The following is a 144,179-nucleotide window of genomic DNA, read 5'->3' as shown; positions in this document are numbered from 1 at the left end:
CTCCCTAAATTTTCATCAACTAGAAGCAAGGACGATAATATAAAAGCAAGGATGAAATGCTGAAGCTTTATTAGGCATTGGTCAGACTGCATTTGGAGTATTGTGAACAGTTTTGGGTCCCTTATCTGGAAAAGCATTTGCTGGGATTGGAGAGGGTCTTGAGGAGCTTCACAAGAATGATCCTGGGAAGAAAGGGTTAATGCATTAGGAGTGTTTGATGGCTCTAGGCCATTCTTACTGAAGTTTAGACTAATGGAGCTTTAGACTAATAGATCTTATTGAAGCTATCGAATATAGAAAGGATTAGATAGAGTGGACCATAAGACCATGATACCATAAGACAAAGGAGCAAAAGTAGGCCATTCGGCCCATTGAGTCTGCTCCGCCATTTTATCATGAGCTGATCCATTTTATCCTATTTAGTCCCACTGCCCCGCCTTCTCACCATAACCTTTGATGCCCTGGCTACTCAGATACCTATCAATCTCTGCCTTAAATACGCCCAATGACTTGGCCTCCACTGCTGCCCGTGGCAACAAATTCCATAGATTCACCACCCTCTGACTAAAAAAATTTCTTCGCATTTCTGTTCTGAAAGGGCGCCCTTCAATCCTGAAGTCATGCCCTCTCGTACTACACTCCCCCATCATGGGAAACAACTTTGCCACATCCACTCTGTCCATGCCTTTTAACATTCGAACTGTTTCTATGAGGTCTCCCCTCATTCTTCTAAACTCCAAGGAATACAGTCCAAGAGCGGACAAACGTTCCTCATATGTTAACCCTCTCATTCCCGGAATCATTCTCGTGAATCTTCTCTGTACCCTCTCCAACGTCAGCACATCCTTTCTTAAATAAGGAGACCAAGACTGCCCACAGTACTCCAAGTGAGGTCTCACCAGTGCCTTATAAAGCCTCAACATCACATCCCTGCTCCTATACTCTATTCTTCTAGAAATGAATGCCAACATTGCATTCGCCTTCTTCACTACTGACTCAACCTGGAGGTTAACTTTAAGGGAATCCTGTACGAGGACTCCCAAGTCCCGTTGCATCTCAGAACTTTGAATTCTTTCCCCATTTAAATAATAGTCTGCCCGTTTATTTTTTCTGCCAAAGTGCATAACTATACACTTTCCAACATTGTACTTCATTTGCCACTTCTCTGCCCATTCTTCCAATCTATCCAAGTCTCTCTGCAGACTCTCCGTTTCCTCAGCACTACCAGCCCCTCCACCTATCTTCGTATCGTCAGCAAACTTAGCCACAAAGCCATCTATTCCATAATCCAGATCGTTGATGTACAATGTAAAAAGAAGCGGCCCCAACACTGATCCCTGTGGAACACCACTGGTAACTGGCAGCCAACCAGAATAGGATCCCTTTATTCCCACTCTCTGTTTCCTGCCAATCAGCCAACGCTCTATCCACATATGTAACTTTCCCGTAATTCCATGGGCTCTTATCTTGTTAAGTAGCCTCATGTGTGGCACCTTGTCAAACGCCTTCTGAAAATCCAAATATACAACATCCACTGCATCTCCTTTGTCTAGCCTACTGGTAATTTCCTCAAAAAATTGTAATAGGTTTGTCAGGCAGGATTTTCCTTTAAGGAATCCATGCTGAGTTCTGCCTATCTTGTCATATGCCTCCAGGTACTCTGTAACCTCATCCTTGACAATCAACTCCAACAACTTCGCAACCACCGACGTCAAGCTAACAGGTCTATAATTTCCTTTTTGCTTCCTTGCCCCCTTCTTAAATAGCAGAGTGACATTTGCAATCTTCCAGTCTTCCGGAACCATGCCAGAATCTATCGACTTTTGAAAGATCATCGCTAATGCCTCCGCAATCTCCACAGCTACTTCCTTCAGAACACGAGGGTGCATTCCATCTGGTCCAGGAGATTTATCGACCTTTAGCCTATTCAGCTTCCTGAGTACTTTCTCTGTCGTAACTGTGACTGCGCACACTTCTCTTCCCTGGCCTATAAATAACTGCCATCAGGGTCTTTTTACCCCTGCTATTCCTTAGCTCAACCCATAAAGATTCTGCACCTTCCGATCCTATATCACCTCTTTCTAACGATTTAATATCATTTCTTACCAATAAAGCCAAGCCTCCCCCTCTGCCTACCTTCCTATCCTTCCGATACACCGTGTATCCTTGGACGTTCAGCTCCCAGAGACATGCATCCTTTAGCCAGGTCTCAGTGATGGCCATAATATCATACCTGCCAATCTGTAGCTGTACAACAAGATCATCCACTTTATTCCTTATGCTGCGTGCATTTAAGTACAACACCTTAAGACCAGTATTTGATACTTTTTGCTTTGATTTCACTGCAACTTTATTGTACTTCAACTCATCCCAATGGCTACACATTTGCCCCATCACCTGCCTGTCTTTCCTGACATCTTTACTGCTCACTATCTTAGATTTATTTCTGTTATCCCCTTCCTCTGCTCTATCATTCCGGTTCCCATCCCCCTGCCAAATTAGTTTAAACCCTCCCTAACAGCTCTATTAAACTTTCCCGCCAGGATATTGGTCCCCTTCGGGTTCAGGTGTAACCTGTCCTTTTTGAACAGGACATGGGGAGGATGTTTTCAATATGGGACAGTCTAGGACCAGGAGGTACAGCTTCAGAATACAAGGTTGTCCCTTTAGAGTAGAGATGAGGAGGATTTTTTTTATATAGCCAGAGGGTGGTGAATGTGTGGATTTCATTGTCTCAGACAGCTGCAGAGGCTATGTTATTGTGTATATTTAATGCAAAGGTTGATACAGTAGGTTCTTAATTTGTTAGAGCAGCTAAACACAGAATTTCCCAAACTGTACTGCAATTGAGCTCGTGGAAATATTCTGTCCTTTCCAATATTCTTTGGCAAAGAATTCCAGGAATGGTGGTACTGTATAAGGAAACCAGAAGATGTATCACTAGCCAGGTCTGTACTGAAGCAAGTAATCTCTGCTGGCGTAAATCCAGGTAAAATTCACAAACTAACTGGATGCTTTAAGAGTTACAGGCACATTGAATACTCTATTTTTTTTTAAAGATGGCATGTGAATTTTCTCAAGATGCGGAAGAAATTTGACATGTCCCCATTGACCCTCATCATTTATTCTCAATGCACCATAGAAAGCATCCTATTTGGATGCATAGCGGCTGGGTATGGCAATCTCTCTGCATATGACTGCAAGAAACCGCAGAGAATTGCCAATCTAGCTTAGCACATCACACTAGCCTCCCTTCCACGGACACTATCTGTATTTCTCACTGCCTCAGTAAAGCAGCCAGTCTAATCAAAGACCCCACCTACCCTGAACATTCTCTTTTCTCCCCTCTTCCATTAGGTAGAAGGTGCAAAAGCCTGAAAACACCAGGCTCAAGGAGAGCTTCTACCCTTTTTGTCTAACTTATCACTCTAAGGAACTATTTAATAGTCTTTTATAAATATTTCCCTAGTACGATAGATTTGACTCTTGACCTCACAATCTACCTTGCTATGAGCTTGCATCTCTTTATTTACCTGCTCTGCACTTTCATTTTACTCTGCATCTGTTATTGTTTTACCTTGTTCTGCCTTGATGCACCATGTAATGATCTGATCTGTGTGAACAATAAACCACGCAAACTTTTCATTGTATCTTGGTACCTGTGACAATAGTAGACCAGGATAACACACACACACAAAATGCTGGAGGAACTCTGCAGGTCAAGCAACATCTATGGAGAGGAATAAAGAGTCGGTGTTTTGGGGCAAGACCCTTCATCCCTTGAGTAGGAGTTAGAAATGTAGTGGAGGGAGGAGAAGATGGCGACGCAACATAGCGCGCGCAGCTGTTCCGAATGAATATCGATATGTGTAACTGGGGGCCGTGCATCAATCCGGATTTGATGGGGACAGCCGTGAAAGCGCAGAGGAACATCTGGAGCAACTTCTGAAATGCCTGCTTCGCTGCCGCTGCTACTGTGCCATCGAGAATCTCCGGAGACGTAGGCCCCAAGTCCTCAGCTTTGCGTATCGCCTGTTGCTGGGGCTGGGGTCGAAACACTCGGCAGAGATGGTGCTCGGTGCATCGGTGTCGGGAGGTGGTCGGAGGCTCGGAGTTTTTCGGACGGAGTCGGACTGTGGTCAGATGCTTCCAGGATGCTGCATTGGCAAGTTGGCGGCGCTGGGGGTTTACCGTCTGCGTGAGATGATGGGACTTCGAGAGTCTCTGAGACTTTTACTGTGCCATGGTCTGTTCTCATCAAATTACAGTATTGCTTTGCACTGTTGTAACTATATGTTATAATTATGTGGTTTTTGTTAGTTTTTAAGTCGGTTTGTCATGTGTTGTCGTGATATCAATCTGGAAAAACATTTTTATCATCTCTTAATGCATGCATTACTAAATGACAATAAAAGGGAGCTGCGTGTCCTCATAATCATAATCATAAATGAGAAGTAAGGGTTAAGGGAACAATGAGGTTGGTAGCAGTGGATGGGGGATCTCCAGAGTTGATGAGGTTGACATTGGCTTGATGATCCTGAAGCCATTCCTTGGCCCGAAACATTGACTTTTTATTCCACTCCATAGATTCTGCCTGACCTGCTGAGTTCCTCTGGTATTGTGTGTGTGTGCAGAATCTCTTGTATCAATAGTAAACCGGTTCCAATTCCAATTCCATTAATGGTCACTTACAAACACGTGATTTCAAGGCAAGAAAGACTTCTTCAGTATTCACCAGGGAAAAAGACCTTAGCAATAGTGGAACACACATAAAAGTTGCTGGTGAACGCAGCAGGCCAGGCAGCATCTCTAGGAAGAGGTGCAGTCGACGTTTCAGGCCGAGACCCTTCGTCAGGACTAACTGAAGGAAGAGTGAGTAAGGGATTTGAAAGTTGGAGGGGGAGGGGGAGATCCAAAATGATAGGAGAAGACAGGAGGGGGAGGGATGGAGCCAAGAGTCCCCCTCCTGTCTTCTCCTATCATTTTGGATCTCCCCCTCCCCCTCCAACTTTCAAATCCCTTACTCACTCTTCCTTCAGTTAGTCCTGACGAAGGGTCTCGGCCTGAAACGTCGACTGCACCTCTTCCTAGAGATGCTGCCTGGCCTGCTGCGTTCACCAGCAACTTTTATGTGTGTTGCTTGAATTTCCAGCATCTGCAGAATTCCTGTTGTTTAGCAATAGTGGGGATGATTCACAGCGGACTGAAACACTTGAACAGATAGATATTAAGAAAGAGGATGTGATGGAGCTTTTGAAGCATGATGGAGCATTAAGTTAGATAAGTCACTGGGACCGGATGAGATATACACCCAGGCTACTGTGGGAAGCGAGGAAAGAGATTGCTGTGCCTCGTGTGATGATCTTTGCGTCATCAATAGGGATGGGAGGAGTACTGGAGGATTGGAGGGTTGCAAATGTTGCTTCTTTGTTCAAGAAAAGGAGTAGAGATAACCCAGGAAATTATAGACCACTGAGTCTGACTTCAGTGGTGGGCAAGTTGTTGGAGAAGATCCTGAGCATTTGGAGAGAAATAATCTGATTAGGGATAGTTAGCATAGCTTTGTCAAGGGCGGGTCATGCCTTACAAACCTGATTGAATTCTTTGAGGATGTAACAAAACACATTGATGAAGGTAGAGCAGTGGATGTAGTGTATATGGATTTCAGTAAGGCATTTGATAAGGTTCCCCATGCAAGGCTCCTTCAGTAAGTAAGGAGGCATGGGATCCAAGGAGACCTTGCTTTGTGGATCCAGAATTGGCTTGCCCACAGAAGACAAAGGGTGGTTGTAGATGATTCATATTCTACATGGAGGTCGGTGAACAGTGATGTTCTGCAGGGATCTGTTCTGGGAGTCCTACACTGTTCTGAGAATAAATGACCTGAATGTGGAGGATCAGAGAGATCTTGGGGTCCATGTCCATAGGACACTCAGAGCTGCTGTGCAGGTTGATAGTGTTGTTAAGGCGGCGTATGGTGCGTTGGCATTCATCAACCATGAGATTGAGTTCAAGAGTCATGAGGTAATGTTACAGCTATATAAGACCTTGGTCAGACCCCACTTAGAGTACTGTGTTCAGTTCTGGTCACCTCACTACAGGAGGATGTGGAAACTATAGAGTGAGTGCAGAGGAGATTTACAAGGATGCTGCCTGGATTGGAGGGTATAACTTTTGAGAATCGGGAGAGTGAACTTGGCCTTTCCTCCTTGGAGCAACGGAGGATGGGAGGTGACCTCATAGAAGTGTATAAGATGATGAGGGGCATTGATCGTGTGGATAGTCAGAGGCTTTTTCCCAGGGCTGAAATGGCTAACACGAGGGGGCACAGTTTAAAGGTGCTTGGAAGTAGGTACAGAGGAGATGTCAGGGGTAAGTTTTTTATTCAGAGACTGATGAGTGCCTGAAATGGGCTGCCGGCGACAGCGGTGGAGGCGATGCAATAGGGTCTTTTAAGAGACTCTTGGATAAGTACATGGAGCTTAGAAAAATAAAGGGTTATGGGTAACCCTAGGTAATTTCTAAAGTAAGTACATGTTTGGCACAGCATTGTGGGCCAAAGGGCCTGTATTGTGCTGTAGGTTTTCTATGTTTCTATGTTCCTATTAAATCTTGAGCAACACACACAAGATGCTGGAGGAAAGTAAGAGGGCTATGTGCTAGGGAAATTCTCGGCAATTTCTAGAGTTGGTTGCGTGGTTAGCACAATTTTGTGGGCCGAAGGGCCTGTAATGTGCTGTATATTTCTATATTCTATGTTCTAAGGGCATTATCCCACAATAGAAAACATCTTCTCCACATCCACCCTTTTGAAACCCCTTGGGATCTTGTATGCTTCAATGGAATAACCTCTTACAGTTTAAAAACTCCACCTGATGTCATGTGCAGAGGTGAGAGAAGTGCATTCTTGATGTGTAGACTATAAACTCGCAAAGAGATGAGAAGCTGCTGCATTTTGGTTTTCACCAAAACGTGCCTCAACAACAACATGCCCAACTCGGTGCTTCAACTCGATGGGATGACTCTGTTCCACACAGACAGAAATCCAAAAGAGGTGGAATCTGTGTGGACATTAACAAAGAATGGTGCCCAAGCCCATCTGTAGTTAGGAGTCACAGTTCTGGGGAAGTTGAACATCTTACAAAAAAACGCCGGCCATATCACCTGCTCAGGGAATTTACAGATGGTCTTTTCATAACCACAGGAGACTTCAATTATGTTAATTTGCAGGGCATTTTACCCAAATTCTACCGGCACGTCACCATAAGCCACTAGGGAAACAAACAGACTGGATCACGTTTATACAAACATATGTCGTACTTCCCACACACTCATCTTGATCTCTCTGACCAAATCTCCATAATGCTAATCCCAGCAGATCAACCGCCGCTGAAAATGGAGAAAACAGTCAAGACGACCTTCACTGTATGGCCTAATGAGGCAATCTCTGTGCTTCAGGACTCTTTTGGACAGATTAATTGCCAGGTGTTCAAGAAGGCCACCACAAACAGAGAAGTCACAGATCTCAAGGAATATGCCTCATCTGTCATCAGCTACATCAGTAAGTGTGTAGACGATTATGGTTCCTCAAGAATGGTCATCTTACGGCTCAACTAGAAGCCCTGACTGAAAGCTGAGCTATGCTCCCTACTAAAAGCCTGGGACGCTGCCTTCAAGTCTGGTAACAGACCAGCCCTCAGTGCAGCCAGGAGAAACCTCATCCTGGGCATCAAGAAGGCTAAGACCACGTTCATTCAAAAACATTCAGGAGCACCTATCCGATAACAATCCCATTGTAGGTGGCTGGGAATCAAGGGCATTACTAATTATGCAAGGAAAAACAGCATCGACTCTATCAGTGATGACTTCCTCCCTGATGCCCTAAACAGATTTTATACACGCTTTGAGGCATGCAACACAATGTCATCCATGAAAGCTATCCCTCTCCCAGGTGAGTAGCTACCATCTGTAACAGCAGCAGACTTGAGAAGGACTCTGCAGAGTCAACCCTTGCAAGCCAGCTGGGCCTGACTACATCCCAGGCCAAGTACATCCTCAACACATCACTCATTCAGGCTGGTGTCCCCACGTTTCAAATCGGCCAACATCATCCCTGTACTGAAGGACTCTACACCTTCAGAACTAAATGACTACTGCCCATTGGCACTGACGCTAATCATCATGCAGTGCTTTGAACGGCTGGTAATGGCACATATCAGAAATTCCATTCCTGCCACACTGGGCACTCACCAATACGTTTACTGACAGAACTGCTCCATGACAGATGCCATAGCACCTGGCCCTGACACACCTAGAAAACAAGACGACTTATGCAAGAATGCTGTTTCTGGATTTCAGTTTGGCATTCGACACTATTGTCCCACAGATCTTGGTGACCAAACTCCAACTCCTTGGTCTACATACACTACTCAGCAACTGGGTGTTGGATGTCCAATCCAACAGACCTCAGATGGTCACGATGCACAATTGCTCCTCTCTCCCTAGCATGACATGACAGTGGTGAGGCTCATCACTAACAACAATAAAGCAGCCTACAGAGAGGCGTTGAAGAGCTTGAGGTATGGTGTTAGGAAAATAACCTCCCCTTCCTCACTGCCAACAAGACAAAGGAGATGGTTATTGACTTTAGAAGAACTCACACCACACACACCCCTTTCTACATCGGCAGCACAGCGGGTGAATGTGTGAACAATTTCAAATTCCTGGGAGCGTGCATCTTGCATAACCTATCATGATCCCAGAACACACCATACACAATTAGGAAAGCTCACCAAAGCCTCCACTTTCTGAGGAGGCTGAAGAGAGCTGGACTACGTATGTTTATACTCATGTCATTCTATAAATGTGCAGTAGAGTGTATCCTAACAAGCTGCATCATCACATGGGACGGAAACAGCACTGCGGTGGACAAGAAACCTCCACAACAGGTAATCAAAACATCCTAACGCATCAGGCACCGGCTGACCTCCCATCAAGGACATGCAGTACATACAAAAAGGTGCTGGAAAAGGGCCAGTAATGTCATGAAGGATCGCACCCACCCTGCTAATGACCATTTATCCCAATTGCATCCAGGAGGAGGCTATGTGGCATCCATGCCAGGACCACCAGACTCAAAATTAGTTCCTTTCCCCAAGCGGTAAGGCTGATCCACACCTCCACCCACTAACCCACCCCCCCACAACGCCACCACCACTGTTTTATCATTTCCTATTGGAGTCACCTTCTGTACTGACACTCTTTATGACTTCACAATCAATCTATGTATTAGCTATCTTACGTATTTATATTTAGTATGTTTTTTTATAATTATTGTGTTCCTTATTGTGTGTGTTCTTTTTGTGTTGCATTGGATCCAGAGGAACAATTATTTTAATCTCCTTTACACTTGTGTGCTGGAAATGACATTGAACGATCTTGAATCTCTTGCCTCAGTGTCAGTAGAGGAGGGAGGGTCGGTAAGTACCTTCTTGTACCTGTCTTGCTGCTTTACATGTGCCGATGAACTCACCAAGCAACAGCTGTGTTCTCTGTTTTGGAAAGATACCAGCTGCAGTGACATCACGAGACAAGACCTTATTTGTAGGGAGCACTGGCAGAGCAGCCTGGTGTTGCCAGGGTATCCACACCAGGGACTAGTCTAAAGTCATTTTACTGTGATGTGATGGAGAAAGTTTGATTGCAGCTCCTGGGAGTTTAGATTGAAAGAATGTGATGATTCTAGCCAGCAAGTAACAACTTAATGAAGTAAAAGGAAGAAGTAGTAATGCTGAAACTGGTGCTAACTTATTTATTTACACTCAGTGGACATTGTATTCGGCACATCTAATAACCATCACCAACACCTTCTACGCCGTAGCCGCAAGGTTCACTTCAAGGTTCAACATGTTGTGCATTCAGAGATGCTCTCCTGCACACCACTGTTGTAACACGTGGTTATTTGAGTTTTCCTGTCAGCTTGAACTAATCTGGCCATTCTCCTCTGAACTTTGTTGGCCAGAAAGAACTACAATCAACAAATTAATGTTTGCTAGCAGAGCCAAAAAAGGTACTTGTATATAAAGGTATCCGTGCTGTACCTATATGATCATTATTGTTGACAGTTAATACTTATGGGTTAATCCTTATAACACCTCTCTCATTAACAAGGCGCTTTTGCCCACAGAACGTCTGCTCACTGGGTGTTTTGTTTCACACCATTCTCTGTAAACTCCAGAGAATGTTGTTGTGAAAATCCCAGGAGATCAGCAGTTTCTGGGATACTCAAACCACCCCATCTGGCACCAACAATCATTCCATGGTCAACGTCACTTAGAACACATTTCAACCCTATTCTGATGTTTGGTCTGAACAACAACTGAACCTCTTGGCCATGTCTGTGTGCTGTGTGCAAGTTCTCTTCCAAAATACTGCACAACAAACTGACCGGAGAAAATAGCATAGAAGCCATTCAAGGCTGTCATTGAAAATTTTCTTTGTGACTACAGAGCACCAAACTATGTGCAGCTGGTTGACAACATGCTTCAAGCATATAAGACCATGAAATGCAACATATCACTAAAGATTCATTTTCTGCATTCCCATTTAGACTTCTTCCCTGCAAATCTTGGAGCTGTCTGTGACGAGCATGGTGAAAGGTTTCACCAGGACATTGCAGCCACAGAACAATGGTATCAAGGCAAATGGAATCCATTGGTGCTGGCTGATTATTGTTGGACATTTAAGCGAGAAGCCTCAGGCACTGAGTACAAATGAAAATCATCAACAAAGCATTTTCAGCTTACCAAACTCACTTCAATAACTGCAGATTTCAAACAATCATCCTGCCTTGTTTCTCCAAAGCATGATCTTCTTTATGGTAAATAATGCCCTTCGGATTCCAAGTTCAAAGTAAATTTATAATCAAAGTCCGTGTATGTCATAAATGCTACCCTGAGATTTATTTTCATGCAGGCATTCACAGCAGGACAAAGAAATACAATAGAATCAATGAAAAGCTACACACAAAGCCTGACAATCAGCCAATGTGCAGTGTTCAGTAACTGGAAACAACAGGTTTGGAGGATTCACACAACACATCAATGACAATCCTTACGAAACCCCCGGTAAAAATATGAACCAGGGCATTACACTCAGATGTGATATATTGATGTGGCATTAACAAACTCATCAACATTCAAGTATGAGGAGGAAAATAAACCAGAAATGTCAACGTCCTCTTGAGGCAATAGATCACTCCATCATGTGTTGCAAGGGGGTGGAGGGAGTGGACCCAAATGCAAGACACAGACACTGAAGTTCTAGGAACAGGACTAGGTTTGTCAAGAAAACAAGGGAAGAAACAACACTGGACATGGACTCAGGCCCTGGACAAGACAAGGACACCGGGCCTGGGCTAGGACTAAGACTAGGAAAGCGGGACCTGGACGAGAAACTTGGAACTAGGAGCCTGGACTAGGACTCCAAGCCAGAGACTGGACAAGAACCCGGAACATGGGTCTTGACTCGGGCTCGGAACCCGGATCCAGGCGAGGACTCAGGACTAGGAACAGACTAGACACTAGATAGTACTGGGAATACCAAGCCTGGACTGGGACTGGATGAGGTTCTAGGACTAGGCTTGGACTAGACAAGGGGCTCCAGGGCAGGACGAGGGGTTCTTGGACTAGGCTAGGCTCAGCTCTTGGACTCGGCTTGGTTAGGCCCTTGGGTACGGGGCCGGGTCCCTTTCTTGGACGCAGGGCCGGGATAACTGCCGAGGATACTTGCCAAGCCGACTGCCGAGGTAAACTGCCGAGGATTCGGATAGGGACGATCCAGCACAGGACGAGGAACCTCCAGCACAGGACAAGGAACCTCCAGCACATGGACTGGGCTGGAACACAGGAACACAGAGCCTTGGACTTGAGCACAGGAATACAGAGCTGGGACCCCTCCTTGGGAACAGGACGTAGGGTCGGGACTCGTACGCGGAACACTGAACCAGGACCCCTCCTTAGGAACAGGGCCTAGGGCCGGGACTCTTCTTTGACATGGACACTAAACATAGGGACACAAAGAGACAGTTCCAAACTCAACAATAGATAGTTCCATATCTTGGTGTGGCAAGGCTCCGGTCTCTTTCCGGCGGGTAACTTGACGGGGATTCTGACAAAGTTGCAGGTGAGGATTCAGAAGGAAGGGAAAAGGAACAGTCCAGCAGGGAATCCTCCTTTTTTGATTTTGGCAGTTGGCAACCAGTTTTCAGTGCATTACTGCCACCTGCTAGACTTCTTGTGTTCCAACCAAATATGTCCTGGAGTTCTTTACTTTAGACAATCTAGTTCAGCCTGCAGTTCTCTATTAGTATCACTCTGTAGTTGCAATTCCTCGTGAATGCTTAATGCACTCATTAGATAATGCCGCAAACTGCTATTCTTCCCTAATTTTGTCATGTTTTCGTGTAGTTGCATTACCTCAATTACATTGATTTCATCTACATCACTTGTAAGACTAAAATCGTCTTGTTAAAGAATAGTAATTATCGCACGTTATACTTTTAAAATTGCTGTTTTTCCAAGTCTATCTGCTTTTTCAGTTTTTCCTTTTCTTGGATCGTAGCCTACAGTTGTTTACTGAGACCTCGGAGTTCTTCTTCATTTGCTTCCATGTTTTCATTTTATAATTTGAATGTAGATAATTCACTTTGCAACAAATTCCTTTTCCTTTTGTATCCTTGTAATAATTTCCTCCATTTTCCAATCTCTTTCCAACTCAGTTGTTCTTGTCGGGTACTTCTATTTGTTTTTGGAGTTCTGCACATTTACCCTGGGCTTCAACCATAAAATCTGAGGATTTTCCTTAAGTTCTGAAACATTTCCTAAATCCTTGACCATTTGCGATAAATATACTGCCATTAAGATTCCATCTCCCCTGCCTGTGAACTGTTGGATCCTCCATTCAGCATTTCTTTGACTTCTTCCCACCTAATCCCTTTAATACCAAGATACTTTTCTGCAGACTTGATGATAATTTTAATTTTCTCAGTTCTTTTGCTTGTTTGCGCTGAACAAGTAATTGCATCGACCATAAAAAGCACGAAATCCTTTCTACTCTTTAATAGTGTATCCTTATTTTTCATATTGCAGCTCTCACAATTCACCAGTTTATTATTCCCTGTATTTGTTTGCTTGACATCCTTTTTTTCATCAAATTCTTTCACTGCCTCTGCATAACTGATTCCTTGAGTTACTTTTACATATTTCCTTCTTGCTATAAATGCACCCTCGATAAACTGCGCTGTATTCCTCGCCACAATTGCAGCATTTCAGCCTAGCTCCTGCTTCACATTTCCCATATTCATGTTCTCCAGCGCATTTCCCACATCTTTGTTTTCCTCTGCAGACCTCCGCAATGTGCCCGAATTTCTGACATTTATAGCATCTTAAAGGCGGTGGTATATATATTCTAACCGCATAACACATATACCCTAAGTAAACGTTAGTCGGCAATCTTTCTTCATCAAAGTTAATCATTACCGATAAACTATCACACTTTTTCCCGTTTCTTGTAACTTTCAAACATTTGGCCTCAATAATTTTTGCTCCTTTTATGTTCTGTTCAATCTCATCCATAGTAATTTTTGTTGGTATCCCGGAAATAACTCCTCTAGTCCACTTTCTATTGTTGGGTATTGAGCACTGTACTTCTTTGCCATCTATTTTACATAATCTTATCACTTTGCCTTGCTGAGCACTATCCCGACAAATCAGTAACAGCGATCCATTTCGTAAAATCTTTGCTCTTTTAATCTCGCCTATAATTTTGTTGAGCACCTTCATCAAACGAATCGGGTTCCAATCACCAAAAGACGCCCCGTCTTCACTTAGTTTTATAATTGCTTTAATCTCATCTTCTTTCCATTGTTTTGCTGTCCTGTTTTGATCATCCACTGACTCCTCAGAGTTTGATATCCTGTACCTCTGCTTTCTTTTCTTCCTCTTTCCATTCCGTTCCTCTTTCCCGCCAACCTCCTTCCTAGTTCACTTCCACTCTCGCCAAAAACTTCCTTCAACAGCTTGGCTCTTTCCTTGATGTTCTCTCTCTCTCCGCCATTTTCCAGTCACAACTCCAAAAACCGGCTCCACCACTACAATCAGCAGGGAATAATAATAATAATAATAATCTTCATCTTCTTCTTCATCTTCTTCATCTTCTTCTTCATCTTCTTCATCTTCTTCTTCATCTTCTTCTTCATCTTCTTCTTCATCTTCTTCTTCATCTTCTTCTTCCTGCTTAGACACGTCTAGGCATATTACAGCCCTCCGCAGGATGTATATTATAGAACTTCGAGGAACTCAAATTCTCGAATACAACCTAGTCTCACGTATAAATTGAATGATAGACTCTTCAATCAGATGTTGATTCTCTTGATGGCCAAACAAAGACTGAATAGAAAACCAAAATAAATTTAAGCCTGATAGCCTCTTGAACAGCATGCTTCTTTCAATTTTGTATCGATTACAGCTCAGCAAAACATGCTGGACTGTTTCTGGACTACCACAGTCACATAATCCAATAGGATGTTTTCCTATTATCTTTAAATAATAGTTTAGCCCACAATGCCCCAACCTAAGTCATGTAAATTTCACCATATCTTTACGACTTAAAAGGTAACAGTCTGAGACCTTTTTAACTAGTGGGTGACTAGAAAAATAATGCCTGCCCCTTAATTAATTTTTCCAATCCTCCTGCCACTTCTTCTCTATACCTTTTTTAATCCTACTTCTCAATTCTGCTCTGCCTAGGGGAACTCTAATTTCTACTTGCCTGCTCTGTAAGGAAGACTTTGCAATGCCATCCACAATTTCATTTCCCTCCACCCCAGCATGCCCAGGTATCCATGAAAATCTAACTGCACAACCCATCTTCCCTACTCTAAACAACACTAAGAGAATCTCAATAACTACGTCAGGATCAGCTTTTGATTTACTCCCTTTTATAGACTCTAAGGCAGCAGCAGAATCCAAACAGATGATAACCCTACGTGGTTGAGAGTCTTCTATCCACCATAAGGCCCAGAAGATTGCTAATAATTCTGTTGAAAAGACAGAAACACCATCTGAAACCCGGTGACCAATCTTAACTCCAAGTTGAGACACATACATCCCAAATCCTGCCCTACTGCTCTCTGGGTCCACTGAGCCATCAGTAAAAATTTTCAGATAAGATCCCCATTTATTATTTAAATATTCATTTGTGATCAACACTGATGAAATTGCACTGCTTCCTTTAAGCTGAAAAAGGAGGAATAGATCTACTCCTGGTTCTGGAAAGAGCCAAAAAGGATGGGTGGCAGGCAAATTTGGCCAACTATGTCTTCCTCAGTCAGTTTCAATTTCACAGCCCAGTTATTAACCAAATCTAAAAATGGGTATCTTTTAATTTTACTTTGGCGCTCTGACTTTCCCTGCAAAAGACACTTTGATGGACAGCTGTGATTGAATCCATTCAGTTTTACCCAAAACTGCAGGCCCAACTGAATTCGTCTTAAATGCAGAGGCACTTCTCCCATCTCCACACATAATGCCGGGACTGTTGTTGTTCTGAAAGCTCCACAACAGAGTCTAAGTGCTTTGGACTGCACAGTGTCTAATTTTCCAAGCACTGCCGTAGCAGCGAAACCATAAACAATACAACCATAATCTATAACTGATCTAATCATAGCTAGATATATTAAATACATAGTTTCCCGCCCTACTCCCCAGTGGCATCCAGCAATACTTCTCATAACATTTAAAACTTTCTCACACTTTCCAATTGTTTTATCTGTATGAACCCTCCAAGTAAGTCTTTCATCAAACCAGACGCCTAAAGACTTGAATACCTTGACTCTTACACATTCTCCACATTACACTCTCCACATTTCATACGTCTTCTTTTACCTCGACATCAACCAGCAACATGTCCAAATCTTTGGCATTTATAACAGTATAAGGGAGGCCTAATGTATTCTCTAACTTGATAAGACATGCACCCAAGATAGACTCTAGTTGGAAGAACATCACCTGCAAAAACCAGAAGAACAGGGGAATCCCTATTACCACCTTCTCTTGATTTTAATCGTTTGGCTTCAATCACTCATGCACCTTTAATATTGTCCAAGATTTCCTTTTCAGTTATGCCAGACCAAATACCATACACTACCCCCTTAACTCCCTTCCTTTCTTTCAGAGTAATACACTCCACTTTCACAACCAATTTTCCCACCATTTTAGCACTGTTATATAGGTCAATGTCTTTGCAACAATTTTTCAGCAATCCATTAGACAAAATCTTGGCCTGGAACCTTTTACCTATTTGGTTCTCTAATGCTGCTGCCACCTTCAAAGGATTAAGGGCTCTAAATCCTCCTTCTCCTTCCTTCTGACCTTTAATTTTATACAGAACTATAAATTCCTCCAATTCACCCATTTTCCTCAATATGTTGTCCCCCATTACTTCAGGTCTTTCACTTGATGCACCCCTATTTTGGCTACCCTTACTGCTGAAGTATTCCACAGTCTCCCACCCTCCCCCTTCAATCTCAACTTCCCCCCCTCCCTTTTGCAGCCATAGGCTATGAGCTAACCCTTTCCAAACTGCTAGGCTCCTCCACATCAAAGTCCCCATCCACTCAATCCACCTGACCAGCCAGCCAAGAGCTACAGCTGCAGTCAGCCCAGCAGGGAATCCTTGGTTTGTAGAGGGATTTATGTGCCAGCCCAAATGAGAATCAGGTGCCTCAATTAAGGCACCCAATAGAACAAGGGAAAATAGGACAACCCAGAATAAGGAATCGACGGACCGGACTGCGAACCGGAATGCGGACTTCACGGACCGGACCATGACATCATGGGGTCAATGTGTTAGTAAAAAAAATATAGCTGAAAGCCAGTCAGATTATATCTCTTCGGTCTAGAACGGATAATTATTTTGCTGGATTTCAAACCTCATTTCACTCTTATTTATTGTATAGCAAACTTGTTTCAAATGACTAAATTTTATGCATTCTACTGGCATCTTTACTTCATTTAAATTTTTTCTCCTCTGGATGACCTCTGGACAACGGCTCCACTCGGTCAAATGATACCTTCAAGTCTCCAGTTATATACTTATTGGCAGGACCCAGTCAATGTTGATTGAGGAGATTCACAATGAGTCAGATCAAGTGTCACATGTTTGATTAAAGTGTAAGCAAAATGAGTAAGGAGCCAGGTAATTGGTGGGCTGATCAGGGCAAAAGAAAATGGGCTTTAGCCTTTTCAGAGACTCTAATTAATAATTTATTTATTTAAATTAACCACGGGTTTATTACTAATGTACAAGGATGACAGGTGTGAGGGGAACCTCCTGCAAGAATATGAAATTCCAAATAGATAGATAGATACTTTATTGACGCCAAAGGAAATTACAGTGTCACAGTAAGTTCACAGAGATACCATATTAGAAGAGAAGTAAGATAGAATAAAAAAAAACAAGTTACCTCAAACAGACTAACAGGAGGGCAATACAGACATCCTACCCTGCAAAAACTCATTTCAGGGGGGTAACATCCCCGCCCCCCCACAACCCCATATTCCCCCCCCCGCCCCCCCCCCCCGGTCAACCTCCAAGGGTGTATGTAATACTTTGTTTAGTGATTTTGTCTAATCTGTAAACCAAGTTGGGTATATACAGAAAATGTGACATTAAAATATGTACTTATATTATATTTTCATGTTTATTCTATTACAACTTTAAGCAAGTCTACAGGGTGTTTGGCATCATCATGTAGAACATCAATAGCATAGCTCCTTAGCAGCTAGCCAGCTAGTTTAAATAACGTTAGCTATGCTAATGAACAAATGACACCTGTTAAAATCACCTCAACATGTCTTTTACATTTTAACCCACCGTGGGCAATAGAAAAGTCACTGTTACAAACAGTGCAGCGAGCAACACTGTCATTATTTTTGAGGTCGACTGTAAAGCCCGCCCACAGAGAAAACTGATAGGTCTACTTAGCAGGGGTCCCCAAACTATTTTGCACTGCGGACCAGTTTAATATCGACAATATTCTTGTGGTCCGGCCGACCGGGGGCGGGGGTGTTAATCACGACCGGAATATAGGTGCTAAGTCAACTATAAGTCAGTAGTAAGTGGCTAATACACTCAATTTCATTTCTAAAAGGGTTTATCTAAAGAATTTAATATTAAACACACGGCGCATACTTTCCTCGCGTGAATATAGTGATAAAGTCAATTATAAGTCAATAGCATCATAATATTTTAAGTAACATTTGGATATTAAACACACAGCGCATATTTTCCTCATATGAACATATAAAATCATTGCAACACACCAATATCGCTGAATCAGTGGGAGCCCTGGGCTTGTTTCCCTGCAACAAGACGGTGCCATCGAGGGGTGATGGGAAACAGTGATGCTCGAAGGGGTTCCTTATGTCCAGTCTATTCCACAATTTAGTTTTCGTTGCATTCATTACAGAAAACTCTGCTTCACAGAGATATGTTGGAAATGGAAGCAACGTTTTCAGTGCTTCCGTGGCTATCTCAGGATATTTAGTCTTGCCTTTGATCCAGAATGCCGGCAGAGATGTTATGGCAAACAGAATTTTCAGCCCGTCGTCATTTACAAGCTCGAGGAGTTGATCTTCCCATGCTGACATGCATGACAAGTGCGTAATGACCTCGCGTGCGTTTAAATTCAACAGTGGGCGTGACAGGGAATAAGGAAAGGGGCAGCTGACTCATATCATTTCAAATTGCCAAATCATATCGTTTCTTCGCAGCCCGGTGGTTGGGGACCACACTTAGCATGAACAGAGACCAATCAGGATGCTCGCGCTCGCTCTCCCTCTCCCTCTCCCTCTCAAAAGTATCGATTTCTGGGATATTGTATATAATTTCCGGGTGTCAGGGAGTCACTATCAATATGCGGGAGACTCCTGGAACTTCTGGGAGAGGTGGGATGTCTGGCAATATCACTTCCCTGGCTGTAGGTTGTCTCATTATAGAGCCTAATGGCCAAGAGTAAGAATGACCTCATATAGCGCTCTTTGAAGCAGTGCAGTTGTCTTAGTCTATTACTAAAAGTGCTCCTCTGTTCAGCCAAGGTGGCATGCAGAGGGTGAGAAACATTGTCCAGAATTGCCAGGATTTTCTATAGGGTCCTTTGTTCTACCACAGCTCTACCACAGTGTGCCCAGTTTAACTCTATAACAGAGCCATGGTTTCTAATCAGTTTATTGTGCCTGTTGGCATCACTCGTGTTGATGCCATTGCCCCAGTACACCACCACATAGAAGATTGGACTGGTGACAACAGATTGGTAGAACATGTGGAGGAGAGGCCTACATACTCTAAATACTCAGTCTGCTCAGGAAGTAGAAGCAACCCTGGCCCTTCTTGTACACAACCTCTGTGTTGGTGCTCCACTCAGACTGTCATCCAGGTGCACCCCCAGGTACTTGTAGGTCCACACCATCAATAACAGGGAGCAATGCAGGCTTAGTCTTCCTAAAGTCCATCACCATCTCCTTTATCTTACTGAGGTTGAGCTGCAGATGATTCAGCTTGCACCATTTGACAAAGCCCTCCACCAGGGTCCTGTATTCATCCTCCTGTCCTCCCATTATACACCCAACTATTGCTGAGTCATCAGAGAATTTCTGCAGATGGCATGACTCAGTGTTGTACCTGAAGTCCGAGGTTAACAGGGTGAACAGGATGAACAGGAAGGGAGCCAATACAGTCCCCAGTAGGGCCCCAGTGCTGTGTATAGCCATGTCTGACACACAGCTCTGAAGCTGCACAAACTGTGGTCTGCTAGTCAGGTAGTCCATTATCCAGGATACAATGGAAGTGCCAACCTGCATTGAACAGAGCACTTCCCCCAATAATGAGGGCTGTATGGTATTGAAGGCACTTGAGAAATCAAAAAAACATGATCCTCACAGTGCCATCCTGCTTATCCAAATGGGAGTGGGCTCTGTTCAGCAGGTAGATGACAGCATCGTCGACTTCAATGTGCTCCTGGTAGACAAACTGCAGGGGACCAAGGGTTAATCTGACCTGGGGTCAGATGTGAGCCAGGACCAGCCCCTCTAGGACCTTCATGATGTGTCAGATCAGGGCCACTGGATGGTAGACATTCAAGACCTTCGGTTGGCTCTTCTTGGGTACTGGGACCACACACAATTGGGGCCCTTTCCAGGTGGAAAATGCACTGGAGAGCTCCACACAGCTGCTCAGCATACTCCTTCAGGACCTTGGGGTTCACATCATCCAGTCCCAATGCTTTGTCATGTCTGAGTTTGCCCAGAGCTCTTCTCACCTGCTCAGTAGTGAAGGTGAATCTATGATGAGTGGGGAGTTGGTGGAAGGTGGGGACTGGGGGAGGTGAAGATCGGGACAATAGTCTTTGTTATGTGGAGGTGTGGATGCTAGATGCAGGGGAAGAAGGAGATGTAGACAATGGTAGCCTGTGTTCATCCAAATGTTGGACTGGAGGAGGGAGGAGGGAAAGCATTGGTGCACTGGGTGCCTCAGCATCTGGACTAAGGTGCTGAGGGGACGTGAATAGAAGGGCAATTGTCAAACCTATTGAAGAATTGATTTAACTCATTAGCCCATTCACGGCTGCATTCCGAGGCTCTATAGCAAGGCTGATTGAAGCCAGTGATGTTCTTCATGCCTTTCCACACCTCCTGTGTACTACTCCACCCTCTTACTGTTGTATTAGCATTCTTGTCCCACATTCACACTGCCTGTACCATCGCGACTGGGCACCCACTATTCCATCCCTGCACGCAATCCATATAATTCCCTCTCTGTGTCTCTCTCACCAAAGGAAGAAGTGTGGGAGGCCACATGATCCACCACCTCCAAGTCACACATTAGGGTTAGAACATAGAATATTACAGCACCGTACAGACCTTTCAGCTAGTTAGGGTGTATTCTGGAGTTATGGAATATAGCAAATATTAATTTCAACAGCAATCAGTCTTCAGATTTGAATGTGGATTGCAGATTGAATTTAAAATGAAGCTCAGAACAATGGTCTTCTTGGAGCTGCAGGTTGGGTGAATTACAAACCAGGAAGCACCTCATTGACCTGAAATGCCTGCAAATGCATGAACATGGCTAAGAGACAGTAGTGATTAGGTGATTAGTAGTGAAGATCTTGGTGTTTGAAAATTATATGCAACTCAAAGGAAGCATTGTCAACCCAAAGTATTGAAACTGTATTGAGTTACCATTAATCTTAAGGGTATAAAAATGTGATGCACTTTGCGTTTAGGAGCCTCTTGTTCCAAGAGTATCTCCAGTATGATGCCTGCTTGTTTTGCTGAATAAAGACATCCACATCGCTAGCTTCAATGTCTCACCAGTGACTTTGTTCACAGTCACAACACAACCCATGATGTTGTGCCAACATTTTAAACTACTCTAACATCAATCTAACCCTTCCTTCCCTTTATTCCTCTGTTTTAGCATCATCCATGTGCCTATCTAAGAGCTCCTTAAATGTACCTAATGTATCAGCCTCTACTGCCACCACTAGTAGGGCGTTCCGTGCGCCCACCACTCTCTGTGTAAAAAAAATCTACCTCTAACATCCATCCTGCACTTTCCTCCAATCATCTTAAAAATAATGCCCCTTGTTTTAGCCATTTCCACCCTGGGGAAAAAGTATCTGGCTATCCAGTCAATCTATGCTTCCTATCATCTTGTATACTTCTTTCAAATCACCTCTCATTTTCATTCTCTCCAAAGAGAAAAGCCTTAGGTTGTTTAACCTACCTTCTTAAGACATGTTTTCTAATTCAGGCAGTGTCCTGGTAAATCTCCTCTGCACTCTCTAAAGCTTACACATCCATCAGATTTCAAAGTTCAAAGTAAATTTATTATTGAAGTACATATATGTCACCATATACAACCGTGAGATTCATTTCCTTGAGGGCATGCACAGTATTTCCAAGAACCATAATGGAAGCAGTGAAAGACTGCACCCAACAGGGCAGGCAAACAGTCAATGTGCAAAAGACAATAAACTGTGCAAATGTAAAATAAATAAGTCAATAAATACACAATAAATGTTGAGACAAAGATGAAGAGTCTTTGAAAGTGATTCCATAGGTTGTGGGAACAGTTCTGCAAAGGGGCAAGTGAAGTTGAATGCAGTTATCCCCACTGGTTCAAGAGCCTGATAATTGAGGGGTAATAACTATTCCTGAACCTGGTATGCGAATCCTGAGGTTCCTGTACCTTCTACCTGATGGCAACAGCGAGAAGAGAGCATGCCTTGGACGGTGGGGGTCCCTGACGATTGATGCTGCTTTCCTGCGACAACACATCGATGTAGATGTGCTCAATGAAGGGGAGAGCTTTACCCATGATGAATCTACTACTTTTTCTGGTATTTTCCATTCAGGGGTATTGGTGTTTCCATATCAGGCAGTAATGCAACCAGTCAATAAACTATCCATTGCACATCTATAGAAATTGTCAAAGCATTAGATGTCATGCTGAATTTTCACAAACTTTTCAGCAAGTAGAGACGCTGCTATGCTTTCTTTGTAATTGCACTTGCATGCCAGGCCCAGAACAGGACCTCTGAAATGACAACACTGAGGAGTTTCTGTTGGAATTCCTTGAAGAAATAACAAGCAAGATGGAGAAATGAGATCTGGTTGATGTTGTGTACTTGGATTGTCAGAAGGCTTTTGACAAGGTGCTACACATGAGGCTGCTTAACAGGCTTTGAGCCCATGGTATTATGGGAAAGATTCTGACATGGATAAAGTAGTGGCTGATTGGCAAGAGATGAAGAGTGAGAATAAAGGGAACCTTTCCTGGTTGGCTGCCGGTGACTAGTGGTGTTCCACAGAAGTCTGTGTGGGGACTGAGTGTTCTTATGTTATATGTCAATGATTTGGATGATGGAATTGATGGCTTTGTTGCAAAGTTTGCAGACAATATGAAGATAGATGGAGGGGCAGGTAGTTTTGATTAAGTAGAGAGAGGATACAGAAAGACTAGGATTGATTAGGAGAATGGGCAAAGAAGTGGCAAATGGAATACAGCATCGGGAAGTGTATGGTCATGCACTTTGGTAGAAGAAATGAAAGGGTTGACTATTTTCTAAGTGGAGAGAAAATGCAAAATTCTGAAGCACAAAAGGACTTGGGAATCCTTCTGCAGGATTCTTTAAAGGTTAATTTGGAGGTTGAGTCTGTAGTGAGAAAGGCAAATGCAATGTTAGCATTAATTTCAAGAGGGCGAGAATATAGAAGCAGGATGTAATGTTGAGGCTTTATAAAGCATTAGTGAGACCTCATTTGGAGTATCGTGAGCATTTTTGGCCTCTTATCTTAGGAAGGCTGTGTTGAAACTGGAGAGGTTTCAAAGGAGATTCATGAAAATTATTCCAGGATTGAACAGCTTGTCATGTGAAAAGAGTTTCATGGCTCTGGGCCTGTATTCACTGAATTCAGAAGAAAGGGGGTGATCTAATTGAAACCTGTCTAATGGTAGAAGGCGTTGATAGAGTGGATTTGGAAAGGATGTTTCCTATGGTTGGAAATTCTAAGACTAGAGGACACAGCCTCAGAATAGAGTGGTATCCTTTTAGAACGGCGATGAGGAGGAATTTCTTTAGTCAGAGAGTGGGTGAATCTGTGGAATTCTTTGCCATAGCCAGCTGTGGAGTCCAAGTCTTTATGTATATTTAAGACAGGTTGATAGATTCTTGATTGATCAGGGCATGAAGGGATATTGGGGGCGGGGGGGCTGGGAAGGTGGGAGCTGGGGCTGAGAGGGAAAATGGATCAGCCATGATGAAATGTGGAGCAGAATCGATGGGCCAAATTGCCTAATTCTGCCCCTATATCTTATGGCCTTATGGTCCTATAGAATTTAAAGTTGCTGATCCTCTCCACCTCTGATCCCCTGATGAGTACTGGCTCATGGACCTCCATTTTCCTCCTCCTGAAGTCAATAATCAGAGGATGTTGTTGTGGCACCACACAGCCAGATTTTCAATTCATCCCTATATGCTGATTTGCCAACAACAGTGGTGTCTTCAGCAGACTTAAATATGGCTTTGGAGCTGTGCTTAGCCACACAGTTCTTCGTCTAAAGCGAGTAGAGCAGAGGGCTAAGCACACAGCTTTGAAAAGCACCTGTGTTGATGGAGATGGTGGAGGAGATGTTGTTGCCAATCCAAACTGACTGAGGTCTGCAAGTGAGGAATTTGAGGATTCAATTGCACAAGGACCTATTGAGGCCAATGTCTTGAAGCCTTTTGATTTGTTTTGAGGGGATGATAGTATTGAATTCTTCTTATAATGAGGCAACCAGAAATGAACACAAGTATGATCTGTCCAGAGTTTTATAGAATGGCAAATATAATTGGTAGTATATTTGTTCATCTTTCCTCAGAGTTGGGACTGGAATCCCAGAACTTCCTCCCAACAACACCATGGGAGCAGCTTCATTGGACAGTTGTGGGTCATCACTACGTTCTTGGTTACAGTTGGAACTCAATAGCCCCCCTTCCTGGGGCACCCAGGAATGAATGGTAGACTCCCATCCATCAAACAATCCCTTTGGCTCCCTACCATCAGGCAGGAGGTACCATAGCATTAGCACAAAAGCTGTTAGGATGGGAAACAGCTTCTTTCCCCAGGCCGTTAGACTATTGAACTCCCTGTCACTATCCAGGTCTCATCATGTATGAAGTACCAGCAGTGTTATACTGTTTACTTTTTAATGAATCAGAATCAGAACCAGGTTTATTATCACCGGCATGTGACGTGATGTTAACTTAGCAGCAGCAGTTCAATGCTATACATATCTAGCAGAGAAAAAATAATAATAATAATAAATAAGCAAGTAAATCAATTATGTATATTGAATAGATTACAAAACATGCAAAAACAGAAATACTGTATATTTAAAAAAAAGTGAGGTAGTGTCCAAAGATTCAATGTCCATTTGGGAATCGGATGGTAGAGGGGAAGAAGCTGTTCCTGAATTGCTGAGTGTGTGCCTTCAGGCTTCTGTACCTCCTACCTGATGGTAACAGTGAGAAAAGGGTGCTGGGGGTCCTTAATAATGAATGCTGTCTTTCTGAGACACCGCTCCCTGAAGATGTCCTGGGTACTTTGTAGTCTAATACCTAAGATGGAGCGGACTAGATTTACAACCTTCTGCAGCTTCTTTTGGTCCTGTGCAGTAGCCCCTCCATACCAGACAGTGATGCAGCCTGTCAGAATGCTCTCCACGGTACAACTATAGAAGTTTTTGAGTGTTCTTGTTGGCATGCCAAATCTCTTCAAACTCCTAATAAAGTATAATCGCTGTCTTGCAACACACATAAACGTTGCTGGTGAACGCAGCAGGCCAGGCAGCATCTCTAGGAAGAGGTGCAGTCGACGTTTCAGGCCGAGACCTTTCGTCAGGACTAACTGAAGGAAGAGTGAGTAAGGGATTTGAAAGTTGGAGGGGGAGGGGGAGATCCAAAATGATAGGAGAAGACAGGAGGGGGAGGGATGGAGCCAAGAGCTGGACAGGTGATAGGCAAAAGGGATACGCTGTCTTGCCTTCTTTATAACTACATCGATATGTTGGGACCAGGTGAGATCCTCAGAAATCTTGACACCCAGGTATTTGAAGCTGCTCACTCTCTCCAGTTCGGATCCCTCTATGAGGATTGGATCTTTCGTCTTACCCTTCCTGAAGTCCACAATCAGCTCTTTCGACTTACTGATGTTGAGTGCCAGGTTGTTGCCGCGGTACCACTCCACTAGCTGGCATATCTTACGCCCTCTCATCACCACCTGAGATTCTACCAATAATGGTTGTATGGTCAGCAATTTATAGACGGTATTTGAGCTATGCCTAGCCACACAGTCATGTCTACATAGAGAGCAGAACAGTAGGCTATGCACACACCCTTGAGGTGCGCCAGTGTTGATTGTCAGCGAGGAGGATATGTTATCACCAATCTGCACAGATTGTGGTTTTCCAGTTAGGAAGTCAAGGATCCAATTGCAGAGGGAAGTACAGAGGCCCAGGTTTTGCATCTTCTCTATCAGAATTGTGGGAATGATGATATTAAATGCTGAGCTATAGTCGATGAACAGCATCCTGATGCAGGTACTTGTGTTGTCTGGGTGGTCTAAAGCCACATGGAGAGCCATTGAGAATGCGTCTACCATTGACCTATTGTGGCGATAGGCAAATTGTAGTAGGTCCAGGTCCTTGCTGAGGCAGGAGTTCAGTCTAGTCATGACCAACCTCTCAAAGCATTTCATCACTGTCGATGTGAGTGCTACCAGGCAATAGTCAATAAGGCAGCTCACACTATTCTTCTTTGGCACTGGTATAATTGTTGCCTTTTTGAAGCAAGTGGGAACTTCCACCCGTAGCAGTGAGAGGTTGAAAATGTCCTTGAATACTCCTGCTAGTTGGTTGGCACAGGTTTTCAGAGCCTTGCCAGGTACTCCATCAGGACCTTCTGCCTTGCGAGGGTTCACTCTCTTTAAAGACAGCCTAACATCGGCCTCTGAGACAGAGATCACAGGGTCATCAGGTGCAGCAGGGATCTTCACAGCTGTAGTTATGTTCTCCCTTTCAAAGCAGGCATAGAAGGTGTTGAGTTCATCTGGTAGTGAAGCATCACTGCCATTCATTCTATTGGGTTTCGCTTTGCAGGAAGTAATGTCTTGCAGACCCTGCCAGAGATGCTGTGCATCCGATGTTGCCTCCGACCTCGTTCGAAACTGTGTTGCAAATGCACCTTATTATTTATTAACTTATTTGTGGTAATGTTAAGGATGTGAATTATATGTTTTGTGTTTTGCACCTTGGTTTGGAGGCACGTTTCGTTTGGCGGTGTACATGTATACAGTTGAATGGCAATAAATTGAACTTGAACTTGTAAAAACACATTAAAATGGTGAACCTTCTAAATGATGTGAGTTCTGTCAGCAACCAAGAACCAATTCATTGTCCACTGAAGTGATGCAGAGAACCAGCAATGCACTGCATACAGAGAGCATAAACTGCCTGGCCTCTGGGAAAGCTCAAATTCATGGCCGGACTGCTCAATACAAGTATCTAAAATATAAGTATTGTTGTGTTGGGAGAATGAGGCAGCACAACACACAGCTCAGGTGGACAGTCCTGAGTAAGGGGCTGGATCCACAACATCACCTGTCCATTTCTCTCCATAGATGCCGCCCGACCCTTTGAGTTTTGCGCGTTGCCCCAGGACCCAGCATCTTGTTTCTGCAATGATGCAGCACAGATTAACTCCATTTGGCCCATCGCTATTATGCTGGGAACAGGGTTACTGCAAGTAACCATGACAAAGCACAAAGCGCCCGAGAGGATTATTCCGGTTTGTCCTCCCGGATGATCACCAGCGGAGAATTAAAAGCACAATCTACCAGTTTATTCGCTTTTGCCTTATATGGTGCCCGTCGAGGGAAGAGTTCGGTTGCGAGAGAGGTTATGTAAATAGTGATGTAGGGACGCGCATTCAGCTTCAGCGCTACCCGCTGTCCTGCGTGAGAGGACATGGTTAAAGAATAGTCCTTATCTTTCTATGATCCCTTCTCGGAACACTTGGGCTTGTCGGTGAGGTGACGAAACATACAAATGGTCGAGCCCGGGATCCGTTAGAGAGGAACTCCTCCCTTGCTAGCAGACAAACAAGCCCTTCCAAGCGCCATGGTCTCATGGATCATTTCTAGACTAGTCGTGTGAGTATTGCAGGTTTTAAAATGTTTTATTCTCTCTCAAATGTTCGCGTTTATTATTTTCCCTCTTCCGTTCGATGCTGCAGCTATAATGGAGTATTTGCGAAAATGCTTTGTAGTACAGCTCATTAGATGAACGCAGTACGCAGCGGCTGAAATATTGTCGCGTTCCTTGTTTATATAAATACTCTTTTCTAACCTTCAAAATCTAAGCAACCCCGCCGCAAAAGAGGGGTTGTGTGTCAAGGAATATTTGGGGAGGGGTGTTTCGGCATTTGACAGGTCTATATTTAATCACAGGATGAATAACGTTCTCGCGTTACCAAAGACCCCGAATGAAATAAATGACAGGAGCCAGGGCTTTCTGTAAATAATAAACATAAAAGAGATTCTGCAGATGCTGGAAATCCAGAGTAACACACACAAAACGCTGGAAGAACTCAGCAGGTCAGGCAGCATCTATGGCTAGGAATAAATAGTCGACGTTTCGGGCTGGGACCCTTCATCATTTTGCATGTGTTAGTCCCGTAAATAATGCCGTGAATTCTTCAACTGGCCATGTGTCTGAGACAGGCTCCGCGCTGACGGCAGCTTGAAAGGTGTGTGTGAGATCGACCGATAATAATCTCTGCAAATGCTTTCAATGATGACTTGGTCTGTGTTCAGAGAAGGAACTGAGTTGTGCGTGGGAGCTGATTCATTTGCTGATACGGCTCTGTAAATAAAGGCGGTGGATGAGAGACTGAAATTATCGCTGTCCGATGAAAGAAAAGCTGGTGTAGGGAACGCTCGCTCCTCGCTGCCTGCCATATCCGACAGGCAGGGAAGGGAGCTCTGTGGGCCAGCTGTACAGATCACAGTCGCATTGAACGTTATTTATAATTAGACCGGCACGGATCCAGTTTCACTGGCGTGTTCGGTTAGGTCTCAGTGGGTCACAACAGCAGCTGCCGAAGATGGAGGTTGTTATTAAGGCTTGTACTCATCTCCAGTATTGCCCACACCGGCGGTTCGAAGTGAACATTGCACGCTCTCACTGTGTTAAACTATTTGTTTTCTTTTTAGCCCAGAAAACTTCGTTTTCTTTCTTCCAACGCTCCGGGGAAATCTGAGGCGGGGTTTTACATGTTCCCAATTTTATCTTTAGCTTTTGTCTGCAAAAAGTCGTTTGGCAGTCAGCCACACCCCCACCTCTCGTCGCCCCTTTCCTCCACATTTTTGCTTCTTATTTTGAAATACAACTGGGGGGAAAGAATCGCGCAATAAACAGGTTGACTGAGCCTGCTGCAGTTGGATTTATTGTTGGGTGTAAACTTGACTGCTCCGTCAGCTCAGGCTGTTTCTTTGTTTTAGTTTTTATTACGATGGTTAAATGACAGCAGTAAACTGCCAGTTTGCTGTGGGAGCGCTTGCGTTGCGGATCTCCGATCCCTGGCTCCCAGTGCCCTCCCCCACCCCACCCCAAAAAAAAGGGATTAATCCCAACATGAAATACTGAGATGCAAATGACACTGGAATTAAACCCCCTCCCACCCCACTTCGGATGATGTCAGACCTGCTGAGTGTTTAGTCACCTTCGTGAATGCAATTCAAGACTGCTAAAAGAAAGACCAGCAGATCCCAGCACAGTACAAACCCACGATAACACAACACAGCACCAAGCCTGGACATTCCCTCTTCTCCCCCTCCGATCAGGCAAAAGATACAAAAGCCTGTAAGTACAGCTTCTGCCTCGCTGTTATAAGACTATTGAACGGTCCCCTTGTACCATTAAATGGAATCTTTGCATCACAGTCTACCCCGTTATTACCTTGCACCGTTTTAACTACCCACACTGCCCTTTCTCTGTAACGGGGACACTTTATTCTGCACTCTGCTATTGTTTTCTTTGTACTACCTTCATGAAATGACCTGTGTGGATGGCATGCAAAACAAAGTTTGTACCTTTGAACATGTGAAAATAATAAACTGTTGTATCAACTTAACAATTTAATTCCAACATGGTATCATATAAATTTTGGAAATTAAATTTGGTCCAAGTTTGAATAATAAACCAATTTACCTATTGGATCCTAACATATGCCAAACCCACCAGGCCCCAACACAGCACAAACTCACCAGGCCCCAACACAGCACAAACCCACCAGGCCCCAACACAGCATGAACCCACCAGGCCCCAACATAGCATGAACCCACCAGACCCCAACACAGCACAAACCCACCAGGCCCCAACACAGCATGAACCCACCAGGCCCCAACATAGCATGAACCCACCAGACCCCAACACAGCACAAACCCACCAGGCCCCAACACAGCACAAACCCACCAGGCCCCAACACAGCACGTACCCACCAGGCCCCAACATAGCATGAACCCACCAGACCCCAACACAGCATGAACCCACCATGCGTTAATGCAGCACAAAAATGCAAGGCCTCCACACAGCATAATCCCATCATGTTCCAACACTGTATCCCAGCAAGGCATACACCAATCAGATCACAACACAAACCTACTAGATCCCAATATTGCAGTCCTTCTGGTGACAACACTCCCACAGTGCTGTTCGAGTTGGAATTTCTGGACTAGACTATGCTATTACTGAAAAGAGTATGAGATAAAATGGTTAAGTGCTGTGAAGTGAGCACTGGTGAGGTGGGTTAGAAGGCTCGGGCTTTGAATCACTGAGTAAGCTAATGAGTTGGAAGCTGTAGGCCAGACTTCTGTACAATAATGAAAGAAAATATAGTTAAGGTAGCTTATCCACAGTCTATTGTTTAGAAGATGCATCCATGAAGGACAGCAACAGAACACTTGGAGAAGCCTGAAGCAACTTCCTTCAATAAATATAGAACAATGCAGCACATTACAGGTCTTTTCTCCCTTGAAGTTTTACCAACCTTTAACCTATCCCAAAGTCAATGTAACCCTTCCCTCCTACCTGGCCCTCTATTTTTCTACCTTCCGTGTACCTATCTGAAAGGTTCTAACATGGCCCTGGTCTATTTGCCTCTACGACGACTGTTGGCAGGATGTTCCACCCACCCATTACTCTCTGTGTAAAAGACCTATAAGATCCCACAGTTCCTTCACACCACTAAGGATCCTGCCATTAACCATGTGTTGTTGAGATCACTTCTTAAATATTGTGTACCATTGTGGCTGCCTTACATAAAGAAGCATATTCCTATGACAAGGAGTTCCAGAAGGTTTGGCTTTCAGGGATGGTGAGACTTTAATATGAGGAGACATTGAAGAGTCTAGGATTGTATTCTCTGGTGTTTAAGTTGGAGGTTGATAGATTCTTGTTAAGTCAGGGCGTGAAAGATTACAGGGAGAAGGCAGGAGAATGCAGTTGGGAGAGAAATGGATCAGCCATGATGAAATGGCCAGCAGACTCGATGGGCCGAATGGCCCGATTCTGCTCCTATTCTGGTCTTAAAGTTAAAAGATATAATGTCCATAGAAGGCTGCAGTGGGCAGAGCACTGAGATGAGGAGCTATGTCTTCACTCAGATGGTGAATTTTTGGAATTCTCCACCCCAAAGGGCCCAGGAGGCTGAGTCACTGGCTTATTGGTCTTTTGCACTATTAATTTATTTTTATAATTGTCAGTAATTTTAATGTTTTGCCCGGTACTGCTGTCACAAAACAACAATTTTCCCAATGCACGCCGGTGATAATGGATTTGATTCTGATTCCGACAAATAATCTACTGGAGGAACTCAGCGGGTCAGAGGGAGGAAAGGGACTGCCGATGTTTCGGGACTAATCGCTGAGTCAGCACTGCACCTGCAATGTAAACACTTCAAGGGAAGGGCTTGGTTTCATGTGTACATTAAGTATAAAGAGCCAATGACTGGGTTTTATCTGCGCGCATTAATCAGGACGGCCGTGGGATAGGCTGAGGGATCGGACGTCCCTGCAGATGTTGCTGCATCTGCCGAAGCAGAGCGAGTCCGGGTCTGGGTCTGGGTCTGGGTCTGGACAAGCACTTCAGGGCCTCACACTGCACCTCTACAAATCCCAAAACCACCCCAATTCTTCCCTAATAACAAAACAGTCCAAATATGCGTGAGAAGAAACCAAATGCCCCTAAGTAATGCTGGAGTTGAGGTTTTAAAACAAGCAACATCGCGGCTGGACGAGATGTATTGATCGGCCAGTTCGCAGCAGTGGGCGTGAATACTCGGCGCTAACAAGGGATGAGATGCCGTGTCTTCGCCTGGAAACCGGGCGTGGCCGTAAGCAGACCACCCAGACCGCTGGGGATTGCAACTGAACGGCACCGCCCTTATGAGCCATTTTCACCGACTGCTCAGCAGATGTTTAACTGGGAAGGCGTCCTCAGTATTTGCTTTCACTGGGCTCTACATGGTCAGGCTGGAAGCGGCAGTTCGCCTCGCTTCCCCTTTCTGCCTCTCGCCGGGACGCTAATAGCTGCTCAGGCGTCTCGACAAGCCTTCGGGACGGAGGCTGCTTCCTGTGTACGGGGTCTCAGTGGCGAGCCCGGACCAAAACACTGAAATGGATGAAAGGGGATGGTAAGGGCAGGAGAAGTGGAAGCAGGTGTTTGTGAAAGGCTGTCGTGCCGGTCTCTGAGCTGGGGTCAAATTCTGAAAGAAGGCGTGTGCGTGCGCAGCGGGTCTTCCGCAGTGGCCTTTGTCGGCAAAGGGAGTCGAAGTTGGCAAATACTTAATAAGTGATCAAATGGATAGATTTGATCTCCTGTCTCTAGTATCCCCTCAACCTCACACTATGATCCTCGCCTAGTTCTCGTGGTGGCTAGCATGGCTGCGTAGCAGGTAGTGAGTAGTGGGAGTAGACCTCTGTCGGTCAGGGTCGGCCATGGATCAACAGACGCACACAAAGCTGGTGGAACTCAGCAGGCCAGGCAGCATGTATGGGAAAGAGTACAGTCGACGTTTCTGGGTGAAACCCTTGGATATTGCGTCCTGGCTGCCTAGATACGCAAGCCTGGCAGTTCGACCAAGCAGTTGCACATGTAGCAATCTCCCTCTCTCCACGCATCCGATTAACCCAAAGGAACGGCAGGGACCGATGCAGTTTGGCACCAGTGGCGTCACAGGAATGGCCTGTCAGCATTGAACTCAATGCAGGACTGCTTTAGGGAGTCCAGCTCCGGATTTTTCCCTGGGGTTTACTCCCGAAGCCTTCTCCATGAGCGTGTATAGATGCAAGTCAGCGGAGGTTCGAGATCAGTTTTCCTTCTCCTACCTAGATGAACTGCCAACCACGGCTGACGAGCCTCGTCTGCTCAAAGCGGCTGCTTTGAAGGCACCAGTAACCCGCCTTTCTCCCTTCTCCTATCGGTAGAAACGCTTCCGCCGGGCTTAGTAACTACGCCGCACGTGAAGGCCAGGAGCTAGACTTGGTTGTCAGATACTATCTGAGACGCGCGCCATTGGGAGCATTTAATAGGTAGTTGGAGATGCCATCTCTAATTCCAGCCCCCCCCCCCCGGCCCCGCTATCACAACCTTAGGAACTGTAACGCTCTCCAGCACCAGGAATCAGGGTTCCGTTCCCGCTGCTGTCTGAAAGGGGTTTGTACATCTACTCCGTGACTGCGAGGGTTTCCTCTGGGCGCTTCTGTTTCCTCTCACATTCCATTTTCGTTTTTAAAACTTTTTTATTCATTATTATTGAAGATCAACAAAAACATTAAGTTAATCAAGTCAACATGTCAATATATACAATGAGGAATTAAATTACCAAATAACTGATTAACAAAGCTAAATAATATATCAATAATAATAAGAAAAAAATGAAGTGTTAAGAATTTTTAAGGGAAAAAAAGAAGGAAAAAATGAACCCCTACTAACTAAAACAAAAAATCCCTGCTAACAAAAAAACGACAAAAAAAAAACATTGGGAGCACAACCCTAGAGCTATACACCATACAAGCTTCCATAAAAGAAAAACATCAATCTGCCAACTCAAATCCATTTAAACAAGAATCAGAAGGAAACCATCTTAATTAACTCAGATCAGAAAATAGTAGCGGGCAAATGAACCCCACCTTTTCTCAAAGTCAAATCGAGGATCAAAAGTTTGACTTCTAATTTTTTCCAAACTAAGACGTAGCATCACCTGAGAGGACCATTGTATCAAAGTGGGAGCAGAGGCATCTTCCCATTTCAATAAAATAGCCCTTCTGGCCAATAATGTGACAAATGCAATTACATGTTGGTCTGATATAGAAATACCATGAATATATTGAAGGATTATACCGAAAAAAACTGTCAATTTATTAGGTTGTAAATTAATTTTTAAAGCTTTAGAAATTGTAGAGAAAATAGATTTCCAAAAATGTTTCAATACAGAACACAACCAAAACATATGTGTCAATGTTGGTTTTACATCTATCACACTATCAACATTAGGAAACATTTTAGACACATTCTGAAGATGTGTGGGTTATGGTTAGTGAGTTGTGGGCATGCTATGTTGGCTGGAAGAAGCATGGTGACACATGTTGGCTGTTCCCACCCAGCACAACCTCGGACTTTGTTCATCACTGATGCATTTCACTGTATGTTTTGATGTACATGTGACAAATAAAGCTGATCTCTCTTTAATCTAAACATCATCCATAAACACCACTACAAGCCACAGGAAAACACTGGCAACACCCATTTTATATTTCCTTATGACATGGTTGATATCTCTCTCTCTCTCTCTCTCTCTCTCTCACTCACTCACTCTCTCTCTGTCTCACCACAGTGTGGGAATGCCTTTACCAGAAGGACTATAATGCCTGCAGTGGGCCCTTTCCAATGGTAATAAATAATGGTTATGCCAGTGCTACGTAGATCCCTAAAATAAATGAGTGAAAAATGCCGAAGGTCTCTAGTCACCTTAGTGCATGGCCTGATTCGATCACCTAGGATGTGCCCTTTTCCCATTGTTACAATCAGGGAGGAAGGACAGGAGCCTTAAGACCCACACTCAAAATTTTTGGAACAGGTTCGTGGCCTCTACCATCAGATTTCTGAATGGTTCACGAACCCATGAACTTTAATTACCTCACTATTTTGTTCTCTTTTTGTACTACTTATTTTTAATGTATTTCTTATCCTAACTTACAGTGGTTTTTAATGTATTGCACTGCAGCGCAAAACGACAAATTAAATCGGTGATAATAAACCCGATTCTGATTGGGAGTACTTAAATGGTAGAAACCCAAGGCAGTGTCCCTGAGCTCAGCAACCTTGGCTAAAGGCATGCTACACACTGACAATTGCCTTCCTTCAGAGGGGACTTAATTCAATTCAAGTTTAATTGTCATTCAACCATACATGAATACCCATGAATACAGCCAAACAAGACAGCTTACTCTGGGGCCAAGGCACAAAACACAACACTAACAATCACATAGCACAAAGCACACATAGCACATACAGGATAGCAAGCACGTAGAGGTATTGGTACGACACAGTCGCGCAATAAAAAAGTCCAGACTCAAGCCACAGTGGAGCTTGTCTCCTGCCAAGCGAACACTGGGGGCAGCACCGACTCCAGCCTGGATGCTGCGCCACACTGTCCCCGGTGGAGCGCATCAGTTCCGACGCCTCTTTCCTAGCGGCTGTAAACAGGCGACTCTGAGGCTTGAGGCCTAGTCTTTGCACACACAATTTTGACAAGCACATGTAGAATATCAGTAAAATACAACATAGAATGTATGTTTATAAAATATAACTGTCTTCTCTCCCAGCTGGATGTAAAGTAGTACTGAGAAGTCCAGATCTTGTCCATTTTATCCTTGGTCACAATAAACATCAGGAAAATAAATTATCTGGAGAGGAACAGGAGTAAATTTATGAAGCGTTCCACATTATATGGGGTGGCACAGTAGAATAGCAGTCAGCATAATGCTAATATGGCACCAGCTGTAAGTTTGGGGTTCAATTTCCGCTGCTGTCTGTAAGGAGTTTGAACAGTCTCCACATGACTGCTTGGGTTTCCTCCGGGTGCTCCAGTTTCCTCCCACATTCCAAAGAAATATGGTTAGGGTTAGTAAGTTATGTGTCGGAAACACTGCCACCTGGTAGATCCTCGCTGATTTAATTTGACGCATTTCACTTTATGTTTCAAAGTGCATGTGACAAATAAAGCCAATCTCTCATCTTTTAAGTGCTGCAGGAACTTGGAAAGTCAGGCAGGATCTATGAGGGGAAATAAATGGTCGACACTCCGGTTTATTTCCACCATAGATGCTGGCTGACTTGCTGAGTTCCTTCAGCAATTTGTGTGTTGCTGAAGATTTCCACATCTGCAGAATCTGTTGTGTCTCAAGTTATCTGACGATCCGATGTTTTCTGATGGCTACTTATGGGAACTTGCTGTATACAAACTGGCTGCCATGCTTCCTATGTTGGAACTGTGACTCCATTTCAAAAAGTACATTATTGGCTTTAAAGGGCATGGGAGAAGCTGTGTTTGTAAACGTTGCTGAAGAACTGCAGACCTTTCCTTCAGGGAAGCCAGTGTACTGTCACTGCCAACTGTCAACTAGAGTAGACATTCAGCAGTGCTTTTAGTTTGATAACCAGGTACAATATACAGCCGGCTCTAATAGCACAGGCTGGTAGGAATACTATAGCTGTTGCTGTGTAATTACTAGATCACACAATGTCATACCCTGCATTGACTACTCACTGAGTCATAGAGAAGTAGAGCACAGAAGCAGGCCCTTCAGCCCATCTATCCATTTCAAAACCATTTAAACTGCCTTCTCCCGTCGACCTACATTGGCACCACAGCCCTCCGTGCCCTACCATCCATCTAACTGTCCAAACTTCTCTTAAATGTTGAAACTGAGCTCACATGCACCACTTGTGTTGGCAGCTCATTCCAAATTCTCACAACCCTCTAAGTGAAGAAGATCCACTTCATGTTCCCCTTAAACTTCTCACCTTTCACCCTTAGCCCGTGACCTCTGGTTGTAGTCCCACCCAACCCCAATGGAAAAAGCCTGCTTGCATTTACCCTATCTATACCCTTCATGATTTTGTATACCTCCATCAGATCGCCTCTTAATCTTCTGTGTACTAAAGAATACAGTCCTAACCTATTATCTTTATAACTCAGGTCCTCCAGACCCAGCAACATCCCTGTAAATTTTCTCTGTACTCTTTCAAGCTTGTTTACATCTTTCCTGTAGGTGGGTGACCAAAACTGCACATGATACTCCAAATTAGACCTCACCAACATCCTTGTATCACCAATATCTTACTACAGTACTCGACAGGTTTGGAAGCCTCTGTGGAGAGAGAAACAGAGTTAACTTTTCAAGACAATAATATTTCATCATAGTTGTTTAATCTTTAAGTAGCATCTCAGGGGTCCAGGACCTGTAAGAGTGAAGGGTAAACTTGGCAAGTTTTGGGAACCTTGGCTGACATGAGATATTGAGACTCTAGGCAAAAAAAATATGTATCAGGTTTAGAAGTTCAGGGATGAGATTATCCTTTAATGGCTATGTAAAGATTAAGAGTATCCTTAGAGGGAAATCAGGAGGGTAAAGAAGGTAGAGATAGATCTGGCAGGTAGGGTAAAGAAAATCTCAAGAGGCTCCACAGCTATATTAAGACTAAAAGGGTGGTTAAGGAGAGAGTAGATCCTCTTAAAGATCAGCAGGGCCACGTATGTCTCAATCCAGTGGGAATTTCAACAAACATTTCTCCTCCGTGTTTACTGAGGAGAAAGTCATAGTTACTTAAGAGGTAGGGGAAACAAGTGAATATGTTTTAAGGAGGGCAAGTCCACAAGGCCTGACCAAGTGCATCATCAGACTTTGTTGAAAGGCAAGAGAGGAAATTGTGGTGGGCCTTGCAGAGCTACTTACTTTATTGTCAGACCCCAGTGAATTTCCTGAATACTGGAAGGTTGCTGATGTAAGTCCGTTGTTTACGAAGGATGGAGAGGGCAAGCCAGGGAACTACAGGCAGGTCAGCCTGATATCAGTAGTGGGGGAATTCTGAGGGACAGGATCTACCAGCATTTGTAAATACAGAATCTGATTAGGAGGAATTAATATGACTTCGTACATAGAAAATTTGTGCTTGATGTGTTTCTGGGAATTTTTTGAAGAGGTAACCAGAAAGATAGATGAGGGTAGGGCATTGTCTGTGTAGACCTTTAGCAAAGCCTTCAAAGAGCTCGTGCACGGTAGGTTGATCTAGATGGTTAAGTCCCAGGAACTTCGAGAGAGCTGGTAAGATGGATTCAAAATTCACGTGGTGGTTGGAAGCAGAGGGTGGTGGGTGAGTGTTGTTTCTTCGAATAGAGACTGGTGACTCATGGTGTGCTGCAGCAGTCAGTAAAGGGCACTTTGCTATTGATAATTCATGTAAATGGTTAATCTGTGAACGCACAGAGCTTGATCAGTAAGTTTGTAGTTGGCGTAAAATTAGGAGGTATTGTTGAGAATGAAGAAGGTTATCAAAGATTACAGGGGGGATCTTGATCTGTTAGTGAAGTGGGCTGAGAAATGGCAAATGGATTTTAATACAGATGAGTGTGAAGTGGTGGATTTTAGAAAATCAAACCAGCTTAGGACTTATGACTAGTAGGGCCCTAGGCAGGGACCTCGGAGTACAAGTCCAGAATTCATTGAAAGCGGCATCACAAGTAGATAGGGTAGTAAAAGAGACAATTAGTACACTGGTCTTCTTCAGTCAAGGCATAACAGTACTGTATAGCTAGGGTACCTGAGAGTTTCGCACAGTAATATTATGTATTGCACTGTACTGCTACTGCTGAAAAAAACAGAATTTCATGACATGTCAGTGATGATAAACCTGATTCTGAATTTGAAGGGAGGGAGTGGGAAGTAACAGAAAGACATTCTCTAATGATCAATAAACCAATTGTTTGGAATCAGGTGACCTTGCCTGGTGTCTCAGAGCTGGATGAGTCCGCACCAATGCCAACACCCCACCCAAGACATTACTTCTCTGCCCCCTGTCCCACACCCCTACTGTGGCAAGCCACCCTCACCATTCCCAACATCTTTTGCTCCTGCCAGACTTACAAACTCGCTCTCCACTCCACGTTGACAAATACAGTACTGTGCAAAAGTCTTAGGCATCCTAGCTATATATATGGACCTAAGACTTTTGCACAGTATTGTGGGGATAGGAGATGTGACATTTATGTTGCAGTTCTACAGTGTAAGTCATTGGTGAGGCCTCACTTGGAATATTGTGAGCAGGTCTGGGCCTCGTACATTAGAATGATATGCTGAAAATGGAGAGGGTTCAAAGGAGGTTCACAAAGACAATTCCAGGATTGAACGGCTTGTCACATGAAGAGCGTTTGATGGTTCTGGGTCTGTATTTGCTGGAATTCAGAAGAATGAGGGGTGACCTCATTGAAACCTATCGAATGGTGAAAAGCCTCGATAGAGTGGATGTGGAGAGGATGTTTCCTTTGGTGGGAGAGTTTAAGATCATAGGACACAGCCTCAGAATAAAGGGGAGTCCTTTTAGAACAGCGATGAGGAGGAAGTTCTTTAGCCAGAGGGTAGTGAATCTGTAGAATTTATTGCTACAGGCAGCTGTGGAGGCCAAGTCTGTATGTATATTTAAGGCAGAGGTTGACAGATTCTTGACTGGTTGGGGCATAAAGGGACATGGGGGAAAAGCAGGAGATCGAGGCTGAGAGGAAAAATGGATCAGCCATGAAGAAATGGCACAGCAGACTTGATGGGCCAAATGGCCTAATTCTGTTCCTATATCTTATGGTCTTATGGAAATTAGAGAGGAGATGTTATAGAGACTCATTAAATGCCATCATCTTAACAGACTGAAAATGTCTGAAAGAGCAACGTTTGTACCTGCATGATTGGACATGGACATTCCATGTGGTTCAGTTTATTTTTCCACTGTTTGTTTTTCATTGTTAATGAAAAATGATGGCCTTTTTATTCTCGAATGAGGGAATGCGCATCATGAACAATGCCAGTGTTCATTACCTGAGGTGACTACCTTGTTAAATCACTGCCAAGGTGTCTCCAACCCCCCCCACCCCTCCCACCCCTCCCACCCCTCCCACCAACAATTAAAACCACCTTCCTTTTTGCCAGACATCTCTCCAGTCAGTGGAGTGTTCACTTTGATTACCATTGAATGTATATTAATTAGGGCTTCTTTCTCTTTCCTTTACATATTTTTAATACGTATGACATAGGTTTGGTTCCTTAAATCCAAGCTAGATATTATAGCAATCCTGCCTCCCCACCCCCCAATTATTTCACAGTAACATTCTCTCTCAATTCTCTCTCTCAATTTATAAACAAAAGAAAGTTTGCAGATGTTGGAAGTCCAAGCAACACACACAAAATGCTGGAAGAACCCAGCAGGCCAGGCAGCATCCATGGAAAGGAGTACAGTTGACGTTTTGGGCCGAAACCCTTCGGCAGGACTGGAGAAGAAAAGCTGAGGGTAGATTTAAAAGGTGGGGGAGGGGAGAGAGAAACACAGGATGATAGATGAAACGTAGAGGGGGGGGGATGAAGTAAAAAGCTGGGAAGCTGATTGGTGAAAGAGACAGAATGCCATGGAAGAAAGCAAAGGAGTGGGGGGGGGGGGAAGCACCAGAGGGAGGCAATAGGCAGGCAAGGAGATAAGGTGAGGGGGGAAAAGGGGATGGGAAATGATGGTGGGGGTGGAGCATTACTGGAAGTTTGAGAAATGCCATCAGGTTGGAGGCTACCCGAAAGGAATATTAGGTGTTGTTCCTCCAACCTAAGTGTGGCCTCATCATGACGGTGGAGGAGGCCATGGATAGACATATCGGAATGGGAATGGGAAAGTGGAATTAAAATGGGTGGCCACTGGGAGATCCTGCTCGTTCTGGCGGACGAAGTATAGGTACTCAGCAAAGCGGTCTCCCAATCAACGTACAAAAGGCCATACCGGAACACTGGACACACTATACGACCCCAAAAGACTCACAGTTGAAGTGTCGCCTCACGTGGAAGTACTGTTTAGGGCCCTGAAAGGTAGAGAGGGAGGAGGCGTAGGGGCAGGTGTAACACTTGTTCTGCTTTTATTCTCAATTTGTCCTTCCCTTTTGATTCTCCTGCCTCCTACTACTCCAAGAGTAATTTGTCGGCAGAAATGAAACCAGATCATTCTGACTCATAGAGGAGGTGGGGTCTTGCCAACAAGTCAAGTCATGATCTGTGCCAATCAACAAGAACCAATGGAGCTATCTCCACTAACCAGCACTTAGTCTGTATCCTATTACATCACACTTCTTAAATGTAGTGAGAGTACCTGCCCCCACCCCCTTCTGGGGCACTGCATTCACATCACAATCACTCTCTGGGTGAGATCTCCTCTAAGCTTCTTCTTCCTCAAGTTAAACTATGGGTTCAAGCCTTAGACAGTTCTGAAAGTGGAGATGTACTTCCATTGATCCATTGGCCCACTAACATGAGATGCACTTGCATTTTTATCTGGAAGTTTTACCTTTGGAATATCATTTGGATAAGGTTCTGGAACCTGGTGGTCCACGGAAAACCCAGATCAAGTGTCAGGAGCAGTTTAAGACCACAAGATATAGGAGCATAATTAGGCCATTTGGCCCATTGAGTCTGCTCCATCATTTCATCATGACTGATCCACTTTTCTTCTCGGCCCCAATCTCCTGCTTTTCCTCCGTGTTCCTTTATGCCCTGACCAATCAAGAATCTATCGGCCTCTGCCTTAAACATACATAAATAATTGGCCACCACAGCTGCCCATGGCAAAGAATTTCACAGAGTCACCACTCTCTGACTGAACAAATTCCTCCTCATCTCCATTCTAAAAGGATGCCCTCTATTCTGACACTGTGTCCTCTTGTCTTAGACTCTTCCACCATAGGAAGCATACTCTCCACATCCACTCTATCAAGGCTTCTCACCATTCGTTAGGTTTCAATGAGGTCACCCATCATTCTTCTGAATTCTAGTGAGTACAGGCCCAATGTCATCAAATGCTCTTCATATGACAAGGCATTTAATCCTGGAATCATTTTTATGAACGTCCTTTGAATCTTTCCAGTTTCAGCACATCCTTTCTAAGATCAGGGGCCCAAAATTGATCACAATACTCCAAGGGAAGCCTCATCAGTGTTTTATAAAGTCTCAACATTACATCCTTGCCTTTATACTCTTGTCCCTTTGAAATGAATGCCAACATTGTATTTGCCTTCCTCACCACAGACTCAACCGGCAAATTAACCTTTAGGGAATCCTGCACAAGGACTCCGAAGTCCCTTTATGTCTCAGTTTTTTGTATTTTCTCTCCAGTTAGAAAATAGTTAACCCTTTCATTTCTTGTATGAAAGTGCATGACCATACACTTCCGGACACTGTATTCTATCTGCCACTTCTTTCACTCTTAATCTCTCTCTGTCCATCTGTAGCCTCTCTACTTCTTCAAAACTACCTGCCCTCCACCTATCTTTGTATAGTCTGCAAACTTTGCAACAAAATTATCAATTCTACCATCCAAATCATTGACATCGAGCGTAAAAAGAATTGGTCTCAACACAGACCCCTGTGGAACACCACTAGTCACGGGCAGCCAACCAGAAAAGGCTCCCTTTATTCCCACTCTTTGCTTCCTGCCAATCAGCTGCTGCTTTATCCATGATAGAATCTTTCTCGTAATACCATAGGCTCAAAGCTTGTTAAGCACCCACATGAATGGCACCTTGTCAAAGGCCTTCTAAAAATCCAAGTACACAACATCAGCCAATTCTCCTCTAGGTGTTACTGGACATCACTGCCAACAATGCTTTCAATCAATTTGCTGAAGATTGAGAGAAAAGGGATTGAGGAGCATCTCCATTCCATCTGCCAAAAGTGGAACAACCTGGTGGCCAAACATTTTAATTCCGATTCCCATTCCCATTCTGACATGTTAGTCCATGACTTCCTCAGGGTGGAAGAGCAACACCTTATATCCCATCTGGGTAGCCTCCAACCTGATAACATGAATATTGATTTCTCCTTCCAGTAAAAATATCTTTCCTTCCTCTTCTATTCCCCACTCTGGCCTTTTATCTCTTCTTACCTGCCTGTCACCTCCCCCTGGGTCCCCTCCTCTTTCCCTTTCTCCTCTGGTCCAAACTCTTCTCCTCCCTCTCCAGCTTTTAATCTTTTCTACCTACCGGGCTTCAGCTATCACCTTCTAACTATCCTCCTTCACCTCCCCCCATTTGTTTACTCTGGTGTGTCTTCCCCTTTCCTTTCAAAACCTGAAGAAGGGTCTCGGCCCGAGATGTCGACTGTTTATTCATTTCCATAGGTGCAGCCTAAGCTGCTGAGTTCTTCCAGCATTTCATGTGTGATGTTTTGAGCTGTAATTTGCTGGGTTAGTTTTAACATGGGCAGTCTTTAACTTTCTTTTGCAAAACCAAAATAGTAAAAACAGGAAGCAATATGGTGCCCTGACTAAAACCAAAGCAGTAAACCCCTCATAAACCCCTGTGAATCCAGCATATCCTTAATAACGACTGCAGCCTATTGTGAAAAATATGGAATTAAGGGAACTTGAAGGAAGATGATCAGGATCATAGACTCAAGGAGTCAGACCAGAAATAGTCCCTTCAGTCCAACTGGCCCATGTCAACCAGAATGCTCCATCCAAGCTAGGCCCATTTGCCAGTTCTTGGTCTATAACCTTCTGAACCTTTCTTATCCATGTACCTGTCCAATTGTCTTTTAAAAGTTTTTATTGTACCTGCCTCAACCACTTGGCAGCTCATTCCACATAGGTGTCGCCCTTAATGTAAAGAAGTTGTCCCTCCGGTTCCTATTAAATCTTGAGCAACAGACACAAAATGCTGGAGGAACTCAGCAAGTCAGACAGCTTCTATGGAGGGGAATAATCAGTCGATATTTTGGGCTGAGACCCTTGGTCAGAACTTGAAAGGATGGGGACAGAAGCCAGTATTTATCCCCTTCCATTTTGCTGCTTGCATCCTTCCTATCTATGCCCTGTCATTGACAACTATGATGTTCGTCAATATTTTGAGTTGAGATCCTGCACAAGAAATGGTTCTGGGGAATATCAGAAAGGAATAGGTGACATAAAGGCTCACAAAGATGTGATTCTAAATCGAATAGAGCAGGAGTTGTGATAATAAATGTCCATCTTGATTATATACTCTTCATGGCCATTATATTAGGTACACCTGTACACCTGCTCATTAATACAAATATCTATTCAGCCAATCATGCGGCAGCAACTCAATGCATAAAAGCTTGCAGGCATGGTCAAGAGGTTCATTTGTTGCTCAGACCAAACATCAGAATGGGGAAGAAATGTGATCTAAGTGACTTTGACCGAGGAGTGACTGGTGGTGCCAGATGGGGTGGTTTGAGTATCTCAACAAACTGCTGATCAGACTGACTGATTGGCAGACCACAGTATGTGTGCTTGCAATACTGTGTGTCCAACAGGGTGATCAGCAGCACTGGGGCTCCACAGGGGACTGTCTTGTCTCCCTTTTTCTTCACCATTTACACCTCGGACTTCAACTACTGCACGGAGTCTTGTCATCTTCAGAAGTTTTCTGATGACTCTGCCATAGTTGGATGCATCAGCAAGGGAGATGAGGCTGAGTACAGGTCTACGGTAGGAAACTTTGTCACATGGTGTGAGCAGAATTATTTGCAGCTTAATGTGAAAAAGACTAAGGAGCTGGTGGTAGACCTGAGGAGAGCTAAGGTACCGGTGACCCCTGTTTCCATCCAGGGGGTCAGTGTGGACATGGTGGCCGATTACAAATACCTGGGGGTATGAATTGACAATAAACTGGACTGGTCAAAGAACACTGAGGCTGTCTACAAGAAGGGTCAGAGCCATCTCTATTTCCTGAGGAGATTGAGGTTCTTTAACATCTGCCGGACGATGCTGAGGACGTTCTACGAGTCTGTGGTGGCAAGTGCGATCATGCTTGCTGTTGTGTGCTGGGGCAGCAGGCTGAGGGTAGCAGACACCAACAGAATCAACAAACTCATTTGTAAGGTCAGTGATGTTGTGGGGATGGAACTGGACTCTCTGACGGTGGTGTCTGAAAAGAGGATGCTGTCCAAGTTGCATGCCATCTTGGCCAATGTCTCCCATCCACTACATAATGTACTGGGTGGGCACAGGAGTACATTCAGCCAGATACTCATTCCACTGAGATGCAGCACAGAGCGTCATAGGAAGTCATTCTGGCCTGTGGCCATCAAACTTTACAACTCCTCCCTTGGAGGGTCAGACACCCTGAGCCAATAGGCTGGTCCTGGACATTTCCTGGCATAATTTACATATTACTATTTAATTATTTCTGGTTTTATTACTATTTAATTATTTATGGTGCAACTGTAATGAAAACCAATTTCCCCCAGGATCAATAAAGTATGACTATGACTATGACTATCACCTGGGATTTTCACGTGCAGCTGTCTCTAGAGTTGACAGAGAATGGTGCAAAAAACAAACAAAAAAAAAATCCAGTGAGTGGTAGTTCTGTGGGCAAAAGCACCTTGTTAATGAGAGAGGTCAAAGGAGACAAGAAGGTGCTGGTAACTCAGATAACCACACATTACAAGAGTAGTGTACAGAAGAGAATCTCTGAATGCACAACACTTTGATCCTTGAAGTGGATGGGCTACAACAGCAGAAGACCACAAACATACACTCAGTAGCTACTTTACTGGATGCAGGAGGTACCTAATAAAGTGGCCACTGAATGTACATCTGGAGAGAATCATTTGGAAGGTGTCAGTTGATTCAGCCTCTTGGCATATGCATTGGTTCCTCTCCCAACTACATCATTGCTGCAGGGATGCATTCACTGAAAGGTTTTGGCTTACAATATGTCTCTGTGTTACACAGAACAGTGACCTTAAACTGGATTTTCAGTCAGTCTGCTTACACAGTCAAAAATTATGCAGTGACACAAGGAGGAATATTTTTAATAGAAAGAAAAATGAAAAGTCAGTGTTTTATGTAATAAGTTGTAATAAGATCATACTCAATGCACACAGAATGGGGTTTCTGAGATCCATTGTTTATCTTGTTGCTGATATTAGCATAAGCTTTCATTTATCAAGCTCATGTACAATATTAGTAATAAAGGGAGTGGCTCTAAAGTTAAAGGTTCATTTCCCACTTGGGCGCAATTTAGGATGATGTCAGTGCCAGTGTGGAGTTCTTCACTGTGATAGGTGCTGCTTTATTTAAAGAAACATTAGACTGAGGTCCTGTTTACTCAGGCAGATTAGCATAAAAAGATCACAGGAAATATCTTCAATGACATGCACCACTATCTTCCGTGTCCCGGTCAATTTTTTAATTGTTGATTTAAAAAAATAAGTGTTAATTATTAATTAAGAAAAAAAGTACTGGAGAAGTCTTGACAATAATTAAATGCTGCATGTATTTAAATTTAATTAATCCTAAAAATATTAAGTATCTGAAACTTCAATCTCTCCCTCCCTACTCCTGCTCTCCGTTGAAATGAGCCTAATTATCCCTGAACTGAGGAAATAGATAATAGACAGCCATATAATTGGCTCATAGGTCAGACAAGCGAAGGGTAGCAGATTTCCTGCCTTCACTCAGCATTGAGCACATCTTCATGGAGCACTGCCACAAGAAAGCAGCTCCACCATTAAGAACCCCCACCATCAGGACCATGCTCTCTTCTTGCTACTGCCGTCAGGTGTAGGAGCCTCGGTTCAGGAACAGTTATTACCCCTAACTATCAGGCTCTTGAATGAGAGGGGATATCTTCACTCGCCCCATCACTGAACTGTTTCCAAAACTAATGGACTAACTTTCAAGGATTCTTCATGTCATGTTCTCAGCATTTATTGTTTTTTACTTACCATTCTTATTTTTTCTCTTTTCTGTATTTGCAGCTTATTGTTTTTTGCATATTGGTGTTTGTCTGTCTTGTTAGGTGTGGTTGATCATTGACTCCATTGTGTTTCTTTATATTTACTGTGAACACTTGCAACAAAATGAATCTCAGAATTGTATATGGTGACATACACAGTATGTACTTTGACAATAAATGTACTTTGGTGTTTGAACTTTGAACTGAAGAACATTAATGAACCAGTTGGGCTTTTCACCCAATCTGATAACTTCATGGTTACAACTACTTCATATAAGCATTACTTTCATATTTATTTAACTATTTGAATTTAAATTCCCCATCATCCCTGTTGGGATTCAAACTTTCAGCATCACCACCATGCCTCTATAAGGTGTCATTGACCACTGCAGTCAAGTATATTACAAGAACTAAGATCCCCTGGTTGGTGGCAGTGCTCAATAATGGCCTTGAGGGGAATCTCCCACAAGACTGCACTAATTTCTCTTGTGTGCCTTCCCCTTTTGAACATCAGGTGCTCGGGTGTCATTTAAAGGAAAAAATAGTGTTGGTGGTGGTGGAGGGGAATCTCATTGAAATCTATGGAATATTGAAAGGCCTGGATAGAGTGGGCGTGAAGAGGATGTTTCCTACAGTGGGGGAGTCTAGGACCAGAAGGCACGGCCCAGAACATAAGGATGTCCCTTTAAAAAGAGATGAGAAGGAATTTCTTTAGGCAGAGGGTGGTGAATCAGTGGAATTCATTGCTGTGGAGGCCAATTCACTGGGTATATTTAAAGAGGAGTTTGATAGGTTCTTGATTAGTAAAGTTGTCAAAGTTACATGGAGAAGGCAGGAGAATGGGTTTAAGAAGTATAATAAATAAGCTATGATTGATTGGCAGAGCAGATTTGATGGGCCGAATTGTCTAAATCTGCTCCTATGTCTTATGCTTATGGTCTCACGGTCAACAGCATTGGTACCAATGAGCTGGCTAGCCGGACAACCACATTAACAAGTTCTGACGGACAGCTCAACAGCAAGGGAAGAATGAAATTTTCATTTATTGTTAAATATTATACAAGAGTGCTAAACAAAGTTTAGAATATTTATAAGTAAGCTAAAAAGAAATTGAGTACTCGATATCAGGCATGATGTGAGTGAACCGGAGGGTCTGTTTCTGTGCTCTGGGATTCTATGAGGTCAGCTCGTCTAGAATTTCATCTCCATCTGGCAGCAGCAGTTAAAATTAAAGGCTGTGTGCAACGGTGCTGCCACTGTTATTGTATTTCATGCTATCAACTGAGGTTTGAATTTCTAGGCCACCAGAGAATTCATATCCAAACCATAAACCTTATTTTGTTTGTGAAGCTGTTAAGTTTTCTAATCATAGCTTTATTTATTTATTGAGATACAGTGCAGAATAGGCCCTTCTGGCCCTTTGAGCCGCGCTGCCCAGCAGTCCCCTGATTTAATCCTAGCCTAATCACCCGACAATTTACCTTGACCAATTAGCCTGTCAACCGGTACCTCTTTGGACTGTGAAAGGAAACTGGAGCACCCGGAGGAAACCCACATGCTCACGGGGAGAACGTACAAACACCCTACTTGAACCCGGTTTGCCTGTACTGTAAAGTGTTGTGCTAACCACTATGCTACTGTGCAACCCCGTGACCATGCCATTAGACTCTAAGATGTCTCGGTAAACACGTTAAGTTCATGTAGGCTCAACTGTTTCTCTTAGCTCTGTTGGAGAGAACTGCAAATAACACAGATAATGGAGGAGGGCTGAAATGCTTGTAGGTTTTTTTTGTCCTAATCTACACGTAGAAGGAAATAGAAATTTGCTCTGGTGTAAAATGCAAATAACCAGAACCAAACCCAACCCTAGCATTGCCAATCTGAACTCAATATGAGTCTGTCTTTTTTTTCTGTAATTATTTTTCTAAAATAATCTATGTTTTGGATCAGCAAATTTGCAGACAGCGAGGAAGCTGGATTAGCTGGAAAAATGGCTAAAAATGGCAGAAGGAATTTAATGCATAAAGTGTAAGATGTTGCATTTTGGGAGGAGGTGGGCCAGTGAACAGCAGGGCACTGAGGAGTGCGGTAGAAAGGGAATAGAGATCCATAATTCTTTTAAAGTGGTGTCAAAGATAGATAGGGTCATAAAGAGAGCTTTTGGCACATTAGTCAAATCAAAAGGTTGAGTACAGGAGTTGAGATATTATATTGAAGTTGCATAAGATGTTGGTGAGGCCAAGTTTGGAGTATTGTGTGCAGTTTTGATCACCTACCTACAGGAAAGATATCAATAAGATTGAAAGAGTACAGAGAAAATTTACAAGGATGTTGGATGATGGGGAGAGGGGGCAGAGTGTTCGTATGGAGGGCTATGGTCCAGGAGCAGGTCAAAGGGACCAGGCAGAACAAGAATTCAGCACAGACTAGATGGGCTGAAGGGTCTCTCCCTGTGCTTCATGATTCTGTGACTCTAAAATCAGCATTTATGGAGAAATGGAAAGGGAGACTTCCTGCGCTTCATTGTGTGAAGGTAATAATCAAGAAAAGATAACAGGTCAAGTAATTCAAGATTCAAGATTGCTTCAGTACCTGAGTGTAAAGGGAAAGGAAATGATTGTTACTCTGAATATGATTGTTACACTATAAGCATAAACAACACAATAAACATAAATAAAAATGCAATCCTAAAAAAACACAATGTACAAATGACATTTATGTACCCAGACTCATTGTACGTCCATAAAGTGACGCTGGTGATGAGGGATGGTGTGTGTGTGTGTGTGGGGGGGGGGGTTAATGGGGGGAGGTGTTCATCAGCATTTATACCGGGGGGAAGTAACTGTTTTTGAGTCTGGTGGTCCTGGTGTGGATGCTGCGTAGGTAGCCTCTTCCCATACGGGAGTGGGTCAAACAATCCATAAGCAGGGTGGTTGGATCCTTCTTGAATTTCAGAGAGATTCCCCTGATCGGGAGTAAGTCCTAACTCAACCAATCCTAAATCTGACACATGTGCACTCCCTCTCGGAGTTATGAACGTCCGATTTATGGGCACTCCGTATATATGGACAAGTGTTTGGTGACCGGAGAGATGTGGAGCAGCAGGCAACTTCTGCCAGGTGGGAACGGTAATTTCCGCGGGTCCGCTCTCCCTACCACCTCGCCCTGAGCTTCAACAACAGGGGGCTGTGTGGAGCTGAGCAGCGCAGGGAGCGCTGAGAAAATCTACCCGCTCAGTGAGGCTGGCTGGCGGTGGCTCTTCCCGCGACTGCTCGCTCCCTCCCGTCGCAGCTGTGTCTGTGAGCCCTGGCTACACACTGCTTCTGTTAATTTCCAGTTGATGAGCAGTTTGGACTGCAACTTTTCTTTGGGAACGGAAGTCTGTTTTAACCTGGGGACGTCCTGTAGTAGGATGCCATCGTCAAACTGACAGGCTTGAGATGGAACTCCCGAGGTTCACAATGTAAAAACGGTGAACAGTACAATCACAAAAAAATGACTACGTGGAAATGTAAATATGAATTGGTTGCTTCCCAGCAAGAGTCGGTCGGGTGAGGATAGATAAGTCAGTTTTGTGACTGTTGTTGAGAGTGGATTTACCGTCTATAACACAATCTTAAATAAAACGGAACATCGGGAGTACGGTATCACATGACGGTCAGTAAAATCTAATCTGTCTGATCGGTGCCTATAATGAAATCCAATGTAATTCCCCTGGGTCTGCATCAGGAAAGCTAAATGCCCAAATGGATTTCAACATTGCCATACACACTATTACAATCAGCAATAAGTAATTTTTGTTTGAGAAATTACGCAATCTAATTTGTTTATATGAGATTTTAGCAGATATTACTTCAATGATACCATGTTATTCATTTTCAAAGTGCAACTTTTTAAACTGAAATGATAAAAAATGAAAAGTTCTGAATTTGGATTTGGAAGTTACAACGCTGGTGTCGTTATTTAAACAGCAGAAACTGGCTGCCTGATTGTGCAGGTCTGCAATATAATGAGTTGTTGTTGATATTTGCTATTGTAATCTCAGTACTCAGCCCATCTCATCCTCCGTAGTATCCAAGACATCTTCAAGGAACGGCGTCTCAAAAAGGCGGCGTCCATCATTAAAGACACCCACCACCCAGGACGTGTTCTCTTCTCTGAGGTTCGGGAGCCTAAATGCGCCCACTCAGCGGTTCAGGAACAGCTTCTTTCCCTCTGCCATCCGATTCCTAAATGGGCATTGAACCCATGAACACTACCTCATTATGTTTTTATTACTGTTTTTGCACTACTTATTTAATTTAATTTAACTATTTAATACACACACAAACATTATGTATATATATCTTTACTGTAATTCACTGTTTTTCTGTTATCAAGTATTGCATTGCACTGCTGTCGCAAAGTTAACAAATTTCACAACCAAAGCCTATGATATTGAATTTAATTCTGATTCTGATTCATCCGCAAATCCCAGTCTTTCCTCCGCCACAACTTCATCCTCAGACCAACTCCAGGTACAGACCCCACTCCGTCTTCAGACCAATTCCATCCTCAGACCCAACTCCATCCTCAGATCAACTCCACCCTCAGATCCCACTTCTTCAGACCCAACTCCATCCTCAACCCCAACTCCTTTGCCAGACCAATTCCATCCTCATACCAACCACATCCCCAGACCCCACTCCAGCCTTAGACAAACTCCATTGTCAGACCAGCTCCACCCCCGACCTCACTCCATCCACAGATCCCCCACTACCCTCAGACCAACACTAGCATCAGACCCAATTCCAGTCCCAGATTAGCTCTATCAGCAGACCATCCTCCATCTTCTTAGACTTCATTCTGCCCTCAGATTCTCTTCACACCATGAAGTTTTTCTTTGTCTTCTTTTCTAATTTCTTTAATTGCCCTTGATATTTATTTTGATAAAATATTGACCTTGTTTGGCATAAACTGATTCTGCAGCACATCTAGTTCCTTTATGACCTTTCTCATTGATCTTCAGATGTTTTATCACTTGCCAGATTTGTTGAGCTCACTGCAGACTTTCTATGGCTTATTGTCAACTTCTAGTAGTTTCTCCCTATCAAACTTTTTTGTTGAATGCAGTTATACTATGACAGTAATTAAATAAAAATTTACATGTCATTAATCTGTTAACAAAATCAGATGCATTGCTTAATAATGTATCTTTGTACAGTATGTCTTGACCCTTGTTGCTTTTGGGACACGTTGTTACATTTTGTAATAGTTTAGTGCTTGAGTTTGATGAATGATGGGAGGGAGGTTTGTGGATCATAATCAGCCACATGCTGGATTGCATGGAAAGACGTTATCTAACACCTGAGACTGCAGGGAAGGTTTCGGTTTAATCTTGAAGAGGACACCTTTAGCAGTACAGAGCCCCCCCGCCCCACTGCATGGTGCTTTGTTTTGCCTGTGATGTATTTCTATGAGCTGCTGTCACCCTACACGTGTATCATGACACGACCGTGTTGGTGGATTTCATCAACAAGAACGACGAGTCAGCATACAGAGAGGAGGTGCAGCTGCTAATGGACTGGTGCAGAGCCAACAACCTGTCTCTGAATGTGAACAAAACAAAAGAGATGATTGTTGACTTCAGGAGGACACAGAGCGACCACTCTCCACTGAACATCGATGACTCCTCTGTAGATATCGTTAAAAGCACCAAATTTCTTGGTGTTTACCTGGCAGAGAATCTCACCTGGTCCTTCAAAACCAGCTCCATAGCAAAGAAAGCCCAGCAGCGTCTCTACTTTCTGTGAAGACTGAGAAAAGTCCATCTCTCACTCCTCATCCTCACCACTTTCTACAGAGGTTGTATTGAGAGCATCCTGAGCAGCTGCATCACTGCCTGGTTCAGAAATTGCACCATCTCGGATCGCAAGACCCTGCAGTGGATAGTGAGGTCAGCTGAGAAGATCATCAGGGTCTCTCTTCCCACCATCACAGACATTTACACCACACACTGCATCCACAAAGCAAACAGCATTATGAAGGACCCCACGGACCCCTCATACAAACTCTTCTCCCTCCTGCCATCTGGCAAAAGGCACCGAAGCATTTGGGCTCTCACGACAGACTATGTAACAGTTTTTTACCCCAAGCCATCAGACTCCTCAATACCCAGAGCCTGGACTGACACCAACCTACTGCCCGCTACTGTGCCTATTATCTTGTTTATTATTTATTGTAGTTCCTGCTCTGTTTTGTGCACTTTATGCAGTCCTGGATAGGTCTGTACTCTAGTGTAGTTTTTGTATTGTTTCATGTAGCACCATGGCCCTGAAAAACATTGTCTCGTTTTTACTGTGTACTGTACCAACAGTTATGGTTGAAATGACAATAAAAAGTGACTTGACTTGACTTGATATGGAAAGGAATTGTTAGTTCAGCTCCCTTTGTTAATAGTCACATTGGCTCCTGATAACCCATCCTATCTGAAGGGTTGGCTCCTCAGTCTTTATTTCAAGATCTTAACTGTGTACATTGGGCCACCAGCCCTTGGGACTCTCATCTTGAGAACCTTTCAAACTCCAGTATGCTTCTGTAACATCTTAACCCGCTCACAAATCTGGGAGCGCTTTCATTTGTTTTTTAGTTGTTTAGTTTTCAATTGTTTTTTAGAGATACGATATGGTAAAGGACACTTCTGGCCCAATGAGCCCGTGCTGCCCAATTATACCCGTGAGATCTATTGACCTACTAACTGGTACGTCTTTGGACTGTGGGAGGAAACCAGAGCACCGGGAGGAAACCCATGTGGTCACTGGGAAAATGTACAAGTTCCTTAAGGACAACGGCGGGAACTGAACCCAGGTTACTGGTGCTGTAGAGCAATACACTAACCAGCACACTATTGTGCTGTCCTTTTTAAACCTTAAGCTCAATGTGATTACTGTGTAATGAATTGATCTGTACGAACAGTATGCAAGGCAAACTTTTCACTGTAGCTCAGTATTTGTGACAATGATAAACCAAAACCAATACTTTCCAAGCCAACTGTGCTGCACTACTGTTTTTGAACATGCAGTATACCCACAGTCTTTCACTGTAAGGAATAGTTCTCCACCTGAGTTGCTATTGAGCCAATAAAGAAATTTTGGTTCTGATTTTTAACTCATTTCAGTCATTTGATGCCATTCTATTGAAAGAAGCTTCCATTTAGATAGAGCCTTTCAGTATCCCTGGGCATCCCAAAGTAATCAATTACCTTTGAAATGTAATTATTGTCTAGTGCGGCCAGATTCCACACAGCAACATGGAACAATGCAATAGGTGCCAGGTTATCTGTTTTATAAATGTTGGTGGGATTTAAAATGTACCAATATAAGAACTGGGAGGAGGAACAGGCCACATAATTGCTCAAAGTCCTTATGCCCTTCAATGGTGCCTCATTAACTTTCTTGCCTGATTCCCTTAAGTGCCTGAAAACCTATCGATCTCAAATTTGAACATCCACAGCAATGATTTATAGCTCTGTGTAAGCCATTTTCTTGTCAACTCATTTGTGAATGGCCAGTCATTTATCCTGAGAATATGCCCGCTAACCTTACTTTCTGGATAACAGAAAACAATCTCTTAATAGTTAACCTATCAACCCTTTTTAGAATCACGTGTGGCTTGATGCAATTACAAATGGTACTACTCAATCTTTTCATCAGAGAGTCCTCCTGAGAAGGCAGTTTAGTCCATAGTTGAATGTCATATATAAAAGACAGTTCACCCAACAGTTTAATTTAGTATTAGCTTGGACTTTGGGCTCACGTTTTTGGACAGGCACTTGAACCAATCAGATTAAAGGCAAGAAGGCTACCCCACTGAGTTACAGCTAATATTTGAGATGCTCTTCTCTAGGGATGTCAATTAGTATTGTGATTCCCTCTTCTGCTAATACTTCATTGGCATATGATGTGCATTATTGTAACAGATGTCATCTTTTGTAGGCTGATTTTTGGCACACTCTATCCAGCTTATTCTTCATACAAGGCTGTAAAGACAAAGAATGTCAAAGAATATGTAAGTATTGACATTTAGTTTTAGTTTTTGCCGCGGTTGTGGTCAGCATTCCTTCAATAGCACCAAAATTGTGGAATAACTTTTCTCAGCTCTACTAAGATTTCAGCTTAGGACAATTTCCTTCACCACCAATGTGCCCTCTAATTTTTCTTACAGCTGTGTGCCCCAGCTTTGTATGGCCTGGAAACTGCACGGCACATTATATGAAAGAAAATTTTAGCTGCATGGCAACAAAGGCTATGTGTGTGAAAGCATTTCAGTTACTGCACAGTTGTGCACCGGTGAGCTTAGATGGAACAGCGCTCTTCATCCCCTGAGCATTTTCACTAAGTGAGCACAGAAAGAGACCATTTATCCCATTTTGGCTCTGCAACACTATCTAATTATTCCCACACGTTTATCTGTAACAATACCTGATTATTCTAATACCCTATCCTGTAAATTTTTTCCACCTGTTCAAGTTTATATTTAATACCCGTTTGACAGTTGCAATTGAATCTACTTCAGCCAGCATATTCCAGATATCAGTAACTCACTGCATTAAAAATTTTCTCCAAAGGTCTCTCCTTGTTCTGTGAAATTCCTTAAATTTGTATTTGTAGTTCCCAATCTGATTATGTATATTTTATTAAGAAATCAAAGAACAACTCCTTACAGGGAAAGCCTGGGAATGATTCCAGTTTCCCATATCCCTTCGCCATCCTGAAATCTCTCTTTATTTGATTAAAATAGTTGGGAATGGTGCTAGGGGGTAGAACACTAAGTATGCTGTAGGTAACCACCAAAGATGGCTACGGATAGGAGGAAAACAAGGTAAATTACTGATTAGTAGTTGGACCGTGAGAAGCTTGAATATTGATAAGTGATCAGAGAAAAGAACAAAACTGAGAGGAGAGAACTAATCATTACATCATAAACAATTGCTTTGGTTCTGGAGACACAAGAGGCTGCAGATGTTGAAATCTGGAGTAAAAAGCAAACAGCTGGAGAAAGTCTTCGGGTCAGGCAGCATCTGTGGAGGGAAAAGAACAGCAGAAATCTTCATTTTTGAGGAAGTATCTTGGCCTGGAGTGCCATCTGTTCATTCCCTCTGTGGTTGTAGCCTGACCTGCTGAGATCTTCTAGCATCTCCAATGCTCCTAGATAAGGAGGCCCAAAGCTGTGCACAGAGTTCTAGAAACGCAAACAACAGGAATTCTGCAGATGCTGGAAATTCAAGCAACACACATCAAAGTTGCTGGTGAACGCAGCAGGCCAGGCAGCATCTGTAGGAAGAGGTACAGTCGACGTTTGAAGGGTCTCGGCCTGAAACATCGACTGTACCTCTTCCTAGAGATGCTGCCTGGCCTGCTGCGTTCACCAGCAACTTTGATGTGTGTCACAGTGTTCTAGATGTAGCCTCCCCTGTACAACTGCAACAAAACCTCCCCATTCCTAAACCCCAACTTCTTTGCAATAAATGGGAACATGATGCTTGCCTTTGTTGGAGCTGCTCCATAACTCCCAGATGCTCCTGAATCACTGGATGGGATAATGCACTGGTGGTAAAAACACAAGAGTAGGAAATGGAAAGGAGAGGAAAGAAGTTTGCAAGAAATAAACTGTCCCCTTAACACTTATGGAAAATTTGATAACATGAATTTAGTTCTATTGCTGCTTTTTAATTGTATTGCAAATTGTTTTAATATACTCAATCCTGATCATTCTTATTTTACAGTAATCAGGAAGGTGGAAATTTATCCTCTGTTTCATGCAATAAATGCTTGATATGGTAACATGTATGGATTGAATTTAGCTCTCTGCGTGTGTGTGTGTGTGTGTGTGTGAGAGAGAGAGAGAGAGAGAGAGAAAGAGAAAGAGAGAGAGAAAGTGAGAGAGGGAGAAAGAAAACAATGTACATATACAATAGGGAATAAATTCCTTTTATGGTGCTGTATATTTTGAAAATTGCACACTATTAGTTTTCATGAATGTACATAATATTTGAATACAGATATACAAAACGAAATGTAACTGAAGGTACCATTACATCCTATGTACAGATAGCAACTGTGCTTTGAGCTCTGTCTTACGTGACTTATGACGGTGTAGAATAAAGAACTGTGTATTTAGTCAGTGAATGAGAGGATTTGTATTCTGCTAGCAAAGTGCAGTCTAATTTTATTTGGTGCAATGTGAATTTTGCAAGCTCTATTTTATCATTTATTTCTATTCAGAATCAGAATCAGGTTTTTAATATCACTGGCATTGGAAGGACAAATCAAGGTAGGACATAACACAGTCAATGGTAGGGCACCAAGGAGTGCGGAGGAACAAAGAGATTTGGGAGTTCAGAAAAATAATTCCCCATGGTTGTAAAGAAGGCTTTTGGCATCCTGGCATTCATAAATCAAAGTATTGAGTATAGGAGTTAGGATGTTATGGGGAGGTTGTATAAGACATTGGTGAGGCCAAATTTGGAGTGTTGTGTACAGTTCTGGTCACCTAATTATAGGAAGGATATAAATAAGATTGAAAGAGTGCAGAGAAGATTTACTAGGATGTTGCCGGGTCTTCAGGAGTTGAGTTACAGGGAAAGATTGAACAGGTTAGGACTTTATTCCTTGGAGCGTAGAAGAATAAGGGGAGATTTGATAGAGGTTTACAAAATTATAAGGGGTACAGACAGAGTAATTGTGAATAGGCTCTTTCCACTTAGATTAGGAGAGATAAATATGAAAGGACATGGCTTTAGGGTGAAAGGGGAAAGGTTTAGGTGGAACATTAGGGGGAACTTCTTCACTCAGAAAGTGGTGGGAGTGTGGAACCAGCTGCCATCTGACATGGTAAATGTGGGCTCACTCTTAAGTTTTAAGAATAAATTGCATAGGTACATGGATGGGAGAGGTCTGGACGGTTATGGACTGGATGCAGGTCAATGCGACTAGCAGAATAATGTTTCGGCACAAACTAGAAGGGCTGAATGACCTGTTTTCTGTGCTGTAGTGTTCTATGGTTCTATAGTTCTATAGCATGTGTTGTGAAATTTGTTATTATGCAGTATATTGTAATACATACAGTGGCATGCAGAAGTTTGGGCATCCCGGTCAAAATTCCTGTTACTGTGAATAGCTAAGTGAGTAAAAGATGAACTGATTTCCAAAAGGCATAAAGTTAAAGATGACACATTTCTTTAATATTTTAAGCAAGAAAACTTTTTTATTTCCATCTTTTACAGTTTCAAAATAACAAAAAAGGAAAAGGGCCCGAAGCAAAAGTTTGGGCACCTTGCATGGCAGTACTTAGTAACACCCCCTTTGGCAAGTATCACAGCTTGTAAATGCTTTTTTGTAGCCAGCTAAGAGTATTTCACTTCTTGTTTGGGGGATTTTCACCCATTCTTCCTTGCTAAAGGTTTCTAGTTCTGTGCGATGCGGCCAGAAAGTTCTATTCAAAAGGTTCAAAGGAACATCTAAATAAGCCTGATGCATTTTGGAAACAAGTCCTGTGGACTGATGAAGTTAAAATAGAACTTTTTGGACACAATGAGCAAAGGTATGTTTGGAGAAAAAAGGGTGCAGAATTTCATGAAAAGAACACTTCTCCAACTGTTAAGCACGGGGGTGGATCGATCATGCTTTGGGCTTGTGTTGTAGCCAGTGGCACGGGGAACATTTCACTGGTAGAGGAAAGAATGAATTCAATTAAATACCAGAAAATTCTGGAAGCAAACATCACAAATGTCTGTTAAAAAGCCGAAAATGAAAAGAGGATGGCTTCTACAACAGGATAATGAACCTAAACACACCTCAAAATCCACAATGGACTACCTCAAGAGGTGCAAACTGCAGGTTTTGCCATGGCCCTCACAGTCTCCTGACTTAAACATCATTGAGAATCTGTGGATAGACCTCAAAAGAGCAGTGCATGCAAGACGGCCGAAGAATCTAACAGAACTAGAAGCCTTTTGCAAGGAAGAATGGGCAAAAATCCCCCAAACAAGAAGTGAGATACTCTTCGCTGGCCACAAAAAGTGTTCACAAGCTGTGATACTTGCCAAAGAGGGTGTTACTAAGTACTGTCATGCAGTGTGCCCAAACTTTTGCTTCGGGCCCTTTTCCTTTTTTGTTATTTTGAAACTGTAAAAGATGGAAATAAAAAAGTTTTCTTGCTTAAAATATTAAAGAAATGTGTCATCTTTAACTTTATACCTTTTGGAAATCAGTTCATCTTTTACTCACTTAGCTATTCACAGTAACAGGAATTTTGACCGGGGTGCCCAAACTTTTGCATGCCACTGTAATAAAAACTGTAAATTATGGTAAGCAGTATATATAGAAGTTAAATTAAATAAGTAGTGCAAAAAGAGAAAAAAAAGTAATGAGGTAGTGTTCATGCGTTCAATGTCTATCAGAAATCTGATGGCTGAGGGGAAAAAGCTGATCCTGAATCATTGAGCGTGTGCCTTCAGGCTCCTGTACCTCCTCCCTGATAGTAGCAATGAAAAGATGGCACATCCTGGGTGATGGGGGTCCTTAATGATGGATACTGCCTTAATGTCAGGGTTGATAAGGTGCCACATAATAGGTTAGTGCACGATATTAGAACTTACGGTATTGGGAGAGGTTTGTTAACATGGACTGAAGACTGGAAGGGAGAGAGTGGCATAAATGGATCTTTTTCAGACTAGAGAGCTCACATTGTCACCCCAAGATCAGTGCCTGGATTATTTGCCATCAATATGAATGAATTGCAGAAGGAGGAAATAGAGTGTAAGGTCTCTAAGAATAGATGGAAAGGCATGTTGGAATGAGGATATTTGGATTCTCCAACAGGATATACTGTATATAGATGAATGAGAGAGCAAAAGCATGGCAAATAGGGTTTTAGGTAAGAAAGTGTTAGATTGTGCTTTAAATAAAAGAAAAGAAAAGGCAGACAGTTCTCTAAATGGAGAGAGACAGTAAGTAGGTGCAGTAGAGAGCGATCTAGGTTTTCTGAAGCTCCAACCACAATATGTTAGCAAGCAAGTGCAACAAAAACAGGTGTACATAACAAGCAAGAAGCAAATGGCATATTGCCTTTAAATACTAGAGTGTGTAAAGAAAAAGATTATTGTTATGATTATATAGGATACTGATGAGGCCACAAGTGGAATAATGTATACATTTTTGAAATTGTTACTTAATAAAGGATATCATATTAGAAGAGATTTGCTAAACTAATTTCTGGGATGAGAGGGTTGTCCAGTCTTGAATAGCTAAAAATATTAGATTGGGATTCTTTAGAAATTGGAAGAATAAGGGTAATATTATTGAAACATATAAGATCTGAAGGGCAATCTTGAGATGTTTTTCTTGTTGGAGTTTCTTCAATAAGAGTACATTTGAAACTGAAGAATTTCTTCTCACAAAGTGTAGAGAATCTCGGCATCTCCCTGCTCCAGGGAGTTCAAACCAGGTTTATTGTCCTGGTCAATAAACCTGGGGAATAAATGCCACAAAAATTAGATTTCTGCAGTTGTAGCACAGTATAGAGCAAACATGACAATCGTAAGTTAAAATAAACTTAAATTAACATCACTTATTCATAACTTACATGACAAAATAAACAAAATCAATGTCATGTCATAATCTGAGGCAGTGTTGGGATTTTTTAGTTCAGTTCAAGCGCTAGATGGCAGTAGGGAAGAGGCTGTTGTTATGCCTTGAGGTGTGGGTTTCAGGCTCCTGTTCTTCCTGCCAAATAACATGGTGGGGTTGCTTCTTGATGGATAGCACCTTCCCAAGACATTGCCTCTTGTAGATGTCCTCAATCATGGGTAGACCTGTATCCATGATAGAACTGGTTGAGTCCTGTGCATTGGAGATTTCTTACCAAGCCGTGATGTAGCCAGTCAGAATGCTTTCTACTGTATACCTGTAGAAGTTGTCAGTTGGGGAGCCCAGATTTTTGTAGGTAGTTGAAGTGGAGGCAGGTACATTTTTTAAAGATTTGGGGATAGAGAGGTATGAGGATCTTGTGTAGAGGAGCTGAGGCCTGGGGTAGATCACTAGGTTTGAGGGTTCTAGTGATCAACTCCTGTTCCTATTTTCTTGATCCTTGGGTAATGTGTGGGTGCAGTTAAGCAGCTAAATTACACAGACCTTCCTTTTTCCCCCGAGTAATGCAGCTGGTTATTCCCAATATGACCAAAGGGTGACTAGACGATGTGGATACCATTAGACCATAAGACACAGGAGCAGAATTAGTCCATTTGGTGCATCGAGTCTGTTCTGCATTTCAGGTTCAGCATAATTGAAAAAAACAATTTATTGTAGAGAAATATTTTATAAACATTAATTTTAGCATGTTTAAATCATGGAACAACTTATTTATTAATAAAGAAAATGAATTTGATGCACAAATTGTACCTTGTCTTCATACCTTCAGCCAACGTGTTTTAAATTTGTTCTATAAACCAGGTAAAATGGATGATGTACTGGATCATATTTGCACTGTTCACTACAGCGGAAACATTTACAGACCTATTTCTTCCATGGTAAGATTCAATCTTTAATTTTATTGCATCCCAGCATTGATTCTGAACTTACTGTAATGTAAACCTCAGAGTTGAATGGTAAAGTGTGGTGAATGCAAACATATATGTCACCATATACAACCCTTTTCTTGCGAGCATATTCAACAAATCTATAGAATAATATATATAACATAATCAATGAAAGACCACTCAATTAGGTTGTTCATCCAGTGTGCAGAAGACAACAAACTGTGCAGATGCAAAAAGAAGCAACAATAATAAAAAATAAATAAACAATAAATATGGAGAACATGAGATGGAGAGACATTGAAAGTGAGTCCATTGTTTTTTTTAATTAAGTGCAATTGTGAACATTAGCCAGGTCAGAAATGCTGATCAAGTCAACTAGATCCTGAAGAGAACCCTAATAGACCAATCAGATGACTCACTGCTGCTCAGTGATAGAACCCAAAAAAATCATATGTACAATTAAGAAACATTAAAAAATAGTAGAAATACTGGAGTCATGATGATCATGATGAAGTCTGCTGGAGAGAGACATTTATACACATGCTGTCCTCCGTAATTCAAAGAGATTGAAGGATAAGGTTGCAGGGTGACAAAACGTGGCAGGAGCACTTGGAACTAAAACCTAATCCCTACCGGGAGAAAACAGCACCTGTTCTTTCCACACTGTTCTCCAGCAGTTTAAGGACTAAGTCCAGCTGGAACATAACTCACAAGTGCTCTTGAAAGTCAGGTGTTAACCCTACCTACCAACAACCAAGCATTGCCATCCTGGTCCCCTTCATGATAGTTTATGAAGAAGCATGCGTCTTCCCTCCCAGAGATGATAGGTGTTTGTGCACTCGACTCTTGAAGGCTTGGACCCTATCGTCACAGATGTTTCCAACCACAGCACCTGGAAGGCTTTTCCAAATTCTGATAGCACAGTGAAGGAAGCTTCTATCCAGTGTGTAGGTTCTCGCATCAGGCATTGAAACAGCATGAGCAGGTATAGATAAACTTGATCGTGTGGTTGTGGGATCATTTCAATGGGAACAAGTGAAATTGAATGAAGTTACCCCTTCAGTTCAAGGGATAGAAATGTATAGAGATACGTACATCCAAATTACATTGAAGGGATATAATTCATTTGTCAAGTCATTGCAATACAGACAGACAACATGACTTAGACAATAAGACAGTAGGATATAGGAGAAAAATTAAGCCATTTGGCCCTTCGAGTATGCTCTGCTATTCCGTCAGGACTGATTTATTATCCCTCTCAACCCCATACTCCTGCCTTTTCCCTGTAACCTTTGATACCCATACTGAAGAACCTATCAACCTCTGCTTAAATGTATCCAATGACTTGGCCTCCACAGCTGTCTGTGGCAATGAATTCCACAGATTCGGACCCTCTGGGTAATGAAATTCTTCCTCATCTCTGTTCTAAAGAGACAGTCTTCTATTCCGAGGCTGTTCTCTCTAGTCCTAGACTCCCCCACTACAGGAAACATTCTCTCCATGTTCACTCTTGTCTAGGCCTTTCAATATTTGATAGCTTTCAGTGAGATCCCCCCTCATTCTTCTAAACTCCAGAGTGTACAGGCCCAGAGTCATCCAACGCTCCTCGTGTGTTAACCTTTTCATTCTCGGGATCATTCTTGTGAACCTCCTCTGGACCTTCTCCAATACGAACATATCTTTTCTTCATTAGGGGTCCAAAACTGCTCACAATACTCCAAGTGCAGTCTGACCAACACCATATAAAACCTCAGCATTACATCCTCCAAGTGCGGTCTGACCAACACCATATAAAAACTCAGCATTACATCCTTCAAGTGTGGTCTGACCAACACCATATAAAACCTCAGCATAACATCCTCCAAGTGCGGTCTGACCAACAGCATATAAAACCCCAGCATTACATCCTTCAAGTGCGGTCTGACCAACACCATATAAAACCTCAGCATTACATCCTTCAAGTGCGGTCTGACCAACACCATATAAAACCCCAGCATTACATCCTTCAAGTGCGGTCTGACCAACACCATATAAAAACTCAGCATTACATTTTCCAAGTGCGGTCTGACCAACACCATATAAAACCTCAGCATTACATCCTTCAAGTGTGGTCTGACCAACACCATATAAAACCCCAGCATTACATCCTCCAAGTGCGGTCTGACCAACACCATATAAAACCTCAGCATTACACCCTCCAATTGCGGTCTGACCAACACCATATAAAACCTCAGCATTACATCCTCCAAGTGCGGTCTGACCAACACCATATAAAAACTCAGCATTACATCCTTCAAGTGCGGTCTGACCAACACCATATAAAACCTCAGCATTACACCCTCCAATTGCGGTCTGACCAACAGCATATAAAACCTCAGCATTACATCCTCCAAGTGCGGTCTGACCAACACCATATAAAAACTCAGCATTACATCCTTCAAGTGCGGTCTGACTAACACCATATAAAAACTCAGCATTACATCCTCCAAGTGTGGTCTGACCAACACCATATAAAACCCCAGCATTACATCCTCCAAGTGCGGTCTGACCAACACCATATAAAACCTCAGCATTACATCCTTCAAGTGCGGTCTGACCAACACCATATAAAACCCCAGCATTACATCCTTCAAGTGCGGTCTGACCAACACCATATAAAAACGCAGCATTACATTTTCCAAGTGCGGTCTGACCAACACCATATAAAACCTCAGCATTACATCCTTCAAGTGCGGTCTGACCAACACCATATAAAACCTCAGCATTACATCCTCCAAGTGCGGTCTGACCAACACCATTTAAAACCTCAGCATTACATCCTTCAAGCTGGAAAATGCTTTTAGCCACAGTTGAGGCAAATAGCTTGATCCTTCTGCATTTGTAGGGCCAAGTTCCCTTTCACAGGCTTCATCTATTGTAGCAGTTTTAATTCCTTGCATTTAATAAGGACCATTAAATGTTTTAAATTGTGAGCTTTTTATGAAAAGTGCAGTGTTGAAATTTTGGAAACTGTAGAATTTTTGCATTGTTCTGCTTTTTGCCGTTGTTGTTGAATTTATTGTTTTACTTGTTATTACCATGAATGCCGATTTCTCTGTGAGCTTCAAGTGTGGAAAGAATTTCATTGCACCCTGGTGTAATTGGGTGGTGCAGGCTCCTTGTGCCAGAAGCATCTGTAACCCTGTGCTGTATCTCTAAATAAAATAAAATAATCTGATCTGATTTGTAGAATTTCCCAGGAGAGGAAGAGAACGTGCATCCAAACTGGTCGATACCATGATTATTTTCGCCACAGCCTACCACCCCCCCCCCCGCCCCCCGACACACACTCCAGAGCTCATCATGATTATTCAGACACTGAAATAACTGCACATTACATTCAACGGAATACAATGGGTACATTGTTAACAGTGATGTGCCAGGAATATTTAATGTAAAGGTAATTGCCCGTCCCCCCCTCCACCCAGCATTGATTAGAACTTTAGCACAATTTTTCTGCTTGTGCTCTGCTGTCAACTGAGTGTTTACACGTTTTATGGAGATGTGCCACACACTGAGTCATTCTGCTTGGAAAGCCTTGCCAATCTCTATCCATAGAGTCATAGAGCATTGCAGCACAGAAAAAAGGTCTTTTGGCCCATCTAGTCCATTCATATCCACTATCAACTATCTTGACTTTTTCAAACTTCTTTAAATTTGCTTTTCTTGCTAAATTAAATCATTTCTGCATTTAGACCAAAATTACTGCAGATTGTAGAATCAGATTCAGAGAGACTAGTGGCACAATAGGTTTAGAACTGGCCGCTGATCCTAACAGAATCATCGAGATTTATGGCACAGGAAGAGGCAATTTGGACGTCATGAACTAATTCTCCCTGGGGATTTGGTTCATATTGAGTCCACAATAAAGATTTGTGGGATGTGGGACTCTGTAGTGAAATAAATTTGGACAGTGTCAGTCAAGCATCAGTGGGACTCTGCAGACTATTGGTGCTTATTGGCAATGGAACCAGGAAGGGCTCAGGCTTGGTAAATGGGACATACTATGCTGTAAAGGCAGCTGCATCTGCTGTACTTAGTAAGGACATGGGAATTAGACTGACGGAGACTTCTAATGTGTCCTCGACCCTGCCCTGCATTTAGTAACATTGTCTTCCATCTCAGCTCAACTCTCCCAGCGTATCCTTCTTTCCAAAGATGAAATGGAAAATATTCTAATCACACAGAGGAATGTAGAGAAACAGATTTAAAAGCCGCTCGTGTCCATTGCCCCAGAGATCCAATTTGTTCACAGCCAGGCATGATCTCACTCTCTAATCGACTTAATTGTTTGATCAATACACGCCCATTGTTAGTGGGAGCTGGATACACATGAAGGCTCTTTAATTCCACACATCTCGACTGGCTTTTTGGAAGATGGATCCAATTAATCTCATCATCCTGACCTTTCCATAGTGCATGCAAGCTTTTCCCTTTCAGGTATATTTAATTCTATTTTGAAAATCATCTGCTTGCATTGTAAAATAAACTCTTTTGATGATGTCACATGAATCTGGTCACCATATTCATTTTCTTGCGGGCATTCTCAGAACATACAATACCGTAATAGAATCAATAAAAGACCACATCAACAGGGTGGACCGCTAGCGTGCAAAAGGCAACAAGCTGAGCAAATACAAAAAGAAAGAAAAAAAAGAAGGAACAATAATAATTAGTCTGAAACCGATCCAAAAAATTTACCAAGAAAAATAAGAACTGAAATGACGAATTTTAGAAAACACTGTGTACACTGGAACACACTTAGGTTAACCTTACCTAGGACAGAAGGAGGAAGAGGGATCAAAGTTTACACAGCAGTCAGATAAAACTTCTAAGGATATATTTTCATCAACGAAAACAGGATTCAGCACTCCATGCAAGCATATGCAATTCTGATAAGAAATATACACCACTAAACTTAAATGAAAGCACAACCCAGAAAAAGGAAGCAATGATCACTGCAGAAGTTTAAGTTAACCAATGGAAGAGCATGACACTCTGTGGAAGACATCCCCATGATCTGAGCAGAGTAGATGTCAATAAGGAAGCATCAAATACCTGGCTCAGAGATAGAGACTTCTCCCAGAAACAGAGGGGCTCCCTGTGGCAATACAGGACCAGGCAATTAGCACAAAAAATGATCAAAAATGCATAATAAAAGACCAACAAATTCAAGATGGTAAATGCAGAAAATGCCAAGGGAAACCAGAAACAATTGAACACATTACAGGATCCTGCAGCAGTTTAAATCAATCTGATTACTTACACAGGCAGAATCAAGTGGCAAATATCATTCACCAAGATCTTGCTTTAAAACACATACTCAAAAAAGACACCATACCTTACTATAAATACAAGCCAAATCCAGTTTTAGAGTCAGAGTGCTACAATTTATATTACGACCTTACAGATAGGACAATCCATAATAACTGTCCAGATATAATGTTACAGAATAAACAGGCCAGAACAGCTTACTTAATAGATATTGCCATTGCAAACACACATAACATACAGAAATCACAAAGTGAAAAACACCTGAAGTATGCTGAATTAAAAGAGGAAACTGAAAGACCATGGAACATGAAAAGGGTATATGTTGCCCCAATAGTAATATCTAAATCTGGTATCATTCCAAAGTCACTACACAACAGCATTAAACAATTAGGCCTACTATGAGAATAATCTGAAAATTACTAGCAATTGACAAATGAGTGTGCTTGGCTATTTCAGTATCTCAGGTTTTACCAGCTTGAGAAAAAATAAAGTACAACAATAATAGTAATAAATAAATAAGCTCTGCACTCTCTCCAACATAACATGCATGTATACATATGTATTAGTGAGTGCACATTTAATGTGTGTGAGTGTGTGTATGTATACATCTGTGGTAGAAAATGGTTAAAGCTGAAAGCTTTTAATGTGAGCATCTTGTGTACTCTTATTCTATAAGGACAGATGAGATATTCCTTAGAAACATCTTTTCTTCTTTGGCCAGGTTTCCGTTCTATTATGAACTTAAGATTGCCTTTGTAATCTGGCTGCTCTCCCCCTACACGAAAGGCTCCAGTGTTCTCTACAGGAAATTTGTGCATCCAACACTCTCTTCGAAAGAGCAGGTGAGTCAGCTTATGAAGTAACTTTACTATTCCAGTACACTAGTTAATTACAATTGGTAAACTGGGTCTCCAAACCAATTCTGCTCACTAACACAGGTTGTCTATTAAGCCCATTGATAGTATACCACCAATCCCTGAGACCATGGCTAATCGGTATCTTCATCATTCGTAGGTTCTTGATCCAAGAACCATTAACTTAGGTATTCAAGTTCAAGTTTGATTGTCATTGTGCCAAGAACATACTTACTCACTGCCCATTATACTGCTGGTGTTTAGGGCAACAACGTCTCTGTCTGTCTGTACCATCACACATAGGAGGGGTGATTGATAAGTTCATGGCCTAAGGTAGAAGGAATCAATTTTAGAAAACCTAGCACATTTATTTTTCAACATAGTCCCCTCCTACATTTACACACTTAGTCCAGTGGTCGTGGAGCATATGGACCTTGGACCTGCAGAAAGTGTCCACAGCAAGGGTGATTGATAAGTTTGTGGCCTAAGGTAGAAGGAGATGAGTTATACAGCTCTCGTTACATGCACATGCAGTTCAACTCTTTGAGTGAGTATGCAGAAAGTTTGAAGTTAATAACTCATCGCCTTCTACCTTAGGCCACGAACTTATCAATCACCCCTGATGAGTAATTAACTGATGAGTTATTAACTTCAAGCTTTCTGCATAATCACTCAACGAGTTGAGCTGCATGTGCATGTAATGAGAGCTGTATAAAGGCCCCTACCCTTTGGTTTGTTTGGCATGGGTGACCCTACCAACACCCAAAGCACAAGACACTAACTCTAGCTAACATAACTCTCCAGGTTATTGAGGCACCTCCTAAGCCTACGACAAATTGTGGTCTTCTGGAAGGTACCATAAACATGCATCCAGGTAAATGTAACAGTGTTCCTCTGGGGCCAAAGTGCAAAATACAGTATGTACAGTCACACACAGCAGACTGCATGCATAGGTAGATAGATAGATACTTTATTGACCCCCAGTGAAATTACAATATTACAGCAGCATTACAAGTGCACAGATATACAAATATTATAAGAGAAGTAAGAAAGAATAAAAAATGTTACCTCAAACAGATAAACAGGAGGGGCTCATCACTTCCCTGGCTATAGGTTGTCTCATTATAGAGCCTAATGGCCGAGGTTAACAATGACCTCATATAGTGCTCTTTGGAGCAGCACAGTTGTCTTAGTCTGTTACTGAAAGTGGTCCTCTATTCAGCCAAGATGGCATGCAGTGGATGAGAAACATTGTCCAGAATTGCCAAGATTTTCTGTAGGGTCCTCCAGTGTGTCCAGTTTGACTCCTACAGCAGAACAAGCTTTTTTAATCAGTTTATTGAGCCTGTTGGCATCATCCATGTTGATGCCATTGCCCCAGCGCACCACCACATTGAAGATTGTACAGTATAATCTTACTGGGGCAATGGCATCAACACAGGTGATGCCAACAGGCTCAATAACAATAGAACAAATTTATGATTGTAAGGTGCATTTACATGGAATGTAATTTGATCTTAATCCTGGAACTGGTAGCCCATGATTCTCATGCCTTAGGTGGGAGGATAAATACAGGTCCTTTGGAATATGCAGACTGGTAGAACATGTGAAGGAGAGGCCTGCATACTCCAAAGGACCTCAGTCTCCTCTGGAAGTAGAGGTGACTCTGGCCCTTCTTGTGCACAGCTGCTGTGTTGGTGCTCCACTCAAGTCTGTGATCCAGGTGTAGGTCCTCACCATCAATAGTAACAGGAGGCAGTGCAGGCTTAGTCTTCCTAAAGTCGATCGCCATCTCCTCTGTCTTACTTATGTTGAGCTGCAGATGATTCAGCTTGCACCATTTGACAACGTCCTCCACCAGGGCCCTGTATTCATCCTCCCATCCTCCCTTTATACACCCAACTATTGCTGAGTCATCAGAGAATGTCTGCAGATGACATGACTAAGTGTTGTATCTGAAGTCCGAGGTATATAGAGTAAACAGGAAGGGAGCCAATACAGTCCCCTGTGGGGCCCCGTTGCTGCTTATAGCCATGTCTGACACACAGCTCTGAAGTCACACAAACTGTGGTCTGCCAGTCAGGTAGTCCATTATCCAGGATATGATGGAAGTGCCAACCTGCATTGAATGAAGCTTTTCCCTCATCAATGAGGGCTGTATGGTATTGAAGGCATTTGAGAAATCAAAAAACATGATCCTCACAGTGCTATCCTGCTTATCCAAATGGGAGCGGGCTCTGTTTAGCAGGTAGATGACAGCATCGTTGACTCCAATGTATTCCTGGTAGATAAGATGCAAGGGATCGAGGGCTGATCTGACCAAGGGTCAGAGGTGAGCCAGGACCAGCCCCTCTAGGGTCTTCATGATGTGTGAGGTCAGGGCCACTGGACGGTAGTCATTCAAGACTTTCGGTCGGCCCTTCCTGGGTGCTGGGACCACACATGAGGTTTTCCACAGTCAGGACCCTTTCCAAGCTGAGACTCAGATTGAAAATTCACTGGATAACTTCTCACAGCTACTCAGCACACTCCTTCAGGACCTTGGGGTTCACACCATCTGGTCCCAATGATTTGCTGTGTCTGAATTTCCCCAGAACCCTTCTCACCTGCTCAGTAGTGAAGGGGAGCTCATGACAACAAGGGAGCTGGTGGAAGGTGAGGGCTGGGGAGGTGAGGATTGGGATGATAGCAGTTGGTATGTGGAGGTCTGGATGGTAGGTGCAGGGCAAGGAGGGGATGTAGACTGTAGTAACCTATCTTGTTCATCCATGTGTTGAACTGGAGTGGGGAGGAGGGAGGAGGAGAGAGGGGAGGCATTGGTGTTGAGGGAGCAGTGGATGCCTCTGCGCCTGGACTGGGGTACTGATGGGTCTGTGAACAGGAGGGTAATTGTCAAACCTATTGGAGAATTGGTTTAACTCATTAGCCTGTTCACAGCTGCATCCTGAGGCTCTACAGCTAGACTGATTGAAGCCAGTGATGTCCTCCATGCCTCTCCACACCTCCCGTGAGCTACTCTGCCCAAACTTGTTCTCCAGCTCTCTCCCGTATTCCTCTTTAGCCACCTTGATTTTCTCCTTTAGCTCTCTCTGCGCATGATTCAATCCCTCCCCATCTCCTGATCTAAAGGCTTTCTTTCTGTGGTTGAGAAGACCACTGATGACCCATGGTTTGGTTGGGGAAGCAGTGATCAGTCCTTGATGGTATTTCAGTGACAACACAGAAGTTGATATAGCCAGTGATGCAATCAGTTAGTCCGTTAATGTCCTCCCCTTCTGGTTTACAAAGGATATTCCAGTCAGGAACCTCGAAGCAGCCCTTCAAGGCCTTGATGGCCTCTGGAGACCATATCTTTACTGTCTTGGTGGTAACTAGCTGTTGTGATACTTTGGGCTTATACAAGGGCATGAGACGAATTAGGTTGTGATCTGATCTTCCTAGTGGGGGAAGAGCTATGCAGCTTTTGCATACAAAAAATCCAATGTTTTGTTTTCTCTTGTATGACACTTGACAAACTGATTTGAGGTGGGTAGGATCGTCAAGAGAGAAACATGGTTGAAGTCTCCTGATACTGCAATAAGCGCATTGGGGTGTTGAATCTGGAGTCCTGTGACGGTGGTGTGTATGACATCACACGCAGCATCGGGACTTCATCGGGAAGGCAGAATGTAGACAACAAGTAATATGGCGTGGCTGAACTCACCCGGTAGATAAAACGGATGCAAACTCACAGCAAGCAGTTTGATGTAAAATAGTTACAACAGCACAGACAGTCACACAATAATATGAGTAAGTGTCCCTGAGTGACATGGCCTGAGGATTGATGGTATCTGGGATGTTGTCCTGGAGCCATGTTTCCGCAAAAACAAGCATGTAGCAGTTGCTCATCTTGTGCTGGGTCAGATGCAGACAAAGGCAATCCAGCTTGTCTTCGTGGGAGTGAACGTTGTAGAACAGCACCGACAGGAGAGTCAGCCTGCAGGGGCATAGCCCCCAACCCATTCTGGATTTCAGCGCACTTGTCGTGACTCTGTTCTCTCCCTCATTGCCTCCTGCTAGCTGTAACAGGCAATGCTGTGGCACGATGGCCTGTTCTGCTCAAGAACTCAGCTCCCCCACCGTCAGTCTCACCAGTGAACAAGATTTGCAGTATTTTGTGTTACCAATGTCCAACAGGGTCTTGCAATCACAAGCAAAAATGTTTAAGGCAAACATTTGCACCACTTGTTGGACCCGGAAAGGCGACTGCGACCAAACGTGGCACCATTTTACTGGAAGGTTCTCCTAAGTCCCTGTCTGAACAGCATTCTATGAGAAAGAATTGCAAAATTATTCTTCACATTGAAGGAAGAGGTACTTTCTGACACCATCCTATCTAGTCAAGACCTTTTCCTTAAAATATTGTACTGTTGGAGTGGATCAAAGTTCAGAAGTTGAAAGTTCAAAAATACAAAGTTTGAAAGTTCTTAGTTCAAAGTTCAAAGTAAATTTATTATCGAAGTACATATATGTCACCATATACAGCCCTGAATTCATTTTCTTATGAGCATTGTCAATAAATCCATAATAGAATAATAACCATAATAGAATCTGTGAAAGACTGCACCTACTTAGGCATTCAACCAATGTGCAAAGGCAACAAAATGTGCAAATACAGAAAGAAAGAGTTAATAATAATAAATAAATAAACAATAAATATCGATGAGATGAAATGTCCTTGAAAGGCATTGTATATAGACAGTCTCTTTCTGTAAGAGGTATCATGCGAGCATCTTAGTGGGCATGTGTGCAGTTGTCCGTAACCTCACTAGATTATTGGGAGTAGTGAACGGGGGTTGTGCCCTATTAACCTTCCAACTTTCACATGTCCCTGTTGCCACCCTACGAGCAATCCCTCAGTCTATGATGTTTCAGCCAAGGCATGGAAATCATGGGCTGCCGGGTCCAGGATTAAGATCAATTTGCAGTCCATGTAAATGCACCTTAGAATCATAAATTTGTTCTATTGTTCTGGCACAGAAAGAGGTCCTTTGGCTCTTTATGTTTACCCAAACTCCATATGGAGTAATTCCATCAATTCCATTCCCATGCTCTTTCCCCATTGTCCTGCCAAAATATTTTGTTCAGCCATATCTATTCAATTCAATATAGAACTTTACAGCACAATACAGGCCCCTTTGGCCCATGATGTCAGGCTCTTCAGCCCACAATGTACAGGCCCCTTTGGCGTATGATGGACAGTCCCTTTGGCCCACAATGTACAGGCCCTTTTGCCCACGATGTTCAGGTCCTTCAGTCAAGATGTACAGGCCCTTTGGCCTAAGATATACAGGTTCTTCAGCCCATGATGTATGGGCCCTTTGGCTGACGATGATCCCTTCAATCCACAATTCCCTTTTGAAGATCCTGGTTGATTCTGCTCTGTCACCTTTGCAGACAGTGAATTTCAGATCTTAGCTTCTCTCTGAGTGAAAAACATCTTCCCCACATGGTCTGAATTTTTTCCATAAAGTTTTAAATCTGTATACCTTGGTCTTTGAATCATTTACTTGTAGGAAGAACCTTCCTTGTTTATAATAGCTAAATCTAAGTAACAATTATTCTAAACCAGTCAAGATGTTGTGGCAATTCAAACACAGGTTTGTGATGTAACAAACCAGGCTGTTACTCAGCATTGAAAAATGCCTCTTGGCTCCCAAAGCAGAGAAGCAAAGAAGTTCCTCTGTTGTTAAATAACAACATCTTTCATCTCCTTTACTGCATTGTGCCCTGATATTCTGATAGCATTGGGCCACCTCGTAACAAAGCTTAGTTCTTAGTTGGTGAGGAATTTTACATAGAACAGCTTATTTGTCTGTCAGCGTGGGGATGGTATTCAGCATGTGGATGGTAGGTTCTGAAGGCTTTGTATGAAACGATAAGTTAAGGTGTAATTTAAGTGGCACTCCCACAATCTTGCTAATAAATTTAGAACCAAGCCAAAGGTGTGCAGAATTTTAAGGATTATATAAATGCTAAGGAATAATGAGGTAAGTATGCATTTTAGTAGATTAATTGTTGATTGTAAATTGTCCTGTGATTAGACTAGTGTTAAACAGGTGGGTTGCTGGGTGCTGCGGCTCATTGGACTGTAAGGTCCTGTTCTGTGCTGTATCTCTAGATAAAATAAAATGAAGGCCCCTGTTTCAACAGTGTTGTTAGGAAGTAGAAGGAAACCAAACACAGAAAGAGAAAAATACTGATCAGGCCTTCGTCTTTCCGGAGTTTCTCTGTTTTTGCATCAAAATTTCTGCCATTGGTTAATGAGACCTGCCAGATCCCCTGGTGTTCTCTCTGCTCTCCTGCTGAAGTTCCTGACAGCAACTGGCTGTTTTTCAGTCCTTCCTTTCCCAGAACCTCATAGTAACCACGGGTGACAGGGATGATCAGAGATGCTTCTTCAGGCTTCTCCATCTGATGTATTCACTAACTAGTACACAGAATGAATCCAGGTTTATGATGGGAGGGGATAAGTGGCTCTTCTTTAGATAGTAATTCCTCATGCCAACTTTTCCAAAGTACTCGGGGTGATATTTATCAAAGCTGATTTTGACAAGATGAATTCAGCAGCTTGCCTGAACCTATAGTTGCTTCCAGCATGGCTGTGGTTAATGTGGTCCCTAAGTCTTGTTGATAACTTGGCTGGCAACTTTAAGATACACTTTTACTGAAGATAAATCCACATCTGCAGGAGCACAGCTGCTCTGCAGGTGACCACAAGAAATTGCAGAGTTGTCAACACAGCTCAGCACAGCACAGAAACCAGCCTCCCTTCCATGAACTCAGTATATACCTCTCGCTGCCTCAGTAAAGAGCCAGCATAATCAAAGGCCCCACCACCCTAGACATTCTCTCTTCTCCCATCTTCAATCAGGCAGAAGATACAAAAGACTGAAAGTACGTGCCACCAGGCTCAATGACAGTTTCAACACTGCTTTTATAAAACTATTAAATAGTTGTCTAGTATGATAACATTGGACTCTTGATCTCATAATCTACTGTGTTATGATCTTACACACTCTATTGTTTGCCCGCAATGCACTTTCACTGTAGCTGTTACACTTTACTGCACTCTGTTATTGCTTTACCTTGCTCTACTGCAGTGCACTGTGTAATGATCTGCTCTCTGTGAACAGTATGCAAGTCAAGTTTTTCACTGTATATGTAAGGATAATAAACCAGCTCCAATTCCATAAGACCCTAAGAGATAGCAGCAGAATTAGGTCATTTGGGCCATCGAGTCTGCTCCAGCATTTCATCATTGTTGATCCATTTTTCCTCTCAGTCCTAATCTCCTGCTTTTTCCCTGTATCCCTTCATACCTTGACCATTCAAGAATGTATCAACTCCTGCCTTAAACATATGTAAAGACTTGGCCTTCACAGCCACCTGTGGCAACAAATTCCACAGATTCACCACTCTCTGGCTAAAGAAATTTCTCTTTATCTCCGTTCTAAAAGGACACCCCTTCCAGTTGCAACTTGTCAGATATAGGATGATAGGAAAGTGCAACAATTCTTTAAGAATCTTTCCAATAAGAGTTTAAAAACAAAAACTGCTTGCAATACCCTGGTCAGTCAGGGGACTTCGGGGTCATCAAGGGAATGGCGGCGTAAGGAAAAGGTCTCTCGACAAAAAAGAAGGTAAACTGCCCCAAAATCGAATTTAGACAAATACTTAATATTGCATAACTATATTAATAAAAGGGGCAAGGATGATGTCTAAGAACAAGAATAAAAAGTCCGCTTCGAAGGCTGATAAACATAAAGAGATGCAGCAAGGCGACGGGCCTAGCTCCCCCACGGCAAGCCAGGACGGAGATAATGAGGGGGAATCGGTGACTCTGTCTTTGATTCTCGGAGAGATTCGCGAGTTCCGACAAGATAACAGCAAACAGCTGGAAGATATTAAAGGAGAAATAGTAAAAACTAACTCGCGGATAGATGAAGCCGAAGCGAGGATTGTTGGAATTGAAGAGAAGCTACAAAATGCCGAGGAAGTGATAGCAGAAATGCTGAAGCTACAAGATCAACTCCAGTGGAAACTAATAGATCAAGAAGGCCGCTCGAGAAGGGAAAATGTGAGGAGCTACGGAGTTCCCGAAGGAACCGAAGGTAAACCCGGATTGATGATTCCCTTCGTGGAGAAGCTGCTTAGAGAGAACCTTGATATACCGGCCGCAAAAGACCTACAGATAGAAAGGGCTCACTGCGCATTGGCACCACAGCCTCCGGCAGGCGCCCAGCCCAGATCGATTCTGATCAGATTTCTCAGTTACAGAACGAAGGAAGAGGTGCTTAAAAGAGCATGGCAAAAGAAAGGTTTCATGTGGAACTGTAAAATCAGTTTAGACCACGACTACGCACCGGGGATTCTTGCCAGACGGAAGGAATATACGGAAACACGGGGAGTCCTGAAGGAAAACAACATCAGATTCCAGACCCTGTATCCAGCTCGGCTGAGAGTCTTTTACGACGAAGGGACAAAAACTTACGCTACGGTGGAGGAGGCAACGTCGGACCTGGCGGACCGGGGACTACCTATTAGAGTTATCACCCAACCGGAGTCGCTACTGCAGAGGATGCGGCAGAAGTCGTGGCAGTTAGTGGGGCGAGGACGCTCCACTCGAAACAGAGTGTCAAACTACAAGGAAAAGCTGCAAATATTCAGACGCGAATGTACAGAGAATACAGATTAATTAAGAGAATGACTGAAAAGAGTAAATCGGACTTAAAAGTAAAATGAAAACTGGTAACTGAAAATAATCTAGGCGGAATAACTTGAATGATAGCAATATGGTCGAGACATAAATAGGAGAAAATTCTCTATGATTATTCAAACTGCTGAGGGCCCTCTAACACAGGGTGAAGATAGAGGTTATCCCTCTGAACTGAGGCGGGTCGGTGCTCAGGCCTCACTGTGGGAAGTCGGGGAAAATTTTCAAATGTTATACGTTCAGAAATGTCTAGGGTGTGGTTATATGTCTTGGTTTACTGTTGAGAAGGGATTGCTTACTGTTTGGTTAGAAAAGGAGAGTGCTTTTTTTCTACTAGAGAAAAATGCAAACTGAATTGGTAAAAATAATTTCCTATAATGTTAATGGGGTTTTGAATCCAATTAAAAGAAATAAGATTATGTCTAAATTGAAAAAAGAGAGGGCACAAATAGCTTTCCTCCAGGAAACACATGAGCCAATCTGAACATGGAAAATTAAAAAGAATGGGCTTTAAGCATGTATTTTATTCATCATATAAATTGAGTCACAAAAGAGGGGTGGCTACTTTAATATCAAGTACTCTTAATTATGAACATATTTCAGAGACTAGAGACAAAGAAGGACGGTTTGTAAAAATCACAGGAAGAATAGAAGGTACAGAAATAACGTTGCTGGATGTTTATGCTCCTCCAGGTAGTGAATGGTCATTTTATAGACACATTTTTGACCTAATGGTCAGTTCTCGAGGGGTAGTAATTTGTGGAGGGGATTTTAATATTAGATTAAATCCTATATTAGATTCTTCAAGAATAGTTACTCAGAATAAACCTCTGACTCGGAAAGTGAATTCATTGATGGAGGAGTTGGGAATTATAGATGTCTGGAGGGAATTACACCCTACTAGTAAAGATTATACATATTACTCTTTCCCTCATTCAGCCTATTCAAGGATAGACTATTTCTTTATCTTTAATACAGATAGACTCAGGATAAAAAACTGTAATATTGCAACAATTGATCTGTCGGATCATAGCCCAGTCTCTATGTCTCTAATCCTGGAAAGGAAAATGAGGAAAACACTGTGGAGGCTAAACTCACATATACTTAATAACGCAATACCCTGGTCAGGCTGAACAGAAATAATTAGCATTTCTTATTAAATTCCTTTAACCTGAAATGTTAATTCCCTTTACAGCTGCTGTCTGACCTGCTGAGCGTTTCCCGCATTTACAGTTTTTATTTCAGATTACCAACATCTACAGAATGTTAGTTTCTTAAATAGATTTATTGTGACTGGATTGATATCATCTCCCTCTAGTGGTTGGATGATAACAATAAAGGAGCCATCTGCACAGAAGCACATTTTTTTTTACTTGATGTTTGCTTGGCCGTAATATTGTTGGAAAAGTAACTAGTGACAAGGGATGAAAAGAGTTGTGAGTTTAGTTACATTTTCTCCAAGACCGTGGAGCAACCTATTTAACTGAACCAAATGCAAGCAGAAAATGCTGGAAACACTCAGGCAGCATCAGTAAAGAGTAATGGAGTTAACATGTCAGGTAAAAGACCTGCTATTGTTCCAGATTTCCAGCATCGAGGACTTCATTGAATTCTGCCAACTCAAACCCCATCACCTTGGAAGTTACAAGCACAAGTTTATTCATAGTCATCAAGCCTTATAGAGTGATAGGGTCATAAGGTAGAGCATGGAAACAGGGCCTTGGTCTAATAGGCCCACACTGACCATCAGCCACCCACTTATACTAGTCCACCTCTTTCTCTGCATACTCCCAGATTCTGTCACTCACCTATGTACCAGTGCCAATTCACAATGGCCAATTAACCTCCTAACTAGCACTCTGGCATATTGATGTGGGAAAAAAACTGGAGCACCCAGAGGAAGTCATAGGGTCACAGGGAGAACATGCAAACTCTACATGCGGAGCATCAGAGATTAGGATTAACCTAGGTCTTGGGATGTGTGATTCAGCAGCTCCACTGGCTACACCACTATGCTGCCTTCAATGTTTTCCTAATTCCATTAAATCGTGAATTGTGTTCATAAGAAAGATGGGTATGCAAAGCAATTGATACTGTCAATGTGAATAGGAAACCCACCTTGCTTTCAGCTAACAGTGTTGAGGCAATCAAGTTAATGTAAACCCTCCTAGTTACAGATAAACAGAGGAACAAGATTCTTCAACAATTGGTTCAAGTTATTACTGGTTTATTGTTGTTACATGTACCAAGATACAATGAGAAACTTTTCTTGTTCAAAGTTTAAAGTAAATTTATTATCAAAGTACATATATGTCACCTTATATAACCCTGAGATTTGTTTTCTTGTGGGCATACACAGTAAATCCAAGAAACACAATAGAATCAATGAAAGACTGCACCCAACAGGATGGGCAAACTACCAGTGTACAAAAGACAACAACCTGTGCAAATACAAAAGAAAAAAAGGAAATAATAATATTAAATAAATAAGCGATAAATATTGAGAACATGAGATGAAGAGTCTTTGAAAGTGAGTCCATAGGTTATGGGAACTGTTCATTGATGGGGCAAGTGAAGTTATCCCCACCGGTTCAAGAGCCTGATGACTGAGGGGTAATAACTGGTGGTGTGAGTCCTGAGGCCCCTGTACCTTCTTCCTGATGGAAGCAGCAAGAAGAGAGCATGGCCTGGGTGGTAGGGATCCTTGATGATGGATGCTGCTTTCCTGTGACAATGCTCCATGTAGATGTGGTCAATAATGAGAAGGGCTTTACCCATGATGGACTCAGCTATAGGATTTTTGTACTTTTTGTAGGATTTTCCAACTAAGGACATTGATGTTTCCATGCCAGGTTGTGATGCAATCAGTCAATATACTCTCCGCCACACATCTATAGAAATTTGTCGAAGTTTTAGATGTCATGCTGAGCCATTTTGCATTAACGTCCCTTGCCAAAGCAGAAAATAGCAAAATCACACCATCTCTTAAAGAAACCTTGCTTCCCAAAGGATTACCACACAAGGGCAAATACTGTATGTAATCCTGTTTTTAAAAAGGATTCAAACCACAGCTCAATGCTGAGCATATTATGTACTAACTGGTTACTATTCCAGATATATTCAGAAACCCCAACCAGAAATGGTTGCTGGATCCCCAAGATCCCCAAGGTGCTGAGGGAAACGTGCTTTCCAAAGTGGATGTGAAAAGGATGTGTCCTCTGATAGGAGAATTGAAAACCAGGATCGCTGTTAAAAAATGAGGGATCATTCAGTTGTAGAGTGACCCATTTAAAAAGAGAAATGAGGCATTTTTTTTCCCTCGGAGGATAGAAACATAGAAAATAGGTGCAGGAGTAGGCCATTCGGCCCTTCGAGCCTGCACCGCCATTTATTATGATCATGGCTGATCATCCAACTCAGAACCCCGCCCCAGCCTTCCCTCCATACCCCCTGACCCCCGTAGCCACAAGGGCCATATCTAACTCCCTCTTAAATATAGCCAATGAACTGGCCTCAACTGTTTCCTGTGGCAGAGAATTCCACAGATTCACCACTCTCTGTGTGAAGAAGTTTTTCCTAATCTCGGTCCTAAAAGGCTTCCTCTCTATCCTCCAACTGTGACCCCTCGTTCTGGACTTCCCCAACATCGGGAACAATCTTCCTGCATCTAGCCTGTCCAATCCCTTTAGGATCTTATACGTTTCAATGAGATCCCCCCTCAATCTTCTAAATTCCAACGAGTACAAGCCCAATTCATCCAGTCTTTCTTCATATGAAAGTCCCGCCATCCCAGGAATCAATCTGGTGATCATGAGCCTTTGTAACTCTGTTCCTCTAAGGGCTGTGAAAGCAGGGTTTTGAGTCTCTGAATCTTTTAAAATCAGAAGTGGATAGATTCTTGATAAGCAAAAGGGTGAAATATTGCCCTGGGTAGATGGAATGAGGAACTGAGGTTACTAAGAGATCAGCCATCATTTTATTAAATGGTGGATCAGACTTGTGAGGCTGTGCAGCCTACTCTTGCTCTTAGTCCATATGATCCTACATTTAGGCAACCATCAGACCCTGACCGTATCAGTAGCTTCATTGCCCAAGCCTCATCGAATATAAGACCATAAGACAAGGAGCAGAATTAAGCCATTTGAGTCTGTTCCGCCATTCACACAATGCTGATCTGTTATCCCTCTCAAGCCCATTCATCAGCCTTCTTCCCACAACCTTTCATGCCCTTACTAATTAAGTACCTATCAAACTCCACTTTAAAAATACCTGATGACTTGGCCTCCATAGCCATCTGTGGCAATAAATTCCACAGGTTCACCACCCCCGGCTAAAATAATTCCTCTTCATTTCTGTTCTAAAGGGATGTCCGTGTATTCTGAGGCTATGCACTCTGGTCCTAGACTCTCACATTATTGGAAATGTCCACTCCATCTAAGGCAGTTGTATATTTAATATTTCAGTAATATTTGAATAAATTGTAAACATATTCTTAGCTACTTACATACTTCATTTCGGGTTATATATAAAGTATGTGAATAGCATAAGTCATTACTCCACCACGTCATAAGTGCATTCCTCGTTAAGGAGAAACAAAACATACACTAGTTATCATGCCCTCCCATGTTTTTCTTTCGATTAATTTTTGGAGTTGCAAAGCATAGCAGTGGTGATGAGTAGGTTTTAAAATGAACCCGAGACAGTTCCCTACTTGTTGGACTGTAGCGAGACATTTGAATTTTAAAAGTGTACCACATTTTTTCTTTAAGAGAGGACAGTGACATTTGAGTTTTTAGAAAAAGCACAGCACATGTTTCTTCTCAAGGAGACAGAGATGGCTGAGTTTTTAAAAAAAATCAGAAAATGGATGAAATTCATCAGTTCATAAACAGTGATAAAAATCGTAAATTTAAAAAAGCAGAAATATCTGGCTACATCAGAAAGATAGATGCGTTTGATGGCACAGCTGATATCTAGCTGACGTATACTGAATGAATTGAGCAGTATTTTGAAGCAAATGAAACAGCCAATGAGAAATGAGTGCCAGTTTTGCTGAAAAACATAAAGTTTGCATAGAAGTTTGACTGCTCCAACCACACCAGCTGGAAGGAGTTTTGCTGATATTGTGAAAGTAATGCAGGAACATTTAGAATCAAAACCATTGTTGAATGCGGAATACTTTAGGTTTCATGAGCAGAATCAGAAGAAAGGTAAGTCCATTTCAGCGAATGTGGCTGAATTGAAGAAGTTGTTTGCGCATTTTCATCTCAGTGATGGGCTTAATGATGCACTCAGAGATCATTTAGTTTGTGGAATCTTACAAGAAAGCATTCAAAAATGGCCCCTAAATGAAGCACAACTTACATTCAAAAGAACAGTTGAAATCGCTCTATCAATGGAAACAGCAGCCAGGGATGAAATTGAGTTGCAGTCAGGAATGAAAGTGACTGCAAGCAAAATTGCAATATCTAAACAGAAACAAGACTGGCCGAACAAATTGTGTTACTGTTGTGGCAGGTGCTCACATACACCAGACCAAAATAGGTTTAAAGGCAAAACTTGCAGGAAGTGCAATAAGGTAGGACACATACAAAGAGCATATTGGGGAGACAAAGTTAAATAGACTGCTCAGGGAAGAGAAAAAGATTTACAAAAATCAAGTTGCAGTTTAAAAAAAATTGCATGCTGTTGATGAAAAATCTGATAATGGTGAGAGTGACACAGGACGGAGTAGCCTTGAGATTTACAATATGAAAACTGACAAGAGACAAGCAACACACACACAAAATGCATCTATGACTGTACTTTTTCCCATAGATGCTACCTGGCCTGCTGAGTTCCTCCAGTATTTTGTGTGTGTGTTGCTCGGATTTCCAGCATCTGTAGATTTTCTCTAGTTTGTGAAGAGACAAGCATTATGGCTTACAGCAGAAATGAATGGCAAATTAATTAAAATGGAATTGGACACTGCCTCAACTGCTTCAGTCATTCCACAAAATGAGCTTGAACATCATTTCAAACATACTGAACTGAAGCTTGCAGATATCTATCTAAGAACATTCATCAACCATGGGCTTGAGTTCAAGAGCTGTGAGTTAATGTGACAGCTATACAAGACCTTGGTCAGACCCCACTGGAGTACTGTGTTCGGTTCTGGTCACCTCACTACAGGAAGGATGTGGATACAAAAGAGAGAGTGCAGAGGAGATATACAAGAATATTGCCTGGATTGGAGGGCATTTCTTATGAGAATAGGTTGAGTGTACTTGGCCTTTTCTCCTTGGAGCAAAGGAGGATGAGAGGTGGCCTGATAGAGGTGTATAAGCTGATGAGGGGCATTGATCGTGTGCATAGCCAGAAGCTTTTTTCCAGGGCTGAAGTGGCTAACACGAGGGGGCATAGTTTTAAGCTGCTTAGAAATAGATACCAAGAGGATGTCAGGGGTAAGTTTTTCACACAGAGTGGTGGTTGCATGAAATGGTGGAGGTGGATACAATCAAGTCTTTTAAGAGCCTCCTAGTTAGGTACATGAAGCTTAGAAAAATAGAGGGCTATGTGCCAGGGAAATTCTAGACAGTCTCTAGAGTAGGTTACATTGTCGGCATATATATTCTAACTTACAATGGAGCAAAGATGACTCCTGTGGGAATGACATTCGTATCAGTGAAATACAACAACCAACAAGCAACATTGGGCTTGTATGCAGTAAAAACAGGAGGGCCAGCATTGTCCTGAATGGGACAATGTAAATTTCTGTTCATTGCTGTAGATATCTGTATAGTAGTTGTATTATATAGAATACTGTGATGCATTGAGATGCATTCTGTGTTGAGTTGGAGTTTACAGCTAAGCAGGGAGGAGTGGCGTGTATATTTAATATTTCAATAATATTTGAGTAATCTTGTAAATATATTGTTTGATTAAGTACTCTTTGCTGTTTACATAATTCATTATGGGTTATATGTACAAAGTACGTGAAAGGCAGTTATCACTACACTGCCATGTCATAAGTGGCATTCCTCACTAAAGAGAGAAACTAAGTGTACATGTGTTATCCCAGGCTCCCGTGCTTTTCTTTTAATTAGCTTTTGGAACTACAAAACGGAGGAAAGCCTTTCAATATTTGGTAGGTTTCCAATGGGAGCCCTGCTTTTGTTCTTCTAAACTCCAGTGAGTACAGGCCCAGAGCCATCAAACACTCCTCATTTCATTCCCGGGAGAATTCTTTGAAACCTCCTCTGGACCCTTTACTGTAGTTTGTCAAAATCAGCCACTATACTACACTCTTTTTCCTCAGAATGATAAGCTGATTGACTTGGCAGCACTGTGAAGGTAGGCCTGTCTCCCATTAGAGCAGACCTGTTTACCATCTTTTTTTAATGCTTTGGCACAAAGCCATGTTTGGGCAAGGTTAAAAAAATGTCATAGATGTTCTGGATAGCACGATAAATTGTTGACAGTTGCTGAAAGTTATGTGTACTGATATTAGGTTGCCAAACCTAAAATTAGTTTGAAGAAGCATCAGTACAGGTTTGCAAAGCCGTTTGTTGAGAGAAAAATTGTTGAATACACAATATTTGATTATTGGATAAATAAGTTGGTTTATTTTACAAACTAGTTAAAGCTTTCACCCAGCACAGATACTGTGACCTGCCTGGAAGACACCCTGTTCCCTTCGAAGCTGCACCTACACCAGACATTCCAGTGTAACTTAAAGACCCCAGACAACGTGACTTGGATTTTTGCCTCTGATTAATTGCAACATGTGTTGCAACCCCTACCACCCCTCCCTCGTGACTGAATTGAGTAACAGCTACTCTGTAGCTTAATTAATTTTTAGTTTGCTCTGTGTGGTAACAGAAAAGTACTACAGGGTAACAGAAAGCCTCTGCTGGGGAAATTGGCTTAATGCTTTTCTAAAATAAGCATAACTTCCCATATTGAGAATTGTACTGTGGTGATTTTTGCTTAGAGGACAGTGGATAGTCAGGAAATTCTGTGCTGTGAATTGTAAGTGTAAAATGTGTGGAACTTATGTAATTTATCTGGTTCCTCTGGATTCCCATTGTTGGATTGAGCAAATATGATGGGGCTTGATTTTCCAATTGGTGTACAGCTCAAATGCCCATTCCATTACCCAAGAGTAGATCACAGCTAACTTCAGTTATTGGAAGATATTCTACGGGAGTGGATATTAGGATAAGCAGGGTCTAATGAGAGATAGTCAGCATGGCTTAGTGCGTGGTAGGTCTGTTCGTGTCTTCTGCTCTTCATGTGTTGATTGGGTGGGGGCTTTTTTTCTTCATGGGAGTGAGACAGGTAAGTAATAAATGAATGAATGGTCCATTTGCTCTTCATAAGTGAGTGAGTTGTGCTTTCTTTTCGCCGTGTGGTGAATAGGAGGGAGATTTGATTATCCTTTACGCGTGATCTGGTCAGAGTCTTGATTCTCCATGCTACAACTGATTTGAAAACTCGAGTCTTCAAGAGACAAGGTCTTGCGTCAAGTGAGGCCTATTTGTAAATTGAACAGGTCCGCAGTAATTGTTGACTGTAGAATGGGATACAATATGACCAAAAATCAAAGAATTACCCTCTTTTGTTTCAGAAAAGCTATGGTAGTAGAGTTAGGCCTGGACAAAAATGGGCAGGCCGGGACAGGATGCGTTGCTTTAATTGTGGGAGAGAAGGAGAGAGTACCAGACTGGTGTATGTGAGCCTGCCTGAGGTGTGGCCTAGCCCAGCAGAAGACTCTTTCTCACACTTTGCTTGCTTTCCTCGCAGGAGATCGATGAATACCTGAGCCAGGCAAAGGATCGGAGCTACGAGGCGGTGGTGCAGTTCGGAAGGCGTGGGCTGAACGTGGCGGCGACTGCTGCTGTCACAGCTGCTGCCAAGGTAATCACCGCAGAACCTGTCCCTCAGCACCTCAGCACGAGACGCCTGTCATCACGGATAGAATGTAATCCCTGGAACCATTTAATTAAAATGATATTTGACTTCCTGCTTTGCAGCAGCCCGATTACAAGCTCATCATCACAGTTCATAATATCCCAGTAGAAATCACAGCATTTGACGTGTCCTATAGTGATTATAGGTCAGTTTGACGAAAATCTGTGCTTAGTGTCCTAAGGTGTGGGAACAGGCCTTTTGACCCTCAAATATCGCTGTGATGATTGTACGCTCTAGTATCAATTGTTTGGTGACAATAAAGTAAAGTAAAGTGTTTGTGCTGAACATCACATTCCTATTTTCCAGCCCATCTCCTATACCATAATGTTTCAAGTGCTCATCTGAATACTTTTTAAAAGTTATGAGAACATCCACCTCCACCACCCCATTCTTGAGATGAACAGAAATCGTCCTCAAATCCCCTGCAAACTTCCTACACCTCACTTAAACCTATGCTCTCTATTTATAGCTACCCCAACCAAGTGGAAAACTTTCTCCCAAAACTACCCTCTCCTTGGCCCTCATATTTTGTATACCTCAGTTAGGTTATCGCTAACCCTTTTCCACACCAAAGTTAAAAGGCCAGCCACACCATAGCTGAAATGTTCCAGCCCAGGCATCATCTTGGGGAATCACCTCTGTCATCAGACCATAGAAAAATAGAAATGTACAGTACAGAAACAGGCTCTTTCTAGCCCACTGTGTCAACTGTGAGACTGAACTACACTAGATGCATTTAGTCCCCATTAGATCATTTTCTTCAACCAATGTGGATAACTTCACTCACCTCAACACTGAACTGATTCCACAAGCTATGGACTCACTCTCAAGGACTCTACAACTCATGTTCTCAATATAAGTTATTATTTATTATTCGTTTTTTTTATACTTGCACATTTTGTCTTCTTTTGCACGTTGGTCTTTGTGTGCAGTTTTTCACTGATTCTGTATTTTTTTGTATCTACTGTCAATGCCCACAAGAAAATGAATCTTGAGGTAGTATCTGGTCACATAGGAATATTTACTTTGACTTTGAACTTTGAACCTGTCCTATCTAAGTCCCTTGCTCAAATGCCTTTTAAATGGCCTCTGGCAGCTTGTTATAGGCATTCATCACCCTACACCTCAAATCTCCTTCAAATTTCTCCCTGCTTCACCTTAAACTTATGCCTTCAATTTCCGGACAGCCCTGCCCTGGGAAAAGAAAACTTCTATCCTACCTATGCCCCTTATAATCTTATAAACTTCGACATAAACTTACACCTCAGACTCCTACATTCCACTGCAAAGAGACTTAACCTCTCCAGCCTTCCCTTATAACTACGATTCCTCTCCTTCCTATTAGTATTACCAGAACTTAAGCATGCTAGTGATGTGTCCAATTACTACTGAGGTCATGAAGGGAATTCAAAAACAAAGTTCACTAAACAATGGAAGCACAGAATCATTCCAGCCTAAGAGGTGAGTATTCCACCCACTGAGTCCATGTCAGCTCTTTGCAGACCAGTTTAGTCGGTCTGTACTCTTGCTTTCTCCTCTAGACCTGCAAATTATTTCCCATATCTTTCCAATTTCTATCCGAAGCCTGTTAGACTCCTTCTTCCTCATCATTGCAGGTTCTATATTCCAGGTTGCATCCACCCTACGTCAATGTTTTTGCTCACATTTCCTCATTTCCTTCCCTATCAGATTCCACCATCTGCCACATCTGTTGCCTCCACCAACACCTCCCAGCCTCCAGCGGTTCCCACTCTTACCTTCTCCTCCTGCCCGTCTTACTCCTCCTCACCTCAGTCCACCTTTTTCTCTGTAGCTCTTGCTTCACCCTTTGTCCTGGCTCTCTCCCCTCTATCCAGATGAAGGGTCTTGACCTGAAATCTTGACTGCCCATTTCCACAGATGCTGCCTGACCCACTGAGTTCCTCCTGCATTTTGTATGCAAATACTGAATCTTATTGTAAGATCTCATCTGATTCAGTAACATTTCTGAGCAGGGGTTAGTCTTCGATGCGATTCAGAATCGGAATCAGAATTTAACATATTTCATTTATGCTTCTGATCTAATGCATGGTTCTGATCGGCTTAGACAATGGCTGTATTCTATTCCTTTCTTCATAATGTGGTACACAAAACGGAGATAAGATAATACAGCTATTCAACAAGGCAGTTCACCGCCACCTTCTCAATGGCAGTTTGGATGGGCAAGGGATGCTGGGTTTGCCAGCATTGTCCAGTTACTGAAAAATGAATAAAAATAGTACGCATTTTGCGTGATTAGTTACAGAGCAAGTTTCTATAGTGTCTTTGAACAGCATCTTTTATATAAAGAAAGAGCTGTACAAAGCAACACAAAGGATTCTTCTCTGGTATAGAATTTGCTCTTTATTTTCTGGTTTCTGAGTTGCCTGTGTCTGACTGAACTATATTAACATCCAAACTAAAAATTGGATAGATAAATCTAACACTGAGACTAGAAATAAAGGTCATAGATTATGGGTGAAAGGTGAAATATTTAAGGGGAACCCAAGGGGGAGCTTCTTCACTCAGGGTGGTGAAAGTGCGGAACAATCTACCGTCCGAAGTAGTGGATGTGGGTTTGATTTCAAAAGTTAAGAAAAGTTTGGTTAAGTGCATGGGTGGGAGGAGTATGGTGAGCTGTGGTCATGGTGCATTGATGGGGCTAAGCAGAATGATATTTTGACACACACTAGATGGGCCAAAGGACCTGCTCCTGTGCCATGATGAGCTTTGACTCTACTGTTATGTTGTTGATGTCATATAATGTCTCCCCAGGTACAGGTGTGTAACAGTTTAGAAGCACCTACGTTATAAGTGTGCCTGATTATGATTACAGGAACTGAAGTAGATGCCCGCAGATAAGCACATTTGGTGGTTTAGAATTTGTTGAATAGATTTTAGCACCCCCTAGCAAAAAATACTAACTGCTTGAATCATATAAGACATTGTTGAGACCGGGCCTGGGGTACTATGAACACAAGAGATTTTGCAGATGCTGGAAATTGAGAGTAGCATAGACAAAATGCTGGAGGAACTCCACCTATGGAGAGGAATAAACAGTTAATGTTTCGGGCTGAGACCCTTCATCAGGATTGGAAAGGAAAGGGGCAATAACAGAAGTCTTCCCCTGACCCACCTTCGTATTCTGACTTCTTCCCCCTTCCTGATGAGAAGTCTTGGTCTGAAACGTTGACTGTTTACTCCTCAGTGTAGTTGTTGCCTGACCTGCTGCGTTCCCCCTTTGTATGTATTATTCTGGAGTACTATGTAGAGGGTCTCCTTTCAGGAAGGCTCTTAATGCATTAGAAACAGCCTAGTAAATTTTCTTTCAACTGATGCCAGGAATGAGTGAGCAGCCTGAAGAGGAAAGGTTGGACAGGTTAGGCATGTATCCATTGTTTCCTCTGAGCCGCGTGGTTGTAACTGAAATGCTCCTGTGCACATAGCCATTGTTGCCATACAGCTGGAATTTTCTTTTATATAAAGTGCTGCACTGTTTTCAGGCCGTGTAAAAATTTCCTGCTCGGAACAAGGGTTGGTCCGTGCAGCTGTAAAACAAATATAGAGAATGTTGCCTGTATCCCCAGAGTTTAGAAGTCTGATGGGGGACTTAAGTGAAACACAGTGAGATCCTGAAATGTTCTTGACAGGATAGATACAGAGAAGGAATTTCCTATCTCATTAAATGGTGCAGCAGGCACAAAAGACCAAGCGGGTGATTCCTCCTTTCATGCCTACATTTGCTCTGTGTTCACTTAAAAAAGAAACAGAATGAGGCTAAGAGGTAGCTGCAAAACTTCCAGCAATAGAATGCATTTAAAGTACATTTTCAACTTCCCCATCGGAGTCAGACAAATTCAGTGTCAGTTGGACAATGTGACACCACCTCCCCCACCATCCGTTCCTCTGCACAATGTCCACTTATCCGGCAGTGTGCCCAACCCTCTCTCCATTTGTTCTGTTTCAAATGTCGTGGGATGACTTGAAACTTTGTCCATCTTTTTGCAGTGTATTCCAACAAGAAAGTAGATTGCTTGCTTTTAACTTGTGTTTTGCTTAATCAGATAACAGTATAAGGAGCTTGAGTTCTTTGCAAATGCATCGACTAATTGTTCAAGTTCACACTTTTTAAAATAGAAATCAGCATGTTCAGCTCGCACCCTCGGCTGTGGAAATGTTTTATTCCAATTACAGAAACCCAGTGGCCAATAATTGAGTTTGATTTGAGCAATTCTGCTCAGCCAGTTCTCCATATCTCTAACTGGAGTTACATACGCAAAACCACCGCAGAAGTGCAGCTGTCAAACAGCTGAGATCAGAATCAGACCCAGAACAACAAACCCAAAGACATAATTCCAGATTTAGTAACACAAAAGAGTAATCCCATATCAAAACCAAAATTAACTTTGGAGAACCGCTTCATTGAGCACCTCCGCTCCATACACTAAAAGCGGGACTTCCCAGTGGCCAAACATTTGAATTCCCATCCCCATTCCCATTCCAACATGTCGGTCGATGGGCCATGGCTTCCTCTTGTGCCAAGATGAGGCCATCATCAGGATGGAGGAGCAACATCTTATATTCCGTCTGGGTAGCCTCCAACCTGATGGCATGAATATTGATTTCTCATTCTGGTTAAAAAAAATTCCCTCCCCTTCCCCTCTTCCTCTATTCCGCACTCTGGCCTTTTACTTCTTCTCACCTGCTTATCATTTTCCCCTGGGTCCCCTCCTCCTTCCCTTTCTCCTATGGTCCACTCTCCTCTCCTATCAGATTCTTTCTCCTCCAGTCCTTTACCTTTTCCACCTACCAGCTAACCTCCTTCACCTCGCCCCACATTTTTTATTCCAGTGTCTTCCCCCTTCTTTTCCAGTTCCGAAGAAGGGTCTCAGCTGGAAATGCCAACTGTTTATTCATTTCCACACATGTAGAGTTCCTCTAGCATGTTGAATGTGTTGAACCAAAATTAACTGATAAGGAGTTTTCCTGATGCACGAACACACTATTACTTTCCAGGCCAACCTTGGGCTGGAGGTCTGAGGATCTGTGTTTATGACAGTCTGCTGTATTTTTCTACTCTTACTACATTTGGCTTCCTATTCTTGTTAGCTCAGATATAGTTCAACAAATGCCATTGTCAGGTGGCATATCCCCAAAGGCAGTCATGTTGACATGATTCCTGTACACCTGTTTCAATAACAAAAGCTTTTTGGACAGTGATGTCACTGACACATTGATTGACCCGCTATGAAATTCCAGTCTTATAGACAATTTGCATATTTCTCCCTGTTTTGTACTTTTATTGGATTTTTCCCTGCAGGCTTAAGATGACAAGGAAATTACTTGATATAATGTGATGTGTTTTTGAATGAAGTGTTGTCTCCACACAAAAGATTTCGATTTGGAATTTTGAGGCCTCAAAATCCCATTTCACAGTACAGGAATGTGTTTGTAATTAGACAGGATAATATGTGGACAGGGGCTATAAACTTTGTCAAAGAAGCAGTTTTTTTTTACGTAATTACAGAATGATTCCAACTTGGAAGAATGCTGGGGGACCAAGATCACGGAAGGATTTGGATGATAATTTTATTGAGAGATTCTTGTGCCTTGGTTACTACTCTGGCACCAACTGATGAACTGATGATTAGGTGTATAAGATGATGAGAGGCATTGGTCGTGTAGATAGTCAGAGGCTTTTTCCCAGGGCTGAAATGGCTAACATGAGAGGGCATAGTTTTAAGATGCTTGGAAGCAGGTACAGAGGAGATGTCAGGGGTAAGTTTTTTTCTGCAGAGAGTGGTGAGTGTGTGGAATGGGCTGCTGGCGACTGTGGTGGAGGCGGAAACGATAGGGTCCTTTAAGAGACTCCCGGATAGGTACATGGAGCTTAGAAAAATAGAGGGCTATGGATAACCCTAGGTAATTTCTAAAGTAAGTACATGTTTGGCACAGCATTGTGGGCCAAAATGCCTGTATTGTGCTGTAAGTTTTCTATGTTTCAATGTTTCTATATTACGGACATCAAATAATTAAGTGTTGAGCCATCAAGTCTCCACCTGCTGCTAAAGATATTGAACTTCTATATGAAATTACCAAATAACCAACGAAGAACTTTGTGTGGCTTTGGTTTTCCTATGGTTCCTGAGAAACAAAATAAGCAGCCTGGAGAATTGAAGCCACATTCCAATCGTAAAGAGCACATTGCATGGTCCTCATGTTCTTGCCTTCACCTGGTTGCCTGAAACTCAGACTCATAGCAAAATACAGCATGATGTCAGGCCCTTCACAGCAGTCTCCCTGCTTGTCAGTGTCAAGAGGATTGACGATGGCAGGTGGTAAACATTGCTCACATGTCAGCAAGGTCTTTGACAAAGTCCCGGATGGTAGACTGGACTTGAATCAGGGTAAGCTAGCAAACTGGATATAAAATTGGCTTGGAGGTAGGAGTCTGAGGGTGTTATGCAATATGCAATTAAAAAAAATAATTGCAACAACATCACAGGCACATAGGTATCATCAGAGTCACATCAATCACAAGAACAAATATAAATTATGCTAAATTATACAAGAGAGAATATAGATAATTATAACTATAAAAGTCCATTGTCGTGCAAAGTGTTGCTATACTGAGGTAGTGATTAGGGTTGTGCGGGTTGGTTCAAGAACGAAAAGGTAGAAGGGAAGTAGCTATTCTTAAAGCTGGTGGTATCAGACAATGTTAAAAAGACTTTGCACTGGTACATGGATAGAAGACGAGAGAGGGAAGGTTTAAAAGGGACCTGAGGGGCAACCTTTTCATAAAGAGAGTGATGGTGATAATGGAATGAGCTGCCAGAAGAAGTGATAGAGGTGGGCACAACTACAATGGACATGTACATGGATAGGAAATGTTCAGAGGGAATTGGGCTAATCACAGAAAAATGGGATTAACTCAGGTAAGCATTTAGGTCAGCATGGGCAGGTTGGGATGAAGGACTTGTTTCCTTGCTTGTATGTTTCTATCACTCTATGAATTCTAGTGGAAATGTTAATGATTCCAAAATGCTTCTAGGATAATTATGTTCTGTTCATGTTCATCCAGCTGTGACCAGGGGGAAGTAACGCCAATAGACTGATAGCAAGATCAGCGTCTTTAGCAAGATCAACTCCAGCTTTGGTAGAAACCCTCTGAATGCTTTATTATTGAATAAAACTAAATTGATGTAATGGCTTTGCCCTTTTGCTACATGAGCTTGGTGATGCTAGTAATGGTGAAAAAGCAATAAAATACTTTGATTCCATGTAACACACAAAATTCTGGAGCAACTCCGCAGGTCAGGCAGTATCTCTGGAGAAGAATAAAGAGTCAACGTTTCAGGCCAAGACCCTTTAGGGTCCTGATGAATAGCCTTGGCCCGTACAATGACTGTTTATTCCTTTCCATAGATACTGCTTGACCTGCTGAGCTCCTCCAGCATTGTGTGTGAAAATTACACTGGGTTTCTAGCTTCTATAGAACCTAACAACTCTACTGGAATTTCTTGAGGTTGCAACTAATAAACTGGAAAAAAAATGTTTTGTCATCTCTTGTTTTGTGATAATGTGGTTAACTGGATCAGCAAATTTGTGAATGACACAAAGATTGGGGGTGTAGTGAACAGTGAGGAAGGCTATCAGAGCTTGCAGCAGGATCTGGACCAGCTGGAAAAATGGACTGAAAAATGGCAGATGGAATTAATGTAAACAATGTGAGGTGTTGCACTTCTGTAGGACCGACCAGGGTCGGTCTTACACAGTGAATAGTTGGGCACTGAGGGGTGCTGCAGAGCAAAGGGTTCTGGGAATATAGGTCCATAATTCATTGAAAGTGGCATCACAGGTTGATTGAGTCATAAAAAAAAGCTTTTGGCACATTGGCCTTCATAAATCAAAGTGTTGTGTACAGAAGATGGGATGTTATGTTGAAGTTGTATAAGACATTGGTGAGGCCTAATTTGAAATATTGTGCACAGTTTTGGTCACCTACCTACAGGAACAATTTAAATATGGTTGGAAGAGTACAGAAAAAATTTGTAAGGATGTTGCTGGGACTGGAAGACTTGAGTTATAAGGATAGATTGAATAGGCTAGGACTTTATTTCTTGGAACTTAGAAGACTGAGAGGAGATTTGATAGAGGTATACAAAATTATGAGGGGTATAGATAGGGTAAATGCAAGCAGACTTTTTCCGCTGAGGTTTGGTGGGACTACAACTAGAGGTCATGGGTTAAGGGTGAAAGGTGAAAAGTTTAAGAGGCACATGAGGGGAAACATCTTCACTCAGAGGGCTGTGGGAGTGTGAAATGAGCTGCCAGCACAAGTAGTGGAAGCGAACTCAATTTCGACATTTAAGAGAAGTTTGGATAGGTACATGGATGGGAAGGGTTTGGAGGGATATGGTCCAGGTGTAGGTTGATGGAAGTAGGCAGTTTGATGGGCCAAAGGGCCTGTTTCTATGCTGTACTATTCTATGAATCTATAAGGGACAACCAATGGACATTCCTGGACCTTCAGAATGCTTTTGATAGAGTGTAAGTTTAAAGCACATGTGATTATGCACGTAAACCACCTAATCTCTCTAAACACAAGAGATTCTGCGGAGACTGGACATTGAGAACTACGAAGGGTCTTGGTCTGAAATCTCCTGTCTTTACTCCACTCTATAGATGCTGCCTGACCTGCTGTGTTCCTGCACATTTTGTGAGTGTTACTGTGGATTTTCTACATTTGCTGAATCTCTTGTCTTTATATTTTTGAGTCCATGTTGATGTTGTGTTATTCAGATCAATTTATGGGACATAGAATACAGTTTCATTCCAATGAAGTCATTAGAATATTTTATTTTCTTCATTTCACAATTCCTGCTGGAATAGCTGCTTTTAGGCAGCTATGACTATATTACAGTATAAGTGTGAGTTAATTTTTACTGTGGCAGTCCTTGTCTGTGCTGTATTGTTAAAGGTGGTGTCTGTGGAAAGAAGTTTGAATTCTTGTGGGAAGAGCCAGGCGTTCTTAGTTCTGTGCATTCAATGGGACTGAAGTTAGTGGAGCTGACCACATGAGGTTGGATACAAGTGACAGGCAATGTTCATATACATGTTCAATGTGAGCAGCCTGAGATGTCGTTCCCCTTCCATGTACCTATGTCAGCTTATTGTAGTAGACAAAAATGCTGCAAGGAGCTCAGTAGGTCGGACAGCATCCATGGCAGGGTTCCCCACCTTTTTCAATGCCATGGACCAATACCATTAAGCAAGGGATCCGTAGATCCCAGGTTGGGAATTCCTTACTATGGAGAGGAATAGACGTTTCGGACCGAGGCCCATTGGCTCTTTATTCCTCTCCATAGATGCGGCCTGAGCTGCTGAGCTCATCCAGCATCCCCAGCGTGTTACTCCAGATTTCCGGTATCTGCAGACCCTCTTGTGTGTTTATGATTTTCAGCTTATCGGAACTGCTTTTTCTGCATAGGTATCAAGCCTTCTCAACCTAATCCTTTATGTGGAGTTAAAAGAGGGGAAGGTAATTTGGAATGTGTAGCTACTAACCCTGGACTAATAAACCTTGCCTAATTCAGATTCCTTGCATTTTGCCATTTGCTGGTTGCTGCGTTCAAAGCATAGTTGGATAGAAAACTAACTGGGACTCCCACAGACAAGTAACACTGATCTGGAGAAACCTGTGACTTCCAATATGGGTAGTAAGGATGAAGGCAAGTGTATTATCAATGAGCGAGTGAGGGGAGCAGATCTACAGAGGTTCTCTGTATTTGGATGTGCTTTACTGTTTTGGTGTGATGAAGAGTGTTAATTATAAACCATAAGACCATAGGACAGAGGAGGAGAACTAGGCCAATTGGACCATCGAGTCTGCCCTGCCATTCTGTCATGGCTGATTTATTATCTCTCTCAAGCCTACTGTCCTGCCTTTTCCCTGAAACCTTTGACACCTTTTCTAATCAAGAACCTATCAACCTCTGCCATGACTTGGATTTGGCCTCCACATCTGCCTGGGGCAATGAATTCCACAGACTCACCACTCTCCGGCTAAAGTGACGTCCATTTTTTCTGAGGCTGTGCCCTCTGGTCCTAGACCATTTCCCCTACTAAAGGAAACATCCTCTCTACATCCACACTATCTAGCCTTTCGATATTCAGTAGGTTTCCATGAGATCCCCCCCTCATTCTTCTAAACTCTAGTGAATACAGGCCTAGAGCCATCAAACACTCCTCATATATCATTCCCGAGATCACTCTCGTGAACCTCCTCTGGATCCAATATTGCAACACAGGCATCTGTTTAATTATTTCATTAAACTGAAGGATCAAATAAGTGCAGGGATGTATGGAATATTTGAGAATTTAAGTCGTACTCCTTTATCTCCTGCTTCCCAAACATCTTTCCGAGGTATACTGGCTTTAAACATGTGAGTGCACAGACAAAGGGGAAAATTTCTTCTGTAATTGCATGGGGAGGGGTTAACTAGCATGGAAACTGGAACCCTTGTGGAATAGGACCTGTATCTCATTGTGCTTCAGCTTCTTAAAACCCCTGTCGATCGAGTAATCCTAACACGCTGCTGTGTTGTCACAGAGTTTGCAAACTGGCAGTGAGTGGAAATCTTGCTGGGTTCAGTCTGTCTGACTGCATGAAGTGTACAGTTTGGAACACCCTGTATGTCCTGTGGTTTGCAGCATAGTCCTTTTTGTAGAAAATGTTGACGACGCCCAGTGGCCACTTTATTAGGTACACCTGTATACCTGCTTTTTAATGCAAATATCTAATCCGCCAGTCATGTGGCAGCAACTCAATGCATCAACGCATACAGGGATGGTCAAGAGGTTCAGTTGTTGTTCAGACCAAACATCAGAATGGGGGAGAAATGTGATCTGAGTGACTTCGAGCAAGGAATGATTGTTGGTGCCATTCAGGGTGAATTGAGTACCTCAAAAACTGCTGAACTCCTGGGATGTTCACTTGCAACAAACAAAGTAAATTTATTATCAAAGTACATATTCAAAGATTCAAAGTACATTTATTATCAAAGAATGTATAAATTATATAACCTTAAGATTTGTTTGCTTAAGGGCAGCCACATACTTATAGCACCATAAACAATCCTGAGATTTGTTTTCTTGCGGGCATGCTCAAAACATCCAAGAAACATAATAGAATCAATGAAAGACTGTGCCTGACAGGACGGACTACCTACCAATATGCAAAATATAACAAACTTCAAATACAAAAGAAAAAAAAAGAAATAATAATAACTAAATAAGAAATAAATCTTGAGTCCTTGAAAGTGAGTCCATAGGTTGTGGGAACATTTCAATGATGGGGCAAGTGAAGTTGAACGAAATTATCCCCTCTGGTTTAAGAGCCAGACGGTTGACCCTGAACCTGTTGGTGTGGGACCTGAGGCTCCTGACCCTTCTTCCTGATGGCAGCAGCAAGAAGTGAGCATGACCTGGGTGGTGTGGGTCCTTGACGATGGAAACTGCTTTCCCGTAGCAGCGCTCTGTGTAGATGTGCTCAATGATGTGGGAGAATGAATGACCTCTCACGTTGATAACAGCCCGCCGAGACACCCCAAAAGCACCTGAGCTCTTTTAAAACCCGTACTGCCATCACCAACAAATGAACTTTTGCACTGATTGCAACCCCACCCCAAAAAAAACATCTTGGGCTCCTTATCTGAAAAAGATGTGTTGGCATTGGAGAGGGTCCAGAAGAGGTTCACGAGAATGATCCCGGGGATGAAGATCCAGGAATGATGAGCTGATTGAATGTCTTATATATAAGTTAGGCTATCATCAAATTTTATAAAGCCATAAAGAAACAGGCCCTTCAGCTCACCTTGCTTTGCTGACCATTGACTGAATTTCTTTAGACTCATAGAGTTACAGAGAAGTACAGCACAGAAACAGGCCCTTTGACCCATCTAGTCCATGCTAAAACCACTTAGACTGCCTACTCCTATTGACCTGCACAGGGACCATTGCCCTCCATACCCCTACTATTCATGTACCTATCCTAACTTCCCTTAAACAGTGAAGTTGAGCTCACATGCACCACTTGTGCTGGCAGCTCATTCCACACTCTCCCAAACCTCTGAGTGAAGAAGTCCCCCCTCATGTTCCTCTTAAACTCCTCACCTTTTACCCTTGGCCCATGACCTTTGGTTGTAGTCCCAACCAACTTCAGTGGAAAAATCCTATCTATACCCATCATGATTTTATTTACCTCTACCAAATCTCCTTTCACTCTTCTGTGTTCTAAAGAATAAAGTCTAATTTATTCAATCTTGCCTTAAAACTCAGATGTTCCAGACCCAGCAACATTGTTGTAAATTTTCCCAGTACTCTTTCAGCCTTGTTTACATCTGTCCTGTAAGTAGGTGACCAAAACTGCACACAATACTCCAAATTAGGGCTCACCAACATCTTATATAACTTCAACATAACATCCATCTCCTGTACTCAGTACATTGATTTATGAAGGCCAATGTGCCAAAAGCTTTCTTTACAACATTATCTACCTGTGATGCCACGTTCAATGAATAATGGACCTGTATTCCCAGATCCCTTTGTTCTACCACACTCCTCAGTGCCCTACCGTTCACTCTTTAAGACCTACCCAGGTTGGTCCTACTGAAGTGCAAAACCTAAAACCTCACACTAGTCTGCATTAAATTTCATTTGCCATTTTCAGCCCATTTTTTCCAGTTGGTCCAGATCCTGCTGCAAGCCATGATAGCCTTCCTTACTGTCCACTGCACCCCCAATCTTAGTGTCATCCACACCTTACTAATCTTACTCACCAGTACTTGGTCAGTAGTCGTGCACATCCAGGTGCTTTTTAAACTTTGTGAGAATGTCTGTCTCTACCACTTTCTCAGGCAGTGTGTTCCAGATGCTAATCATCGTTCTGGTAAAAAAAATCTTGCTTAGAGCTTCCCTAAATCTCTTCCTCCTCTCCTTAAACTTATGCTCTCTGGTCTTGGTCACCTCTGCCATGTTTCTTACCATCTATCCTCCTTAGTTTTATATACCTCTGTCAGGCTCCCTCACCTCTTCAGCTTCTTCTGCTCCAAGGAGAACGAACCCATCTCTCTCTATAAATGAGACATTCTAAGCCAGGCAGAGTTCTCTGCACCATATCCAGAAATGCACAGAGTAATCCATCTGTGAATGATTGCTATTAACTGAGGAAGTGTTGTGTTTACTATGGAATCATTGACTACTACATCACATGGATTGTATCAGAGTAACACACCACAGGATGCTGGAGGAACTCAGCAGGACAGGCAAAGAAAAGATTAAAGATTAGCTTTATTTGTCACATACGGTGAAATGTCTGTGTCAAATCAGATCAGTGAGGATTGTGTTGAGCAGCTCGTAAACGTTGCCATGCTTCCGACACCTACAGAGCATGCTCACAACTCACGAGTATGTCTTTGGAATGTGGGAGGAAGCCGGCGCAGCCGGAAAAAACCCACACGTTCTCAAGGGGACAACGTACAAACTCCTTACAGTGGTAGAGAATGAACCACCATCTTACAGCTGGCACGGTGGTCGTGTTCCACTAACCGATACAGATTATGGAAATAAACAGCTGACGTTTTGGGCCAGAACCCTTCATCTGGAATGGAAAGGAAAGGGGAAGGAGCCACAGTAAGAAAGTGGGCGAAGGGGAAGGTGTACATATCAAAATTCTGACGTGCCATACCTGGTTAGGACTGGAGCGAGGACAATCAGAAAAGTGGCTGTGGGTCACCCCAGCTTCATCAAAAGTGAGGCCCATCATTGGCTGAAGGTGAGGTCAAAGCATTGACAATCAATTTCAACTAGATATACTGAGTGGATGATCCATCTCAACGTTGTCCCACCATAGTAGAAGCTCAAAGTCAAAGTCAGTTTTACCAGTTCTGATGATTTTGTTACTTTAATAGAGTGACGGGGTGGAGGTACGTCTCTTCTAAAGGAGGCGTAAGGCGCTCCTCCCTCCACTAGCTTGCAGGTCACCCTTGGGCAAGGCGTAGCACCCGGATCAGGGTCATGTGAAGTCATGGGAGCAGGTGGTGCATATCACAAGTCCTGGTTATGTGACCACTGACGTCAGGCAGACAATCTCTGAACAGTTTTGATAACAGCTTGTAAAGGGCACTTCCCAGAAGAAGGAAATGGCAAACCAATTCTATGGAAAAACTAACCAAGAACAATCATAGTCATGGAAAGAGCATGATCACCTACATCATATAACATGGCACGTAATGATGATGATAATGAACAGCAGTAAGTGTACGATATTCGCAAGCAGTGCCCCAACACACACACACACACACACACACACACACACACACTTATGTCTGTTCAATGCTCACAAGTCTTGTGATGAAACTAACCATCCCCCCTTGCTACAGGGACAAGGAGCTCTCTCGGAGAGGCTAAGAAGCTTCAGCATGCAAGACCTGACAATGATTCGAGGAGAAAGTATTGATGATCCCACTGAACAGATAAGCAGTGCACAGAACCAAGCCCAGAGTACACCACGGAACATCACAGAGACAGTTGATAACTCGGGTGAGCGTTCATTCAAATAATCTTTACACTTACCGGAAGGCTATAAATGCAAGACAATCTTCAATAAATCCAATAAGGAAATAAGGAGAAATCTCCTAAATCAAAGAGTGGTGAGAATATGGAATGTGTTATATTGTGGTTAACTTGCATTGATTGGAGAACCTAGATAAACATGAGGAAAAGAAAACAAACAGAAGGACATGTTTGGTCAGTAAGGTGTGAGGCAGTGTACTTGGTTACTAAACTGTTGGGCTAAGAAGACCGTTTCTGGGCTGGGCCCCTTCACCCAAGTTATCAATATAGATTATAAATAATTGAGACCCCAGCAATGATCCTGTGGCACCCCACAGGAAATGATCTTTTTAACCCAAGTTTATTTTCTGTTAGTTAATGGGTAACCACAGTAGTGGTTAGCACGACTCAATTACACTTCGGGGCGTTCCAGAGTTCAGAGTTCAATTCCAGTGCCGTTCTGTAAGGAGTCTCTGTACATCTTTCCTGTGGAATGTGTAGATTCCCTCTGGGTGCTCCAAGTTTCCTCTCACAGTCCAAAGACGTAGCAGGTAATTTAATTGGTCATTGTAAATTGCCCCGTGATGAGGTTATTTGGTTGGGGTTAATGGGGTTTGTTGGGGGTTGCTGGGGCGGTGTAGCTCGAAGGACCAGAAGGGTCTATCTGCGCTGTATCACTAAATAGAAATAATATGAAACAGTGGAATAATCCTGCACATCCAGTTGGCATCCTTAAACAGAAACTTTATTATAATCTTTACAACATTTTCCTGTTTCTTTACCATGTAGGTTGAGTCCTTTGCCAGTTTTTCCTTTCATTTTGTTTTTGTTTATAATTTTCCCAATAAATTCATCATTGCCCACTTTCACCACTGGTTGTTATAATCTGAATTCTGAAATCCTGATAGTTAATCTCTGTTGCTGGTTATATGGGAGGGTGAGGAAAACGGAGGGAGACATAAAAGGGAGTTAGTTACCTGTGCTACGCTTGCCACTTCTATCTTTGCCCAAATGGAGAGAACAAGGAACATCAAGATGGAGTCTGCCAGATGTTGCTGAGGTGATTATCTGCCTCTGCGTATTGTTTACCAGAGAAGAATTTTGTAGAAACTTCCCTAGCCTTGTATAAGCTTTGTAATTCTGTCCCAGAACTGGGATAACTGAATCTTGAGTATTCCTTGAACTCCAAAATGGAATGGCAACTTTTTTGATGTATCATATCATTGACCTAGGTATCTTCCAAGAATCACCAGATTCTGGAATGGTTGCAGAGGACTGTAAAATTGCAAATGCCACTCCACTTTTTAAGAAAGGAGGGAGGCAAAAGCCAGAAAATTATGGGCCAATTAACCTAACTTCAGTGGTTGGGAAGATGTTGGAGTCCATTGTTAAGGACAAGGTTTCTGATAAAATAGGCACATGATAAAATAGGCCAGAGTCAGCATGGTTTACTTAAGGGGAAATCTTGCCTGACAAATCTTTTGGAATTCATTGAGGAAATAATAGGCAGGATAGTCAGTTGTTTACTTGGATTTTCAGAAGGCCTTTGACAAGGTGCTGCACTTGAGACTGCTAAACAAGGTCAGGGCCCATGGTATGACAGGAGAGATACTTTCATGGATAGAAGATTGGCTGACTGGCAGGAGACAAGCAGTGGGGATCTTTTCTGGTTGGCTGTTGATGATTAGTGGTGCTCCGCAGGGTCAATGTTTGGACAACTTCTTTTCATGTTATTTGTCAATGATTTGGATGACAGATTTGATAACTTGGTGGCCAAGTTTGCGGACTTTGGTGTCCGCAAAGACGGAGGTTGATAGATTCCTGATTCGTAAGGGTATCAAAGATTACTGGGAGAAGGTAGGAGCATGGGGTTGAGAAGGATAATAAATCAGACTCGATGGGCTGAATAGTGTAACTCTACTCCTATATTGTATGGTCTTATGTCACAGTACCATCAGGTCGGGTCCCTGCAAAAGATTGTGTGATTGTTCAAAAACAAGTATGAAACCACAAAAGGGCATTTTTCACCTGGAAGCAGTATCTTTGTAGCATTGTGCAGCACTTAGAAAAGATTGTCAGCCCTTAAAGTTACAATCCCATGAAAAGATTGTCAGCCCTTAAAGGTACAATCCCGTGAAAAGATTGTCAGCCCTTAAAGGTACAATCCCATGAAAAGATTGTCAGCCCTTAAAGGTACAATCCCATGAAAAGATTGTCAGCCCTTAAAGATACAATCCTCATGAAAAGATTGTCAGCCCTTAAAGGTATAATCCCCGTGTAAAGATTGTCAGCTCTTAAAGGTACAATCCTCATGAAAAAATTGTGAGCCCTTAAAGGTACAATCCCTGTGTAAAGATTGTCAGCTCTTAAAGGTACAATCCTCATGAAAAAATTGTGAGCCCTTAAAGGTACAATCCCTGTGTAAAGATTGTCAGCTCTTAAAGGTACAATCCTCATGAAAAGATTGTCAACCAGTAACCTACCTCTTTGGGATATGGGGGGAAACTGGTGCACCCGAAGGAGACGCGCAGGGTCACAGGGAGGACATAAAGACTCCTTACAGACAGGTGCAGGAATGGAACCTGGGTCACTGGAACTGTAATACCGTTACACTAACCACTAAGCTACAATGACAACCGCCCCCCACGACTGTGTTTTCCATATCGTGTTAATGTATTGTTGTAAATGATCCCAAATGGCTTCACGTTAACATACTCCTTTGAAAATGCATTCACAGTTGCTATGTAGAAACACCTCATGCACCCACGTAGCAAGATCCCCACACCCAGCAATGAATTGAATGATCAGTTTATGCCCAGAATGACCAGCTGCTATTTGTGTTTGGTTTTGATTAATGATTATCTGCAAATTCAGGTGATGCTTTAATTTTGATGCTATACCATTTCTATTGCTGTTCCCTTTTCCTCCAGTTTTTAAAAATGGCATCATATTCAATATAATAACAGGTGAGTCATAAACTGCTGGGACTAGGCAATGGAACTCATTCCGAGCTCATTCTGTGTGTCTGAGCCATTGACTGTGCTGACTAACTTGTTGGCTATTATGGCATTGTACTGAAGGATGAATTGCTATGGTAAAGCTAACACTTCGGTCTTTCCAATGCCTTTCTGAAATAACAGCTGTGAAGTCTCTACAGTAAAATGCATTGCTTAAGGTACTCATAGGTTATAAAGCATGGGCTTGATATCTAACCAGGACAGAATTATCTAATTTGAATATTTTATTCCATTGTCTTAACTGTCCAGTCCTACACTCTCTACGTGCTCTCTTCTCACTGCTACCATCGGGCAGGAGGCACAGGAGCCTTAATTCCCACACTGCCAGGTTCAGGAACAGTTATTACCCAACAACCATCAGGCTCCTGAACCAGCCTGGATGACTCACTCTCAACACTGAACTGATTCCACAACCCACAGACTCACTTTCAAGGATGCTACAACCCATGGTCTCAGTTTTATTATTTTTAATTTTTATTAGCACAATTTGTCTTCTTTTGCCCATTGTTTGTTTGCCAGTCTTCATGTATAGCCTTTCATAAATTCTGTTGTACTTCTTTATTTTCCTGTAAATTCCTGCAAGAAAATAAATCTGAAGGTCGTATATGGTGACATATGCGTAGTTGATAATAAATTTACTTTGACTTTGAATCATACTGCACAGGGGGAGGTCACCAACCCATTGTACTTCTGCTGGAAGTAGGAATTATCCACCTCACTGTCCTAAGCAGATCACTGCCTTTTTTTCCATGTATAAGCTTTTTATCTAATTTCCTTTTGAAAGTTCCAACAGAATAATGTGGTTTAGATCATGGGAACTTCCTGCAGAAAACCATTTCTCCTCTCCTCCTTATGAAGGTTGGTCATCAGTGACCACTGGTGAGGACATGTCCGAATGAGCCCTCAGTGTTTAAATAAACTTCCCCTGCTGATATGCGTGGAAATGGCTCCACAGGCAGAGAACGGCTGATGCTGTTGGGGGTTTATCTGCCAAGTAATGAGTGGGAATAAAGGGAGCTTTTTCTAGTTGGTTGCCAGTGACGAGTGGTGTTCCGCTGGAGTTGGTGCTTGGACTGCGTCCTTTCACGTTATATGTCAATGATTTGGATGACGGATTTGATGGCTTTGTGGCTAAGTTTGCAGATGATACAAAGATAAATGGAGGGGCAGGTAGCGTTGAGGAAGCAGAGAGACTGCAGAGTATCTTAGACAGATTGGGGGAATTGGCAAAGAAGTGCCAGATGGAATATAGTGTAGGGAACTGTACGGTCATGCACTTCAGCAGAAGGAATAAATTCAAAAATTGGAGGGGCAAAGGTACTTGGGAATCCTCATGCAGGGTTCCCTAAAGGTTAACTTGCAGGTTGAGTTGATGGCAAGGAAGGCAAATGCAAAGTTATCATTCATTTTGAGAGGACTGAAATACAAAAGCAAAGATGCAAGCTGAGGCTTTATTAGACATTGGTCAGACCACACTGTGAGTATTGTGAGAAGTTTTGGGTGCCTTAGCTAAGAAAAGATATGCTGGCTTTGGAGAGGATCCAGAGAAGGTTTATGAGAATGATCCCAAGAATGAAAGGGTTAATGTATGAAGTGTGTTTGGTGGCTCTGTACCTGTATTTGCTGAGGTTTAGAGGAATGAGGGAGGATCTCATTGAACCTTGTCAGGTCGCTGGGGCAGGGATCTAATTGTAGACCCAGTACTGTGCACACAGTAATATTAATTGAGTAACAAATCCCAAGGTGCAAACAAAGTTGGCGTCAGAGTTCAGACAGGGATCAAAATATCCGGAGAAATCCAAAAACCAGAATCGGGAAACAGGCAGAGTTGATATTCAGATGGATAGAGTACAGATACGAATGCTGGAAAGGCTCAGAAAATTCACTGGCACAATCTGGGACCTAAGAGGTGGAAACACAGGACTAAAATACACTGAGCAATAAACAGAAAGGCAGATGATAGGTGGAGCACAATGAGACAGAAGTGGCAGCAAAATAGGTAATAATGAGAAACAGGTGAGAGGCGGAGTAGAGCAGGAGTGGGGACAGGAGCACATGGGGCATGAAAACAGACAAAAGCACATGGCAATACAAAACCCCAGACTGATGGCTAGGGGGAAAACACACAAAAAGACGAAGTTCAAGGTACTGAGAAACCTATTGAATATTGAAAGGTCTAGATAGAATGAATGTGGAGAGGATGTTTCTCATAGTGGGGGAGTCTAGGACAAGAGGGCACAGCCTTAGAATAGAGTGACTGCCTATTAGAACAGAGCTGAGAAGGAATCTCTTTAGCCAGAGGGTGGCAAATATGTGGAATTCATTGCCACAGACAGCTGGGGAGGCCAGATCATTTGGTATATTTAAAGCAGGGATTGATAAGTCCTTGCTTAGTCAGTGCATCAAAGGTAATGGGAGAAAGCAGGAGAATGGGGTTGGGAAGGATAATAAATCAATCATGATGGAATGGAGGAGCAGACCCGATGGGCTGAATGGTCCAATTCTCTCCTATGTCTTATGGTTCTATGGTAATGCTATAAAGGATACAAAAAGGACACAATCACAAATATTTTATGATTAAAGGACGGAAAATAAAGCTTGATGGTCCAAACACTAAATTGGGATTGCCACTATTGAGATGTATTTGGAGAAAAAGCCAAGAGCCTGAATTATGTCTGTGTCATAGAACAGAAGAAGGTATCCTAGTATATTTTACCAGGTGTTATACAGCTAGGAGCTCTTTAACAATAAACCATGCATCTGGCCCTCATCAGGAGGATCAGGTAACTGTGCCCAAGAGGAAAAGAGTATTGCATTGACTTCCTTCTCAAGCATGCCAAGATGTTCAATGACGTGATTCAGGTGCAACACATATAAAATGCGGGAGGAACTTAGCGAGTTGGGCAGCGTCCTTAGAGAGGAATAAACAATCAACGTTTCAGGCCAAGACTCGTCATTAGGACCTGTCCTTATCAGAAATAGTTCTGATGAAGGGTCTCATCCCAAAAAGTTGACTACTTATTCCTCTCCATTGATGCTGCTGGTCTGCTGAGTTCCTCCAGTATTTTTTGTGTGTTACTCTGGGCTTCCAGCATCTGCAGAATCTCTTGTGTTTCTGAGGAAGTTCCTATTGCCTGTGTCAAAGATTGCAAATAACTTTCAGTTTTGTGTAGGTCTGAGTTATTGAATTGAATTGACTGTATTTCTTACATCCTTCACATTAAGGACAGAAGTTATATCTATTCTTGTCAAGGAGGAAGTTCCAAAAGAGAATGTGAGTGATATACGATTTTGCAAACAAGGCTGAAAATTATACTTGAGCCAAAACACCAAAGATGCTGGAAATCCAAAATGGCATCTTCTACCTCCTATGTTCCAGGACGTCCTCCTCAAGACGGGGACACAGCAACCCCTGGGACAAAATATTATGTTCAGCAAATTCAGGATTTCAAGGAACCCCCTTTTGTGGTAGTTCCTTTGTTTCAATTTGTCACTGAATCATTTTGTCCCAACAATTACTTTTTAAAGTAATTATTACCTTGGTAACTTTGGTCTACATTCGTCACAGACATTCCCTCTACAACTTGGCAGCATGGACTCTGACTTCTCCAACTTTTGGTAAATTTCTTCTCCTCCGTCTCTTTTCTTTTCTGCCTGATCTGTCCAGCTGCCATCACTCTCTTTCCTCTCCTCCACCTGTTCCACCTCCCATCCCACCCACTCCTCCTACTGGTTGCCCCCGCTACTCCCATCTACCCTCCCCAACCCCACCACCTCTCTCCCCTTTTCCCATGCTCCACCTTTACTCCTATCAGATTCCAACATTTTCAACCCCTTGTCACTTCTCAGCTTTTGGCACTATTCCCAATCTCCCTCTCCCATCTGTCTGTTATCCTCCTCTCACTTGGATCCGCCTGTATCCTTCCTGCTCTTTCCCATCTCTTCCCTACACCACTCTGTACTGCTTATTGTCACTTGATTTTTCAGTCCAGTTGAAAGTTCTTGGTCTGAAATGTCGACAGTCCCTTTCTCTCTATAGATGCTACCTGACCTGCTGAACCACGCCAGATTCCAGGAGCTGCAGTCTCAATCGTCTCCATTCCCTTTTGTCCTCTCCATCTCCCCATTTCTGCAACTTCAAACATGCTTGATTTCTCACTTTACTTGCTCTGACCCAGAAGATCAATTCTATTTCCCACTGATGCTACCTGATCAGCTGAGTGCTGCCAACGATTTCTTTATGGAAAGAATATGCTGAGTCGATTCAATGTATTGGCAGTGACCAATTGCATTTTCTGTAGCTTAAGCAGTTTAATTTTACAAGATTTCCATTATTTTCCAGAGTGCTGCCATGTCTCAGATTAAGATCACAGCCATGCCCCTCACTGTAGGTTTTGCAAAGAAATAAAGTATTTTGGAAAGTCCAGGTGCAGCTTAATTTACACATAAAATGTAAAGAACATAAGAAATAGGAGCAGGAGTCGGCCATCTGGCCCGTCGAACCTGCTCCGCCATTCAATAAGATCATGGCTGATCTGGCCATGGACTCATCTCCACCTACCTGCATTTTCCCCAGAACCCTTAATTCCCCTGCAATGTAAAAATCTATCTAACTTTGCCTTAAGTATATTTTCTGAAGTAGCCTCCACTGCTTCACTGGGCAGAGAATTCCACAGATTCACCACGCTCTGTGAAATGCAGTTCCTCTGCATCTCCATCCTAAATCTACTCCCCTGAATCTTGAGGCTACATCCCATAAAGGGAAGAATTGTCATCAAATCACTGCTCTGCACAGCAGCTGGGGAAGGGGAAGGAGCTTCTACATTAAGGGAAGAGCCTTGTAAGAGGGAGATACAAAAGATTGTGCAGATAGAGATATCCTTGAAAATTGCACAGAAAATTCTGGAAGGCTGCAAGAGTACAGAAAAAATTTACAAGGATGTTGCTGGGACTTGAGGATCTAATTTATAGGGTGAGATTGAATAGGTTTGAACTTTATTCCCTGGAATGCAGGAGAATGAGGGGTGGTTTGATAGTGGTATACGAAATCATGAGTGGTATAGACGTGGTAACTGCAAGCAAGGTATTTCCACTGAGGTTGGGTGAGACTACAACTAGAAGCAGTGGGTTAAAGGTGAGAGGTGAAATGTCTAGGTGGAACTTCTTCACTCAGAGGGTGGTGAGAATGTGGAATGAGCAACCAGTAGAAGTAGTGGGTGCGGGTCTGAATTCAACTTCTAAGAGAAGTTTGGATAAGTACATGGACGGCAGGGTTATGGATGACTATGGTCCAGGTGCAGGTCAATGGGACTAGGCAGAATAATATTTCGGTACGGACTAGGTGGGCCAAAGGGCTTGTTTCTATTCTGTGGCTCTATTACTCTATGATCTCAGCACGTCAGACAGCATCTATGGAGGGAGATGAACAGCCTTGTAAAAGGGAAGTGATAGTAAGGCCAGAGTTCGCTGACTTCCATAATTGAGGCAACGGAGACCCTTGAATTGGCTTTATTAACGATGGATTATATGGTAGGAAACAGTCAATGGTACCCATTCTAACATTACCTCCCCAGTCAAGGTGACATGGGAGCTTGAGGAATTAATTCGGGCTGCTCTTCATGGTTGTTACAAACTAAATAATTGCAGTCGCAAAATGAATGCTTCAGAGAGTCATATTAGACCTCCTCTGAGGGTGTGACACTGCGGGGGAAGTATTTGTCATTCCCTGGGAGGCAACACACAGGACTTGCAGATAATGAGTGTCAGCTGATGAATATGCCGGCTCTGTAACTGGAAAGCTGGGATAAGACGGGAGCGAGGGAGGGTGGGTTGCTGAGCAGTGCTTTCTTCTGAGGCCTGGAGTTGAGGAGAGGCACATTGTATGACAGCCTCCTGTAAATCCTGGTCTGGCCTTCACAACCAGCACTACTGTGAGTTGTGAACCACCATGAAAGAAGCTCCTGGAACTGGTGATAGACTTTGGGATTAGGAAATGGGAGTGATGGTAGTTTCAGGCTTGGCATTCTGGGAAGGGGGCAGCAGCTCTCGATCAGTAGCATGGGTGCACCAGAGACTCATGGTCCTTGGAGTCTTCAGCATCTGCCCCTTAACTGGTGAATGATCCAATCTTAAGTAACATAGCAAATGTTCATACATTGTTTACCAGCCATAACTTTGAATTACACATATTCATACATTACTTCCCAATGCAGCTATTTGGTCTATTGAGCAGATGTACACCGTTGCCAATTGACACCAGTCCCAAACCCTCCACTTGTTTTTCTGTAACATCTTCCCTCTCACATTCCCATCAGACTGACACATTCTCCCATCGCACACTGACTTTCCAGTTCAGCACTTTGGGAGGTGGGAGGAAACCAGAGCACCTTGAGGAAAGCCAAGCAGACACAGGGAGAAGGTGGATCCCACATCAGAGGTCAGGATTGCATCTGGATCTGTGAGGGAGCAGCACTATAATCAATGTACCACTTTATACCCCCCCCCCCCCAAGAATGAAGCATCTTGTGATGGAATTAACAACCACTTGCTGACAGGACTGAAATTAACTGATTGCTGATGTGTGTCTGCTTATAGATTTTAATAAGTGCTCACATAATGGTGTTAATTAATAAATGTCAAGGCAAATGAAGTTTCTCAATGAACTGATTCACCATTCCTTTTTTAATCAATTGGTAGATTGATTGAAGAATTGATACTCAAATAGAGCATTAAACATAGAACAGTACAGCAGAGTACCGGCCCTTCGGCCCACAATGTTGTGCTAACCTTTGAAGCCACTCCATATTCCATCTAATCCTCCCCTCCTACATAGCCCATAACTCACATTTTTTCTTTCATCCATGAGACTCTTATATGTCTCTAATGTGTCAGCCTCTACCATCACTCTCAGTAGGACATTCTCTGTGCAAAAAAAACGTCTGACAATTCCCCTAAACATTCCTCCACTTACCTCAGAAAGATGTCCTCTAAATAATTGAAAAGAATCAATATTTGAGGGATAATCTCTTTTCAGTGAACTTTATAATGAAATAAACTTTGAATTAGGCTTAAAATATGCCAGATCCCAACATCCGATGTGCAGTTTGCATAGTTTGGACAGTGAGCCCATGTCTAGGAGTAAGCCAAAGGTGAATTTATGGTTATATGTTTCCTTTAAATCTTACACAAAATGTCTTGGATACACCGGCAGCTGTTTGAGAGCAACACACACTAAATACAGGAGGCGCTCAGCAAGTCAGGCTGCATCTATGGAGGGGAATAAACAGCTGGCATCGGACTGAGACCTATTCATCGGGATGTTAGTTGTTTATTCCTCTCTGTAGATACTGCCTGACTTGCTGAGCTCCTCCAGTATTTTGAACGTGTTGCTCAAGATATCCCGCTTCTGCAGAATCCCTTGTGTGCAGTTCTAGATTTGCTGCCATTCCATCTTGCTTTCACCGCTTGTGTCAATATTAAATCTTTCCATGTTCCACCCATTGCATCTTCACCATCCCATATTTTAAACAGTCCCCTTTGATAGTTAAAAATGAACTTTTTGATTTTTAAAAATGAAAATGCTCTGCTGTTTGAGTTATTACATGACATTCTTCCCATGTTCACCAAATAAACTCATGACTCTTTCCCCTGACAAACATGGTGCATTGTTTTTTTTTACTGCTTCCATCGGGATTGGCATTCAAACAGACGCCTTGGGCTCACTGCATGATTGCTGTGCCCACTGCTTAGCTGACATAGAGGCATAGATACCAAGAGATGTCCTTCAAATTCTGAACATTCAAAGTTTGCTTTTCCAAGGTGGCTTCCCTTCAATTCAATGGCCTGAGTAAACAACTTTAAAGAAATATTCAATTTCCATTGTGATTTTCACCCAGCCTTCTAGTTTTTATTTTGAAATATAAGAAGAGTTTTAGGAAAACCCATCCATATCTTGCTTTCTCTCCCACAATAAATGGCCCTGGCTTGTCCCAAAAGCTTTCAGAATAACCTACTCTGATTTGCATTGAGGTAGTGCTCGTGTTGCATATGATGTTCTCTCAAGCGATTATTCCCTTAATGGAGAACGCCTGTGTGTGACTTTGTTTAATGTGGGGAGGCTGATGCACAGACAGATTGGGTCCTTGACAAATTGGGGCTACGGTCCAGTGGCATGTATCCAAGATGACAGGGGACCCTTTACTGCTGCAAGCTTCCTCTGCATTCACTGCTCTTGTGATGGGTCTACCACTGAGGTCTTGGCTGGATCGCTCTTTGTCTGGAACCTTCTACCGCCATGGGTGATCCTAACAGGTATCATTCTCAGAACCTCAGAGACTCACAGGTTTCTCCATTAAAAGGTGAAGGTCCTCGGACATCTCCTAGACTGAGGTAACCAACCTCAGCCTAGGTGACGTATGGGCACTACAATTGAAATGGCCACCCCAGGGACAGAACCAGACAGAGCTATTGAATGTTCTCCTGCTGGCAGATTTAGTGCCTGGGGAGGGGTCTTGTGCTGGAAAGTTAATCACAACATGTGTAACCAAACTGTAACAAGGAGCCAGGTGCACCTGGAGTTTGGCATAATTATTGCAAATGTAATAACGGCTTTCTCTTTTTCTTTTTCTGCCTGTTTAATTTGTCCGTTCATTCTTCATCAACGCACTGGAATGTTGTGTAAGTTTTTCCGGTCTGCATGAACTGCCTTTGGCTCAAGAAGCATAGAAGTAAATCTCTGATGTCCGCTCTGTTGTATACCTGCTGAGCGTTACTGCTTGTGTGGTGTTGCCAAGCAGGATTAGTGCGTCAGTCACTGTGAGAGTCCAGTGCTTAAGAAATGCTGACATAACAATTTCATTTTAATGCACTGGGCTGCCAATATTATATTTTATGACATACTTTCAAAATGGGTAATCAAACTATTTGTCAGTGAATTTTTTGGAATAATCTGTCAATGATTAAATGATGTTCTGTTACTCTATAAATTCATCATGACTTTATCAAACCCATTCAAGAACACTGCCTTGATTGTGCAATGGAGTAAACATGCTAGTGGCTTGCTGTGATCAGTGTATTTACTGGGATCAGCTGTGCACACTGTTATCTTTGATGCTTATGCAGTCAGATTGGCTTTAAATCCTCCCTACTTGTGCAGCAAGCTGGCATTTTCACTCTGAGAAGAGTTGTGTGTTTACAACTGCAGTCAACCCAGGGCCTGATTATTTGAATGATTAGACAAAGCTACCATTCCCAATGCTTGAATTATTTTATTGGGTAAATTGTTTTTTTTGTGTGTGATTGGACATCTTCTCCAATTTGCCTCTCATCCTTCTTAAAGCATGAATAATTTTTTTAAAAAATGTTCACACAAGCTGGAAAAGAATGGCACTGTAAAGGATCCATATCTCAGGAGCATTCACAAAAACTTGAGTGAAAGCATGTGGCCCCAACACAGGTCTTCACCTTTCGTATCGGCCTTTCACAATCGGCCTTCCACATCAAGGCAAAGAAATCCACGAATCTTATAGCCTTAAATATATTCAATGACTGAGCATTTGGGGCCCTCTGAGACAGAGAATTCCACAGATTCACAAACATCTGATTGGTTTATTATTGTCAGGTGCCAAGGTACAGTGAAAACCTTTTGCTTTTTTGTGCCATCCAGACAGATAAGTACACTGAGGAAGTGAAAAGGAAAACAGACTGCAGAATAGGGTGCTGCATTTGCAGAGGAAGTGCAGTGTAGGCAGACAGATAAAATGCAAGGACCATGACAAGATAGATTGAGAGATCAAGATTTCGTCCTCTAGTGTATGAGAGGTCCGTTTGAGAGTCTGATATCAGTGGGATAAAAGCTGTCCTTGAGTCTGATGGTTTGTGTCCTCATGTCTTTGCATCTTCCTCACATTCAGGTCTAAATATCCCACCTCTTATCCTAAAAGCAGACTGCTGTTTAGTTAATTGGTTTAAAGGCAAAGGAGATTATGTTGAGTTGCTGCATAATATTCAGTGGAATGCTATGACAAGAAAATTCAACATTGATCATATGCACTAAACACAAGACAGTAAAGAACGCATTATGTCCAGACTTTGTCTTTATTTCAGACAAGATTGCAAGATAGATAGGTACATAGAGCTTAAAAAAATAGATGGCTATGGGTAACCCTAGGTAATTTCTAAGGTAAGGACATGTTTGTCACAGAATTGTAGGCCGAAGGGCCTGTGTTGTGTTGTAGGTTTTCTATGTTCTATGTTCTATTTCAGAAGTAGTCTTCAATGTATCATGTGCTTGGTACCCACAACAGAAAACAATTTTGTTTTGTAAAGTAATGTTAACCTATCTGGGTGCCAGGTTTCATTCACCATCTCAGTTTTGTCAGCATAACTTTTAAGCTTTGCCTGGGATTTAAAGCACCCAGACAACGGATCAGCATAACTGCATGGCTATGTTCAAGCTCTACACCAGCATCTTTCTGCTCACTCTTTTGTCATGATTTACTAATAGGAATTTCCACAGAATCACTTCTAGAATGTTTAACTTCACTAGCTTCCCTTGAATGTGGAACATAGAACAGTACAGTATCGTACTGGCCCTTTGACCCACCAAGCTGTGCCTACCTCTCACCTACTTAAGGATCAATCTAATTCTTCCCTCCCACAAAATTATCATCGTCATCATTATATGCCATGTCATATGATGTAGGTGATCATGCTCTCATGACCATGATGTTCTTGGCAAATTTTTCTACAGAAGTGGTTTGCCATTGCTTTCTTCTGGGAAGTGTCTTTACAAGACGGGTGACCCCAGCCATTATCCATACTCTTCAGAGATTGTCTGTGGTTGCAAAACCGGGACTTGTGATATGCACCAACTGCTCACGCGACCATCCACTGCCTGCTCCCATGGCTTCACATGACCCTGACTGGGGGAGCTGAGCAAGTGCTGCACCTTGCCCAAGGATGGCCTGCAGGCTAGTGGAGGGAAGGATCACCTTACACCTATCTCCGTTTTTCTTTTATCCATGTGCTTATCTAAAAGTATCTTAAATGTCTTTGATGTATCTCCCTCTATCACCATCCCTGGCAATGCATTCCATGCACCTACCACACTCTGTGTTAAAGTCCTACCTTTGACACCACCCCCCTCCACCGTACACTTAAAGTTATGCCCCCGTATAATAGGCATTTCTGCCCCGGGAAAATGTCTCTGGCTGTCCATGTGATCTATGCCTTATCATTTTGTACACTTCTATCAAGTCACCTCTCATCCTCCTTCACTCCAAGGAGAAAAGCCCTAGCTCGCTCAAGCTAAGCTCATAGAACATCCAGGCAGAATCTTCTGCACCCTCTGCCCACATTCTTCCTACAATGAGGTGACCAGAGCAGAAGTGTGGTCCAGAAGGGTGTTGTGTGTAGAGAGCTTGCACCTTCTGTGTTTCCAGTGTAATGCGACTGAGAGTGCTTTGGTTTGGTTGCTAGTAGCACTCCCTTAAAGCAAGCAAACAGATCCTTTGTTTTATCTTTTGTATCACTCTTCTTCATCCCTTAGCCGGTTAACTGGACATTAAAAGGTGATGAAGTAAATATTGATCAGGGCCCGAGGTCAGATGAAGAACAGAGTAAGACTAAAGCAGTAGAGCACTCTGACAATGAGATAACAGGACGCATGCTCCAACAATCCTCTAAACTACTTAGAAAGAGAAGGCACCACAGTGAGGTAAGTTATGGGACCTGCTACCTGGTATTCTGCAAAAACAAGTCAATCAGGCCTCATCTTTCAAGGAGTCTTTTTTATTTTAGTTATTCAGAGGTACAACATTCCGACCCAACAAACCCATGCCACCCAAATGCACCCAGGTGACCAATTAACCAACTAACCCATACGTCTCTGGAATGAGGGAGGAAATCAGAGCATCTAGAGGAAACCCACACGGTCACGGGAAGAACGTACAAACTCCTTACAGACAGCGGCAGGAATTGAACCCACTGTAAAATGTGGTGCTACCCACTACGCTACAGTGCCAGGTCTTCTGAGGGGCTGTATGGCAAGCCTTACTTTTCAGCTAGCTAAAGTAAATACGGCTGTGCTAAGCAGAAAAATGAAGCTTTTCTTTTATTTCATCAAATTGATCCACTCAAAAGAAACTGGAAGCTCTCGTCAAAGTGAAGCATGACCAACCACACAAATCCATTTAATTGCTCTTGCTTGTCCCCTTCTTTCCACCCCCAACTTATCTCCTGCTACGCCGCGAGAAACTATGACGTTTGCTTGCTGATGTGGTTACTTTTAGTGATGAAAACAAGGAAATGCCCTGGCTCATTGCTACCATCAGGAAGGAGGTACAGGAGTCTGAAGGCGCACACTCAACAATTCAGGAACAGCTTCTTCCCCTCTGTCATCTGATTTCTGAATGGACATTGAACCCATGAACACTACCTCACTACGTTTATTTTTACTTTTGCACTACTTATTTAATTTAACTATTTTATATATACTTACTGTAATTCACAGTTTTTTTCTCTCTATTATTATGTGTTACATTGTATTGCTGCAGCAAAGACAACAAACTTCACGACGTATTGCAGTGATATTAAACCCGATTCTGATTCTGATTCTGTAACATCTGCTCATAATTATAAAGTTCCAACTGATGTGGTTCAATTGACCTTCAACCTTGTAAGGGAAAACTACTATTTGCTGAGCAGCATCTTAAATCAGCAAAGTAGTTGCTGGAGTATTGATTATAAACTGTTGCCCTAAAATGAAATTGCGTGGTAAGCCAAGTTTGAGGAAAAATGGCATTTTTTTAGTCATAGTCATAGTCATACTTTATTGATCCCAGGGAAAATTGGTTTTTGTACAGTTGCACCATAAATAATAAATAGTAATGGAACCATAAATAGTTAAATAATAATACGTAAATTATGCCGGTAAATTATGAAATAAGTCCAAGACCAGACTATCGGCTCAGGGTGTCTGGGAGGAGTTGTAAAGTTTGATGGCCACAGGCAGGAATGACTTCCTATGATGCTCTGTGCTGCATCTCGGTGGAATGAGTCTCTGGCTGAATGTACTCCTGTGCCCACCCAGTACATTATGTAGTGGATGGGAGACATTGACCAAGGTGGCGTGCAACTTAGACAGCATCCTGTACGAGGGCCAAACATGATCAACAAAGTATATTAAAAAATGACTGACTGTAACTTATCAAAACACTGAGGTAATTGAAAGGGCATCTGACCACAAGGATTACTCTCCTCCTCCACTCTCACCCCAAACACCGGCATGCCTCAAGGTTATGTGCTGAGCCCTCTTCTGTACTCCCTTTTCACCTATGACTGCGTTCCTGTACATGGTTCTAACTCCATAATCAAGTTCGCAGACGACACCACGGTGGTTGGTCTGATCGGAGGGGATGATGAGACAGCCTACAGGGAAGAGGTGCAGCACCTGGCTACATGTGGTGCTGATAACAACCTGGCCCTTAACACCCAGAAGACCAAGGAGATCATTGTGGACTTCAGGCATGCTAGGAGCCACACTCATGTCCCCATCTACATCAATGGAGCTGTAGTGGACATGTATTAAGTTTTAAATTTCTTGGTGTACATATTTCCAAGGATCTCACCTGGTCCCTGAACTCCTCCATCCTTTATTTGCAGCGCCTTTATTTCCTGCGGAGCATGAAGAAAGCTCACCTCTGTCTCAGGATACTGATAGACTTTTACCGCTGTACCACTGAGAGCATACTCACCAACTGCATCTCAGTGTGGTATGGCAATTGTCCTGTATCAGACCGCAAAGCTCTCCAGCGTGTGGTGAAAATTGCCCAGCGGATTATCGGCACCCAATTGCCCACCATTGAGGACATCTACTATAAACGCTACCTGGGCAGGGCGAAAAGCATTATCAAGGATGCATCCCACCCTATGCACTCTTCTCCCATCCGGTAGGCGCTACAGGAGCCTCCGCTCCCGCACCAGCAGGCACAGGAAGAGCTTCTTCCCTGAGGCTGTGACCCTGCTGAACCTCACATCACAGCACTAAGCAGTATTGCACCCGTATTGTAATGTCTCAGTACTTTTATATTTGTGTGTTGTAGCACTTACTTTCTATTCGCAGTTATTTTGTAAATAACAATATTCTTTGCATTTCTGGTTGCTAACTGCATTTCATTGGCTTTGCATCTGTACTCGGCACAATGACAATAACGTTGAATCTGATCTAATCTTGTGCATGGTCAGTGACTTATGTGGTTCAGTAGCAGCTTCTTTAAGACAATGTCAGACTTGCCTTTTTTAGGTCATCCCCCTTTTCAAAGGAACAATCAGGACCGTGAGCAGAAAAGGAAAATCAACAAACTGAAGAGAGAGGAAACTAGGAATAAAAACAGAAGATGCTGGAAAGACTCACCAGGTCGGGCAGCACCTGCAGAGAGAGAAACAGAGTTAGTGTTTCTGATGAAGTGTCTCTGGGCTGCCTTGCCTGCTGAGTTTTCCAGCATGTCCTTTTTTTATTCCAGGCTGTGAGCTGTTTGGTGGTTTGTACCGCATCGGGTGTGGGGGAGGGGGGTAGAGAGTTCAGGGTAGAGAGTTCAGGTAACAGGCAGCCTTCTGGACACCCCAACCAAGTGACCAAACATATATTCAGAAGGTGAGTACTAACAGTGAGTTTGACCGGTGGAACTGATGCGCACCTGGAGTCCAACTGGTGCTCAGTTTGTCACATAGGGGTATGCAACTTCTTCTGATTATTGGATGGTAAATTATATTGGCAAATGGGCTTAGTACTGTCACATGTACCAAGGTAGCGTAGAGAGGCTTTTCTTTGCGTGCCATCCATACAGATCATTTCATCACATCAGTACATCGAGGTAGTACAAGGGAAAAGCAGAATGCAGAATAAAGTGTTACAGAGAAAGTGCAGTGCAAACCATGATGAGAGGTCAAGAGTCTATCTAATTGTTCCAGGGGACCATTCAATAGCCTTACAACAATGAGGTAGAAGCTTCCCTTCAGCTAGGTGATACGTGCTTTCAAGTTTTTGTATCTTCTGAGAGGGGAGAAGAGAGGATGTCTGGGTGGGAGGGGTCTCTGATTTTGCTGGTAGCTTTACTGAGACAGTGAGAAATGTAGACAGAGTCCATAGCGGGGAGAATGTTTTCTATGATGTGCTGAGCTGTGTCCACAACTGCAGTTTCTTGCAGTCACAGGCCAAGTAGTTACCCTACACAACCATGATGCATCTAGATAACAAGTGCCTCTCTGTCAGTCCTGTTGTTCAATTGTAGGGTGTAACTACTTTCAGACTTTTGTATCTTCTGCCTGATGACCAACTTGTATTTATATTAAACCTTTGTTCGGCTGCCCTTGGAATGGTATGTACAGTTCTGGTCGCCCATTACAGGAAGGATGTGGAGGCTTTGGAAAGGGTGCAGAAGAGGTTTACTTAGCTGCTGCCTTGATCAGAGGGTATTAGGTATATGAGGATGTTGGACAAACGTGGGTTGTGTTCTCTGGAGTGTCAGAAGCTGAGGCAAGACCTGATAGAAATTTATAAAGTGATGAGAGGCAAAGGTAGAGTGGACAGCCAGAAATTTTTTATTCCAGGGTAAAAATGTTGACTACTAGAGGGCATAGCATTAAGGGGGCGAAGAGGAATGTTCAAAAGGAATGTGAGGAGCAAAGGTTTTAGAAAGAGACTGCTAGGTGTTTGGAACAGGCTGTCGTGGTGGTAGTGAAAGCAGATACAATGGTGTTGTTCAAGAGGCATTTAGATTGGAAAATATAGAGAATGGAGGGATATGGATTATGTGCAGAATAAGGGAGAAATTTAATTTTCCATCATGTTCAGCAAAGGCATCATGGCCTGTTCCTGTGTGTAACATTCTATGTTCTACAGTACTGTGCAAAAGTCTTAGGCATATATATATATATCTAGCTAGGGAGTTTAAGACTTTTGCACAGTACTGTAATAACTTTATGTATTGCACTGTACTGCTGCTGCAAAAAGAATCAAATTTTATGACATATGAGAGTGATGATAAACCTGATTTTGATATGGGTCCATATTGTGGACTGAGAGTGGGAAGGGGGCAAGGAGAGGGGAATCATGGTTGTGAAAAGCGGAAGAGAGAGGGGAAGCACCAGAGAGACATTCTGTAATGATCAATAAACCAATTGTTTGGAATCTAATGACCTGTCTGGTGTCTCAGGGCTGGGTGTGTCTACATCCATGCCACCCACTGCCCCTGGCACTCCTTCTCTGCCACCTGTCCCACACCCTTCCCACGGTGCGCCACCCTCGCCATTCCCAACATCCTTTGCTCCCGCCAGATTTACAAACTTGCTCTCCACTTCATGTTGACAAATACAAAAGTATTAGGCACCCTAAATATATATATATTTGTGTGTGAGGCACAGTACTGTATGTAAGGAAATGACCCTTGCCTTATTTGCCAAGGTCATTTTAGCTGGCCAGATAAGATTAGCTACCTCAGCACAGATTGGAGATTGAACCTGCACCCATTCTTTTCTTAACTCTCCTCGTAAATTGGGTTTAGCTGCTAAATGATGAGTGAAACAACTGTCTGTCTATTGGCCATTTTAGTGGTTGAATGTATGTATGTGTTTTTATAGGCAGAGCAAAGGCACCCTAATCCACCACCCAGGAGAAAAAGTACCTCAGGCTGTAGCAGCGAATCCATGTGACGCCAAGGAACCATCGGACTGGAGTGACTGGATTTGACCTCCGACTTGTTTTTGTCCTGCCTTCACGAGCCAAGCAACAAGTGACACACAGGGAACTGCAGAGGAACCCCTGGCTAGAGAGTGCTTCACGTTTTCTGCAGATGCCTTCAGCAACTGTCCATGGGTATAAACCGCATCGTAATGTGTTTCTCTTCTGTCTCTGTTAGCTTCCAAAATTTACACGTGGTTGTTGAAACAAAAATTCAGGAGTGATGGGGAAGTGATTGAAATGCTTGTAGGTCCAAAGTGTCTTCAGATTTATGTAAGAACATTCCAACATGTAGTGTTTTCGCTTTGGAGCAATCTAGAAACAAAAATTGATCAAAATCTTATGTAAACAGGGAAATCTACTCTACAATATACAGGTATATTTGTTCCACTACTCACAGGGATAACTGTTCTTCAATATATAGGCACTTATGCTATTTTGTGTACAAGGATTTCTGTCACACCCTGTACACAAATACATTATTCTGAGCACTGGTGTATGTGATGTATGCATAGGTATATGTGTTGTACTATGCACAGGTATAAATAATGTTTTGTGCACAGTATGTGCTGTCCTCTGCACTGGAATGTCAATTGCATCATTCATAGGTATGTCTGTTGACTCTGCACAAGTGTGTCTGCTGTGTTGTACATAAACACATTAAATGTATGATCTGAAACTCTAGTCACACCGTGCACAATGAGAAGACTGACCAGGCTACTGGTATGAATCTCTTTTGGATTTGCACTGCTGATGATGACAGTCAACGTTTTATTTTTGCACCTATACGAAAAAACAAAAGGCGTAGCAGCTTTTATGTTTCTTTACCTGGTTCCATTGGATTAACGTTCTTCTGTTCTCTGCTTGCTGCTGCATCATATTCAAACAGAACAATATCCATTCAGGAAGCCAAAGGGCTGATTTCCTCTCACTACTTCTTCCAGTGAGACTATTTGTTAAGTAGCAAGTGAGAACTGTCACTTATGATAAAAGCATTACGTGCTCAGGCAAGGATGGACATTGAAATGATAGAGGAACACATTCAACTCTTGAGCATGTCCTACCATTCAGCTAGATTATGGCCAGTCTGCTGCCTCAAATCCATTAACCTGCCTTTGCTCCATTTTTCAAACTCAAAATGAAATTTAATATATTCCTTCCTTTAAAATCACAATCTGTGATGGTAATTCCCATAATTAATTTGTCAATTAGTTGAAGGAGCCCAGTGGAATATTATCGAAAATAAATAAGACAATAGAAAGAATGCACCAATAAATGTGATTTTTATTTTAGGGAGGGAGGAGTGGGCATTGTATCTCTCTCATTTTCTTGAATTTTTATCACAATTTCTCCAACAGTGAAAATTGATTGCAGGAATATGGGTAACCCAGGTATCGTAACCACATCTCTGTAAAACTGAATAAAGCTATTTCACAGTTGTGTGTGCAGCATTGTTAGAGACAGCTATGGCTGTGGAAGGAAATGTTGGAAAATGCCACAATGGGGAAGTTACATCAGACAGGATTATTATACAGTGGATTCTCATCAGCTGGTTAGTGCTTTGAGCAGCAGAATTAGATAACATTTTGGCAAATGTTCTTTCTACTAATATTATATGGCATGCCTCATTGAACATTAAAAAACAATCCTGGAAACTTCCTGGCTGCTTAAAAATGTATTTTCATTCCTCTTCGCCTTTAAGATTTCCCTTCGCTCTGTAATGTGCCCTTGTCTCTTTGTGAAGAAAGAGGATTTTTCAGCTGTGGCTCAGTTTAGCAAGTATACACTTTTCATACATTTTTGGTGCAAGTGTGTTGCTGAAGTCTTCCAGACGCTTGAATTTAGAAGAGGTCCATGAACTATGAAAGGATTGTGCCCACATCAGGCTCAAATGAAGATGAAATGCTGAAACTGAAGGTGAAACAGCTAAGTTTAGATATTGGGGAAGAACCATATCCATTTGGCCTCGAGAGTTAGGTATGTGTCAAATTGTGGCTTTAGAGTATAACCAGTGTCTTTTTTCAAACTCAGGCTCAGATCTTCTCAAAATCAACACTGTAGCAGATGAGATATATATCTGAAATTGTAATCCTACATTTAGGTGATGGAGGCAGATGGATGAATGGCAGAGTGTGCCCATTTGCTGCCTCAGTGGTCCCACTGATAACAATAGGCTCCAAGGAGGCAAGACAATGGACAAGGACCCTGAGCCCATGATTAATGATGTACAAGTAAGTGGCAGGCTAAGATAATCATTAGTAATAGTGTGTTGTAGGCGATGCATTTGGTACTTTGTGGTCTTTAAAGCCTTGGAATAGCCTGGCTTTTGCAGTGATTTTGAAAGTTCATACACTTGTATGGGACTTGACAAGTAGTTGTAGCATTTTTGAGACAGTTTTTATTATAAAGTAGTTTGTGGGGAAAAAAGATTGAAATATTTAATTAACCCTTTCCTTGCATGCTTTCCATTCAAATTTCTGACTCTCATATTGTATGGAGCAAAAGTGAGGTTGTAGAGGTTTACACCGATACTGGGGTTTCTTATGTGGGGATGTGTTTAGTTGCTAGAACTTCCTGTTATCAGGCGCGGTAGTGTTTGACTAGGACAGCTGGCTTGTGTTGATTTGAGTGTACTTTAGAATTTCATTAGCTCGTCACTTAGTGACTCATTGGTTAGGTTTCAAGCAGGTTGATAACTTTCATGTGAGTTGGTAAAACCAAGGCCTTGTGAGGTCTCCTAGGTATAGATGCTAGTTCAAACTAGAGTGGTTCATATCACTCAACACCCAGCAGAGATGATCTGGTCATTGTTACATTCCAATGTGCTAATTTGCTGCCAGAATTATTTTGCAAAGCAGTTCATTGCTTTAAAGCACATTGGGATATCCTAATGCTGTGAAATACACCATACAAATGCAAATCTTTATTGCCTAGAGCAAGTTTAAACTGATCCTGTTGCCAAATTTCATGTCAAATCACCAGCTGCTTCAGGTCTCTGACATCTGTACCCACATTAAAGTTTAAAACCTTCTCTCCCTTGATTCTCTTCTGGACATCAGTTATAAGTTATGAACAATTTTTCTACTTATCCACTTATCTGTAAAATGTTGGATTATGCGATTAGCAATATTTTTTTGTGGTAAGTGTATGATTTACAATGAATTTTAAGACTGCTGGTTGTTTACAAATCTGGAAATCCAGGTGAAGGGCTGAGCCAAGGGTTAAAAGTGGAAGTCCTAGAACTAAGTCCTAAAACTCCAAGTAGGAATCTTTGGAAAAAGGTACAGATAAGGATAGTGTGCTTGTTAAAGGGCTATATGTGTTAGTGCTAATCCCTTTAATGTTGAGGAAACTTTGTCACATAATACTGGTCATCTGCTGACCAGTTTTTACTGTTGACGGTGATGTTATTATAAGAAGTATGAAAGAAGCAGAGTTCCAAACTTGCTGTGAAGTCAAACCACGTACAAAATTAGGGAGTGGTGGGGTTGGGGATGTTAACATGTCTTACTATTATGTCTTACTATCAATCCAATGTTGCAGAAAATTGCTTATTTTAATTGTGACCCCCTTTCCATAACTTTCCACCAAATGCCATTGTAAATAGGTGTTCATTAACAATAATAATCCCGCTGTGACACTGATCTTAAACCGGTTGATATTTCATATCCTCTTTTGGGATGTTAGTATTTGCCATATCCATAATTGCTGCCTTAAACCATTGGGGTAAATGTACTCCCAGAGATCTTGTTGTGAAGGGAGATAGCCCAATACCAATGAAGGACTAGCACTATGTTGCCAAGTCATGATGGTGATACTTTGCAGGGGAAGCTTGCAAGTGGTGGCCTCCAATCCTGGTGAAGGGTCTCTGCCTGAAACATCAACTATTATTTCCCTCCATAGATGCTGCCTGACCTGCTAAGTTCCTCCAGCATTTAGTGTGTGTTGCTCAAGATTTCCAGCATCTGCAGAATACAATCTCTTGTATCTCTGAAGTGGTGGCATTCCATGTGTTAGTCATCTACATCTTTTAGATGATAGAGGTCACAAATTTGATAGGTGCTGTAAAGGGAAATATCAGTGAAGGAATCAACCTCTGTGTTTCTCATAGTTTTGTGGAGCTTCTGCTTTCTCCAACTTTATTAAGAGTAACTTAAAATGTTTTAGTACTTTAAGAGCTATTATTTAGGATCTCCAATACCTGGATGCCTAGTGTCTCTGTATCGCAAGCACCTAACTGGACAACCAGAGGTGAAATGAGCACTGGAACTGGCTTTCAACATTGAAATTAGTTCCATGTTTCCCAGGAGGTTCATGGCTTGCCGAAATACCAGGATGAGAGTGATGAGAACAAGAAGATGTAAAGACATTACTTTGATGAGAAATCATATAAAGGAACAAAGTCACTGTGATATGAGGCTCTAAGAAAATTATAACATCTAGCATGGTGTTGAAGAGCTATTTATGAATCATCCTCTGTCTCAAACATTGCTTTAGTTAACTGGATCAGTTTTTCTTTCAACAGCTTTCCTTGCTTTTTTAGAGCAACTATCACAACTGCTTAGGGAGAGCATTTTGCTGAGGGTTTCTGGTGTGTGATCATCTCTTGATGCTTTTCCTCTCTTGCTCCAATTTCTTTATGAACTGGTGTTTGTTCTTTGAATACTTCTTTTTGGCCTCCTGCATATACATGTTGAGCCTGCCACAGACAAGATCACTATTTGCCTTACAAACTACTGTATCTTGGACTTATTCTCCGCTTTAAGTGCATATTTTATGGTATAGATGGCATTGTAATCAATGATGTTACCTAGATGTTACCTAGAAGTCTTTATAATTTAGGTTCAAGGAAGCAACTCATTATAGCAAATATCAGTGTTGCCTTTGTAAACTTAATTCATCACAAGTCCAACTTTGCTTCCTGTTCAACTTGAGGTAAATATTTGTCTGAATGAAAATTTGTAACTACAAGGTCATGGCCCTAACTGAACACCTTTGAGGAGAGTATTTTAAGTTGATGCTATCTCCATCAGTCAGAGGTCCAATGTGGACAGTCACTTAAGGTGTTTGTCATTAATGAGCAGCTTGCCCAGAATGTTCTCAGCAGTGTATTTCTTCTGTTCCTTTATATCCAATTCTATGAGCTGTTTGCCGGGGTTGGATGCATTAATAAACTTCTGTTTCAGAAGGCATGTTCGGATCTCCTGACCATGAACGTTGTTCAGCTTGGGAATTACTGGCACTGCAACCTCAAAGAGACGAACACAATCTTCTATCATGGGAAGTAGATTAGCATGGGACTAGCAGCTTCGACTTCTGTGAAAGAGCTGTAGTAGAATCCTTGTTATGGTCTTTTATTTTCCATTGGCTCCAATTCTTTTTGTGTAGTTCTTTCTTTCTGTTGACCAATAATATTCAATGCACTGTTTCTTACATGCGTTGTTAATGTGCTGATGTGAGTCCATGTGTGGTTTCTTCACTCTGAATGAGCATCCCCAAACAATTCTGAAAGCCCTTCTTGATGTTGTCTAAGTCCATCAAGATAGACATGCTCGGTGAGCAAGAGGACAGTGTTCATGTGAGGTTTACAGAATCTATCCTTCTCTTGGTCTGATGAGAACTTAGCTAGCTCAAACTCTAAGTTCTGTGTGGTAACTTTCAGGCCTTGCTTCAGAGAGAATAAAATTGTGTGTAAGCCTACAATAAACTTATCCTGGAAGAAGTTCTTAGTGCCAAACCATATTTTAGATAAACCTGATAAGCAATCTATGAAAATTCACTGGAGCATCATCTGATCATCAAAACTTCAATGCTTGTTGGTACCATAGAAGGCAAGAAAAGAACAAGAAGCTTGTGTGAAACTCTGTTCTCTGATCTTTAATTTTACAGCTGGGAGTGGTAGAGATGAAAGAACTGATATTCGACTTTGAAGAATGAATGCATGACCTATGGTTGACCATCAGTTTGGCCAGCTGTGAACTGATAAATGAAAAAAATATTTCCATTTTTGCTTCAATGCCCTGTGACCATCCCTGGGTCCAGGTTAGAGTCAGGCAGCACATTCTTGGTTCAAGGATAAAGACTAGCAGCCCACCACTGGCTACAGGCAAAAGACAGGCAATTCACTGGGTTCAGGCTGGATGCAGGCAGCTCATCCCTGAATCTGTGAGGGAGATTGCCCCCAACCCCTTCCCTGGGTGCAGTCAGGAATTTCTCAGTCCTGAAAAATTGCACCCCCTCCCCCCACAAATTGATTTATGGCTTGAATTCTCCCTATGTCTACAACTTCTCCATCCAGTGGGATGTTTTTCGGAAGCAGGAACTCTGTATAGATCGTGTGAACTTGATAACAAATTTGTAGGCACTCTTAATGCCTTTCGTGCAATGTTCTAATCAGATTGAATATACTATGAAGAATATTTAATATTTTGAACAATTAATGCATATTCCAAGATAGAGTATTATAAACTATGTAGCAAAAAAAGTAGAACAAATTTTATGAAGCATATGTGGGGAAAGTAGGAATGTAAAACTAAGGTAGATTGTTCCAATGTGAATCAATTGCACGGGTCAAAACAAACTGCCCTCTGCGTTTGAATTTGTGAGACTTATTTCGGATATCATGGAATCAATCTAACCAATATTGAGATAGCATTTGATGTTAAAATTATGTTGTCAAAGATTCATACCAATAGACCATGTAAGAGTAATACTGGTGAACAAATTGGAATTTAACCATAATTTCAATACTGGCTTCTTATTGATTGCATGCTTGGAAATTTCACTGCAAAGACTCAAACAACCAGAGCTTGATATGAATGCATATTACATGGATTACTAGTCAAATAGCATGATTACCATATCACATACCTTACTAGTATAAGGACAAAATAGAAAACAAAATACAAAATTCATTGATAATTAGATTTGATAATTTTATATTATTGACTTCATTGAACCAGAACCCCAAATTGAGCTAAATCATGGCCCAAGTGCAAGGCGTAACACAGGTGAATGTTTGGGCAGACATAAATGAATATTTTAAGCTCACAACATGGAATAGACATTGAAATAGAGAAGCAGACTATTAAAATAAGGCTGAAAGGAATGTAAAGTTTTTTTTAGGATGGATGGATTTTTCCTCATCCATTTTCTGATCAAACAGGTTTCCTCATTGATATAGATTCTTTTCCAACTGTTTAAAAATAATATATTGCACTTTAGATTTCAAGAAGCTTCTAGTTAGCAAACTAAGATATAACCATGCAATTCTGTAGTTACCTATGCGTTAGGAGGATTTGTGTGGTATTAAGTGACAGTTGCAGGTAGATAATTTTAAAACAGTGTAGAAGAGATTTCAGTAGCTTCTCAATTTTGGATGGTCCATGAAGGAATGGAGAGGTTCTTGCAAATCACAATTTAATATTCACTTTGTGCCTAAATTCTGCCATGGCTTCACCCCTCAATCTCTAAATTCTTCCAACCTGTACCATATTTGAATTCAGTATTTTATGAGTCACCCCTAAATCTCTGTTCCACCAAAGGCAAATGTGAATTCATCACTGGATCCTCTCTAACCACCGAGCCTCTCCACCTTCCTTAACATTTCCATTTTTGCTTCAATGCCCTGTGACCATCCCTGGGTCCAGGTTAGAGTCAGGCAGCACATTCTTGGTTCAAGGATAAAGACTAGCAGCCCACCACTGGCTACAGGCAAAAGACAGGCAATTCACTGGGTTCAGGCTGGATGCAGGCAGCTCATCCCTGAATCTATGAGGGAGATTGCCCCCAACCCCTTCCCTGGGTGCAGTCAGGAATTTCTCAGTCCTGAAAAATTGCACCCCCTCCCCCCACAAATTGATTTATGGCTTGAATTCTCCCTATGTCTACAACTTCTCCATCCAGTGGGATGTTTTTCGGAAGCAGGAACTCTGTATAGATCGTGTGAACTTGATAACAAATTTGTAGGCACTCTTAATGCCTTTCGTGCAATGTTCTAATCAGATTGAATATACTATGAAGAATATTTAATATTTTGAACAATTAATGCATATTCCAAGATAGAGTATTATAAACTATGTAGCAAAAAAAGTAGAACAAATTTTATGAAGCATATGTGGGGAAAGTAGGAATGTAAAACTAAGGTAGATTGTTCCAATGTGAATCAATTGCACAGGTCGAAACAAACTGCCCTCTGCGTTTGAATTTGTGAGACTTATTTCGGATATCATGGAATCAATCTAACCAATATTGAGATAGCATTTGATGTTAAAATTATGTTGTCAAAGATTCATACCAATAGACCATGTAAGAGTAATACTGGTGAACAAATTGGAATTTAACCATAATTTCAATACTGGCTTCTTATTGATTGCATGCTTGGAAATTTCACTGCAAAGACTCAAACAACCAGAGCTTGATATGAATGCATATTACATGGATTACTAGTCAAATAGCATGATTACCATATCACATTTTCTTTATCCTTTATTGAAAATACTAAATGAGTGCAGGTTGCGGTTAAATGCTAGATATCAACACTTCCTCTTTTCATAGAAGATATATTTGGAAAAATAGTTCATGTATCTAAACTTCAAATTTATTACTGGTCTGTACTTCATGGACTTAAATAGTGATGGAGGCAGATTCAATAGTAAGAATGAAATTTACTTGAGCGGGAAAGATTTTCCAGAGTACATGAAAAGAATGATGTGAGTGGAATAATTGGGTAGCTATTTCAAAGATTTACTATAAACATAATAGGCTGTACTGCTTCCATCTCTCATGAATGATTCAATAACCTAGTTGGCGCAATCCAATGTCACAGCACTTGGAGACATATGGCAGATCACCATAATTACAATTAGATGTATCTACAGGTACAATTATCTCCCATCATTCAAAGGTTTTAAAACTGCTTCGGTAGAGTTTCTGAGGGAAACCGTCTCTTCGTGAGTGGTGATGCATTTATCTCATACACCCTTCATGCAAGCTGAACAAAACTTTATGTAGGTAGATGGGCTAGAAAATATACACTAGTGCTACATGTCAAGCACATGCCTATTAACTAATTTTTCCTTGCTCTGCAGTAGCAGGCAATGGCATGGATGTGTGCTGCCTTATCAGAGTACTAAACCACTCTGCTAGCTTGTTCACATTTAGACACAATGAATGCAAATGTAAAAATAATTACATGTTTTTGTAACAATGCAGACTATGCTGTATACCATTGTGCAACTAAATGGGGATAATGCACAGGTCAAAATACTTGCATTTTCCCAAGCATTTTCAGCTACATATATTTTAAAAAATTTACTTGCTATGTGCACTGGTCTTCACAATAGATCAGTGAGGATGGTGATTGTCTTAATTTCTACTATTGTATCTTCTTTTGCCCTTCTGGTGTGCAAGAACCTTTTTATTTCCTTAAATTTGCAGCAAATAACTGCAGATCTGGCAGGCCAGAGCACTTTACAGTTGTATTCATTCACGTTTGTTTCGCCTAACTACAGATGTTAATTGTATATAGGGAAATTGTTGTTGCCGTTACAGTGGTTGCATTCAGAGTACTGCATGAATTATGGGATTGTTGTCTTACATTTATCACAGAACTCTTGGAATTGTAATAAAAGACTGAAAGATTGTAAAGGGATGGCTTCACTTTCATGCTTTACACACACACACTTTGCATATAGTATGTTCTTCACAGGGGATTAGGGCAGGGCATTTGATTTCCACTGTTATATATTGTTCACACATGACATAGAAACATAGAAAACCTACAGCACAATACAGGCCCTTCGGCCCACAATGCTGTGCCAAACACATACTTACTTTAGAAATTACATAGGGTTACCCATAGCCCTATTTTTCTAAGCTCCTATCCAGGAGTCTCTTAAAAGACCCTATCGTATCCGCCCCCACCAATGTCGCCGGCAGCCCATTCCATGCACTTACCACTCTCTGCGTAAAAAACTTAACTCTGACATCTCCTCTGTATCTACTTCCAAGCACCTTAAAACTGTGCCTTCTCATGCTAGTCATTTCAGCCCTGGGGAAAAGCCTCTGACTATCCACATGATCAATGCCTCTCATCATCTTATACACCTCTATCAGGTCACCTCTTATCCTCCGCCACTCCAAGGAGAAAAGACCGAGTTCACTCAACCTATTCTCATAAGGCATACTGCCCAATCTAGGCAACATCCTTGTAAATCTCCTCTGCACCCTTTCTATGGTTTCCACATCCTTCTTGTAGTGAAGTGACCAGAACTGAGCACAGTACTGGTCCTATATAGCTGCAACATTATCTCTGGGCTCTTAAACTCAATCCCACGGTTGACGAAGGCCAATGCATCGTATGCCTTCCTAACCACAGTGTCAATCTGTGCAGCAGCTTTGAGTGTCCTATGGACTCAGACCCTAAGATCCCTCTGATCCTCCACTCTGCCGAGAGTCTTACCATTAATACTATATTCTGCCATCATATTTGACCCACCAAAATGAACCACCTCACACTTATCTGGATTGAACTCCATCTGCCACTTCTCAGCCCAGTTTTGCATCCTATCGATGTCCCGCTATGACCTCTGACAGCCCTCCACTCTATTCACAACATGCCCAACCTTTATGTCATCAGCAAATTTACTAACCCATCCCTCCACTTCCTTATCAGGTCATTTATAAAAATCACAAAGATAATGGGTCCCAGAACAGATCCCTGAGGGACACCACTGGTCACTGACCTCCATACAGAATATGACCGGTCTACAACCACTCTTTGCTTTCTATAGGCAATCCAGTTCTGGATACACAAAGCAAGGTCTCTTGGATCCCATGCCTCCTTACTTTCTCAATAAGCCTTGCATGGGGTAGTTATCAAATGCCTTGCTGAAATCCATATACACTATCTTCATCAATATATTTAGTCTCGTGACCTTGTTACCCATGAGATGCATCACAGTAGAGAGGTAGGAAATAGAGACAAGATACTTCATAAGGAGAATAATAATTTAAGGCTTTCAATTCTAACATCTTTTGGAAGACAACAAGACCTTGTATTTATGTTACCTTTAATATGAATCACAATTCAAGTTTACTTATGCGCACATCAAAACAGAGTGAAATGCATCAGTTGCATCAAAACACTCAATCCGGTACCAAAATAGCAGACCCACAATGCTCGTCAAGTTGATATATCATCAACACAGAATGCCCACCATGTGATGGTGAAGTATTTAAAGACGATTAAAGTGTGCACAATCATACAAACTTAACATAACATCCAACTAAAGGAGAAGGCACTGACTAAGCTTGCCATGACGTTGGATATTGAGGATATTTAAGAAACAGAAGTGAGAAAATTGAGGGAATCTGAAGGTATTGGGCTGGAAAGCTGAGGACCCATTTTCCCTTGTATTTTTTAGCCCTAGTTTCTTTGCTACTGAACAACCAGACACGGACCTCAGTAAAAATCTTCTGCGACTTTTGTTAGGGAATGTCCCAAAGATGCTGAAAGTGCCAGATCCCCCCAAAAATAGTAAGAAATGACATTGTTGTATTGTTGGGAAGTTTATTACATTAAATACAGACATGCATGAAACAAAGGACAAAAAAACCATCTTTTCCAGCTTTTCAGCATTCACAATGTCAATGATTTTAAGGTTGGTCTCCATCAAGCTCCAAGGATGCTCAGTACAGCAGCTGCTATTTCTGCTCCAGGAACAAAGCCACAAGTTGCAGATTTTGGCATAAGTGTCACAGATATTCAAACCTTCAGGTTTGTTCGATCGTGGTACATCTGGTATGGATCATTCACATACCAGTTCCGCCTTTTCCAGAAATCAGTGGTCATTTTGTCCAGCATCTTGCTTTGGGTTTTGTTGCAGAAGACATGTTCTCTAAGTCGCCTTTTTCTAGCAGGTCTCTTTTTCCAAAGTTTTTTCTTATAACCTGCCTGAAATAAAAGAGCATTGTTGAGGATCTGATCAGCATAACTCATGTGTATTCTTGGTTCAAACTCTGAGGACACTGCCTGTCCATTCTCAAAAAAAGAAAGCAGGTTTGAGTGAAAAATTGATGCTTTTTGCCATTTGCTGGACAATCCAAAGAAACATGGGTGCCACAGTAGCATAGCAGGCAGCACGATGCTATTACAGCTCGGGACGCTCTAGAATTCCGAGTTCAATTCTGGCACCATTCTGTAAGGAGTCCGTGGAATATGTGGGTCTTCCCCAGGTACTCTGGATTCCTCCCACAGTCCAAGATAGTATTGCAAATTGTGCTAATACTAGGTTAGGGTTAATTGGGGTTGTCAGGGGTTGCTGGGGGGGTGTGGCTCGAAGGGCCAGAACAGCCCACTCGGCACTGTATAACAAAAATAAATAAACAAACACAAGAAAAATAGATTTCGAAAACAATTACCGAATTGTTTTTTTTCTTACTTGCTCTCACGTGTATTTCATAAGTTTATTTATAAGATCATAAATAGTAAGAACAGGTATGGTAGGCAGTTCCATCATTCAGTAGGATTATGATTGATCCGGCATTGCTGTCCTTTCTCCACAATCCCCAATTATGTTACTAATTATCTATCTTAGTCTTAAATAAATGAGGGCTCAGACTCCACAGCACTTTCCATAAAGTTACAAAAACTCTCAACCCTCAGAAGAATTTTTTCCCTCGAATGGAAATTCTCTAATTCTGAGACCATACCTTTTGGTTTTGGCCTCTTCTGTGCAAGGTAATTGTCTCCTAGTATTTACCCTGTCCAGCACTCTAAAAATGTTATGTTTTAACATCACCTTTTATTTATTTAAACTAAAATGATCAGAATTCAAATGTTTAACATTTTCTCATACCACAATTCCCTCAAATCTATGATTATCCTAATGAATTTTCTCTGAACTGACTTCAATAATATCTTTCCTTAAATTGGGGGACTTGCAGCATTCTAGATAAAGTGTGAATAATGTTTTGTGCAATTGCTGTTAAGATTTCCCAACTCGTATAATTCTACCCTCGTTAGATTATAATGCCAGATCAGCCAATATCCAGTTGAATGGTGAAGCAGACTACCACAACTGGTCTTACAATAATGGTCATAACTAAAGCTATGAAAAACTGTACATTTACAAGGCTCCACGGCCTTCCCTATTACCTGCTGCATACGTATGTTAGTTTTCTGTGTTCTGTGAACAAGGCACTCCCAGAATCCCTTTGTTTAATTCATGTATGTTTAAGAGTTATACAGCACAGAAAAAGGCCCTTTGGCCCAATTTATCCATGCTGCAGTTTTCATCTTTTCTCCATTTCAATAAAGCTTGATTTCTTTGTTTTTTTTAATTATTGAGATACAGTGTGGAATAGGTCATTCAATCTGCACTGACCAGTTTAACCCCAGCCTAATCACAAAACAATTCTAAATGACCAAATAACATACCAACTGATTGGACTGTGGAAGAAAACCAAAGCACCCGGAGGGAACCCAAGCAGTCACGGGGAGAACACAGAAACTTCTAACAGCTATCAGCGGGAAATGAACCCGTGTCACTGGTACCGTAAAGTGTTGTGCTAACCACTCCCTACCATGCCGCAAACACTCTTGCTTCCAAAATGACCTTCACATTTCCCCATGTGCCTTCCCAACTACTTTTGTACCGTCTGTGTACTTGTCATTAGTATATCTGTTTTCTTGTTCCACCTCCAAGAGGACCACAACCTTGTTTTAGGGTTTGGAGGCTTGCATGTCTCAATGACCCGGACAGCTATGTTGGCTGGAGTCAGGGCTTTATGCTTTGGCTCTTGGTCGGGTCACCCATGTCAAACAGGTCAAAGGGTTGAGGCCAGACTAGGAGTGGTCCACCGGTCTTCCAGGTTCGGGGGTTCAGCTCAGGAAAACCCTGAATGGCCAAAAATAAATTGTTACAGAAAGAGCAATGAAGATTTCTTCTACCTGTGTGCGGCGGTATAGACAGACAGAGATGTAGGACCTTCATTGCTGCCCTAAACACCAGTGGTTAAGGGGCAGTAAGTTTCTTGTTCCAAGTTGTTAATACTGTAAACTGCAGCTGTCCCTGCAGCCTTCGACTGGTAATCTTGCCAGTGTGGAAGTGAACCCCATTTCCCTCCTTGCTGCTTCCCACCTGGTCACTGACTCTCCATCAATGCCAGTTTATTACCTCCAACACCATGGAATCTTGTTACTGAATGTGTCATGAGGCGGTTTGTTGAATGTCTTCTGGAAATTCATTTATTGGCTCCCCTCTCTCTCTATTCTGGTTGGGATTTCAAAGAATTCTAATAAACTCATCAGACATTCCTTCTTCGTGAATATGCGATTACCTCCTCAATTGTTTCCAGCATTTTTTCAACAAAAGATACTAGGCTAATTTGCATATAGCTACCCACTTTTCACTGTGTTGCCCTTTATGAATTGGTTGTTTTCAATTCCTCACGCTACTTTTCCAGATTCTAAGGACTTTTGGAAGATTACAACCAATCCATTTAGTTTGGATCTGAGAAAGCAAGCCATCTGGTTAATGGGACATCCGTTTTTATCCTCATTAGTTTGCCTAATACTAGGGATGATGATGGGATTTAATTCCTCACTGACCTTAGTCATAAAATAGTCACACAGCATGAAAACAGCCTATTCAGGCCACCACGTCCACACCAGCCAGTGAGCACCCCTCTGTATTAATCCCATCTTCCAGAATTTGGCATAATATTCAATGCTTAGATCTTAGTGACACTGCTTCCACCACTCTCTCTGGTAGTGATAAAGATCCCCATCAAATCTCCTTTAAATCTCTTACTCCTGACCAAAGTCTATGTCCTCTATTTTTATCCAACTCTCCTAAGGGGATAAAGTTTCCTGCAGTGTACCTATCTAGACTCATGATAACGTTATATACCGCAGTCATGTCCCCTCTGAACTTCCACCATTCCAGGAAAAGCAGAAATATACCCTCCAGACTTTCATCATAACTGAAATGCTCCATCCCAGGTAACATCTTGGGGAACCTCCCCTGCTTCCTACAGTGTGGTTACCAGAAATGCATGTACTACTCTAGCTGAGGCCTGACCAATATTTTATAAAGTGGAAGCATAACCTCTCTGCTCTTGTATTCAATGGCCTGATTAACGAAGGCTAGTATGCCTGTAAACTGTTATCCAACTGTGCTGCCACCTTCAGTGATCTTTAGACTTGCATACTAAAGTCCCTCATGTGTTTGTCCTAGACTCACTGAACTCCACAATACATCACTTCATACTTATCAAGAGTAAAGTTCATTCTGCCAGTTCACCAATACATCAATATTAGACTGTTACACAAGTCTACTGTCTACACTATCAACAACTCCAGGAACCTTTATGTCATCTGTAAATTTACTGACCACGCCTCCTACATCTCCATCCTAATCATTCACTTATCTTAGAAACAAGGGACCCAGACCCAGCACTGACCTCTGTGGAACACCTCTAGACACAGGTATCCAGTCAAAATAAATAACTCTTTACCATTGCCCTCTGTTTTCTATTGCCAAGCAACTTTGAATCCAATTTTCCCTGGATCACACGGGTCATAGCCTTTTGGATCAATTCTAATCAGTTCCTGCCTTTCGAAGTGATCATTAATTCTATCTTTCAGGAATAACTTCCTTACTACAGATGTGAGGATGACAGGTCCGTAATTTTTAGGCTTTTCCCACAGGCCTTATTTAATAGTATTCAGTACTCATCCGTTGTTTGTAGTATCTTTGACCATAAAGATTGAAGCACAGTAAGTTAACTCTTCTGGCATTTTCTTGTTCCTCGTAAATATTTCTCCAGCCTCATTCACCGAAGCACCAATGTTCATTTGGAACTCTCTCCTCCTGGTCCCGGACTTATTCCTGAGCCAATAGACTGGTCCTGGACTTATTCCTGAGCCAATAGACTGGTCCCGGACTTATTCCTGAGCCAATAGACTGGTCCCGGACTTATTCCTGAGCCAATAGACTGGTCCCGGACTTATTCCTGAGCCAATAGACTGGTCCCGGATTATTCCTGAGCCAATAGACTGGTCCCGGACTTATTCCTGAGCCAATAGACTGGTCCCGGACTTATTCCTGAGCCAATAGACTGGTCCCGGACTTATTCCTGAGCCAATAGACTGGTCCCGGACTTATTCCTGAGCCAATAGACTGGTCCCGGACTTATTCCTGAGCCAATAGACTGGTCCCGGACTTATTCCTGAGCCAATAGACTGGTCCCGGACTTATTCCTGAGCCAATAGACTGGTCCCGGACTTATTCCTGAGCCAATAGACTGGTCCCGGACTTATTCCTGAGCCAATAGACTGGTCCCGGACTTATTCCTGAGCCAATAGACTGGTCCCAGACTTATTTTCCATCTGGCATGGTTTGTATTTTAGTGTTTGATTGTTCGGGTTCTTTGTATTGCTATATTTACGCTCTATTCTTGGTTGGTGTGGCTGTAACGAAACCAAATTTCCCTTGGGATTAATAAAGTATATCTATCTATCTATCACGCTATATACTTAAAGAAACTCTTATTGGCTGTTTTTATATTAATTGCCTGTTTTCCCCAATTGCTTATTTTCTAATTATTTTTTGTCCATCTTTGATGGACTCTGAATTTGTGACAGTCTTCCAGTCTGCTGTTAATTTTATCCTTTTTGCACGTTTTCTCTTATAAAATGATAAATTAATTGGTCAGTAGTAGTTGGTTTATCCCTCTTTTAAATCTCTCCTCACAGTGGGATTAATTTTTGTTGAGTGTTACGAAGTACCTCCTGAAAATATCTTTGCAACCTTTTTTATGCCATGGATTGCTGCCATTAACTGAGGAGTCCTTGGAACACAGGTCGGGAAAGCCTGTCCTAAGGGAACGTTTATACAGAGAACATGCCTCGTTTTCCATTACCAGATTTAAGAAAGCCTGATTCTTTGTTTGCATTACTTAAGGAAATTATCCTGAACACCCTCTATGATTTCTTTCTCATGTTGGAAAATATAGCTACTTGATGAACACAATCCATCTTATTACCAATACTTCTTGCATTAAGGCTTGCCCTTGTCTCATCCCAGGAATCAGCAAGGCAAATCTCCTCTGGACTGTCTCTAATGCTACATTATACTTTCTTAGACAAGGATTCCAAAACTTTGCAGAGTTCTCTAGGTGTGGACGCAAAAACATCCTTTACAATTGCAACAAACTTTGTTATTTCTAAACGCCAACTTTATTGCAATAGTGGCCAAGATGCCAGTTAATTCTTAATCACATGCTGCAATGACCTTGCACTGGTCGCTCCACTAAATGTGAAGTGAAATTTCTTTGGAATTCTGCTCCATAACTATCCTACACCTATTCTTGTCAACAAAATCTCCAGCTGTATAATTTCTTCATTTGATCAATAATTCATGTTGTGATAGTTCCTTTAGAATGTCCAGAATGCTGGAAGTACATACCTTCCTTCGCACCCATAGTCCACAATGTAGCCGCAGGAATCTTTTGACAACAGATTTCACTGTTTTACGCTTTCCTTTGCCGATGCTACAATAGGTTAGGGTTCTTACAGGCTGTTGAAAACTGGGAAGCTGAGGAGTCACACTATGCACAAGAGAAACATTTTGGAGATTAATTTAACAAATAAAATTGTTCTTTGCTTACATCAAGCTTCTCAGGGTAGGTGCCCCTGATTACTTGTATCCTTTGATTAACAGTTTCAGGAAACCTTTTTTGTTCTCTATCAATGATACCAGAATGCAAAAAAAAAATTACAGTGGAACTTGACATCACTGGATCATTTACAATGAGGTGTATAAAACAACCTGAGAAATCAACAGACCACCTTGACAGGGGGCATCAATTAAAAACCTTGGCAGTTAAACTACTACTTATTTCCTCTTTTGGATATCAACATAGACTGTAAGACCATAAAACATGAGAGCAGAATCAGGCCATTCGGCCCATTGAGTCTGTTCTGCCATTTTGTCATGGCTGATCCATTTCCCTCTCAACCCCAATCTCGTGCCTTCTCCCCGAAACCTTTCATATCCTGATTAATGAAGAACCTACCAACCTCTGCCTTAAATACACCCAATGACTGTCCTCCACGGCCACCTGTGGCAACTAATTCCACAGATTTACCAGTCACTGGCTAAGAAATTTCTTCCCATCTCCATTCTAAATGGATGTCCCTCTTATCTAAGGCTATGCCTCTGGTCCTGGACTCCCCCACCATAGGAAACATCCTCTCCACTTTCACTCTCTTGAGGCCTTTCAATATAATTATCTCAATCCATTATTCTATTAAATTCCAGCAAGTGTAGGCCCAGAGCTATCAATTGTTCCACACATGGAATCATTCTCATGCACCTCCTCTGTACCCTAATGTCAGCACATCCCTTCTGAGGCCCAAAACACCCAATCCATAATAGCTGATCCCCTAGTGGGCTCAACCACAAGCTGCCCTAAAAAGTCATCTCGTAGGCATTCTAGAAACTACCCCTCTTGGAATCCTGCACCAACCTGATTTTCCTAATCTACAGAGGCATGAGAAATCCCCATAACACTGCCCTTTTGACATGCCTTTTTTATCTCCCGTTGTAGTTTGTAGCCCACATCTTGGCTACTGTTCGGAGGTCCGTATATAACTCCCATCAGGGTCTTTCTACCCTGGCAGTTTCTCAACTCTACCCACAAGGACTCTACATCTTCCTCTATAGCAATGTCACCTCTTTTGATGGATTTGATTTTTTTTAAACCAACAAAGCCACCCCACGGCTCTGCCTATCTGTCTTTCCTTTTGATACAAAGTGTATCCTGGATGTTAAGCTCCCACCTGTAATCTTTTATCAGCCACGACTCAGTGATGCCCACAATATCATGCCTCCCAATTTCTAACTGCACTACAAGATCATCTGCCTTATTCCATATACTGCATGCATTCTAATACAAACACTTCAGCCCTGTCTGTCACTCTTTTTGATTCCATCCCCCATTAACACTGCAATTCATCCCACTGACAGCAATTTTGCCCTATCATCTGCCTGTCCTTCCTGACACTCTCACTACACTCTTCCTCTGCTTGTAAACCAACACCCCTTCCACAGCCCTACCACTCTGGTTCCGCATCTCCCTGCCAAATTAGTTTAAACCTTCCTGAAAGGATATTGGTCTCCCTCTGGTTCAGGTGTAACCTGTCCTTTTTGTGCAGGTCATATCTTCCCCAGAAGAGATCCTAATGATCCAGAAATCTGAAACCCTGTCGCCTGCACAGGTTTCTCAGCCACACATTCATCTGCCAAATCATTCTATTCTTATCCTCACTGGCGCTTGGCACAGGCAGCAATCAAGAGATTGCTACCCTGGAAGTCCTGCCTCTCAGCTTTCTACCTAGTGCCCTAAACTCTCTCTTCAGGACCTCCTCACTTTTCTGTTTCCAAAAGGACCTGCTGGAAACAGAAATGTGAAAATTCTGACAATAATTACTGTAATGCATGTTCAGTACAAAGACAGAGGGTGAATTCCAACCCTTTAAAGTACAAACAATACCAAGCTAAATTTAGAAGAACAGTCTCATTGCTGTTACTAATGCTATAAAAATGCAACCAAATAGACACAGCAATGATCAGAAAATTGGCATTTCAACTGTTGAAGTGCAAAAAAATTCACTTTCTTCCCTGAATACGAAAAGAGATTTAACACTTACCTTTTGAGAACAGCAAGTTTATGTGCACAAATAAATTTATGCTCCATAGTTGATCTCAATTTGGTTACTGAAGAAATAGTCGGAGATGGAACATGGCAAAGGTTGAAGGTGGAAAACCTGGAGACCAGCTGCTTCATGGACGCGTTTCTTGAAGCATTATTTTGGGCTAGAGGAAGGAGCAGCCTCAATGCTCCTTTAAATGCAATAAAACAGTTTGAAAACCATGCTCTTTTACTTAGCTTTCACTCATAAAACAAAGACTTTTACTTACAAGTATGTTATTTAGTTAGAATGGCTAAATAACACAGCAAACCTGCCTAAATATTTGACTGTTACTTAGGACACTGAAATGCTTAAGCTAAATGTCAATTTAACGTGTCTGAAAATACACAGAAAATGCGAGGAACACTGAACATTTCAAGAAAATGGTTCAGGTGGGGGGGTGAAGCCCTAGGGTAAAGCCGGGCTCTGAGGGAGCCCTTGTAGGAGGTAGAGAATCGGGCCCTGGGGTACCAGTGAGGGTCGAGTCCCGGGGTTCGGCGACATCGTGCCCTCGGTAGAGTGCATGGGGGTGGGGGATCTGAATCTACCCGTCGCACCCTTGTCCTCCCCTCTAAGACCGCCCACTCCTATCCACAATCACCATCCACCGTTCTGCACTTTGCACAACCCACCAATTCCGCTCCTCAGAGTCGCCATCTTCACCCGGGAGTCCGGGACTAGCACCTACGGTGGTTCCACGTAGTCAAACTTCCCGACTCGCGCAATCCAAAATCTAACTCCAATTCGCTGAACAGGGTGCATTTATCGTTTGTTCTATTAACCGATTTCAAAGCAAATATATGAATAATCGGAAGACATAATTTTCAGTTTGCTTGGATAATTTATTTTGGAGAATAGAATACAAGTGAATTTCAACCTCATCTATAAAATCAAATATATTTTTAAAGGTCGCGAGGGCATGGGAATAGATTCATAAAGCCAACTTCTGTGCTGTTTATGACTGAGTTTTCTCTCGATTGTAAACAGGCGAATTGACTCAAATATATTCATGTGTTTTAACATCTGTTATCATTTAAATTTTAACTAATTAATTTATTCTGAACCCATGTAATTATACATGTTATTATATTACCAAACAGGGCTTAATCTTGCTGGCTCTGGCTGACAGTTCCATAGGCAGCAACTTGTATTCAGCCAGAATCAGGTTTAATATCACTGACATACAGCCAGTGGGCACTTTACTTGGTACCTAGTAAAGTGACCACTTGAGTGTATGTTCATGGTCTTTTGCTGCTGTTACTCAGCCAATTCAAGGTCTAACCTGTTGTGCGTTCAGAGATGCTCTTCCGCACAACACTGTTGTAACACGTGGTCATTTAAGAGACTTCCTGTCAGCTTGAACAAGTCCGTCCATTCTCCTTTGACTTGTGTCATCACAAGGCATTTTAACCCACAGAACTGCCACTCACTGATTTTTTTTTTGTTTATCACACCATTCGCTGTAAACTCTAGAGACTGTTGTGTGTGAAAACCCCAAGAGATCAACAGTCTCTGAGATACTCAAACCATCCTGTCTGGCATTAACAGTCAAATAATTAAGATCACATTCTGATGTTTGGTCTGAACAAGAAGTGAACCTCTTGACCATGTCTTTTAGACATTGATTTGCTGTCACATGATTGGCTGATTAAATAATTGCAGGTGGACCTAATAAAATGGACAATGAGTATATGTTGTGAAATGTGTTGTTTTTGTGGCAGCAGAAGTGCAAGACATAATAAGTGACTGTAAGTTATAATAAAACAGATAATAAATGAATCATGCAAAAGAAGAATCGTGAGGTAGTGTTCATGGATTGTTCAGAAATCTGATGGAGGAGGGGGGAAAGCAGTTCCTAAAACATTGAATGTGGATCCTCCGGCTCCTCTCTGATGGTAGTAATGGGGGGGGGGGGTTTGACCTGAATGATGAGGGCCCTTAATGATGGATGCTGCCTTTCGGAGGCACCATTATTTGAAGATGTCCTCAGTGCTGGGGAGGCTTGTGCTGGTGATGGAGCTGGCTGAGTTTACAGCCCTCTGCAGCCTTTTCTGATCCAGTTCAGTGGGCCCTCCGTACCAAACGGTGATGCAACCAGTCAGAATCCTCTCCAAATCAGCTTAAACTCCGAATGAAATATAGCCACTGATTTCATCTTGATCACTCCATATATCATGAACTCACATAAAAGTTGCTGGTGAACGCAGCAGGCCAGGCAGCATCTCTAGGAAGAGGTACAGTCGACATTAGTCCTGGCAAAGGGTCTTGGCCTGAAACATCGACTGTACCTCTTCCTATAGATGCTACCTGGCCTGCTGCGTTCACCAGCAACTTTTATGTGTGTTGCTTGAAATTCCAGCATCTGCAGATTTCCTTGTGTTTGCATATATCATGAACTTCTCGCTTTCAATCTAAAAACTGTCTTTTATTAATCTGAACCAGTAGCTCTTCCCTTATAAAACATTTTGATTTGAAGTAATATTACAGATTTACAAGACTGTTTAATTTTACTTTACTTATTCATTTTTGTGATAGCTGGCAAGGCTATCTCAAGTTTATTGGCCTTCCCCAATTTTATTTATCAAGATACAGTGGGGAATAGGCCCTTCCAGCTGCCTAACAATCCTCCGATTTAATCCAAGCTGAATCACAGGACAATTTACAATGGCCAATTAGCCTATGAACTGGTACATCTTTGGACTGTTGGTGGAAACCGGAGCACCCGGAGGAAACCCACACGGTCACAGGGAGAACATACAGGCAGCTGCCGGAACTGAATATGGGTCCCTGGTACTGTAAAACGTTGTACTAATCATTACCCGACCATGCCTTTGAGAAGTTGTTAGTAAGTCATCTTAAATTAATGCAAGAAGTACTGGAGAAGTTAGTGCCGTGGTCCTGGTGAGGTTCAGGATTGAGTTCCAGTGGTGATGAAGGAAGGATACCGACATATTTCTATGTCAGGATAGTGTGTAATTTAGTGGGAGGACTGGGGGTGGTTCTCCCATATACCTGCTGCTTAATGGCCGAAGTCAAGGATTTGTAAGGTGCACCCAAAGTAGCCCATGTGGGTAACTACAGTGCATTTTCAAAAAGCTAAGAGGTAAAATTTACTATCAGAGCACAAACATGTCACCACATACAACCCTGAGATTCTATTTCCTGCAGGCATACTTAGCAGATCTATAGAACAGTAGCTGTAACCAGGATCAATGAACAACAAACTGCAGGCGCAAATATAAATAAATAGCGATAAATAACGGGTATGAAATAACCCGAACTGAAAGAGCATGAACTAACAAGATAAAGAGTCGTTAACATAAGACCATTAGTTGTGGGACCAGCAGAAATCGAATGAGTGTAGTTACCTCCTTTTGCTCAAGAGCATGATGATTGAGGGGTAGTAACTGGTGTTTCCTGAACCTGGTTGTGCGAGTCCTGAGACACTTGTTACCTTCTACCTGATGGCAGCAGCGGCAAAAGAGCATGGCCTAGATGCCGAAAACGTTTGATGATGGATGCTGCTTTTCTACAGCAACTTTTTCATGTAGATCTGCTCAGTGGTCAGGAGGGCTTTACCCATGCTGTACTGGGCTGAATCCACTACCTTTTGCAGAATTTTCCACTCACCCTAGAGAGCTTACAACGTTGCAGACACTACACTAATAAAGGAAGAAATTAATGTTTTCAATGATTGATGGGGTGAAGGTCTTTATCCAGCCTGCAACTCAGGTCCCTAACACTAGAGGTCACTTTTTTTTGTTAGGCTTCTCTGTGCAGACTCAACCATTTCAACACAAAATGCTGGATGAACTCAATCTTTTTATTGAATTAGTACACAAAAGGTAAAACATATAGAAACTAATACACTGTTGCGATATAAATTTACAAGAGATATTAATACATAAAAAAAGTACCAACAGTGCAGTTTAGTTATAAAATAATGAGGTAATATGGTAGTATTGTGGCGACCCACTTTCTGGCACCCACGAACCGGCTCACAACAGCGCGCGCAGGCAGGGTGCCGGCCCCAAAAAGGGCGCCAGGCCATCTCCACCAGCGGGGGGAAAATCCCGCATGCGGAAAGGGTCTGGGAATATGCATTCCCCACAGCAATCCCTACCAGGGAGGGCGGGAACGGGAAGGCTTTAAAGCGGGCCGCGAAGTTTGAATAAATCTCTTTCATCGCAACTCTAACTCACCGACTCCGTGTGGTTGTTCTAGCGCTGTGCGTAGCACATCGCTACAATTGGTGACCCCGACGGCCCAAACGATATTTGGACCAGAGATGACCGACGCTGCATCTGTTCACGCAGTTTCGTTAAAACTGCCAAGCTTCTGGACGCTGCGACTCCATTTATGGTTGGAACAAGCAGAAGCACAGTTCCACATTCGGCAGATAACCTCGGAGTCCACTCGCTACTACTACGTGCTGAGCTCCCTCGACCAGGAGACAGCTGCACAAGTTGAGGAGTTTATACAGTCGCCCCCGGAGGACGGCAAATACACAGCATTCAAAGCCCTGCTCATAAGGACTTTCGGATTCTCACGGCGCGAACGAGCACGCCGCTTAATGCACCTGGATGGTTTGGGAGACGGGCTGCCGTCAGCATTAATGAACGAGATGCTGGCCCTGGCTGAAGGACACAAACCCTGCCTCATGTTTGAGCAGGCGTTCCTAGAGCAACTGCCCGAGGACATATGCCTGCTGCTGTCCGACGCAGATTTCAGCAGCCCCGAGAGGTGGCGGCCCGAGCAGATGTGCTGTGGAATGCCAGGAAGGAGAGAGGGGCATCCGTCGCACAGATCACCAAGCCGCATGCCCATCGACAGACCAGACCGGGCCCGGC

The 144,179-nt window shown here is 42.4% G+C and overlaps 2 protein-coding genes across 6 annotated transcripts; one reads left to right on the top strand and one right to left on the bottom strand.

Moving 5' to 3' along the window:
• Positions 1-27,591: 27,591 nt before the first annotated feature.
• reep1 (receptor accessory protein 1) lies at positions 27,592-129,289 on the top strand. 5 transcript variants are annotated; one of them, XM_063047061.1, is made up of 10 exons: positions 27,592-27,815; positions 54,703-54,775; positions 61,219-61,295; positions 67,339-67,459; positions 85,011-85,124; positions 94,690-94,740; positions 99,641-99,800; positions 102,743-102,778; positions 114,400-114,545; positions 119,468-129,289. In XM_063047061.1, exons 1-10 carry the CDS (start codon positions 27,784-27,786, stop codon positions 119,537-119,539), a joined length of 882 nt encoding a protein of 293 aa, XP_062903131.1. In that variant the 5' UTR covers positions 27,592-27,783; the 3' UTR covers positions 119,540-129,289. The 5 variants fall into 5 exon arrangements, with proteins under 5 accessions (XP_062903131.1, XP_062903130.1, XP_062903133.1 ...); XM_063047060.1 differs by lacking the exon at positions 27,592-27,815 and having other exon boundaries at positions 54,665-54,775; XM_063047063.1 differs by lacking the exons at positions 27,592-27,815; positions 114,400-114,545 and having other exon boundaries at positions 54,665-54,775; positions 119,472-129,289.
• Positions 129,290-130,680: 1,391 nt separating this feature from the next.
• mrpl35 (mitochondrial ribosomal protein L35) lies at positions 130,681-140,012 on the bottom strand. The gene is made up of 4 exons (XM_063047059.1): positions 139,962-140,012; positions 139,288-139,480; positions 137,042-137,183; positions 130,681-131,523 (listed from the first exon to the last, which is right to left on the bottom strand). Exons 1-4 carry the CDS (start codon positions 139,984-139,986, stop codon positions 131,335-131,337), a joined length of 549 nt encoding a protein of 182 aa, XP_062903129.1. The 5' UTR covers positions 139,987-140,012; the 3' UTR covers positions 130,681-131,334.
• Positions 140,013-144,179: the final 4,167 nt, after the last annotated feature.

The sequence above is a fragment of the Mobula hypostoma genome, chromosome 4 (assembly GCF_963921235.1).
Source record: "Mobula hypostoma chromosome 4, sMobHyp1.1, whole genome shotgun sequence".
NCBI lineage: Eukaryota > Metazoa > Chordata > Chondrichthyes > Myliobatiformes > Myliobatidae > Mobula > Mobula hypostoma.
This window is presented reverse-complemented; position numbering and strand designations above follow the sequence as displayed.

Coding starts and splice junctions, on each gene's coding strand:
- reep1 (XM_063047060.1), top strand. CDS start 54,665: ATGATGTGCATTATTGTAACAGATGTCATCTTTTGTAGGCTGATTTTT. Junction 54,776..61,218: donor CAAAGAATGTCAAAGAATAT/GTAAGTATTGAC, acceptor TCTATAAACCAG/GTAAAATGGATGATGTACTG. Junction 85,125..94,689: donor CTGTCACAGCTGCTGCCAAG/GTAATCACCGCA, acceptor TTTTCTGCATAG/GTATCAAGCCTTCTCAACCT.
- mrpl35 (XM_063047059.1), bottom strand. CDS start 139,986: ATGGCGACTCTGAGGAGCGGAATTG. Junction 137,184..139,287: donor AAACTTGCTGTTCTCAAAAG/GTAAGTGTTAAA, acceptor TCTTGTGCATAG/TGTGACTCCTCAGCTTCCCA. Junction 131,524..137,041: donor GACTATGGGTGCGAAGGAAG/GTATGTACTTCC, acceptor CTTTTATTTCAG/GCAGGTTATAAGAAAAAACT.